Source organism: Vipera ursinii (assembly GCF_947247035.1).
Source record: "Vipera ursinii genome assembly, chromosome: 2".
NCBI classification, from domain to species: Eukaryota; Metazoa; Chordata; class Lepidosauria; order Squamata; family Viperidae; genus Vipera; species Vipera ursinii.
This window is the reverse complement of record NC_139513.1, coordinates 147,793,116-147,936,999: the sequence shown is the minus strand read 5'-3', so window position 1 is coordinate 147,936,999 and position 143,884 is coordinate 147,793,116. Positions and strand designations below refer to the sequence as shown.

Below are 143,884 nucleotides of genomic sequence, written 5' to 3'. Positions count from 1 at the left end.
TGGAGCCGCCTTGATGGCCTGAATCTTGGAATCTGTGGGATGGATTCCTTGGGCATCGATTCTGTAGCCCAGAAATTTGGTGGCTGGAACCCCTATGGAACATTTTTCCTTTTTTAATTTAAGGCCAGTGGTGTGGAATCTGTGCAGCACCTCCTGCAGCTTTTCTGCCAGAATTCCCTCGGTCTCCCCTGTTCTGTTTTGCCAATGGCCCAACTGCCCACTTCAGTGCCTTCCCTCCCTGAGCATCTGGTGATCCACCTGCTGCTTTGGTCATCCTGCCAGCCCCCACCTCAACGCCCTGACCACCACTGCCTAGCACGGCCTCCCCAGGGCTACAGGGCCTGGCCTGGCCTGGGAAGGACATGTGCCCCACCCTCCCACCACGATGCAGGGTAAGGTTGAAAATCAGGCTTGTCAGATGTGATATTTTTTCTATCCTGCTCTATTGAGTAGAGAGTTGGTCTCTGACAGAAGGCCAGCTAAAGAGACTAGAAGCATTTGAAATGTGGATTTACAGGTGGCTGTTACATATAAGCTGGGTGTCGGGCCCGGCACGCCCGACATTCAGGGAGGCCGCGGAGCGACCCACCGGCCCCCGAGACCAGCCGCTGGTGCCCGCCGCCTCCCAGGGAGCCGGGAAAACGTGCAGCCGCCGTAGCAACCCAGCAGCCGCCCGCCCGATGCCTGGGGAAGCCGCGGAATCCCTTACCGGCCCCCGGGACTAGCCGCCGATGCCCGTCGCCTCCTGGAGAGCCGGGAAAGCGCACAGCCGCCGTAGCAACCCAGCAGCCGCCCGTCCGACGCCTGGGGAAGCCGCGGAAGAGCGCAACCGCCGACGAGCTCTGCAACCACCCGCCCATCAGCTGGAGGGGCCGTGGAGTGACTCGCCGGCTCTCAGGAACAGCCACCGGCGCCCACAGCAGGCCGGGGAAGAGAGCGGCCGCCGACGCGGCCAAGCAGCCTCCGGGGCCGTCCGGAAGGCCGGGGTGCGGCCGTACGGTGGTGCAGCCGGCGGATGCCCAGCACCCGAGCAGCAGCCTGAGAAGGTGTGCCAGGGTGGACCTGGGGGCAGCAGGACCTACCGGCGGAACGGGAAGGGACTCAGAACAAGCACTGGCACTGCAGTCCCCTGGGAACCCGGTCTCCTCGCCTGCCAGGGGACTGCATGACAGGCACCAGCGGCGGATGGTCCGAGCGGCACAACTCACGGCGGTCTGGGGACCTGAGGGGGGAGGCGAGGGTGTATCGGGCTCTGGGGAAAGGGAGGGCGGCTTGAGCTGGGGGGTGGCTTGCTGGCTGCAATGGTGGTGGGATGGGGACAGGGAGGATACGTACCTGGGACCGGGTGCCAAAGGGCGGGAGTCACGGGGGGCGGTAGCTAAGTAGGGTGAGGGCGTAGTTAGGCAATTAAGGGTGTGGTGGTGGGTGTCGGCTTTGCCGGCTATTTAGCAGCATTGATTGTGCTGGGGAATCAACGCTGACTTCGTCTGTCTTTGAGTGACTGTTTGTGAGGATAATAAACGTGACTCAGGAGAACCAGCTCTCGTACCGGACTCATTCTTTTTGGTGATTCGTCGGACGGGGCTGAAACTGGGTTGACAAGATTAGAAATGAGGAGGTGATAAGCCTCCTGGGAAAGCCAAGGGAAATTATCAAAACAATTAAAAAATGAAAGTTAGAATATTTCGGACATGTGATGCGACACCCAGAAAAATACAGCTTACTCCATTTAATCCTCCAGGGAAAGATTGAAGGCAAATGAGGTCCAGGCAGAAGAAGAACATCATGCCTTCAAAATCTAAGGGACTGGTTTGGACAAAACTCAGCAGCACTTTTTCGTGTGGCTGCTGATAAAAACAGGATCACCAACATGATCGCCAACGTCCAATAATGCACAAGAAGAAGAAGAAGAACAATAGCACTTAAACTTATATACTGCTTCATAGTGCTTTACAGCCCTCTCTAAATGGTTTACAGAGTCAGCATATAACCCTCAGCAATCCAGGTCCTCACTTTACCATCCCCGGAAGGATAGAAGGCTGAGTCAACCATGAGCCGGTGAGAATCGAACTACTGCAGGACTGTCTGGGCTTGGCAGAAGCCCCGGGAGCTGGCAGGGCTCCAGCTGATTGGCTCCAGCTGATTGGTGCTTCCTGAAGCAGCACGGAGCTGGAGGTGAATTGAAGAAAAGGGGGAGAGCAGAGGAGAGGCTATAAAAGGGGGTGGCTTGGGCAGGAAAGGGAAAGAGAAGGATGTCAGCTGGCAGGGAGGAAACAGGGACAGAGAAGAAGCAGCTGTTGCTTGAAGAAAAGGTCCCCTGATGAAATGAAAAGTCGGCATGTTGGAAAGGAGGTGAGTTTATTTAGTTCTGGATCATCTGGTAGCTTGATTGGGTTACCATAAGGATTTTTGTACAGTTTTTACAGTGTTTTGTAATTCAGATGCTTCTTTGTGTGCTTTGGTTATTGGAATATTTTAGTCTGTAGTTTAGGCTAGGAATGAGTCCAAAATGTTGACTTCTGTAGGTTTAATTCCTTTAAACAAATGTTTTACCCCCTTGAGTCTGTCTATGGCTTTTAGAAAGTTTTCTTTGAAGGTAAACAGGTTTAATTTTAAAGCTAAAGCTTTTTGCAATTGCCAGAGCCTTTCAGTCTGGGTTGCAACATTGTGACACATGACACCCCTGAGGCAGCTTAAAAAAACAAAACAAAACGAAGGACTGACCAGCTAGCTCAGGGGTTTATAAACTTAGCAACTTTAAGACCTGTGGACTTCAACTCCCAGAATTCCTCATCCAGCCATCATGGTTGGGGCATAGACTTGGACTACTGTGATATTGAATGGTTTGCCTTGGATTTGAACTGAGATCATTCTGTCATTTTGAGGATTGTATCCCAGTATTGCTTTTCCTACTCTTTTATTGACTATGAAGGCTAGTCCATTTCTTCTGAGGGATTCTTGCCCGGAGTAGTATACCTGATGGTCATCTGAATTAAATTCACCCATTCCTGTCCATTTTAGTTCGCTGATACCTAAGATGTCGATGTTCAGTCTTGTCATCTCTTGTTTGACCACGTCCAGCTTTCCTCGATTCATGGATCTTACATTCCAGGTTCCTATGGAGAAAAAATCTTTACAGCATCGGACTTTCCTTTCACCACCAGACACATCCACAGCTGAGCGTCCTTTTGGCTTTGGCCCAGTCGCTTCATTCTTTCTGGCGCTACTAGTACTAGCCCTCTGCTCTTCCCCAGTAGCATATTGGACGCCTTCCGACCTGAGGGGCTCATCTTCCAGCGTCATATCATTTTGCCTTTTGGTACTGTCCATAGGGTTTTCATGGCAAAGATACTGGAGTGGGTTGCCATTTCCTTCTCCAGTGGATCACGTTTTGTCAGAACTCTCTGCTATGACCTTTCTGTCTTGGGTGGCCCTGCACGGCATAGCTCATAGCTTCATTGAATTACGCAAGCCCCTTTGCCACAACAAGGCAGTAATCCATGAAGGGGGCAGTTATAATACGTAAAACCAAATATAAGTTTTGCTTATTAATCTTTTCTGGTACTATACCTAATAAAAAATTTTCAGGATTAAATACTACATGTTCACCTAATATTTTTTCTAGCCAAGCATGTATTTTTTTCCAATAGGCCTTTACTTTGTCACATGTCCACCAGATATGATAATACATACCTAAATTATGTTTACATTTCCAACATTTACCTGATACATTTTTAAACATTTTTGCTAATCTTGCTGGAGGCAAGTGCCATCTATAAAACATTTTACACAGATTTTCTTTATACGCAGTTGACATTGTCAATTTATAATTTCTCTCCCATAATTTTTGCTATTTTTCTAATTCTATATTATAACCAAAGTTTTTCGCCCACCTTATCATTGTCTCTTTAGTTTGTTCACTTTCCATCTCTACAATTAACAAAAATTATACATTTTCTTAATTAATTTCTCATCAGAAGTTAATAATATCTTATCAGTTTGTTCTTTATAGAATCCATACAGTTTCATATCTTTTTCATATCTATTTTGTATTTGTAAGCGTATCCACCATGACATGTTGATACCCTGATTTTCCAGCTCTTGTTTCGATTTTAATGTCCCATCAATATTTAAAATATCTCTATATGTCCAAGTTTTTTTCAAAATCTAACAAATTTGTGTGTGAAAAAGCTTCAATTGTTGATAACCACCCTGGAATTTTTACATATATTTTCGTTTTAATTTTTCCCCATACTGTTATCAAAGCATTTCTAATACAGTGATTTTGAAAATACTTATGGATTTTGTTTTTCCCATACCACAAAAAAATGTGCCAACCCAATTATAAGTCATGTCCCTCCAAGTATAACAACCTTTTGTTCCTAAGCATTATCCGTTCTTTCACCCATGTTAATACAGATGCTTGATAATACAAAGCCCACTCAGGTAGGCCAAAGCCTCCATTTTCCTTAGTATCTTGCAAGGTTTTTCTTATGTACTGGCTTTTTGGTACCTCACCACGTGCATTGCTGGAGAACAAATGGTTCTCCAGCAACCCAGACAGGACATCTTAAATAATGTTCCACTTTTTCCATCTCTAAAATCTTAATGGCATTCTCTAATTTTTCATTTTCCTGTAGTAACATTTCTATCATTTTATCATTCTCATCTGTTTTTTCTTCAATTTTGTGTATCTTCTGTTGATTTTTTATTATCATTTGATTCTGTTTCAAATTTTCCCTTTATATCCAAAATTTCTTCATTTAATTTCTCCAGTTTACTTTGTGTAGTTCTGTGATTTTCTTGCATTTCTAAATGATTCCTCTCCAAAGTCTCTTGATTTTTTAACATAAGATCTTGAAGAAATTTTAATGAAATCTTTTTTTATTGAAAAGTTTTACAATACATTTTATCTTTAACAAAAAAAGAAAAACCCCTTCCAATCCCTTCCCCTCACACCCTCTTCCCCCTCCCCAACCCTCCCCAACCCCTCCCTCCCTTTCCCCTCCCCCCCCCACTTCCCAGAGCTGAATACAGGGTATAAAAATACAAACAATCATAATCTAACTTACGCAAACAATCCTAAACTATTTATACTATCGCACTTTAACTCATATAGATAAACTCCAAACATATATATATATCATATCAATAATTATTCAAATACAAAATAATACTTTTTAATCTAATACCCAACAAAAACAATCACAGATAAAACAATTTATATCAATTTTCTAAAACTATTCTCCTTTCCAACTGGGCTTTAAATTCATACTAAAACCAAGTTTATACAACCTTTCCTTCTCCTAATCTATTATACAACTTAAAATACCATACATTACTTTCCAAACTTAATTTTTTTTAATATAATCACATCATTCTTATATTTTCTATTACCTGTTTCATTATTACCCATAAAAATATTATAAGTTAACTTCAATCACAAATAAAACAATTTATATCAATTTTTTAAAACTATTCTTCTTTCAAACTAGGCTTTAAATTCATACTAAAACCAAATTTATACAGCCTTTCCTTCTCCTAATATATTATACAACTTAAAATACCATACAGTACTTTCCAAACTTAAAATTTTTTTATATAATCACATTATTCTTATATTTTCTATTACCTGTTTCATTATTACCCATAAAAATATTACAAGTTAACTTTCATCTATAATTTTTCCCAAAGTTACACCAAGCATATCACAAAGTATATACCTAACACACAATATCCACTTCCATAATCATCTTAAAGCTAAAACAACATAAATATACATACATACATATATCCCCAAATATTTAGTCCTTCTAACAATTTCAATTCCCATAATCCTTATTACATTATTATCTCCTGCAATTATGCAGCTAAGTCTTCAAGCTTGATTCATTCGTCCAGAAGCAGCATGCCTCTTCCAATTTCTGGCCTTCTCCAGTGGTAATGAAATTTGATCCATTCCTGTAGCTTTCACATCTATCTGTGTTAGCCCTTCAGCATTTGTAGATTCTCTCTGTAGCGTTGAGACTCTCTCTCACCTTTTTTCTTTGTAGATTCCAAAGATGGTATGGGGGCTGCTTTTAAAACATTACTGTAGAAATCACGTGCCTGGATCACCGTAGTAAAACAATGCCTCATACCTTCATAGGTCACCACCATACCCACTGGTATCTGCCATCTAAACTTGATATCACGTCGTCTCAATTCTTGTGTCAAAAGGAAATTCCTTCCTTTTTCTTAAAATTCTTGAAGGGATCTCTTTTAAAATCAGAACTTTTTGCTCAGCAATTACAAAATCAATATTGTAGGAGGCCTGAATAACTTCATTTCTAATCATTCTCTTTGTAAAATAAACCACCACATCTCTGGGTAATTTCCTTTCTCTTGCAATCCAAGAATTAACACGAAAAATTTTATCTATATCTTCCATTATTTCATCTGCTGGTCGTCTCAGCACCCCCTCCAAAGCCTCAGAAACCATTCTCTTCAAATTTTCCTTAGGATTTTCTTTTAAGCCTCTAATTCTTAAAGCAAACTCCATCTGATAATACTGTGTCGAAATCAAATCATAATCAATTTTCTCTACCACATTTTCAGTTTCTGTCATTTTTGCTTCCAGTCTAATATCATTTTGAGTAAGATCTTCCACTCTTTCGTCCAAATTCTCAATGCATTTAACCATGCCTTGCATTGCAGATATAATGTCTGCTCTCAGTTCTGTAATCTTTCCATCCATAACCTTAGCTAATTTTTCTGTTAACTTCTCCTCCAACTTTTTATCCATTATCTCAGCAAATTGTTGCATTTGCTTTTCCATAGCTTCTTGCAACAAATTCTGCAGATCTTTTACTGTAAAAGCTGATGCAGATACGGGTGCAGAGGACAATAAAGTTTTCAACGAAGACTGCTGCACCAGAGCAGGAACTTTAGAAGATATAGCCGCCATTTTCACCCACTATTGTTAGCTACGCACTTCCACTTACGAGCTCAGCAAAATCCATTGAGTTAAAGATCAAAACACCATCTTCACCAAAATCTCCTGCATCGCTCTACCTGCGTCCTCGTTCTCAGAAGTTCTTCCTTGCTAGCAGGGATGGTTGCGAATGCCCTGTTCTGCTCCAAAAAACCAGGAGCAGAGGCACCTCGCAGTCCGGAGCATGCCCAGGCTTCGGGGGGGCTCAATCCTTCAGCTGCCAAAACTTTAAGTTCTGGCGGCCCCGGAGAGCTCTACCCCTACCTGGGCGCTCACCCCCTCCTCTTTTCCCGAGGAGGGGGCTTCTGAGCTGCCGAAACAGCTGATCAGCGCTGTTTTCGGCAGCTCTACGGAGCCGCGAGGCTGACAGCCGAAGAATGGCTGCCTCCGGCGACGCCTTGCCATCCGGAAGTCATGAAATCTGTGTTTCACTTTGAGCAGTACTTATTTTTTCACGATGCAACATTGCTTCAATAGATCCCTGTGTTGTAGGACTGGATTGTCCTACTGAGGGTGCAGAAGACGTTTTCTTCATGAATATAGTAATTTTTGATGACGTCATTTTACAGCTTACAATCTAAAGCCAAAACATCGTCTGTTTAAATTTAGCCAAAGTCAATAAAAGTAGCTTTGAATCTCAATCTCACAACAAGGCAGTCTTATCATTGCAGGTGTCTTTTGTCAAGGTTAACTTCAGTCAACAACAGTATATCAGAAATTTCATTCTTCTTTCACCACTAGATGTCCTCCTTGGCTTATTTATCAATATCCTATTGTCGGGCCCCGTGGGGCCAACATTCAACGGGGGCCCTCTCCTCCCCTATGGCCCTTCCTGACCTGGTTGCCGGGTGCCCTGACGGCTTGACAGACTCCCCTGGACCGCCCCGCTCCTCGCTGGCCCAGGAGAGTCGCCGGACGGCCATTTCATGGCAGCCGGCTGTGCTGCTGCCGGCGGGACTCCCGTTTGTCGCCACGCAGGCGCAGGACACACTGGTTGACGGTGGAGCCGGCAAGGATGCTGCGACGGTTGGCGCGGCTGCGTGCAGCCGCCGGGTGGCGGCTGCTGCCCCGGGTGCCTCTATTCCACTACCGGACCACGGACCCAACAGACAGCTGTGCAGCGCGCACAGGCGCAGGACAGCCCTGCCCAGGTGCCGGCAGGCCCCGCAGCCTTTTCGTCAGGGGACGGGCTCGTTCTTGCTGCAGTGCCTGCGTCGGAGCTGGCACCCGGGCGGCTAAAGGGGCTGGACGCTGGTGGCCATGTAGGGGCCCGGGGCCGGGTGGGGTCCGTTTTGGGATGGGGCGTGGGGGTGGGGCACGGTGGTGAAGGGCTTTGGGTGCGGTAAAAAGCGAAAGGCTCTGCTGGGGAGGGGTGGGGTGTATATAGGGGTTGGGAGTATGTGGACGTGTTTGGGTGGGGTTTGGGTGTGTGCCATAGGCATGTATTTAGCAGCGTTGGTTGTGGGTAGCGGCCAACACTGACTTTGTTTTCCTGCTTCGGGTTGCTGTGAAGAAGACTAAAGCACAAACAATCCTTTGCATGGGTCTCTCGTTCCTGTCCGGCCGTTGTTCTGCACGCTGCAGGATGAGCATTGACAAAGAGTCTTTCCCCCCCTATATAATTACTTGCCGCTCTTAAATCTTCTGGGGGTCTTTACTTTCCATCCTTTCCAATCAGGGGCTCAACATTTATAAATGTTGAGAATTATTAACCGGCACTCAGTCTGGGCCTGTTAGAGGTCCTGATGAGACGGGGTTGGGGGTGGAGGCTGCTGGTTCTGTGAATGTCGGGGTGGGGCTTCAAATCCCCACGACGATAGGGATTTGCAGCAGGTGGTTGCACGGAGGGCCACATCAACATCTGGGATCGCGTCCCCGCTGTCTTCGAGCGGTGGCGCACTCCGACCCTCCGGTTAGCACCCTTTTGCCCGTGGATGAGGGTGATCAGGCCCCTGAGCTTAGGGTGGTTTATTTTAACGCCAGATCCATCGTTAACAAGACTCCCCTCATCCAGGACTTGATCAAGGAGGAATGTGCGGATCTGGTGTGCATCACGGAGACTTGGTTGGGCTCGGAGGGAGGGGTTTCTCTGACCGAGTTATGCCCTCCAGGTTTCGCTACACCAGCCACGGGCTCAGGGCAGAGGTGGTGGGGTGGCGGTGGTTGTTCGGGAGACTTTACGCCTGCAGGAGACCACCATTGTCCAGATGGCCAGGAGTGAGTCCCTCCTCCTGAGATGTGGCCCTCAGGCTCAGTTGGGTTTGTTGCTCACATACCTGGCGCCCAGCTGTGTGGCAACAGCCCTGCCCGAGCTGCTCGACACCCTCTCAGGGTTGGCGGTGGAGTTCTCCAGGCTTATAGTTCTGGGTGACTTCAACCTGCCCTCACTGGGAGGGCCGTCTGAGTTAGCTCGGGAGTTCATGGCTTCTATGACGGCCATGGGCCTGACCCAAGTAATTCAGGGCCTGACTCATGTGGGGGGTCACACTCTTGACCTGGTGTTCCTGTCTGGACAGTGGTTGGATGATCTGGGAGGGGGTTCACCAACCATTGTCCCCCTGTCATGGTCAGATCATCATCTCCTGCGGCTGGTCTTCCGTTACACCCCCCCCCCACCGCTGGGCTGTGGAACCGACCAGGTGGTTCTGCCCCAGGTGCCTAATGGACCCGGAACAGTCCATTCTATACCCATCGCCCTCACCCACAGCCCAGTCGATGCCTTGGTGGATGCCTGGGAAAGGGCGGCCGCCAGGGCACTTGACTGTGTTGAACCCTTGCGACCTCTGACCCAGCGCAGATCCTGCTGGGCTCCATGGTTTTCTGCGGAGCTCCGGGAGATGAAGCATTGGAGACGGGGTCTAGAGAGCGGTTGGAGACCCAGCCGATCCGAATCTGACCGATTGCAGTTAAGAACCTTTATAAGGTTTTATCTTGCGGCGATAAGGACGGCGAAGTCTAATTACTTCGCTGCCCTCATCACATCTGCAGATAATCGCCCGGCCGCCCTGTTTAGGGTGACTCACTCCCTCCTTAACCAGGAGGTGAGGGAGGATCCTTTACAGGGACGGGCCGAGGAGTTTAGTCATTATCTGAAGGACAAAATCGCTCAGATCCGGGCCCGTCTGGACTCTGACTGGGCGGAGTCTGATGTGGAGGAATCGGATGGTCTTGAGCATGTTATCTGGATTGAGTTTGATCCTGTTTCCCCTGATGATGTGGACAGGATCATGGGGAGGCTGAGCTCCACCACCTGTTTGTTGGATCCGTGCCCCTCCTGGCTGGTTTACGCGGCCCGGGAGGAGACACGAGGCTGGTTCCAGGCAGTAATAACTGTTTCTTTGAAGGAGGGTGTCTTCCCCGCCACCTTGAAGGAGGCGGTGGTGAGACCCCTCCTCAAAAAGCCTGTCCTGGACCCGGCTGTTTTAAATAATTATCGTCCAGTCTCCAACCTTCGCTTTTTGGTGAAGGTTGTTGAGAGTGTGGTGGTGCATCAGCTTCCTCTGTTCCTGGAGGAAACTGATTATCTGAAACCATACCAATCGGGTTTCAGGCCCGGGCACAGCACAGAGATGGCATTGGTCACGCTAGTGAATGATCTCTGGCGGGCTTGGGACAGGGGTTGTTCCTCTGTCCTAGTCCTATTAGATCTCTCAGCGGCTTCTGATATCATCGACCATGGTATCCTACTGCGGCGTCTCAGGGGGTTGGGAGTGGGAGGCACCGTTTTATGGTGGTTCTCCTCCTATCTCCTGGGCCGCTCGCAGTCGGTGTTGATGGGAGGGCAGAGGTCCACCCCGAGGCCTCTCGTTTGTGGAGTTCCTCAGGGGTCGGTTCTCTCGCCCCTCCTGTTCAACATCTACATGAAGCCGCTGGGTGAGATCATTCGTGGTTTCGGGGTGGGGTATCATCAGTACGCTGATGATACCCAACTTTTTCTTTCCACCCCGAACCAACCCAGCGATGCCCTCGCCGTGATGTCCCGTTGCCTGGAGGCGGTCCAGGTCTGGATGGGGAGAAACAGGCTTCGTCTCAATCCTGCCAAGACTGAGTGGCTGTACATATTGGCATCTCGGGTTAACCAGACCATTCCACCTTTAACGATGGGGGGGTGAGGTGTTACCCCCCATTGATAGGGCTCACAACTTGGGCATCCTCCTTGACTCCCGGCTCAATTTTGAAGACCATATAGGAGCTGTGACCAGGGGGGCTTTTGCCCAGGTTCGCCTGGTGCGCCAGTTGCGACCCTACCTGGACCAAGATGCCCTACGCACAGTCACTCATGTGCTCGTGACCTCCCATTTAGACTACTGCAACGCTCTCTACATGGGGCTGCCCTTGAGGTCCATTTGGAGGTTTCAGCTGGTGCAGAATGCGGCCGCGTGAGTTGTGATGGGGGTTTCCCGATACTCCCATGTAACACCTCTACACCGCGAGCTGCATAGGCTCCCGGTTGCCCTCCGGGTGAGATTCAAAGTGCTGCTGATGACCTATAAAGCCCTAAATGGCTTGGGTCCGGGATATCTGAGGGAACACCTGCTGCCAGCATCAAGTTCCCTTCATCCAGTGCGCTCCCACAGGGAGGGTCTGCTCAGGGTGCTGCCGGTAAAAGATTGCCGGCGGATAATTCTGTCCTGTTCATTCTGCCAGGACCTGAAGACCTGGCTCTTCGAGCTCTCTGGCCCAGGCTGAGAATTTTAATTTTAATTTTAATTTTAATTGGGGTTTTTACTTTTTTTTTCAGGGATTGAAGTAATTTTTTAAATTGTTTTTAACTTTTGTATTTCTTGTTCAAATACCCTGTAAACCGCCCTGAGTCCTTCGGGAAAGGGCGGTATATAAATAAATAAATAAATAAATAAATAAATAAATAAATAAATAAATAAATAAATAATCCTCAAGAAGAAAGAAAGAGAAAATTTTGCTCACCCAGCTTCAGCATGCAGTTGAAATTCTGCTGATTTATAGTCCTTTTTCTTCCTGTTGGAGACAGCTATGGCTGATAGATTTAACAGCCTTTTCCTTCATTTTTCCAGAGGGTCCTACAGTTCACTCTGATCGGGTGCCCCCTGATCTGAGCTCCTGAAGTATCCCATCTCCTTCATTGCCCCTCCAGGGCAACTTTACGACCATTTAAGTGTCGCTAGACAAAGAAAAACCAAGCTGGAAAGCCAAGCACCAGCTTTTCCAAGTTGTCCCGATGGCTGCCAAACAGGAAGTCTCTGCAATACTGCATTCTAACCACTGTGCCACCATAGCTCTAATAAGGAATCAAAATGCCCTATGGAAATTCCATGAAGAGCATGGATGAAGATCACTACAAATATGTGGGCATCTTTCAAGCTGAAAACATCAAGCACAAAGAAGTCAGGAAGAATGTTAGAACTGAATGCCTCATGAGAGTAAAAAAGATTTTAAAGTCCAAATTCAGGAGAAGAAATACAACCAAGCCAATTAATATCTGGACAAATAGATAGATAGATAGATAGATAGATAGATAGATAGATAGATAGATAGATAGATAGATAGTTAGACAGACAGACAGACAGACAGACAGACTGAGTGAGTTCTGGTTTGCCGCTGCAGCTGCTGGAAGGTCAGCTCCATCTTCCATGCCCAATTTCACACCACTGAGGGACCCTGGAAAGGGTCGAAAGACACCCTGTAGGGGTGACAAGAAAGGAGTGGACCCCTGCTTGATCATGGAAGGGCAGTAGCCCTTCCACTCGATTTGGGGCAGCACTCCAAACCAGCAGATGAAAGACTGGCCATAGAAATATGGCCCGTCAGTAGGCTGCAGACAGCCAAAGTCAAACTTACCACCAGGCAACTATAAAGCAGCGTGGATGAGACTGGGTGAGATCTGAACCTCTCTTCAATCCTAACTATTTTTCTATCTGTATAAGCTGCCCAAAGTATTCCCCCCTCCCCGTGGAGAGAGGGAAGGGAAATTCTATCCCACCCTCTAAAAACAGCGGCGACTGACTATCCAGGGGAGTTTAAAATGCTGAAAGAATAACCTGATTCTAACTGGATTTTTATCTTTCTAAAATTTGAGGACTAAAAGATTTATTTTTATTGAAGATTTGGGATACTTACAAAAAAGAAGTAAAATTGGAAAAAGGATTATAAAAATTTTGGACTTAAAAAACCCCGTCTTAAACGGTATGGGCAATATCTTGTGGCTAAACCTGATATTACAACTTGTTATTGTCTAAAAGAGACTTGGCTTGAAGCCCAGACTATAGATAAGATTTTTGCAACCTTGGCAGATATCAGCTGTGAGAAGCCTAGCTGTGTTCTATACTCAGCGACAAAACTATTTTCATTCTCTGACTGTAATTAAAGATCTAGATAAGCTGTTTTCTCCAGGAACTTTTGAAGCTATAGGCCTACATCCAAGTCAACATTCTCCCCTCAGAACTAAAGGTTTGAGATCAGAGAGGAATTGTCCAGCTCTATGGAATCAAGCCATGGTTCCTTAAGGACAGCGGATCACTTCTTCTTTCCCTGGATGTCTTTAACATATGGTACTAACCTGGTCTGGTTCAGCTTAGCTTCCCAATTCTGACAAGGCTGTCCAGGACAATCACCATCACCTCTCTCTTACTCCAAATCAAGAATGAGAGGAACTTTGCTCAGTGTTTTTTTTTAAATAGAGGCTTGTGTTCATTATGTTAAAAATTAACTTAGTTTTGTTTGTGTTGGTGTTCGTGCTACAGACATAGGAACTCTCAATAACTTGGACTTCATCCCTGGCCACCACTTACAGGAAAGGAGGAATCTCAAGCTATAGGCATTTTATTCGGGTAATTCGTGATTGGAAGCTACCATGTTTCCTCTTTAGGTTTTTCAATTTTGGCATTTCAGTCTGTGTTAGTTGAAGGGAGATTTCCTTTAGTGGAATTGTTTAGCAATATAGCTAATCCAGGTAATGCACATTTAGCAGCCACAATTGGGACTAACTACTGGACTATTAAATGAAGCGGATACTAAACGAAACTGCAACTGTGCCTATTATCTTGCTTCTGATTTTATTGTATCAGATTTTATTACCCTTTTTTGCTGTGGTCATTAAATGAATCACATGGTACTTAAGCAAATCCAGCTTCTCCCATTAACTTTACTTGTGTGGAGCCCTCTAGGAATGTCATAAATGGCAATCATGTAACTCCTGGATGCTGCAAAACTAGCAAATAAATGCTACTTGTCAAGAACCCTTCTTTTTTTTATTAAAGAGTTTTACAAAAAAAAATTTTACAATACATATCCCCAAAACCCACCCACCCCAAACCACCCCCCCCCCACTTCCCAGAGCTGAATACAGGGTTATAGATATAATAATCATATTCTAACTAAAATTATCCATTATAAAATTAACCAAATTGATAATGTGCTTTAACTCCCCTTTAACATAGATACATTCAAATTATTAAAAACATAATAATAATAACAAACAAAAATAATCAATGCTAACAACAATATCCCTCTAAAATCTACTCATAAGCTAAGTGGAACTTTTTAGTCCCATATTTATTCTGAATATAATCTATCCATCTTCTCCAAACTGAAATATATCTTTCTTGTGAATGATCCTTCAAATAAGCAGAAATCTTAGACATTTCTGCAAGATTCGATACTTTAAGTACCCATTCTTCTATAGTAGGCAAACTATCCTTCTTCCAATATTGTCCCACCAGTAACTGTGCTGCTGTTATCAAATTCAACATCAAATTGGTTTCTTTAGTATCACAATCTACAACAATACCCAATAAAAACAATTGTGGAGAAAACTTTATCTTTCTCTTACAAATCTTTTGAATGTTCCACCAAATTTTAATCCAAAAAGCTTTTATATTTCTACAAGTCCACCACATATGAAAATAAGTGGCATCTAAACTACCACATCTCCAGCATTTAGACTGTAAGTTAGGATACATGTTAGACAACTTTTTAGGATCCAAATGCCATCTATAAAACATTTTATAAAAATTTTCTCTTAAATTTTGAGCCTGAGTAAATTTGACATTTCTAACCCAGATTACCTCCCAAATATCCAACGGAATTGGTTCCTGGATATTTTGTGCCCACTTTATCATACAATCTTTAACTAATTCCGTTTCTGAATCCAATTCAATTAAAACATTATATATCCTCTTTATATGTGCACGATTTAAATATCTAATTTGTTTTACTAAGTTTTCATCTGTAGTTGTGATGCCAACCTTCTGATCCAGCTTCCACCTGGCTTTCAATTGGGTAAATTGAAACCAAGAGTAACTTTTGTTTTCTTATTTTAACTCATCTAATGATTTAAGTTGCCAATTATTCCCTTCCAATCTAAGTAATTCCTTATAGGAAAACATATCCAAACTCACTCCCATAGATACGCCTTCTATCGCGTGTCCGGGAATTCCCCAAATCGGTATTTTATCATTTAACTTATAATAATACTTTTTCCAGACACGCAGCAAGGCACTTCTAAGAATGTGAGATTTAAAAGCCCTATCCACCTTTTTATCATAAAGCAAATATGCATGCCATCCATATACCAAGTCCCAACCCTCAAGGTGAAGTATTCTTTTATTAGTTAAATTAAGCCAATCGCTAACCCATGTTAAGACCATGGCATCATAATAGTGAGATAATAAAGGCCCAGTCTAGTACAATACCAACAAAGAAGAAAAATAACAGCTCTCAAAAGAAACCAGCATGGCTGCATAAAGAACTCTCTGATAAATTGAAAGATAAAAAGGACAAGTATAAGAATTGGAAAGAGGGGCACATAACTAAGTCAGAATATCAGCAAATAGCCCGTGCCTGCAAAGATGAAGTGAGGAAAGCTAAGGCTCAAAATGAACTAAGGCTTGCAACCAAAGTCAAAAATAACAAAAAATGCTTCTTTCAACATATAAAAAACAAGAAAAAAAGTAAGGAAATGATTGGTCCATTAGTGGGGGAAAGTGGCAAGAAGGTGACAAGCAATAGGGAGAAAGCAGAACTATTTAACTCATTTTTTGCATCTGTCTTTGCACAAAGGGAAAAAACAGTCCAACCTACCCAAACCAGTGCCATAAAAAACAGAATAGAAATGCAAGTTAAGATAGGCAAGAAAATGGTAAGTGAGCACCTGTCCAGCCTAGACGAGTTCAAATCACCAGGACCAGACGAATTACACCCCAAAGTTCTCAAGGAACTGGCAGACGTGATCTCAGAACCACTGAGCTATATTTTTCATAGATCCTGGAGCACTGGGGAACTACCAGAGGACTGGAAGAGAGCTGATGTAGTTCCCATCTTCAAAAAAGGGAAAAAATAGATCCCGGAAACTACAGACCTATCAGCCTGACCTCAATACCTGGGAAGATTCTGGAAAAGATAATCAAACAACAAATCAGCGAACACCTTGATGCAAACAAAGTCATCACTAAAAGTCAACATGGGTTTGTCAAAAACAGATCATGCCAGACAAATCTTATTACATTCTTTGACCAAGTGACAAAATTAGTGGACCAGAGGAACGCTGTAGATATAATTTACTTGGACTTCAGTAAGGCATTTGATAAAGTAGATCACAATCTACTACTTGATAAGATAGAAAAATGTGGGTTAGATAGCATTATCACCAGATGGATTCGTAGCTGGCTGACAGGCCGTACTCAGCTTGTGGTCCTCAATGGAACCGCATCTACATGGAAGGAAGTGTGTGGTGGGGTGCCCCAGGGCTCTGTTCTGGGCCCAGTGCTGTTCAATATCTTCATTAATGATTTGGATGAGGGGATAGATGGGGAACTCATCAAATTTGCAGACGACACCAAGCTGGCAGGAATAGCCAATACTCCAGACGATAGGCTTAAGATACAGAAGGATCTGGACAGACTCGAACACTGGGCACTATCTAACAAAATGAAATTCAATGGTGAAAAAAGTAAGGTTCTACATTTAGGCAGGAAAAATCAAATGCATAGGTATAGTACAGGTGGTACCTTGCTCAATAGTAGTAACTGTGAGAGGGATCTCAGAGTCTTAGTAGACAATCACTTCAATATGAGCCAGCAGTGTGCTGCAGCTGCCAAAAAAGCCAACACAGTGCTAGGCTGCATTAACAGAGGAATAGAATCAAGATCAAGTGAAGTACTAATACCACTTTACAATGCTTTGGTAAGGCCACACCTGGAATACTGCATCCAGTTTTGGTCACCACGATGTAAAAAAATGTCGAGACTCTAGAAAGGGTACAGAGAAGAGCAACAAAGATGAGGCTAAAACATATAGGGAACGGTTGCTGGAATTGGGTATGTGTAGTTTAATGAAGAGAAGGGTGAGGGGTGACATGATAGCAGTGTTCCAATATCTCAGGGGCTAACACAAAGAAGAGGGAGTCAAGCTATTCTCCAAAGCACCTGAAAGCAGGACAAGAAGCAATGGATGGAAACTAGTCAAGGAGAGAAGCAACCTAGAACTAAGGAGAAACTTCCTGACAGTTAGAACAATTAACCAGTGGAACAACCTGCCTCCAGAGGTGGTGAATGCTCCAACACTGGAGGTTTTTAAAAAGAGACTGGACAGCCATTTGCCTGAAATGGTATAAGGTTTCCTGCCTGAGCAGGGGGTTGGACTAGATGACCTCCAAGGTATCATTTGAAACAAAAAGAGAAACTTCGGCAGAACATTCATTTTAACAGCTGCGATTCTTCCCAATAGAGATAATTGTAATTTTTTCCAATTATTTAAATCCTTTTGTATCTTCAACCATAATGTTTCATAGTGATTCTTATATAATTTTGCATTTGAAGCTGCAATATACACTCCCAAATACTTAACCTTTTTTACTATTTCAAAACCTGTTAGTTTAATTAACATTTCCCTTTCACTCATAGACATATTCTTAGACAATATCTTAGTCTTATTACTATTTACCTTAAACCCAGAAACCGTACCATAATGAATTATAAATTCCATCAAATCTATAACCGATTGTATTGGTTGAGATAATGTCACAATCAAGTCATCAGCAAAAGCTCTCAATCTATAATCATTCTGTTTTATTTTAATTCCGTTTATCATAGAGGACTCTCGAATTTTAATTAACAAAATCTCTAACGTTAAAACAAACAACAATGGTGATAGGGGGCATCCCTGTCTTGTACCTTTTTCAATTTTAAATGTCTCTGTTAACCCCCCATTAATTATAATTTGTGCAGTTTGTTGTTGATATATAGCTTTAACAGAATGTAAGAATCCTTCTCCAAAATTCATTTCCTCAACAACTCTCAATAAGAATTGTCAATTCAATTGATCAAAAGCTTTTTCTGCATCTAAAAATATCAATGCTGCAGGGACTTGGTTGTTCTTATCCAAATATTCAAGCAAATTTACAATTTGTCGTACATTATATTTCATATACCTTCCAGATATAAATCCCAATTGATCACTATGAATCATTTGTTTTAAAACTTGCATTAATCTATTAGCCAATACTTTAGCAAAGATCTTATAATCTGTATTCAAAAGCGATATAGGTCTATAATTTTTAGGTTAAGTAAGGTCTTGATCCTCCTTTGGAATCAATGATACAAAGGCTGTCCTCCAAGATGGAGGAACTGCTCCTCCAGTCTGAATTTCATTAAACAACATCTTTAAAGGTTCAATCATTTCAACCAACAACATTTTATAATAAATTGCTGTTAATCTATCTGTTCCTGGGGCCTTGCCCACTTTCAACTGTTTAAGAGCTAACGAGATTTCCTCTGATGTTATTAAGCAATTCATCTCAAGTTGTTGTTCTTTTGAAAGTCTCGGAAAATGTGCTTCCTGTAAAATTTATCTATATCTAAAGCTTGTATGTTTTCTCTAGAATATAATTTTGAATAAAAATCTAAAAAACTCCTCTTAATCAACTTTTGTTGATAGACTTCTTTTCCTTTATATTCTATTTTATCTATAGTACGTAATTTCTGTTTCTTCCTTAATTGGTAAGCCAACCACCTACCAGGCTTATTAGCATTACAAAAAGTATTATGCCTAGCATAACGCAAATTAGTTGCTACTTGGTCAGCCATTAGCATACTAAATTGTTCTTTTAATAGATGTATCGAGGATTACTTGGATGCAGGCAGAGCAGTGCAGGAGAATGCTGTCAGAGCAAGTATTTGAACTTTAACTCAATAAACTTTCTGGAGACTTTTAAAAGTGAAAGTGCGCAATAGAATTAAGTGGGTGAAAATGGCTGCCAGGTCAACTAAAGTTCCTAGAAGCGCGGGGGCTTCGCCAGTTCAGCAATCTTCATTACAGGCTTTAATGCCCCCCCTCCGGCACCCGCACCCACACCAGCCTTGACAATAAAAGATCTGCAGGAAGTTTTGCAAGAGGCTTTGAAAAAGCAATCTCAGCAATTAGCTGAGCTTATTGAGGAGAAGAATACAGAAATAAGGGCAGACATCTTACTTGCATTTCAAGGCATGGCTGTTTGTATTGAACGTCTGGATGAGAAAGTGGAAGAACTTAGCCAAAATAATATGAGATTAGATGCCAAAATGACGGATGTTGAAACAGTGATGAAAAAGATTGATGACAATTTATTATTGGTCCAGCATAGAGAGATGGAGTTTGCTATGAGAATTAGAGGGTTGAAGGAAGACCCTAAGGAAAATTTGAAAAAAGTAGTTTCAGAAACTCTTGAACAGGTTCTGGGGAGCTCAGCAGAAGATATTATGGTGGATATAGATAAAATATTTCGTGTTAATTCCTGGATTGCAAGACAAAGGAAGCTACCTAGAGATGTGGTGGTTTATTTTACAAAGAGAGCGATTATAAATGAGGTTATTCAAGCCTTTTATAATAAGAAATTTACAGTTGCAGAGCAAGAAGTTTTAATTTTAAAAGAGATCCCCCCCAAGAATTTTAAGGAGAAGGAAAGAATTTGCTTTTCTGGCAGAAGAATTAAGAAGACGGGATATCCAGTTCAGATGGGAGATCCCAGTAGGTATGGTGGTGATGCACACAGGCACGAGATACCGTCTTCTCACAGTTTTACAGGCATGTGATTTTTATGCCAATATTTTGAAGGCAGGCCCCATACCACTTCTGGAATCTAAAAGGAAGAATGGCGAAGGAGAGCGTCAACCACAAAGTGAGAGTATACAAGACGCTGAAGGAGTTACGCAGTTGAAAGATGGAGAATTCCAGAAAGCTACAGGAGTGGATCAGATTTCAGTACCAATGGAGGAGGTCAGAGACCAAAGAATGACACGCGCTGCAGCTAGACAAATGAGACAAGAGCAAGAACAGCAGAGAGCTATGATTGCATCTCAAAAACTTACTTACAGTGAAGCAGTGGGAGGAGCGAAGCCAAAGAGAGTGCAGGTGATGTTGGAAGAGGCGCTCCAAAAGCTTCAGGTCACAAAAGATGGCAACAAAGCTTCTAACCTGGAATGTTAATGGTCTAAATTCACCACATAAGAGAAAGAAAGTATTTCAATATCTAAAGCAATTTAAAAATGATGTTATTTGCTTACAGGAAACACATATTCGAGCGGTTGATCAAAAGAATTTGGCAAACTTTAGGTTGGGCACACAGTTTATCGCTTCTGCGCCTGATAAGAAAAATGGAGTTGTTATTTATGTCAAGAATACTTTAACAGCGAGTTTAATTGAAGCAGACAAACAAGGAAGATATGTTATAATTGAATTATTAATAGAAGGCAAGAAAATGCTTTTGGTTGGATTATATGCTCCTAATCAACAGCAAGGAGATTTTTACAATTTATTACACAGCAAGATTATTCAGTGGGATTATAAATCTTGTATTTTTATGGGAGATTGGAATGGCGTCTTGGATGTACAAATGGACAAGGGAGGTCTTTTTAAAAGCATGTCAAGTCATGCTAAACTGCCTAAATCTTTTTTCGAGATGAAGGATGACTTGGAATTGAAAGATGTTTGGAGAGAAAGGAACTTGCTAGAAAAAGACTTTACTTTTTTCTCTGACAGGGATCAATCTTTCTCCAGGATCGACTTTGTATTAATTACTAATGATTTTTTTTCTAGTATTAAGAAGATCAAGATTTGTCCAAGAACTATATCTGATCATAGTCCAGTATGGTTGGAGATAGAAAAAGATAATGGAGACAGACGGTCTTGGCATTTAAATGAAAATTTGTTTAGATATCAGGAAAATGTGGAAGAGTGTAAAAAACAGATGAAAGAATTTTTTAAAATTAATATGCATAAAGGTACTTCTATTGAGATGGTCTGGGATGCAAGTAAAGCCTATATGAGAGGTGTATTAATATATTTGAACAATAAACATAGACGTAAATTGGAATTTAAGAGGAAAGAATTAGAGGATGAAATTAAGGAAAAAGAAAAGGCTTTAATTCTGAATCCATCTGATGGGAAGATCAAAGAGGTAATTACTTTACTAAGGGGTCAGTTTGATATGTTAATGGCAGATCAAGTGGCAACTAACCTACAGTATGCTAGACATAACACTTTTTGTAATGCTAATAAACCGGGTAGATGGTTAGCTTACTTGTTAAGGAAGAAGCAAAGAGCTTGCAATATAGATAGAATAGAACATAAGGGTAAACTAGTGTATCAGCAGAATCTTATTAAAAAGACTTTTGTCGATTTTTATTCTAAGTTGTATGCTAGAGATAAGATTAGAGATGCAGATATAGATGGATACTTGATGAATGCTAATATTCCTGTTCTTACGCAAGAACAAAAGGAAGGGATGAACCAGTTGATAACTGATGAAGAAATTTTTCTGGCAATTAAACAATTAAAAGTGGGTAAAGTACCGGGAACTGACGGTTTGACTGCCATTTATTATAAAAATTTACAGTTAGAAATGGTGGAACCCTTAAGAGAATTGTTTAAGACAATTCAATTGGGAGGAGGAGTGCCACCATCGTGGAAAACTGCCTTTATTTTGTTGATCCCGAAGGAAGATCAGGATGCTACCCAAGCCAAAAACTACAGACCAATATCGCTTTTAAATACTGACTATAAGTTATTTGCAAAAATTTTAGCCAATAGATTAATGAAGGTAATGCAACAAGTGATTCATAGTGATCAAACTGGATTTATAAGAGGTAGACAAATGAAGAATAATGTGAGACATATTGTAGATCTATTGGAATTCTTGGAAAGAAATAATCAGATCCCCGCAGCGCTGATCTTTTTGGATGCGGAAAAAGCTTTTGATCAATTGGACTGGCAATTTTTGATGAAAGTATTAGAGAAAATGGAATTTGGGGAAAAATTTTTACAACCTATTAGGGCAATATATCAGAAGCAAACAGCTCGTATAATAGTAAATAACAGTTTGACAGATTCATGCAATATTGAAAAGGGTACAAGACAGGGGTGTCCACTGTCACCTTTATTGTTTGTTTTAACATTGGAAATATTACTGATTAAAATATGAGATTCAAATAAAATTAGGGGAATTCAAATAAGAGATCAGGATTACAGATTGAGGGCATTTGCGGACGACCTGGTTATTACAGTAACTCAGCCGGATTACTCAGTTGTAGAATTGATGGAGATAATAATGTTATATGGGAAAGTTTCTGGATTTAAGATAAACACACAAAAAACTAAAATATTGTCTAAGAATATGACTGTACCACAAAAGGCTGCTTTAGAAGAGCTAACGGGATTTGAAATAGTTAAAAAGATTAAATATTTGGAGATATATCTGTCAGCCTCAAATGTGAAGTTATATAAAAATAATTATGAAATGTTATGGGGAAAAATACAAAAAGAATTAGATAGTTGGAAAAAATTACAATTGTCTTTAATGGGAAGAATTGCAGCAGTGAAGATGAATGTTTTGCCAAAATTTTTGTTTTTGTTTCAAATGATACCTATACTTAAAAAGGATTTAAATCTGGAGGAATGGCAAAAAGGAATTAATAAATTTGTTTGGACAGGGAAAAAGCCACGAGTTAAATTTAAGATAATGCAAGATACGCGTGAAAGAGGTGGTCTTAAAATGCCTAATTTTAAATTATATTATGAGGCTGCTGCTTTGTCATTGATAAGTGACTGGTTTAATTTAACACAAGGGAGATTATTAAATCTTGAAGGTCATGATTTGTTATTTAGTTGGCATGCATATTTATTGCATGATAAGAAGGTGGATAATGTGTTTAAGATACATATTTTAAGGTATGCTCTCTTGCGAGTTTGGAAAAAGTATAGACATAAGTTAAATTATAAGATACCAATTTGGGCAATACCTAAACATGCAATAGAACACAGGTCGGCAACCCGCAGCTCTGGAGCCGCATGCGGCTCTTTCAGCCGTCTCCTGAGGCTCCCAGTCTTCCGGCATGTGCAGTCCCCCCCAAAAAAAGTGGGACTAAAAAAGTTCAAACAATGAATTCAAACTTCTCATGGAAAAAAAAATTCGCGGAGTTTGAATTGATTGGTTGAACTTCTTTGGTTTGTGGGGCTGCCCACAAACCTCCTTCCTTCTTCAGACTCCACATGGCAGCAGTGGAGGAAGACACTGGAGGACTGCTGGAAAGGTGAGTGGGACAATTTTCCATCTGCTGCACTTTCCTCGGGCTCCCCTCTTCCAAACACACCGCTGCAATCTATTCTCTTTCCACCCCACTCTTTCGCGGCAGGGCCGTTCGGGCATTTTTCCAGCTGCTGTGCCTTCCTCAGGCTCCCCTCTTCCAAACACACCGCTGCCGTCTCGCCTGCCTCTCTTTCCACCCCACTCTTTCGCGGCAGGGCCGTTCGGACATTTTTCCACCTGCTGTGCCTTTGTTGGGCTCCCCTCCTCCAAACAAACCGCTGCCCTCTCGCCTGACTCTCTTTCCACCCCACTCTTTCGTGGCAGGGCCATTCGGGTGTTTTTCCACCTGCTGCAACTTCGTTGTGCTCCCCTCCTCCAAACACACCACTGCCGTCTCGCCTGCCTCTCTTTCCACCCCACTCTTTTGCAGCAGGGCTGTTCGGGCATTTTTCCACCTGCTGCAACTTCGTTGGGCTCCCCTCCTCCAAACACACCACTGCCATCTTGCCCGACTCTTTCCACCCCACTCTTTCGCAGCAGGGCCGTTCGGGCGTTTTTCCACCTGCTGCAACTTCGTTGGGCTCCCCTACTCCAAACACACCACTGCCATCTCGCCCGACTCTCTTTCCACCCCATTCTTTCGTGGCAGGGCCTTTCGGGCGTTTTTCCGGCTGCTGTGCCTTCCTCAGGCTCCCCTCTTCCAAACACACCACTGCAATCTATTTTCTTTCCATCCCATTCTTTTGTGGCAGGGAAGTTCGGCCGTTTTTTCAGCAGCTGCAACTTCGTTGGGCTCCCCTCCTCCAAACACACCACTGCCGTCTCGCCCCACTCTCTTTCCACCCCACTCTTTCGCAGCAAGGCTGTTTGCCCGTTTTTCCACCTGCTGCGCCTTCCTCAGGCTCCCCTCCTCCAAACACCACTGCCATCTCACCCGACTCTCTCCTGACCTCACTGGGCAAAACAGTGGAGCCCAGCAAAGTTGCAGCAGGTGGAAAAATGCCCGAACGGCCCTGCCACGAAAGAGTGGGGTGGAAAGAGAGTCTGGGGTGGAAAGAGAGTCAGGTGAGACGGCAGCGGTGTGTTTGGAAGAGGGGAGCCTGAGGAAGGCACAGCAGCTGGAAAAACACCCGAACGGCCCTGCCGCGAAAGAGTGGGGTGGAAAGAGAGTCGGGCGAGACTGCAGTGGTGTGTTTGGAAGAGGGGAGCCCAAAGAAGTTGCAGCTGGTGGAAAAATGGCTGAACGGCCCTGCCGCGAAAGAGTGGGGTGGAAAGAGAGACAGGCGAGATGGCAGCGGTGTATTTGGAGGAGGGGAGCCCAACGAAGTTGCAGCTGGTGGAAAAACGCCCGAACGGCCCTGCCGCAAAAGAGTGGGGTGGAGAGTCTGGGGTGGAAAGAGAGGCAGGCGAGATGGCAGCAGTGCGTTTGGAAGAGGGGAGCCCAAAGAAGTTGCAGCTGGTGGAAAAACGGCTGAACGGCCCTGCCGCGAAAGAGTGGGGTGGAAAGAGACGCAGGTGAGATGGCAGCGGTGTATTTGGAGGAGGGGAGTCCAACGAAGTTGCAGCTGGTGGAAAAACGCCCAAATGGCCCTGCTGCGAAAGAGTGGGGTGGAAAGAGAGTCAGGAGAGACGGCAGCGGTGTGTTTGGAAGAGGGGAGCCCAACGAAGTTGCAGCAGGTGGAAAAATGGCTGAACGGCCCTGCCGCGAAAGAGTGGGGTGGAAAGAGAGGCAGGCGAGATGGCAGCGGTGTGTTTGGAAGAGGGGAGCCTGAGGAAGGCACAGCAGCTGGAAAAACGCCCGAACGGCCCTGCCGCGAAAGAGTGGGGTGGAAAGAGAGTCTGGGGTGGAAAGAGAGGCAGGCGAGATGGCAGCGGTGTGTTTGGAAGAGGGGAGCCCAAAGAAGTTGCAGCTGGTGGAAAAACGCCCAAACGGCCCTGCTGCGAATGATTGGGGTAGGGAGGGAGTTGGGCGAGTTGGCAGCAGCCCTTTTTCCACCTGCTGCGCCTTCCTCGGGCTCCCCTCCTGTGGAAATGCTGCTGCCATCTCTCATGCCTTTCATTATTTTTTATGACGATGAGGGAATTGCAGGAAAAAGAGAGGGCCGGCAAGCTCAAGGCTTGCAGGAGGGAGGAGCCGTGCGAATGGATGGCTGGAGAGAAGCCGAGCAGGCAAACTTAAACAATGAAAGCAGAAGAGAGGAAGAGAAACAGTGGGGGAGGGGGGAAGCGCCCCGTTTCATCTGGCACAAACTCTGTGCTCAAGCCGGAATGGGGAAGGGGAGGAGGAGGAGGAAGTGCCAGCCAAACTCTTTGGGAGAGGGGGCGCAGGATGGAGAGGAAGGCAGCTTGCCTTGGAGAGGGAGGGAGGAGCCCTCCTCGTCTGCCTTTTGTTCACTCTTTCTCTGCCCTATTCCCCTCGCTGCTGCTCCTCCCTTCCTCCTCCTCCCCCCCAAGTAAACTGCATGCAAAAATCCCACAAAAACCCCCAACTCGTGCAGCAAGCTGAGATAGGCAAGTCCGAGCAGCAGCCTCGGAAGATTTGTTGCAGCAGCTCCTTCTCCCCGTCGGCCTCTTCCTCCGCTCCCTCGGAGCAGTCTTTTCCAAGGGGAGGAGAAGCCAGGACGGCAGAGCCGTCCATACCAGAGCTGGATGGGGGCAGGGCCGGTGCATGTCTCGCCTTAGGGCGGCTCTACTCTTCAATGAAGCCCCCTGTTGTGCGTATGTGTGTGCACGCGCACATGCGCGCGCACATTTTGCGGCTCCCTGGGGATTTTTTTCTGAGGGAACCGGTTCCAAGTGGCTCTTTCAGTGTTTCAGGTTGCCGACCCCTGCAATAGAAAATATAAATGTGGGATTCAAACAGGATGAGACTACATATAAGGAAATTTTAATTCTAGAAAGGAATGTATGGCAATTAAAGCCATATAATATTTTAAAAGAAGAAAAGATTGTACAAACTTGGTTTCAGTATGGGCAATTACAGGCAAGATGGAAAGAGGACCAGAAAGCTGGCTTTTCGATGACTGATGAAAATTTGGTAAAACAAATTAGAGATCAAGGTCAAGCACATATTAAAAGGATATATAATGCATTGATAGAAATTGACTCAGAAACGGAACTTGTTAAAGATTGTATGATAAAGTGGGCCCAGAATTTTCAAGAAGTTATAACAATGGACACTTGGGAAAAGATCTGGGTTAGAAATGTAAAATTTACACAGGCCCAAAATTTAAGAGAGAATTTTTATAAAATGTTTTATAGGTGGCACTTAGACCCTAAAAAATTAGCAAGTATGTATCCGAACTGCCAGCCCAAATGTTGGAGGTGTGGTTGTGAGGATGCAACATATTTTCATATATGGTGGACTTGTAAAAAGCCTTTTGGATTAAAATTTGGTGGAATATGCAAAAGATATTTAAGAAAAGGATAAAATTTTCTCCGCAATTGTTTTTATTGGGTATTATTACAGATACTACTGTTATAGACACTAAGTTGATGTTGCATCTAATTACGGCGGCAAGACTTTTAGTTGCGCAATACTGGAAGAAGGAGGAATTGCCGACTATAGAAGAGTGGACTTTGAAAGTTTCCAACTTGGCGGAAATGGCAAAGATTTCGGCATATTTGAAAGATCAATCGCAACAGAGATATATTGTGGAATGGAGAAGATGGATTGAATATATTCAGAATAAATATGGGACTAAAAAGTATCATTTAGCATTTGAATAAGTAGTGGATTTTTATGATGTATGATTAGTTATTTGTTACTTTATTAATATTATGACTATGGAGAGTTAAAGTCCGATAGAACTTAATGTTTTATTTTTGTTGTTACTATATTTTAGTTTATGTTTGTATTATTATACCCTGTATTCAGCTCTGGGAAGTCGGGGAGGGGGGAGGGGAGGGGAGGGTTGGGGAGAGGGGAGGGGGAGGAGGGAGTTCATTGTATTTAAAAATTGTAAAACTTTTCAATAAAAAAAATAGATGTATCGAGGTCCTTAAATTATTATCCAATGGATTCAAAATAAAATCTTTCTCCTTAGATTTAATCTCTTCCTCAAGATCTTTACGTTTTTGCATTTGCTTGTGCCTATAAGCATTATTCATATAAATCAAGACCCCTCTCATGTAAGCTTTACTAGTATCCCAAACCATTCCCATCGATGTACCTTTATGCATATTTATAACAAAAAATTCTTTCACATGTTCTCTACATTTCTGCAAGAACACCTCATTTGTAAATAAGTTTTTATTCAATCTCCAGAATCTTCTATTACCATCTTCAGCAAAAAAAAACTCCAACCAAACAGGACTATGATCCGACAATGTCCTAGGAAAAATCTTAACGTTCTTAACCCTAGAGAAAAGATCAGTAGTAATCAAAATAAAATCAATCCTAGAAAAAGATTTGTGTCTATCTGAAAAAAAAGTAAAATCTCTGTCCTTCATATTCCTTTCCCACCATACATCTCTTAGCTCCAGATCCTCCTTCAAATCAAAAAAGGCTTTGGGCAGTTTCGAATAATTAGAAGGACTTTTAAAAGATCCCTTCTTTTCTTCAGATGAGTCCAAAACTCCATTCCAGTCCCCAGTGCTTTTTTTGTAAAAGAAAAAGGTACCGGAACTTACACATGTCATACAACCCACCTTGCCTATGCTACAAGGTTCCATCCAAAAAAAGGTGCCAGAACTCTGTTCTGAGCATTCTATGAGAAAAAAAGCCCTGCCAGTCCCCCATCATAATTTTTTTTAATTTTAATTCCATTTATATCCCGCCCTTCTCCGAAGACTCAGGGCGGCTTACAAGCTTAGCAGTAGCCTTCATTCTATGTATATGCCTGCTTATTAGGGCTTTCGCCCCCCCCCAAGCGGCATTATTACAAAGTCAGCTTAATTGCCCCCAACAATCTGGGTCCTCATTTTATTTATTTATTTATTTATTTAATACTATTTTTATACCGCCCTTCTCCCGAAGGACTCAGGGCGGTGAACAGGGCAAGAATAAAAATACAGATTACAAAAGTTAAAACAAGATTAAATAAATGCCCACATACTAAAATACATCTTTAAAACTCAATAAAATAACCATAACAACCCCCCCCCCCAATCCCTTCATCAGGCCAGGCCAGCTTGTTCAAAAAAGTATGTTTTTAGCTCGCGGCGAAAGGAGCGAAGGTCGGGCGCTGTCCAGAGCTCAACCGGTAGCTGATTCCATAGCTCCGGGGCGCCCACAGAGAAGGCTCTCCCCCTGGGGGCCACCAGTCGACATTCTCTGACCGGTGGCACCCTGAGGAGGCCCTCTCTGTGGGAACGCACAGGGCGGAGGGAAGTCGATGCCGGCAGCAGGTGTTCCCTCAGGTACTCCGGACCCCTGCCATGTAGGGCTTTGAATACCATTACTAGTACCTTGAATCTCACCCGGAAGGCAACCGGTAACCAATGCAGCTCGCGGAGCAGAGGTGTAACGTGGGAGTATCGGGAGACTCCCAACACAACTCTCGCGGCTGCATTCTGTACCAGTTGGAGCTTCCGGGTGGTCCTCAAGGGCAGCCCCATGTAGAGAGCGTTGCAGTAGTCTAGTCAAGAGGTCACAAGTGCATCAGTGACCGTGCATAGATCATCCCGGCTTAGATAGGGCCGCAACTGGCGCACCAGGCGAACCTGGGCGAAAGCCCCCCTAGTCACAGCTCCTATGTGGTCTTCCAGGGTGAGCCGTGAATCTAGGAGGACTCCCAAGTTGCGAGCCCTATCTACGGGGGGTAATAATTCACCCCCCATAGCGAGAGGTGGAATAAACCCGGGATGAAGGTATGCAAAGCCACTCGGTCTTGTCGGGGTTGAGTTGAAGTCTGTTCCTCCCCATCCAGACCCGAACCGCCTCCAGGCAACAGGACATCACGGTGAGGGCATCACTGGGGTGGTTTGGGGTCGAAAGGAAAAGCTGGGTATCATCAGCATACTGATGATACCCAACTCCAAAACCACGAATGATCTCACCCAGCGGTTTCATATAGATGTTGAACAGGAGAGGCGAGAGGACCGACCCCTGAGGAACTCCACAAATGAGAGACCTCGTGGTCGACCTATGCCCTCCTGCCAACACCGACTGCGAGCGTCCCTGGAGATAGGAGGAGAACCACTGTAAAACCGTGCCTCCCACTCCCAATCCCCTGAGACGCCGCAGCAAGATACCATGGTCGATGGAATCGAAAGCTGCTGAGAGGTCTAATAGGACCAGAACAGAGGAATGCCCCCTGTCCCAAGCCCTCCAGAGATCATTCACCAGCGCGACCAATGCCGTCTCCGTGCTGTACCCGGGCCTGAAACCCGATTGGTACGGGTCTAGATAATCCGCTTCATCCAGAACCAGAGGGAGCTGATGTGCCACCACACTCTCAACAACCTTCGCAAGAAAGCGAAGGTTGGAGACAGGACGAAAGTTGTTCAGTACAGCTGGGTCCAAGGCAGGCTTCTTGAGGAGAGGCTCACCACCGCCTCTTTCAAGATGGCGGGGAAGCTGCCCTCGCTCAAAGAAGCCGATATAACTGCCTGGAACCAGCTGCGTGTCCTCTCCCAGGCTGCATAGACCAGCCAGGAAGGGCACGGGTCCAATAAACATGTGGTGGTGCTCAGCCTCCCCATGATCCTGTCCACTTCCTCCGGAGTCACAGAATCAAACTCCTCCCAGGTGATATCGACAAGACCTCCTGTGTCCTGCTCGACAGACTCTGCCCAGTCAGAGTCCAGACCGGTCCGAATCCGAGCGATTTTGTCCGACAGATGCTGGTTAAACTCCTCGGCACTACCCTGCAAGGGATCCTCCCTCACCTCCTGATTCAGGAGGGAGTGAGTCACCCTAAACAGGGCGGCCGGGCGATTATCTGCGGACGCGATAAGGGTGGCGAAGTGGTTAGACCTCGCCTCCCTTATCGCAGCGAGATAAGACCTAGTATAGGTTCTTAGTCGCAATCGGTCGGTTTCGGATCGGCTGGATCTCCAACCGCTCTCTAGGCCCCGTCTCCGATGCTTCATCTCCCGGAGCTCCGCGGAGAACCATGGAGCTCGACGGGATCTGCACCGGGTCAGGGGCCGCAGGGGTACAACTCGGTCAAGAGCCTCAGTGGCTGCCCTTTCCCAGGCTTCCACTAAGGTGTCTGCCAAGCTGTGAGCAAGGGAGGCAGGTGGGGACCCCTACCTCAGAAGGATGGAAGGCTTTTACCTACCTCAGAAGGATGGAAGGCTGAGTCAACCTTGAGCCTGGTGGGATGCGAACCTGCACTAATTGCAGGCAGCTGGTGTTACTTAAGGAGGCATTAGCCCACTGCACCACCAAGGCTCAGTGACAGATTTGTAATCCAATTCGATTAGTCTTTGATGTAAAAATTTAAAAACCTTTTGCTGTTGTTGATTTGGAGCATATAATCCAATAAGAAGAACTTTCTTTCCTTGTAACATCAATTCAATACTAACATATCTCCCTTGTTTATCCGATTCATTTAATCTAGCCAAAAAATCTTTTCTTAAATAGATGACCACTCCAGCCTTCTTGTCCGGAGCAAAAGCTGCAAAATGTGTTCCCAACTGGGAATTAGCCAAATACTTTTGGTCCTTTAATGCAATATGAGTCTCTTGTAAGCAAACAATGTCATTTTTATGTTGTTTCAAATAGTAAAATACTTTCTTTCTTTTCTGTGGTGAGTTTAAGCCATTAACATTCCATGTCAGGAACTTCACCATTTCTGGTGACCAGGAGCCTTTGGAACATGGCCTGAAGATCACCTGTTGCTCTCTTCGGGTGTGCTCCTCCCACAGGCTCTGAAACAGCCGCATCTTGCATAGTTAGACCAGATACAAGTTTCTGTTTTTGCTCTTTTTCCTTACGCTTGTATGCAGCCCTAGTCATCCTCTGATCTTTCGGGTCCTCCTTTAACGCCAAACTCTGCTCCATAATCTCAGCCTGCCACATCTCCTCAAGAGGCAATATTGCCCCTTCACTCAGTTGTTTATCTTCTTGTCTTACTTCTGTTCTTTTAACTTGAGGAAACGGTGGTGAGCCTGCTTTAAGGACCTTAGTATAAAAATCTTTTGCTTTTAAAACTGTATTCAACCTATACCTCGTCCCTGCATAATTCACCACAATTCCAATGGGTATTTCCCATCTAAACTGAATTTGTCGCTTCTTAAGCTCGTCAGACAGAAAGGTGAAGTCTTTCCTTTTTCTAAGAATTTTTGGGGGTATCTCCTTTAAAATTATAATATCTTGGCCTGCAATTTGGAATCTTTCCCAGTAAAAAGCCTGGATGATTGCGTTTCTAGTTGATCTCCTGGAGAAGTAAATCACTACATCTCTAGGTAAAATTTTCTGTCTGGCAATCCAGGAATTAACCCTAAATGTCTTATCCATATCTTTAACTAATTCTTCAGGTTCATATTTCAAGACAGGAGCCACTGCTTGCGCCACTTCCCATTCCAAATCTTCTTTAGGGTTCTCTTTCAAACCTCTTATATGCAATGCAAACTCCATGTCTCTATATTGTGAAATGGTGACTTCATCTTCTGTTCTGTCAATTTTAACCTCTACTCTGTCTGCTTTCTGTTCAGCACTGATAATTTTATTTTCCAAATTCTCAACATACTCCATAACTGAATCCACACGAACACCCAGACGTTCAATGTGTGCAGCCAAGCCCTGAAATGCAAGCACTATATCCTCCCTCATCTGCTTGTTTTGATTAACAAATTCTTCCTTTGTTTCCTTTATTTCTTGCTGTAATACTTGCGTTGATTGCATCACAACTTGCTGAATGTCTGCCAGTGTAAATGCAGGTGGTGGTGGGGAAGGTGGTTGTGCTGTAGGTTTCATTGTAGTTTGCCCTGCAGCTTGTGGTACAGGTGAAGAAATTGCACTTTTAGAAATTGTAGGGCCTCCCCCACGCCTTGCAGCCATCTCTTAGGTTTCGATTTCCTCTTTCTTCTAGCAGAATCAAAGTTCCAAAAAAAAAAAGAAAAAGAAAAAAAAGGGGGAAGGGAGAAAAAAATAAAAGTTTTCCTCCCAAAGTTCCTTATCCTTTAGTAAAAAAAAAAAAGGCAAACTCTCAAATACACAAAATCCGGTACTGGTTAGAATCAATTGCAAATTGTATCTCATGCTATGTTGCAAAATATAGCAACTTTCCAAGGCTGTCATTCATACAAGAAAGCAACATTCCAGCACCATTTTTACTCCGTTTCCATCAGCTTAAAACTTGAAGAAGATAATGAATCTGAGTTAAAGTTAAAATCCAACTTGAAAATTCAAATCCTCCTGTTTCGCTTTGCCTGCTTCTCAAAGAAAAAATACTCACAGTCCCGTCTAAGCAGCAGATGTAGTTGTCGCATCTAGTTCCGCTCCTTTAAGGAACGAAAGCGTCCTGGGAGTGGAGAAAGCCTGGGCTCCAAGGGAGCTCACCCCATTAACCCCCAAAGTAGTTGAGGAATTCACAGGGAGCTCTACCTCTACCCAGACAGGCTCGTCTCTCCCTCTTCTCCTGAGGGGGAGACTTCGGCACCACGGGACAGCTGATTTTCGCTGTCTCCAAGCGCTCTAATGCTTCCCAAGGTCGGGCGGCTTCTGAAACGCCGCCATTCAGCGTGGCAGCACTACCGGAAGTCCAAGAACCCAAATTTTGATCATGTCATTGTAGGGATGCTTGCAGTCGTCACAAGTGTAACGACTAGTCATAAGTCAGGTTTTCAGTGCAGTTGTAAGTGAATGGTTGTTAAATGGTTGTAAGTGAAGGGCTAGCTGTACTCATTGCAGCGCATGTTAACTCTGGACAAAAGTAAACTAGTTCTTTCAGTTTAAGGCTTAAACTTTTAATTTAGATTGTAGTTTAAATAAATGTCCATGCCTTGTTGATCATGATTTTAAAATTCACTTTAATGATTCATTGCATACATTATATTGGCTGTAGGGTTTCTGTCCTGTTTATTGTCTTTGCTTCTGTAAATTCTAGATCCGTGTTTATCCTATGTTTGTTTTTACAATTTTTAAGAATAAAAGGGATCATTTAATATCTCAAGCAAAACAACATTTTAAAAAACAGAAATGATTTAATGCTGTTTGGAGGCAGAGACTCTACTGTTTCTAACGCTGCCATGTATAAAATGGTGACATTTTATAAAAGCAGTACATTTAAATACATAGGAAGGTAAGTAAAATGCACATATATTCTTGCTCTGCTAACCCTTTACAACAGCATCAATCATTTTTCTTTCTTTCTGCTCCTCTTCAGGATGAGAACGGCTACTGAAACATATACCAGATACCCGTGAGAAAGCACTGAGATGAAGCCAGAATTAATAATCACTAGGAAGTTACAATTTCCTGAATGCTACCAATTGTGAATTGCAAAATTTTAAGCTACTAGCTGGCAGCAAAGAGATTGAGTAGTCTGTAGCTATTTGCTGCTACTTAGTAATGTTGGATTTTGGAGTCCACATCTGATAGTCTTAGGCTTTCCTTGTTTTTTTGCAGAAGGCAGTGAAGAAATTAAAGCATTACATTTGATTTAATTTTAGAATACACCCACAATTACAGAAATAGATAACAATGGGGGAGGGGGGAAAGTACTGTTACATCTTCACAACGTGTTTGTAAAATGGTTTAATAGCATCAAACACACCATGCTAGTGGCAGCTACTCATGAGTCCCTGTGCATGCTTGGAGAAGTCTAGCTTCCAAGCCATTTCAACAGTAGTGTATGATGATTGGAAGTAAGGTGGTGTCTGCTTCTGAATCACATACGTAACTCTTCCAATCTGTATTGTACAGCTAAGCACAACTTTGACACATGATCTAAAGATCTCTGCCAAGCCTCTCAATTTCATCAAGGAAGAAATCCAGGTCATCTCTGGTGACTGCTGGATTGGTGACCACCTGGCGGAAAAAGTTCACCTTTTTACCAAGTGGCTGATAGCCCACCATCATGGAACCTTTCTTCATCATCCGCTCTTTAATAAGTGGAGCTACCTATTCAAGGAAAAACAAATAAAACCTCTCAGAAACTGGTTGTATGTACAGTATACGGTATAAAATATTCCCCACCACACCTTTTATTTTCTTTTATTGACCTTGTAATACCTTGCATTGGGGTGAAGTTGGGGCAACTGAATGAAGCTGAGCATTTACTGGCCGGGTGCCCTTCCTGATGCCTAGGCGGAGTTCACAGCAGATATTTTCTCTTTGTACCCAGAGAGAGAAATATCTGTCACCAGCTATGATCGAACTCACAGCCTCCTGATTGTGGGGTGAGAGCTCCACCTCTAGGCCACCATGTTGCTCATATTCCCCCCTCCTACCCTTAATGAAATTTTGTTCACAGACAAGTTCTAAAAATGGCTTTCAAATGTGGAATCAAACCAGGTACTTGTGTGCAATTTTTTACCAATGATGGCTACTTAGGCTTCCCTCTTGATGTACATGGTAAATGTTTATATGAAAATCTGTCAAAACCATATCTCAAAGATTCATTTATTCTTCACGACCTTTCCCCATATTACCCTTGAGCCAATAAACTCCTAACCCAAGTCAAAACTTCTTAATTGTGGCTCGGGCAACACGCATTCACATTAGCCTGATAAAAAAAATCATCTTTGGAATTAATGGTAAATGATATCTCATGAACCACCATAAATAAAAACAGCAGGTAGTCCTTGACTTAATGACCACAACTGACCCCAAAATGTATGTTGCTAAGTGAGACCTTGGTTAAGTGAGTTTTGCCCCATTTTATGACTTCTCTTGCCACTGTTAAGTGAATCACTGCAGTTGATAAGTTAGTAACCTGGTTGTTAAGTGAATCCGGCTTCCCTGTTGACTTTGCTTGTCAGAAGGATCGCAAAAGAGGATCACATTGACCCCAGGACACTGCAATGGTCATAATATGACTCCATTGCCAAGCATCCAAATTCTGATCACCTGATCTTGCGGATGCTGCAAGGGTTGTAAGTGTGAAATAGGGTCCTAAGTCACTTTTTCCCCAGTGCCCTTGTAACTTTGAATGGCCACTAAGCGAATGGCTATAAGTCAAGGATTAAGGATTACCTATATCCTCAACTGACTGGAGCCAAATTGGATTTGGAATGCTAACCCCTCCTTCACGTTCCACGCTCCTCTCATCCACTCCTCTTACCCCTGATTGAGCATGCTGTGGAAACAAGGCCAGTGACCAATGGGTGCTGCTGATCCCTCCAGATTTCCTTAGTCTGCGTCCTCTTCTGACACTGGGAAACTGAGCATTACAGAAGCAGTTCCTAACCTTGGATTGCATGTGGGTTTAAGCTATAAACCCACCATAACAAGCCAGAATAGCCAAACAGCCAGCTGTTAGAGATAATTGGACTTCTAGCCCCATAACACTGATGGACATAAGGCATCATAACACAAATGGGCCACGTTTTGCCTTGTCTTTCTTTTCCGTGGGGCCCAAAGGCAGGAATTAGCCATTCCTATATCGACTGCCGCTTTATGATTAGGCAAGCAACAAATGTGCTCATGTCCATTCATCCTGAACGAGCTTTCCTCATTTCTAATGAATGCTGGATCCAGAAATGTGTGAACTCTGCTTTGCACTTATTTTACAACCCAGGAGCCTCCAGAGGGATTTTCCTGCTCTCATTTCCTATTCCAAAGAGGCCAAAACTTACCTTCTCCAGTTTCACCCAGTAATCAGTGCGGCCTTCCTGCCCTTGCAGACTGGGAGGTACATACCAAAAACAGAGATTGATGAATTCTGGCTGAAAAAGAAAAAAAGAAAAGAAAAGAAATAAGAAACCCTAAAAGGGAAGCATGTGAAATGATGTTTCTTCTCTGTAACCTTTGTGCAGTAGGAAGCAACTTTCTTTTTTTTTAAAATAAATCTTTATTTACATTTCGTGTTAAAAACACACCATACACCGACAAAGACCAAAAAAAAACATTTACAATATACCAAAAAAAAAGAAATTGAAAAATTGAAAACCATTTCAAAAATTTCACATTATATCTACTTCTAAACTAACAATTATATTCCACTCATTAAGTCTCTTATAACCATCCAACTCCAAAGCTTATTCATTAACAAAGACTATATCACTTCATTTTTGACCAACCTCCAAGCCACCCTCATTTCTTTAATCTTTTATCCATCCAAATATACCATTTATTCCATGATAGAAATGCTGGTGTCTCTTCTTTACCCTTCAACTTCTTGGTCAATGTGTCTGCTTCTGCACAATCAAGTATTCTCCTAATTATAACTTCATCTGGCGGGGTATGATTTGAAGTCCAAAATTGAGCATACCCCATCCTTGCCGCCGTTAAGATATGTAAAACCAAATACCATATATCCTTCTTAATATTTCCAGGCCTGGAGCCAAGCAGATACGTCTCTGGTTTAAGATCAACTAAACACCCTGTGATTTCCTCTATCCATTTTTGGATCCTCATCCAATATCTAACCACTTCCGGACATGTCCACCATAAGTGATAGTATGTGCCAATCCCTTTACCATACTTCCAACAATCGGCCGACAATCCGGGGAACATTTTGGAAAGTCTAGCCGGAGGGAGATGCCATCTATAAAGCATTTTGTATATGTTCTCCTTATATGACGTGGAAACCACCAGCCTCATATTAGTCCACCAAATCTCTTCCCATTTCTCAAGTGGAAGTGCATAACCAAAATTCTTCCCCCAGGCAATCATCGCATCTTTTACCACCTCCTCCCCTACTACCCTAGTTAGCAGCAATTTATAACACTTTTAGATATCATCCCTTTCTCCAGACCCAGCAGAATCTTATCTAATTCCTGCAGATTCAGATAAATACCCCTTCCTTCCTTATCCTTCTTATACCTTGACTGGATCTGCAGGTAGGCCCACCACTCCAATTGAAACCCTTGTTGAGCCAGATCTTGTCGTGTTTTGGGTTCTCCCCTGCTATCTAAAAGTTCTTTGTAAGTTGGTCTTCTTCCCTTCTTGAGTAGGGTCGGATGGGTCAAGGCTTTCAAAGTTGATAACCAACACGAAATTTGCGCATAGTACTTAGCCCTTGTCTTTGTTCTGAACCAGCCCTCTTCCGGCCTTGTAGTAAGGCAAACCCCTATTCAAACAGAAGAGACTGGAGAGCGTCCAAGGCTGAAAAGCGTTTGCCAAGATTTAATAGTCAATTAACAGAACAAGAAACAAAAACACAGGAACTTGACTCCTCAAGCGGAAGGGTTGCTTTCAGCAACCAGCCCCTCCCCAAACACTCCTTTTATCTAGAGTTCAGGGCGTGGTCTCCCTGTGCCTCCTCCCGAGGAGTCCCACAGCCTTTCTTTGTTTGTTCCTGCTCGACTGCCTCCTGCGTCGGGCGTCCTTGAACAGGGCCAGCTGTGGGTCATCATCCTCCGCACTATCGGGCTCACGCAGCTGAGAAGAGGTCCCCGGCTGAGGGCTCTGCAAAGCCTCCAAGCCATCATCAGCCGGTTCGTCTTCCACACCCTCTTCCTCCCCCTCATCTGAGTCATCCGATACATCTGAACCGGCTGCCGGACCCACCGGCTGGCCCTGAGTCATAACACTATCCCGCACCGCAGGGCCCTTCCCCCGGGGCTGCCGATCCGGATGCGGTCGGGATGGGAATTGATCGTGAAACGCTGTCACCAACGCAGGGGCATGAACGGCGGTCGCGTCTTCCCATGTGAAGTCCTCCGGCCCATACCCTTTCCACTCGATCAGGTACTGGAAGCGACCTTTCAGCCAGCGGGAATCCCGGATGCTGGCGACCTCATACTCGGGGGTGCTGCCTCCATCACGAGGTCCTGATGGGGGAGGTTCCGCTTGGCGAAGTGGACAAGCCGGTTGTTCGGGGACCAACAAGGACCGATGGAAGACGGGATGCACGCGCAGGGAACGTGGCAGAGTTAAACGATAGGCGACCGGATTGATGACGGCCTCGACTGGGAACGGTCCAAGGTAACGGTGGTCCAGCTTCCTCACCGGCCGAGTGGATGGTAGGTTCCTGGTGGACAGCCAGACCCGATCCCCCACCGATAGTGGAGGCGTATCCCTTCTCGACCGATCGGCGAACCTCTTGTAGTCGGCCTTGGCCTTCTCCAGCTGCCGTCGCACCAGCCGATGGATCGCCTGTAACTCCGCCATGAATTCGTTCGCTGCCGGCTCCGGTGAGTCCACAGGAGAAAGGGGGAAAAACCGGGGGTGATAACCCACGTTGGCCAAGAATGGTGTCATCTGCGTGGAGGTGTGCTGCGAGTTGTTAAAGGCAAACTCGGCTATGGCCAAATAGTCCACCCAATTGTCCTGCTGCAGGTTAACGTAGCAGCGCAGATACTGCTCTAAGATGCCGATGACCTTCTCGGTACCCCCGTCGGTCTGAGGATGATGCGCGGACGAGAGGCAAAACTTAATGTCCAACGCCCGCATCAACTCCTGCCAGAAACGGGCTGTAAACTGAGCCCCCCTATCAGAGACGACTCTATCAGGAAGGCCGTGCAGCCGGAACACCTGTTGGATGAACATGCGACTAGTGGCGCGAGCTGACGGTAAGCCGCGACAGGGGATGAAGTGCGCCATCTTGGTCAACATGTCCACCACCACAAACACTGTCGTGAAGCCGGAGGATGGAGGTAGATCCGTCAGAAAGTCCATGGACACAGCCCCCCAGGGTCTCTTGGGTGTTGGCAAAGGCTGCAGTAAACCAGGCGGGGCCCCTGTCGCTGACTTGGCCTGCCTGCATGGAACGCAGGAGGTGACATAAGACTGGACATCGTGTCGGACTCGGGGCCACCAGAAGGTACGGGTGACCAGGTTCAGAGTCTTGAACAGACCAAAATGCCCCGCAGCCGGGTTATCATGACACTGGCTGAGGACGAGTCCCCTGAGTGGCCCTCCTGGAACATAGAGCCGGTCACGATAATACAGGAGTCCATCCGTGACCGACCAAGGCGAATCTGGCCCCACCTCTTCCTTCCGCTGAGCCACCCACGCCTCCTGCTGCTGCGCCTCCCGGATCCGAGCCCGTATATCCTCCGGCTCCCGCACCGCAGCAAAAAACTCGACGGGGATCACTGTCCTGGGCGGAAGCTTGTCTTCCACTCTGGTGTACTCGGGCTTCCTGGACAGAGCATCCGCTCTCTGGTTGTGCCCGCTTGGTATGTACCGCACCCGGAAGTCAAACCTCGCAAAGAAGAGGGACCACCAGATCTGGCGTTGGTTCAAATTCCGAGCGGTCTGCAGGCTTTCCAGATTCTTGTGGTCCGTCCGGACCTCGATTTGATGCCGCGCCCCCTCCAGATGATGCCTCCAAGCCTCGAACGCCGCTTTGATGGCCAGCAGCTCCTTCTCCCAGATGGTATAGTTGCGCTCCGAGGGATTCAATTTCCGAGAGTGATACGCGCAAGGGAAAAGGGTACCGCTGGGCGTCGCTGCCTGGAGTAACACGGCCCCAATGGCAATGTCGGAGGCGTCCGCCTCCACGACAAACGGCCGTTGCGGGTCAGGATGCTTCAAGATGGGCTCCTTCATGAAGGCGTCCTTCAAAGCTTGGAACGCCTGTTGTTCGGGGGCGTTCCACTGGAACCGAGTCTTCTTCTGCAGGAGCCGGGTAAGGGGGGCTGTCAAGGCAGCAAAGCCAGGGATGAATGTTCGATAGTAGTTGGCAAATCCAAGAAGTCGCTGAACATCCTTCACGCGACGCGGGGGTTGCCAACTCTGCAACGACTCAACTTTACTCGGTTCCATGGCGATGCCCTCAGGAGAAATGCGGTGACCCAAGAAATCGATGGTCACCTGGTAGAACTGGCACTTCTCCAACTTGGCAAACAGCCGATGTTTCCGGAGGCACTGCAGGACCTGACGGAGATGCTGATGATGCGCTTCACGCGACGGGGAGTAAATCAGGATGTCGTCCAGGTAAATCACGACAAACTGGTCCAACAGATCTCGAAAGATGTCGTTCATAAAATGCTGAAACACAGCGGGGGCGTTGGTCAGGCCAAACGGCATCACCGTGTACTCGAAATGTCCATAGCGAGTACCAAACGCCGTCTTCCACTCATCACCCGGCCGAACCCTGACGAGGTTGTAAGCTCCACGCAGGTCCAGTTTCGTGAAGATCTTAGCCTCCCGGAGTCGGTCCAAGAGCTCGGGGATGAGGGGCAGCGGGTAGCGGTTACGCACCGTGATGGCGTTGAGTTTCCGGTAGTCACAGCAAAGCCGTAACTCGCCCGACTTCTTTTTGACGAAAAGCACAGGCGCAGACACTGGCGAGGACGAGGGCCGGATGAAACCACGAGCCAAATTCTTTGTCAGGAAGTCCCGCAATGCAGCCAACTCGGGCTCCGACATGGAGTACAATCGCCCTACTGGGAGAGGCGCATCAGGGACTAGATCAATGGAGCAGTCGTAGGGCCTGTGCGGGGGTAATTGGTCCGCCTCTGACTCACTGAACACGTCAGCAAAGTCGGACAGTTCGGGAGGCAAGGAAACCCCTGGGGAACCCTCCACCTGGCCGGCACAGATATGGCGGGTGTGGTCCACGCACTGCAAGCTTGGGAAGGTAACCAAGTTCTGAGACCAATAGATCTGTGGATCATGCGCCCGGAGCCACGCCAGTCCCAAGACCACGGGGAAGTGCAGATCCGAAGTGATGTAGAACTGGATGGCCTCCACATGGGAACTGATGGCCATACAGACTGGTTGCGTGGCGGCCGTAATAGGCCCGGACAGGAGCACTCGACCATCGATGGTCTCCACTAGCATGGGCGGATCCACCGGACACTGGGGAACAGCCCATTTGGCCATGAAGGCCGAGTCCATAAAGTTAGTGGTAGCCCCAGAGTCAATTAAGGCATGGACCGGAATCCCCTCTGGCTTGCCAGGAAGGATCAGTCGTGCCTCCAAAATCAAATGCCGTGGAGGTTCACAGGCACCGTCGGAACGGCGTCGCTCGGCGTGGTCGTTGTGGGTCGCCCGATCTATCACACCGTCTAGATCGGGCTCGGGCCGTTTCCCGACAGCAAAGCAGGGGACTTTCTCGGGGCCGGCTTGGTCACTGATGCCCGCTGACGCTTCTTCGGGCAAGAAGCAGCCAAATGTCCAGGGTCCCCACAGTAAAAACACAACCCCCCCGATCGTCGTCTGTCCATTTCCGTCACCGATAGACGGGACCTGGCGGCACCCAGCTCCATTGGCTCCTCCCTCTGGACTGGGGGCTCATGCTCAACAGGAGCGGCAGGGGTCTGTGGGGTGGCACGGCGACTCTTTCGCTGCTGCAGCCGGGCATCGATCCGCAGACAAAGATGGATCAGCCCATTCAGGTCTGAGGGAATGTCCACGCGGGCCAGCTCATCCAACATCTCCTCCGACAAGCCATCCTGGAAGGCATCCACGAGCGCAGCCTCATTCCAGGCGGAATCCTGGCTAAGCAGCCGGAAATCGCTGATATAGGCCTGTAGGGGGCGCTGACCCTGCCTCAAAGCTTTCAGGCGTCGGGTGGCGGTCTGCGCCTTAATTGGGTCCTCGTACATGAGGCGCATATGGTCACAAAACCCCCCAAAGTTATCCAACAAAGGGCTAGGTTGTGCCAGCAAAGGCGTGCCCCAACGAGCTGCATCTCCCGACAGACGGCTTAACACGAATCCCACCTTATCCCGGTCAGTGGGGAAATCAGCTGCTCTCACGCTGATAAAAAGCTGGCATTGTCCCAGGAAGGCAGGAAACAGTTCTGGATTGCCAGCAAATTTATCCGGCATAGCTATCTGACATTTCCTCCTGGGTGGGGGTGCAGCATGTACCTGAGCTTGCAGTTGAGCCACCTGAGCTGCCAGCAAAGTGAGTTGCTGGGTGAGCTGGGCATTCTCGGCAAGAAGCTGCTCCATCGTAGTAGTAAGGGGTGGGAGGCTGAAAGCAAACTGTTCTGAACCAGCCCTCTTCCGGCCTTGTAGTAAGGCAAACCCCTATTCAAACAGAAGAGACTGGAGAGCGTCCAAGGCTGAAAAGCGTTTGCCAAGATTTAATAGTCAATTAACAGAACAAGAAACAAAAACACAGGAACTTGACTCCTCAAGCGGAAGGGTTGCTTTCAGCAACCAGCCCCTCCCCAAACACTCCTTTTATCTAGAGTTCAGGGCGTGGTCTCCCTGTGCCTCCTCCCGAGGAGTCCCACAGCCTTTCTTTGTTTGTTCCTGCTCGACTGCCTCCTGCGTCGGGCGTCCTTGAACAGGGCCAGCTGTGGGTCATCATCCTCCGCACTATCGGGCTCACGCAGCTGAGAAGAGGTCCCCGGCTGAGGGCTCTGCAAAGCCTCCAAGCCATCATCAGCCGGTTCGTCTTCCACACCCTCCTCCTCCCCCTCATCTGAGTCATCCGATACATCTGAACCGGCTGCCGGACCCACCGGCTGGCCCTGAGTCATAACAGTCTTATCCCAATTTCAAATCAGTATATCCCTTATGTAGTGGCGAGTAAACTGTTTGCTTGGAGGAGTACCTTCCCGCCAAAGAACTGCATGCCATCCCTGCAGCAAATCAAATCCTTCCAAACTCAACAATCGATTATTCCTTAAACTTATCCATTCCTTGCCCCAAACTAAGAGGGCAGCCTGATAGTAAAGTTCCCAGTTCGGTAGGCCAAGGCCCCCTCTTTCCTTAATTTCTTGCATCATTTTTTTCCCAATCCTGGGCCGTTTCCCCTGCCATACGAATCTAGAAACTACCCCCTCTAACTCTTTTAAAAATTTCAGTGAAAGTTTAACTGGTGCTGTCTGAAAAAGAAAATTCCATTGGTAAGGGGGAGTAGAGTGAGGAGTAGATGGATGATGAAGGATACGGTTTTTGTACAAAAAATTAAACAAGAGATGAGTCTGTTTTTTTTAGAAAATAGGACGGAAGGGATGCCCCTACGAATAGTTTTGGATACAGCTAAAGCTTATTTGAGAGGCTTGATAATAAAACAGATGGCAGTTAAACGTAGAAAGTAGGAGGAAAGTAGGAGGGAAATTGTTGAGCAACTTACTAAGGCAGAGAAGGCTCTCCAGGTAAACCCACAAAAAGTGTACGGGAAGGAGCAGGTGGATTTTTGGAGGCATAAACTCAGCCTTGTGGACCAAGAGAAAATAGCACGTCAAATTAGGGTGGCGAGGCAGAACTATTTTGAATATGCCAATAAACCAGGGAGATGGCTTAGCTATAGAATAAGGAAAGAGAAGGAAAGTAGAAGAATTGAGCAGTTAGAGGATAAGAGGGGGACACTGATAGGGGATAAAGAAGGGATAGAAAAGATAGCGATTGAGTTTTTTACAGAATTATATCAGGAAGAAAAGGTTCCTGAGGAGAGGATTAAACAATACCTGACAGAGTCAGACCTTCCCAAGTTATTTCCTAATGAGAAAGAGGCCTTAGATCAGGAGATAACAATAGCAGAAATTGAAAAAGCGGTCAGACAAACAGAAATGTCAAAAAACTCCAGGCACTGACGGAATTCCTGCAGAATTGTATAAGGTATTAGTGGAAGCGTTGGGAAAACATATGAAAGATTTATTTAATGAAATTTTGGATGAGGCTATAGTCCCGCAAACTTGGTTGGAGGCAAATATTAGTTTGATTCCTAAGGATGATTTCCCTTCGAAGCATATTAAAAATTATAGGCCAATATCCCTTCTTAATTCAGACTATAAAATATTTGCAACAATAATTGCAGATAGATTAAAAATTTACTTAAACCAATTCATACATACAGACCAGAATGGGTTCCTTCCCACTAGACAAATAAAAGATAATCACAGAATTATATTAAATGTTCTGGAGTATTATGAAAGCCGACCAGATAAACAATTAGCTTTAATATTTATCGATGCTCTAAAAGCATTTGATAGGGTTAATTGGGATTTCCTGATGTGTCAGTTGGAACATATGGAGTTTGGGGCTAAATTCTGTAATATGATTAAAGCAATCTATTTTAGCAGGAAGCGAGATTGTTGATAAATAGGAATTTAATTGACAAATTTGATATCTGTAAGGGCACTAGGCAGGGTTGTCCACTCTCCCCACTCTTATTTATCCTAACCTTAGAACCTCTATTGAGAATAATAAGGAAAGATGAGGAGATTACTGGGCTTCAGATAAGAGACCAAATTTATAAACTGCAGGCGTTTGCAGATGATATGGTCTTCGTTTTGGAAAACCCTCTGGAATCCAGCACGGAATTACTAAAAAGGATTGAGGAATTTGGAAACGTGGCTGGTCTACAAGTAAATAAAGATAAGACAAATATATTGACAAAAAATCTTTCAAATAGAAGTAAACAGATGTTAGAGGACACTACAGGGTTTAAAATCATGAAGAAGGTGAAATATTTAGGAATCTGGTTGACGGGAAGATGTTCAAGTATTAGGGAGGATAATTATTCTAAATTACTGATACAAACAAAAATGGACCTGGGAAAATGGGGTAGGATACAGTTGTCATTATTAGGAAGGGTAGCCACGGTGAAATCTTATGTTTTGCCGAAATGGAATTTTCTTTTTCAGAAGCAACTTTCTTATGGCAGTGATACACTGTCAGTAAAGAAACTGGAATGAAGGTAAAGGTAAATGTTCCCCCGCACATGTGTGCTAGTCGTTTCCAACTCTAGGGGCCGGTGCTCATCTCCGTTTCAAAGCCGAAGAGCCAGCGTTTGTCTGAGGATGTCTTCCGTGGTCATGTGGCCGGCATGACTAGATGCCAAAGGTGCACGGAACACTGTTACCTTCCCACCGTAGTGGTCCCTATTTTTCTACTTGCATTTTTACGTGCTTTCGAACTGCTAGGTTGGCAGAAGCTGGGAAGAGTAACAGGCGCTCACTCTGTTACGCAGCACTCAGGATTCGACCCACCAAACTGCCGACCTTCTGATCGACAAGCTCAGTGTCCTAACCCACTGAGCCACCGCGTCCCTTAGTGATACACTGTCAGTAAAGAAACTGGAATACAGAACCATAAAATGGTTTATTTGGTTTTAATCTAGCCTGATGTATGAACCCAACCATTGTTTGTAATTCATAGTTGATGTCACCTATGTCAACTTACGATCTCCATGCAAATATCCTAGCTCTCTCCCCTCCCCCCACCACTTTGAAGGGACCCAAAGCTCCTCAAGATTGCATTACTGGGAGGCAGAGCCAGCTGTCAAATGGAATGGCTGTGTTGAGACGCCGCTCCGAATGAGCGTGCCGATCTCACAGCTGTTTCTCTGTTCCTGGTGGGTTTTTTAAAAGCCCCAGATCTCTCGGAGGGAGATTAGAAGCAGAGGCGACCAGCTGAGCAGCTCAGGACGGCGGTTCGAGCTGCAGAAAGCAGGAAAGCCTAGGAGAGAGCCGGGTGAAGGAGACAGCCCATTATGGCGGCCGTGAAGAAATGACAGCTGTCAAAAATAGCGGTGAGCTAGCGGGACAGCAATTCATCTAACTTGGCAGAAGATACACTCAGCGAACTCTTGTAAGTGTTCCGGATGGTAAAATCTTTCCGAAGAATTTCACAGCAGAGAAGATAAGAGGAGAGGCCCCAGAGCGAAAGGGGAATTCATCTCCCCTGTCAGATAACGGTGAGAAGGAGACGGGGGAAAAAGAGATCTGACCTTAAAGCAACAGGCTGTAAGGACTGGAGATCATGTGTGGTTTCTCTTTCTGGCTCTTGCAGTAAAGCCAAGAAAGAGTTTAACAAAAAACAAAATAAACTTGAAGAGTGACAATGCGGACTGAGCTGAGAGAGCGGACATCTTGAAGAAAAACTAACGACCAATTAGCATCAAAGGAGGGAAGAGTGATACTCATAACTTAAGAAGTGAACTATTTGTTTCAAAAAGTTTCTAAAACAAAAGGGATAAATGGTAATTGTTTTGAGAATTTAGACCAATAAGAATTAATTGAATATAATCTATGGTATGATTGATTTGGAGGAGACTAATTAGGAACAAAAAGCTGAATGTTTAAGGAGGGAGAGAAAATCTATTTCTCCCCTTGTTGTATATAATAATATTCATAACTGAACTGACTGTGAAATCTGGTTTTTATTGTTAAAGAATTGAATAATATTGGTTATATTATTGTTACATGTTTCTATATAGAAAAGTTAGGACTGTTTGGAATATAGATATTTGAAATTGATTAATAATGATTATTATGTTTTAGTGTAATAGGTGTAATAGGTTGGATATTGTGTTAGCAACAAAATCTAGCATTGTTAAGATAGTGATTATAACCTTGGAAGAACGATAAACTTTCCAGGTGTGGTGGAGGGAAAGACAAAGATTGTTTATAAGTGGGAGGGTTGGCTGACGTCATTTAGAAAGATGACAAGCATTCCAAATCTCATGAGAGTTGGGACTGGAAGAAGGCAGATGACCCAAGCCTCATCAGCAGAATTAAGCCCAGCAGGGCAAAGATCTATAGAGGAGATGATGCCGCGGAAGAGAGCAAGCTCACTTAAAGACATACAAGCAATATTACAAGAGATTATGTTGAGAAATCATGAGGATTTAAAAAGAGAAATAGGTGAAATAAGGAATGATACTGGAGAACTCAAAGAGAGGATGGGAGCAATGGATGAAAAATTTGAATGTTTTCACAACAGCAAATATTGAAAAATGAACAGAAATTATTAGAAATGGAGGATAGAATGAATAAGGAGGAAAGAAGAGTAGATGAAATGAATGAAAAACTTTTGCAAGCAAATAAAGTTAGAAAAAAACCATTATACTGCTTGAAACTGAGAAAGCAGACCACTATTTACGTTTCCAAAACATGAAGGAAGAGAAGGGGGAGGACCTCCCAGAAATGATGATGGACTTGCTAGCAAGGGCCCTAGGGACAGGGAAAGATGAGATGGCAAATGAGATTGATGAAATATATAGATTCACACAAATTATGCGAGAAGAAATTACTTACCCAAGAAGGTACATATCAGATTTGTGAAGAAATCAGTTAGGGATGAGATTTTGCACAGAACAAGGGACGATCCAATAGAATATAGAGGTAAACAACTAATTGTCCTCAAAAAGTCCCTAGGAGGGTAAGAGATCTGAGAAGGCCCTACCAACATATTACATCAAAATTAATAAGACAAAACATTAATTTTAGGTGGCTGATACTGGAAGGGATTGTGGTGACCTGGCAAGAAAAGAGATATAGGTTAGATTCGATTGATAAAGCAGAAGAGTTTTTCCAGCAGCATCTAGGCAATGAAGATGAACTAGAAGAAAGAGAGTTAAGAGAAGGGAACAATGCAGAGAGATATAATAGAAAGATACAGGAATCACAAGACAAAGAACAGGAAACAGAGAGAAGAGAAAAAATGAGAATGCACCATGACAACAATGATGAGTGTAGACACAAAGAAGTTAACGAAGATAGACCGACAAGGGCAACAAGATCAAAACAGAGGCAGTAATATAGAAATATTAACAGTATTATCATTAAATGTGAATGTATTTTAACTTTTAATTTTCCCTGTAAACCGCCCTGAGTCCTACGGGAATAGGGCGGTATATAAATTTAAATAAATAAATAAAAATAAATAAATAAATAAACTCCCCAGCTAAGAGAAATATAATTTTGAATAAGCTCAGTAAGAAAAATTCAGATATAACAATTCTACAAGAAACACATATAAAGACTCAAGATCAGGATTTATTAAACTACCCTAAGTTAGGAATTAAATTTGTATCGCTTTCACAGCAGAAGAAAGGAGGAATTGTGATATACGCTAAAGAAAGAATCCCAGCAAGACAAATTTATCGAGATGAGGAAGGTAGAATATTGATTATTGAAATTTCCTTGAACAAAAAAAAGGTCGCCCTGGTAGGAATTTATGCCCCCAATGAAAAACGAAGACAATTTTATAAGAAATTGCACAAGGTTATTGCTGATATGGATTATGAGAATATTTGTATAATTGGTGATTTTAATGCAATTACAGACAGAGAATTAGATTATAAAAGTGAGGAAGTTAGGAAACGAACCAGGAGAATATTATCCGGTACTTTTTTTAAAATGGTGGAGGAATTAAAGATTCAAGATAGTTGGAGGGAGAGAAATTTGAATGAAAAGCAATTTACATACTATTCAGGCGGCATCAATCGTGGTCTAGAATTGATATGGTCTGGACAACGAAAGAATTAAATTCAGATATTGATGATATAATAATAGATATTAATACTTGGGCAATCATAATCCCATTGTAATTAAATGGAAAGAACAGAAGACAACAACAAGGAGGTGGACTCTTAAAAAGGCAATCCTAATCCAAACAGAATTTAAACATAAGATGGAGGAACAAATGCAGACATTCTTCCAGATAAACAAGAAAGAGGAGACTAGCACTCAAAATTTATGGGATACGGCCAAAGCAGTTATGAGAGGAACTGCAATTGTGTATATGGCCAATGAATATAAAAAGAAAAGGCAATATCGAAAAAGTTTAGAGGATGAACATAAAAAATTAGAGTTAGAACTACAAAAAAACCCATAATGTAATTTAAAACAACAGTTGGATTTAAATAAGCATAAATTGAATATTATAGAAAAGGGAGAATTGGTACAAAAAATAAAAAGCATTAGACAAAAAAATTTTGAGCAGGCAAATAAACCTGGGAGATGGCTGGCCTATAGGTTGAAAAAACAAAAAGATAATAGATGGATTAGTAAATTACATAGTCAAGCAGGGGAGATAGTACATCAAAATGATGGGAAAAAATGGGTGACATATGAATTCTATAAAAATCTTTATAAAGAGGAGGAAATGATCACTGAGGAAAGAATATCACAATATCTTATGAAAGCAGACCTACCGAAGGTTTCAGAAGAATTTCAAAATATATTAAATAAAGATATAACAGTTCAGGAAATTATGGAAGCAAAAAAGTAATAAAACACCTGGCCCTGATGGACTACCATCCAAAATATATAAAAACTTCCAAGAACTTTTGGTCCCAACACTATTGTATTTATTTAATGAGGTACTAAACACAGCAAAAATTCCAAACTCATGGAAAGAAGCAATCATCTCACTAATCCCTAAAGAAAACTCTGGTTTGACCTGTATTAAAAATTATAGACCCATTTCTTTACTGAACACGGATTATAAGATTTCACGACTATAATGGCAGAAAGATTAAAAAAAATATTTAGCGGAATTTATTCATACTGACCAAAACGGCTTCTTGCCTAAAAGACAAATAAGATATAACGTCAGGATCATACTAGACATCTTAGAATACTATGAATTTCATAGCGAAAAACAAGTGGCATTAATTTTTTTCGATGCTCAGAAAGCCTTTGATAATGTCAAATGGAATTTTATGTTGACTCAACTCAAACAGATGGAATTCGGAGAAAAATTTATAAATATGTTTAAAGCAATCTATTCCAAGCAAGAGGCAAAAGTAATCATAAACGGAGAATTAACAAATAGCACTCAAATACAAAAAGGTACGAGACAAGGCTGTCCACTATCTCCTTTATTATTCATTCTTTATTTATTTATTTTATTTATTAATTTAATTTATATACCGCCCTTCTCCCGAAGGACTCAGGGCGGTGAACAGGGCAATACATAAAAACTAGATACAAAAATTAAAAATTATTAAAACGTGATTAAACAATGCCCATAATAAATTAATACAGATTAAAATTGAAGTTCATTTATAAAAATCCCACCCCGTCCCATCAGGCCAGGCCAGCTTGTTTAAAGAGATGGGTTTTAAGATCGCGCCGGAAGGAGCGGAGATCGGGCGCCATCCGGAGCTCGACCGGAAGATGGTTCCATAAATCCGGTGCACCAACAGAGAACGCCCTCCCCCTGGGGGCCACCAGTCAGCATTCTTTGACCGGTGGCACCCTGAGGAGGCCCTCTCTGTGGGAGCGTACTGGGCAGAGGGAAGTTGACGCCGGCTGCAGGTGCTCCCCAAGGTATTCTGGACCCATGCCATGAAGGGCTTTGTAGGTCATTACCAACACCTTGAACCTCACCCGGAAGACAACTGGTAACCAATGCAGCTCGCGGAGCAAAGGTGTGACATGGGAGTATCGGGAAACTCCCAATACAACTCTCGCGGCTGCATTCTGTACCAGTTGGAGCCTCTGAGTGGTCTTCAAGGGTAGCCCCATGTAGAGAGCGTTGCAGTAGTCAAGACGAGAGGTCACAAGCGCATGAGTGACCGTACGTAAGGCATCCCGGTCTAGATAGAAGTACTCACAAGTACTCACAAGAATAATCCAAAAAGATAAAAGGATTAAAGGATTAGAAATCAGAAAAGAGACATTTAAATTACAGGCTTATGCGGATGATTTAGTTTTCATCCTGGAAGACCCTTTAGAATCTGGAAAAAGATTATTACAGGTGCTGGAAAATTATGGAGATGTTGCGGGATTAAAAATTAACAAAGAAAAAACTAAAATGCTTGTTAAAAATATGTCCAACTTACAAGGACTGAGTTATTAGAAAAAATTGACATCCAGACATCTAAAAGAGTAAAGTATTTGGGGATCCAACTATCAGCAAGATGTACTATACTTAAAAGAGAAAATTATGATAAGTTAATGGACCAAATTATAGTAGACCTAGATAGATGGAAAAACTTGCAGCTCTCTTTTATGGGAAGAATAGTGACGATCAAGATGAATATACTGCCCAAATTACTCTTTTTATTCCAATGTGTACCAATTAAATTAGGTAAGGATTTTTTTGAAAATTTAAATAGAGTTGCATCTAAATTTATCTGGCAAGGTAAAAAACCGAGAATCAAGTTAAAATTATTACAGGATGCAAAGGAAAGAGGAGGGCTCGGCCTCCCAGATTGGGAAAAATATTATCAAGCAGCAATAGCGGTATGGATAAAGGATTGGATACATTTAAGGAATAGAAGACTACTCGCCTTAGAAGGTCATGACATGCAAATTGGGTGGCATGCTATAATGTGGGATGGAAAATACAGGGCTCATCAGTATTTTCAGAATCATCATATTAGACGGGCACTATTAGATGTGTGGATAAAAATTAAAAAAAATTAACTATATAGAAATTCCCAATTGGCTATCTATATTAGAGATTTTTATGCACCCCAAATTTATAAATCTAGGAAGTGTAATTACATATAAAGATCTCTTAGATGAAAATGGAGACCTGAAAACAAGAAAAAGATTATCAGAAGATGGTGTAGAGTTGGAATGGTGGGCATACTTATAAATACAGTCACAATACAGAAAATAATAATAATAATAATAATAATAATAATAATAATAATAATAATAATAATAATAATAAGAAGAAGAAGAAGAAGAAGAAGAAGAAGAAGAAGAAGAAGAAGAAGAAGAAGAAGAAGAAGAAGAAGAAGAAGAAGTAGTTGTTGGAAGGGACCTTGGAGGTCATCTAGTCCAACCCCCTGCTCAGGCAGGAAACCCTATACCATTTCAGACAAATGGCTGTCCAGTCTCTTCTTAAAAACTTCCAGTGTTGGAGCATTCACAGCTTCTGGAGGCAGGTTGTTCCACTGGTTAATTGTTCTAACTGTCAGGAAGTTTCTCCTTAGTTCTAGGTTGCTTCTCTCCTTGACTAGTTTCCATCCATTGCTTCTTGTCCTGCTTTCAGGTGCTCTGGAGAACAGCCTGGCTCCCTCTTCTTTGTGGCAGCCCCTGAGATAGTGGAACACTATCATGTCACCCCTCACCCTTCTCTTCGTTAAACTACACATACCCAATTCCAGCAACCATTCCCTATATGTTTTAGCCTCCAGTCCCCCAATCATTTTTGTCTTCTCTGTACCCTTTCTAGAGTCTCGACATCTTTTTTACATTGTGGTGACCAAAACTGGATGCAGTATTCCAGGTGTGGCCTTACCAAAGCATTGTAAAGTGGTATTAGTACTTCACTTGATATTGATTCTATCCCTCTGTTAATGCAGCCTTATCAAGTAGTAGGTTTTTGTCACTTGCTCAAAGAATGTAATAAGATTTGTCTGGCATGATCTGTTTTTGACAAACCCATGTTGACTTTTAGTGATGACTTTGTTCGCATCAAGGTGTTCGCTGATTTGTTGTTTGATTATCTTTTCCAGAATCTTCCCAGGTATTGAGGTCAGGCTGATAGGTCTGTAGTTTCCTGGATCTATTTTTTTCCCTTTTTTGAAGATGGGAACTACATCAGCTCTCTTCCAGTCCTCTGGTAGTTCCCCAGTGCTCCAGGATTTTTGAAAATATAGTTCAGTGGTTCTGAGATCACACCTGCCAGTTCCTTGGGAACTTCAGGGTGTAATCCATCTGGTCCTGGTGATTTGAACTTGTCTAGGCTGGACAGGTGCTCACTTACCATTTTCTTGCCTATCTTAACTTGCGTTTCTATTCTATGGCACTGGTTTTGGTAAGTTGGACTGTTTTTTCCCTTTGTGTAACTGTGTATTGCTTGTCATAAAGAACCAAGGATAAAATTAGAGCATACACAATTAGATAAAATTCTTCTAGGAACAGAAGATCGATTGATAAAAAAAATATACCAATATTTATTAGAACAGGATTTATTAGAAGAACAGGTAACTACTATGGGATAGAAATAGGAGGTTAACGCTAGCCACCTCCTATAAAGAGAATTTGTACAAGATGTTTTATAGATGGCATCTTCCCCCTACAAGGTTAGCAAAAATAGATAAAAAAATCTCACCAATGTGCTAGAAATGCAGAAGGCTTCCAGGGACTTATTATCATATGTGGTGGGAATGTTCAGAAGTGAAAAATTTTTGGCAGCGGATTAAAAATTGGTTGGAAGAAATATTACGACAAAAAATTGATTTAAAACTAGAATTTTTTTTATTAGGGATTATTAACGATAATCTCAGTAAAGCATCTCTCTACTTATTAGTACATATGTTAACTGCAGCAAGACTGGTATATGCCCAAAAATGGAAAAGAAAGGAAACCCCCCTGAAGAAGAAATAATAGACAGGTTAACTCTCTAGAGATCAAAAATAAGAACGAAACGGAGTATTATGAAATTTGGCAAAATTTGTACAATTGGTTAGAGTTAAGGAGGATCGCTGAGATGAACATTGTTTGATTGGTTGATAATGTAAGGATTTTTTATTAGCATCTATATAATGGACATAACTAAAAGATACATAAATATAACGCTGAGGACTGAATGACAGTTTACTAAAAAAACCCGACAGATCTTACATGTACATTTTTTTAATACTCTGTCCTGTTATAGATTGTATTTTAGGTTTTTGTTATTTCTTTCGGTAACATTAGATAATACTAATAGTAGTGTTGTAGCTAGGGAAGTTGAATCATGTCCACTTTTGTTTTTAAATGTATATTTAATAAAAAAAAATTTAAAAAAAAGATTGCATTACTGCAATTCTGTGGCACAATGTCAAAATTACTACTTTGGTCGTGACAAAGCACCCCCTTTTCCTAGCTAGTGGGAGATTGTGAGTTCCAGTTCCGCCAGAGCCAATTGGGTGACCTTGGGCCAGTCACTTACTCGCTCTCAGTCCAACCAACCTCAGAGGATCGTCGCTAGGGGAAGAATAGGAGGAGGAAGGTGTGCTGGATACGATCACAGCCTTGAGTTATTTGTCAAAATAATAAAGACTGGGTACAAGTAAGTAAATAGCGTCGTATAATATACATGTCAGCAGGCCAGGTAGCTCATACCTCTATCACTAGCTGAAAGTCTTCTCTCTTCTTAATTTCATCAGCTAGATACCTAGGATAAAAAAAGAGAAGAAAATGTCAGGGAAGACGCTTGAGCCGCACCACCAGTCACCAGGAGTGGCAGAAGATCTGATCCCAGACTGGAGTCTCTTCATATACCTAGTGTAAGCAAAGGCCCTGTCCACTCTCTGCTCCAAGCCTTTGCTGCCATTGGCCTTCCACATCAGCCAGAACTTGAAGCAATCTACTTTGCGTCCACACTGGATGGTTTGGTCTCCCCTGTCATAGGCTATGTTGTAGAACTTGTCCGTCTGGAAGAGGTAGGTGGCTTGGGCACAGTGGCATCTCTGCAGTAGTCCCTGGGAAGAAAAAGGTATCAAAATAAAGGTAAAGGTAAAGGTTCCCCCGCATATGCGTGCTAGTCGTTTCCAACTCCAGGGGCCGGTGCTCATCTCTTGTTTCAAAGCCGAAGAGCCAGTGCTTGTCCAAGGACGTCTCCGTGGTCATGTGGCCGGCATGACCAGATGCCAAAGGCGCACGGAACGCTGTTACCTTCCCACCGTAGTGGTCCCTATTTTTCTACTTGCATTTTTATGTGCTTTCGAACTGCTAGGTTGGCAGAAGCTGGGACGAGTAACAGGCGCTCACTCTGTTATGTGGCACTCAGGATTCGACCCGCCAAACTGCCGACCTTCTGATTGACAAGCTCAGCGTCCTAACCCACTGAGCCACCACGTCCCTTTATATCAAAATATTTATCTTTATATTTTTTTTAAAAAAAAACCTTGTTTTTCCACATATAATGATTTATTCTATTTGACAGTGCCAAATGCTCAAAGTGGGTAACCCCAACATTTCAAAGAACTTCAGAAATGAACTGGGAAACATGATAAGAACAGGGTGACCACAGACTCAAAGTTTGACTTTTAGTGATGACTTTGTTTGAATCAAGGTGTTCGCTGATTTGTTGTTTGATTATCTTTTCCAGAATTTTCCCAGGTATTGCAGTCAGGCTGATAGGTCTGTAGTTTCCTGGATCTATTTTTTCCCCTTTTTTGAAGATGGGAACTACATCAGCTCTCTTCCAGTCCTCTGGTAGTTTCCCAGTGCTCCAGGATCTTAGAAAAATATAGTTCAGTGGTTCTGAGATCACGTCTGCCAGTTCCTTGAGAACTTTGGGGTGCAATCCATCTGGTCCTGGTGATTTGAACTCATCTAGGCTGGACAGATGCTCACTTGCCATTTTCTTGCCTATCTTAACTTGTGTTTCTTGTTTTTTCCCTTTGTGTAAAGACAGATGCAAAAAACAAGTTAAATAGTTCTGCTTTCTCCCTGTTGCTTGTCACCTTCTTGCCACTTTGCCCCACTAATGGACCAATAATTTCCTTAACTTTTTTCTTGTTTTTTATATGTTGAAAGAAGCTTTTTTTGTTATTTTTGTCTTTGGTCGCAAGCCTTAGTTCATTTTGAGCCTTAGCTTTCCTCACTTCATCTTTGCAGGCATGGGCTATTTGCTGATATTCTGCCTTAGTTATGTGCCCCTCTTTCCACTTCTTATACTTGTCCTTTTTATCTTTCAATTTATCAGAGAGTTCTTTATGCAGCCATGCTGGTTTCTTTTTAGAGCTGTTATTTTTCTTCTTTGTTGGTATTGTGCTAGATTGGGCCTTTATTATCTCACTTTTCAAAATTTCCCAAGCTTCTTGAGTTGTTTTCCCCTTTAGGATTCTCATCCATGGAATTCTTCCCAAGGTCTCTCTAAGTTTATTGAAATTTGCTCTTTTAAAGTCCAAGACTCTAGTTTGGCTGTGTTCTATTGCTTGTGCTTCCAGAATGTTGAATTCCAATATTGCATGATCACTTCCCCCGCAAGGCTCCTGTACCTTCGACACTTTCTATCATTTCATCTCTGTTAGTGAGAATTAAATCCAATATGGCTAATCCCCTAGTTCCCTTCTCTATTTTTTGGGAGAGAAAGTTGTCTGCTAGGTTTGTCAGGTATCTGTTTGATCTTCCACTTGGTGCAGAGTTTGTCTCCCAGTTGATATCAGGGTAATTAAAGTCCCCCATTACTATGGTGATGTGCTTCCTACATACCTTAGTTAGCTGACTAGCAAAAAGTTCATCTATTTCCTCTGCTTGGTTGGGCGGCCTATAGTATACACCTATGGCAATGTCATTTTTCCCTCTTTTATATTGACCCAAATGCATTCAAGTTTACAGTTTTCATCATTGTTGTGCTCTATTTCTGTAGAGATAAAGTTATTTCTTATATAGAGAGCAACTCCACCTCCTCTTTTGTTTAGTCTGTTTCTTTTAAATAGTTTAAATCCCTCTAGCTGTGTGTTCCATTTATGGGTTTCGTCCCACCATGTTTCCGTAATGGCAACAATATCATATCCGCCCTCATTTACCTGAAGGTAGCTTTGGGTTTCCTCTAACCATATTATCTGGAAGGAGAGATAATTTATACAGTATCATGCTTCGTGTCCAGGAAGAGAGAGAGAGAGAGAGAGAGAGACACTGAATACCTACAGAGCTATCCTGGACCAAGAAGGCAGAACACTGAAGTCCAGCCATAAGCATTTTGTGGGGATTCCAAGCCACTGAATCAGCCCTGGATGGAAAATAGAAACGAGCATTTCATAATTGCATAAGCCTTGTATGCAAATAAATGCTAATAACCATATTTAGAAGACTGCTAAAAATTCAGTGGTACACCTTTATATTTTGGATCTTTTGTATATGTGGATTGTCAGAGAAACATGTTAGTGTACGGTATCCAAAAATCAGAAGAAATCCAGTAACAGCTTTTCAACAAATAAAATGTATATTAAAAGACATAAGTTTTTTGAGCTGCAGCTCAGGAGATCGGATGCAAAAGAGTAGTTAAGTTGATCAGCTTTTGATACAATTTGTTAATTTGCTAAGGTGCTACCAGACTCCTTGCATTTAAATGGGATTCTTAACATGCACCATAGGGGTCAGACTCAAAAAAGGGCCTTGAAACAGAATCTCCTATGGCATCACTGCCATTTTGCTCCCACAGACAAGTCTCAGCTGCTCAAGGAACACATATAATCATTGTATTGTTCAGCTAGAAACAATAATTCCCCTGGTCTTAAGGACAAAGAAAGAAGGGCGGAGTGTTTCTTAACTGTGTTTCCTTTTTTCCCCCTGAACAATTGCAAAAACCTTAGAGTCTGAAGTACCAATCTTTTAATGTTTTAACTTTCAACATCCAATGTTTTAATGTTTTTAACCTATTATACTGTTTTATACTGTTATTTATGACATTGTAAACCACCCAGTCACTTGACTGAGAGATGGGCAGCATGTACATTTAATAAGCAGCTAATTAGACAAAATTTACATCTAAGTTGATTTTTTTTGGGGGGGGGGACTGGAAGAAGCCAACTGGCCCATGGAGATGCAGAAGATTTTTCTTTCAACCCAATCCCTCAGAATGAAAAACCTACCAACCTTTACATCACCAGCTATCTGGCCTCATTCACCAGCCAACCAACACTACATCTAACCAGCAGCCCACCTTTGTCTTTCAATATGCATTTGCCTGATCCAGTGCTTCATTCCAGCACATCTCTATGGCTGTCTTGTTTGCCTGCCTTCCACTGACTTTGCCTAGCTAGACTTTGGGCCTGACACTGATCTTCTAAGGAACTGAGTTGGGCCAAATAACAGAGGATTACCAATAATAATAATAAATAATAATAAATAATAATAAATAAATAAATAAATTAATAATAATAATAATAATAATAATAATAATAATAATAATAATAATAAAAAGTTGGAAGGGACCTTGGAGGTCATCTAGTCCAACCCCTGCTCAGGCAGGAAACCTTATACCATTTCAGGCAAATGGCTGTCCAGTCTCTTCTTAAAAACCTCCAGTGTTGGAGCATTCACCACCTCTGGAGGCAGGTTGTTCCACTGGTTAATTGTTCAGTGTAATTTACCAACAGCATGCAGTTAGTAAGACTTGATCTGCACCTGTCCCAAGAGGCAACTGGACTTTCTTCTTTTCAAGAGGCAACTGGACTTTCTTGTCTTCTTTGAAGATGTTTCCCTTCTCATCCAAGAAGCTTCTTCAGCTCAAGAAGTTCTTCTTCAAAGCTGAAGAAGCTTCTTGGATGAGAAGCGAAACGTCTACAAAGAAAAACAAGAAAATCCACTTGCCTCTTGAAAGAGCCCCTTTGGGACAACCATGACCTGGATGCCTGAGAATCTCCATAGACATTGACCTGCACCTGCATTTTCACACTGTCCTAGTAGCAGGACACTAGGCATCGGGCACTGGGTGATTTAAGGCAACAGGGTCATGCAGGGTTATTCCTTCTGCTATTGGGGCAGCTCTGCCAGGAGAGGTAACTGTTGTCTCACTGTTTGTTTTACTGACAGGGCAACTAGCCAATGAATGTGGCCCTGTAGTTCTTGTTCAATGGGGATGGAATGGCCCAAAGGCCAATCAAGATCCCTCTAACTCGACAAAGACACTCACTGTAAACTATTTCTTTGGGTGATGTGGTTATTTTTGGCATGATAAAATCAAGGTCAATGTAGATTTTAAAAATCATTTTATTAGACTTGCCATGCCGAGAATTTGGAACAGGTATAAGGCAAAAAATTGACTTTTTATATCGCTTTATGCTTGTCACCCGAATAAGTCCTTTTCAGAAGGGAAATGATAATTAAACAAAAATGGTCGCTGATTTGTTGAATCATTCTCAAGGAGAAATTTAACTGAAACATGAGAAAATTTGGAGCTGGAAGGTCTTACATGCTATTGGTTTCTCTATGCTAATCTAATAGAAAGATTTAAGGCGGATAAGAGGGCTTGTGAAATATAAAACTGAATCTGACATAGAGTTTTGTACAAATGATGATCAAATTATTTCTAAGATGTATGCACTTTTATTAAAAACGGAGACAGAGGATGAACAAGTCGAAAGTCAAAGTCTTGGTTGTATATCTTTTCACAACTCGTTCCTCTAAGAAATAGTATCTACCTTTCGATTCCATCCAGAAGATGCCGATGTCTTTGGGACAGGAGAGCACTGCCACCCCAGGCTGCCTATAGGAGAATAAAAGAACCGTATGAGTTGCTTAAAAAGGAGTCCAGTCAAAACCATGGAGATGGTGCTGCAATTGGAAATCAAAATTAAAGATACAAGGAAATAATTCAGGTGGTAACAGAGTAGCTAAAGGGCCAGCTTTTAAATGCTAAAAGAATTGCAAGGTAATTTTCAAAGAGAACGTGAAAATTTCGGCTTACGCAGAATGTTCACAAATGTGAAGAAAATCAGTTTTCTACAAATATACCCGAGTAATAAATCACGGTCCACTCAACATGACTGCTGCCTGCTACACCTCTGTGTGACTGAATCACTCATCAGATATTTTCTCACCAATCTCCATTGGGGGAAAAATATATCTGCTGGGCAAGCTGGTAAGGCAGCACATATTTGCTCAGCATTAAGTCATAAGCAAATTATTTGTCCTCAGGGGACGGCACCTGGTCCACTCCTTCAGGGCGAGAGATTTGAAAGCACAATCCCAAAGGAAGGAAACCATGAGGTCCTTCTAAGACCAAAAATTGTACGGAGGAATAAATATTGACATACAGTAGCTTTCCTTCAGCTTAATTGGCCTGACATCTGAAAGTAATCTCAGACTGAATAGTTGATTTAAAGATACTAACATGCATGCAAAAGCTCTGTTATGTTATATGGACAGTGTAGGAACAACTCCTGAAACCTACCTTAGGAAAGATTGGGAAAGTGGTATTGGAGACTAAGTAGATCTAAAAAAAAAACCTTAATGCAAATGTGTATCATCCTTTGGCTCCCAACCAAGACATCACAAGGGATCCCTTTGGCCCTAGGTCTCATGGCATTCAGATTTTAAAGATACACCATTCCTCCTCTGGTGGTTGGCCCGTCTCTCCATTCCAAAACATCTTTAGAAGGTCCTTATCTCCACAGGTTGTACTTACATCCACATGGAACCAGAGTTTGTGTCTTGTGCACACCTCCGCAATCTCAGGCAGGGGGTCAAAAGCTCCCAGGACAGTGGTGCCACAGGTGGCATTGACAAAGAAAGGGAGTGCTTTCTGGAAGAGAAGATCAGAGCTTTGATTGGCATAAGTATGGTCTATACAACAGAACCACACACATGTGGTCACCTCTGCCTGAATTTTCCTTCCTTCGTGTGTAGGTCTCCGGTAGAAGAAGCATAAGATATTGCATTTCTTCATTTGCTGCAACCTCAGACAAAGAGGCAGGGTTTGCAAAGCCCCTACATCCATTTCATGTTTCTTTTAGCTCTGGCTAGGTATGGGGAGGTATGGGGAGAAAAAGCATCCTGTTACATAGAGTTTAGTGGGAGCAAAGGGAGAAGTGCAACGTCCTTCAAAACCCTCCACAAGCAACATACCTCTAATTTGGCCTGGTTGATCTTTTTCTCTAGATCAGCAGGGATCATTTTCCCTCTGAGGAAGAAAAGGTTGAAATGAGTGAGCCATGAAAGTCCTTTCAGCAGGTCCTTCTCGCTTAAACCACTCTGACTTCATGCCGGTATGAAGCTACGTATGTGTTTCACTTTGATAATATACAGGAGGAGCTTTAACTTTGAATCTACCTCTACTGCCAATTAGATCAGAAGAAAGGGTTCCCCATTAGCCTTGTGTGATGCATTAGGATTTTTTTAGCACAGGAAGATTTTTCCTCTTGAGGAAACTGCTTATAATAAGATCCATTTCATGCACACTCAAATGATATGGTCTAGAACAGTGATGGCGAACCTTTTAGAGACCGAGTGCCCAGACTGCAACCAAAACCCACTTATGTATCATCGGGTGCCAGGTGGGCATGGCCCATTGGGTTGGCGTGGCTGCAGTGGTAACGGCAGACTGGGTGCAACTAAAAGTTCAATCAATTCCAACTTTGCGAAATCTTTTTTTTCCCATGAGAAGTTGAAATTGAATGATTGAACCTTTTTTTTTTGCACACGGCAGCGGAGGCCTAAAGTGAAAAGATTTTATAAAAGGCCTAGGACTGGGGTGACGGCAGCCTGCCCATAGAGAGGGCTCTGCGTGTCACCTGTGGCACGCGTGCCATAGGTTTGCCACCACGGGTCTAGAAGAAACTCCTTCATATGATTCTCTATTTATGCAGACCGATAATGATAAAGAATGAGAACTGTTGTCAGATCCAAGACTAGCTACAGATCTGCTTAGGTGCTCTTACTTAGATTCTTTTGTTTTATCGTATGTTAAAAGGTCATATACAAAGTGATGTTTCAATCTTAGTTCTTATTATGGTCCTTACTAATTGTGCCACCAGTTATGAACAACAGCTTACGGAGAAAACAATCTCTACAATCTTACGGGCTAGAAACCCAAACTTACTTAAAATATTCTTAGCAGGTTCAATTCCACAGACATTACCAAGTTCTAAATCTCTACAGTGTGAAGACATGAAACTAATAACCCAGAGTTCAGACTGTAATTTTTTTAGACCATAATCATTGGAGGGCCAGAGGGTTTCTGAAACCTGGGGGGCAGAGACAATTGAACAATGGGATAAGCAATCTGTATAACGATTCAGAAACCTGTTGTTGGAGATGTTTTAATCCAGAAGAAATGGTCCTTTCATGACATCAAGACGGAACCTTTGGTCTTCTCTAACCTTATAAGGATTTCCAGTTATTAACACTCACTTTTCATCCACTGCTACAAGGTAAACATTGTCTGTGCCGATGCCCAAAAAGGCTGCTCCCTTTTGGATGGAGTAATGGCACTAGAAAGCAGAAAAAGAAGATCAGCAGAATCAATTTAAGACTTCCCCTAAGAAAAGCCTCCTCACCTGTTCTGAGTCCTGGGAAGCCATTTAGTAATTAAACCATTTAGAAAACTGCTACCCAAGGAAATATCAAGTTGCATTTTGTACCTAACCAACAAAATCTTGACTGTGGTTCTGGGGAGAAAGCATTCTCTAGATTATCCCCCTTATCTTCTCTAACTTAGAGCAATAGGTTACAGATTCTGAAAAGATACACAGCAATGCCAGGCTTCAAAATAAAGGTCATTTGGTGTTTTCACGGCTGTTATCTGCAAAATGGGAATGATTAATTTACTTTAGGCAGGTAGAGAATACCAGCATGTTCTGGAATTTCCTGCAACACTCCATGCAAGTGAAAATTGGAGTCTGAAGAAGCAAGATAGGAAGAATATTGATACTTCTGAACTTTAGTGTTGGAGAAAGCTCCTGAAAATACCATGGACAGTCAAGAAAACAAACCAAAGATCATTTAAAAAAAATAACCCAGAGTTCTCACTGAAAGCACAAATGACCAGGTTCAAATTATCCTACTTTGGACACGTTAAGCAAAGATCTAGCCCAGGGGCGTCAAACTCAATTTCATTGAGGGCCGCATCAGCATTGCGGTTGCCCTCAGGGGGCCGGGTGGGTATGGCCAGGGTGGGCGTGGCCTACTGGGTGGGCGTGGCTAGAGTGCATATGGCCTACTGGGTGGGCATGGCCAGCTCTACATCGTTCGCATCAAGGGTGCCTATGGGGGCCTGGGCAGGAGTGGGACAGATCTGGGGGTCTCTGGCAGAAGGAAGGTCTCTGGGCCAGGTCCAAGGCAGTTGGGGCCGTTCCCTCACTGTTTCCAGGATGGCTTTGCGGGCCACATGAATCCACTTCGCGGGCCGGATCTGGCCCCCGGGCCTTGTGTTTGACAGGTCTGATCTAGCCTTTCTAGAGTAGGTTATAATGCTGGGAATGAAATAAGGAAACAGAAGAATGGAACAATCAGTAGCAAGACTCAGTTACAGTAATGATGAGGGTAACATCTGGATCTTCCCAAAATGTCTGCTCTTAACAAGCCAGTCTGATCCAACTTCTGGTATACAAGTTCCAGTTTCTGTCTCACTTAGTTGTACCCAACTTGGTGCCCTCCAAATGTGCAGGACTACACATCCCCTAATCTCCAATATCCCCCCTGAGGCATAGAAGCCAGCTAAATCTTATTTTAGCATTGGCTGATAAGACAATGCCCTCTCTCTGAAGGTAGCCCTATTGGGTGGGCATCTGGCCCAGAGACCATTAGTGTCTTGCTGGATTTCCCAAAGCCCCAACACCAACATCTGCTGTCTGAGACACTGCCTGTCCCCCTGCCTTAGGAGTGGGGCTAGGACAGTGATGGCGAACCTTTTAGAGACCGAGTGCCCAAACTGCAACCCAAAACCCACTTATGTATCCTCGGGTGCCTGGTGGGCGTGGCCCATTGGGTGGGTGTGGCCCATTGGGTGGGCGTGGCTGCAGTGGTAACGCCACACTGTGTGGGACCAAAAAGTTCAATCCATCAATTCCAACTTTGCGAGATCTTTTTTTCCCACGTGAAGTTGAAATTGATTGATCGATTGAACTTTTTTTTTTTTGCACACGGTGGCAAAGGCCTAAAGAGAAGAGGTTTTATAAAACCCAGCTGAAGGCCTAGGACTGGGGCCACGGCGCACGTGCCCACAGAGAGGGCTCTGCGTCCCACCTGTGGCACGCATGCCATAGGTTCACCACCACGGGGCTAGGATAAGGGGGCAACAGGTCCTGTTTTCATTATTGATCTTCAAAAGTCACAAAGGCATGGGCAACACTGTGGCATAATTATTCAAAATAAACACATTAAGTGTATGAAAGTGGAGGCGGGTGTGTTTTAATCCTACCCCAAAAGAAAACATTTTGCCACCCAATTTCAACAGCATAATCTCAGCAAGCAACCCCTACCACCACCACCACCAAAACTAAAAGCAAATTAGGCTGGGTTGACCAAAAGCAAGTAGGTTGGTTCTCTAGAGCAGACATGTCAAACACAAGGCCCGGGGGCCGGATCCGGCCCGCGAAGTGGTTTCATGCGGCCCGCGAAGCCATCCTGGAAACAGTGAGGGAACGTCCCCCACTGCCTTGGACCTGGCCCAGAGACCCTCCTTCTGCCAGAGACCCTCAGATCTGTCCCACTCCTGCCCAGGCCCCCATAGGCACCCTTGATGCGAACGATGTAGAGCTGTCCACGCCCACCTAGTAGGCCATACGCACTCTAGCCACGCCCACCCAGTAGGCCACGCCCACCCAGGCCATACCCACCCGGCCCCCTGAGGGCAACCGCAATGCTGATGCGGCCCTCAATGAAATTGAGTTTGACACCCCTGCTCTAGAGCGTATACAAGAAAACAGTACCTCTTCTGACGTAAACACTGCTAGCTTTGGTATTGCCCAATGCCCCTTCTGCTTGCAGTCTGGGAAACGGTGATACCGTGCCACATTCATGGCATACATGTTGGAGATGGACCCTCCTGCCAAGGAAAACAACCCAGAGAATTGTTCAATGACCATTTTAAAATCAAATCTTAAGGTTAGCGTGTAATTCCCAGGCATCTCCCGTCCATCCGCTGTAGACATAATGAATGGCAGATACTGGTTTCCCTTGGATCAGGGGTAGGCAACCTTGGCTCTTTTATGACTCGTGGACTTCAACTCCCAGAATTCCTGAGCCAGCCATGCTGAGGGGAAAGGGAGAGGTTTCCAAGCTGAGCCATGCTGGCTCAGGAATTCTGGGAGTTGAAGTCCACGAGTCATAAAAGAGCCAAGGTTGCCTACCCCTGCCTTGGATGATCCTGAATTGATGATCCTCTCCCTCAGAGATTCCTTGCTTTTCCAAAAGGCCTTGATGACATAGTTTTCTCAGTGGGCTTGGGGACCCCATTCAAAGCCAGTCAAGTACAGTAGCTTGTCTGATTCTGTGGTTGCCACAAGAGGGTGGAAGATAGAGTGGAGGTTAAATTATGAATTTTTAACTGTGGATATTTAATGTTGTATGCCACCCAAAGTCACTATGTGCGAGTTGAGTAGCTACATCAGTTTGTTTAATAAATATATACTATTGGCTGCATGTCGGCTCTAAAACATTTAAAAACAAAAACAAGCCCCTGAAAATTTGCAGGTTCTCGGTTTTACACACCAGGGGAGAAGATTCCATCGCCTTTTTCCCAGCCAATCAACTTTTGCAGTTTCTTCAGCATCACTTCCTCCATCAAGACAAATACAGGTGCAATCTCATACGTGTATCTAAAACATAAGTAGTCTTATGAGTCGCATCTGAGAAACAGCCAAAACAGTCAGCAAATTCTCAGAAGGCAACCAAGGTGTTGGTTTAGATTAGGAAATGAAAGTGGCTAGGATACTTCGCCGCTCTGGTCTTTAGCAAAACTGCCAAGACTTATTCTGCTCCATCTAACACAGGAGGAGGAGATACTTAGATTTTTGTAGTTTTTGTTGTTTAATTTTGATTTGTCTTTTTCTTTACTCTTTTTTTTTCTTGTAGAAGTTTTTATCTTAACGATGATATTGCTAATTGCCTATACTGTAGCCTTCAATTGTAGGCAGTTTGCAAATGAATTAAACCTGTAAATCTGTAAATAAATGTAAACCTTTGCAGGGACAAAATCAAGGGAAGCAGACCCCCATTCTTTTCCCCTTGTCACCTATCTCTTGCTCCACACCGTCAACGCATCTGACTGCACGGACCAGGACTAACAATATCTGTGCCTGCAAAAATTTGGAAGATTGCTACAGGGCGGCAAGGAGACTTTTTAGTATCTCGTACCTGCCATGACTTGTAGTCATCCAGGTTTCCTCAGCCTTCAACCTGGTAGCTCAAACATTGAGCAACAACAGAACCCACAGCAGATGAGCAACTTAGGAGGAAGAAAGTTGGCCACCATGGAGCTTATGAGAATTCAACTACTGGGAGTAGAGTGCAGATAAATCAACTGCCCAGAAAGGGAACTAGGTTCCAAACAGAGTCATCCTTCCAATGCATATCTCCCGAGTATCATGATATTTTCATATTAATATTTACTCACTTGCCGAGATAGAATGCAATGATTGCTCAAGATGGAAGAAGTTGCGTTCAGGCTCCAATTCACATTCAGCCACTACATTCACTGGCTGACTTTGGCTGACACTGACAGTGGCCTGATTCACATTAAACCAAGATTGGTTTTAACCATTTTTAAGCAAGCACACCTATATCACCCTAAACTCCAAGAAAAAGAATCACATTTTGATTTAGCTTTATGTATGAAAATATTATTTTATCTGAGCTTAAATTATCCCATAGAGTGATTATGAGGATAAAAGGAATAGGAAGAACTACCTAAAGCAGGGCTTTTCAACCAGTGGTACGGGTACCACCTGTGGTACATTGGCACCTGGCAGGTGGTACGTGACCATCCTAGAAAAGTGGTAGTGAGGGAGGGGAATGAGCTGGACCGGTGGCAGCACCGCACAAGCCTGAGCGAGAGACGGCTGGAGCTGCAGGGCTGTCAGAGCTCAGCAGAAGCCCCAGAATCAGTGCTGTTTTCCAGCTGATCAGTGCTTCTTTGGGACTGTCAGGGTTCAGTGGAAGTGCCAGGATCAGCGCCAGGCTCCAGCTGGAGCTCGGTGCTGATCCTGGTGCTTCCACTGAGCCCTGAAGAAGCACCAATCAGCTGGAAAGCGGCACTGATCCTGGTGCTTCTGCTGAGCCCAGAATTGCCGATCAGCTGGAATGTTGCAGCATCTCCAGGGTTTTGTGATTTACATTCAGATGCTTGGCAACTGATTCATATTTATTATTTATTTATTTATTTATTTTATTTGTTTCGGTTTATATACCACCCTTTTCCCGAAGGACTCAGGGCGGTTTACAGGGCAAATTAAAACAGTGCAATGTACAAATTAAAATAAAATTAAATTAATAGCCCCAAAACAGTTTAAAATTTAAAATTTAAAATCTTAAAACCCCTCAGTCCAGGCTGGCTAAGTCAAATAGCCAAGTTTTTAGGTCCCGGTGAAACGAGCGAAGGTCGGGGGCGATCCAGAGCTCCACAGGCAGCTGATTCCATAGGGCAGGCACACCCACCAAGAACGCTCTCCCCCTGGGAATCGCCCACCAGCACTCCCTGACCGGCAAGACCCTGAGGAGGCCCTCCCTGTGGGAGCACACAGGACGATGGGAAGTGGATGCTGACAGCAGGTGCTCCCTAAGATAATCTGGACCCATGCCATTTATGACAGTCACAGTGTCCCAGGGTCATGTGAAGTGACCAAAACCTGCTGCAACCACCCAGCAGGTGGGGGAATAAAAACCAAACACCCCCCACCCCACCCCCATTGCCAATTCTCAACAGAAATGCTCACAACAATGAAAACCTCAGACAGGAGGAAGAGTGCTGCCAGGTGGGCAGGTGGGTGTCTTGCTCGGCTGTGGCTTGGGGGGCCCTTTTTTCAGTGCCATTGTAACTTTGAACAGTCACTAAGTGAACTGTTGTAAGTCAAGGACTACCTGTACTTTATCACTTTTTTTTCCTTGGGGGGGGTGTCATAAAGTTTTTGACACCTTGCTAGGCGAGTGGTGCTACTCGGATATTGCCATATCCTAAAAGTGGTACAATGGGTGAAAAGGTTGAAAAGCCCTGATTTAAAGCACTTAATTTTGCTGCTTGCCACAAGGGGAGATATAGTGATATCAAATTACTTCCCCCCTCCCGCCTCACTATCCATTTACTAGGGCAATGCTAGCCAGTTGCCACAGAGCAAATGTTTCACAATCAGCGGAATCTATTCTGTTTGTCCCCCTGAATCAGAGACAAAGAAGATTATTTGTATTGTATTATTCTTATATCACAATATATTACAGTGTTGCTCATAGGATGATCCTCTGCATATTTTTGCCTCTGCAAGTTTGGATTGTTTCAAAACCTTGACAAACTTATCTGATACTGCAACAGTGGAGGACATTAATAGAATTTGTGGATAGAGTACATCATAAAAAGCAAAGACTTGTCTTCAGACTGCTTTCTAGTTACGGTCTCTGGTCCCAAAAAGCAGCAGTGAAATGCATCTGACTCTTAAATTTTTCTTTCTTCTTTCTTTCTTTCTTTCTTTCTTTCTTTCTTTCTTTCTTTCTTTCTTTCTTTCTTCCTTCCTTCCTTCCTTCCTCTTTCTTTCTTTCTTTCTTTCTTTCTTTCTTTCTTTCTTTCTTTCTTTCTTTCTTTCTTTCTTTCTCTTTCTTAAAAGTGCATATGTGTGTGTATGTGTTTGTATGTGTATGTGTATATATGTATATGTATATATGTGTGAGTGAGTGTGTGTGTGTGTGTGAGAGTGTGTATTAGAAAGTGGACACATACTGGCTAGTATTGAGCATCTCTGTAATCATCCGTCCAGCCAGAGCATGGGGATCAAGTCCGGAAAATAGCTGATTGCAGAAGCGTGGATGACCTGGAAGTAAAAGAAAGAGATGCCTGCTGAGTTCCTTTGGATCTCGGATCAGTCATACAACTCCCATCACTTTTACTGAAAAGAATCTTCTTTCATAGGAAAAGACTGCATATCAAGAGGAAAGAAAATTGTGCAAAAGGAAATAGTCTCTATGGAAGTACTTCATATTTTCTTCACCACTACAGGTATTAATGTGATTATTGTTGCAACATGAACTAAAGGCTCATTTGTATTACCGGAACTATCCATAATATTCCTTACTGTTTTCCTGAATCCCAGCTTTTTGTTTACATTTCAGTCACCTTCCAATAATTGTACAAGATCTATTTTAAATTCATTTGCCCTTACCCTTAAGAAAATAATTATAGTTCGAAAAGAAACAGAATCATGTCAAATCCTATGTATTTAGGCATTTTCCCCTCAACTGGAAAACTTAGTCTCTTGGTACACATTACATTTCAACCCAGAATTTTCACTCAAGGCACAAATTATCAGGTTCAAACTATCCTACTTGGGTACATTGTGTGAATACTGTACCTAGCTCCCTAGAGAAGTCTATAAGGGCAGGAAAGAGAAGAAAACAACCAGAAGCAAGGTGGATGGACTCAATTATAGTAATTGGAAGATCTGAAGGACTAGATTAGAGACAGATCATCATGGAGAAAATCTATTTATGTTGCTAAGAGTTAGCACTAATTTTATGGCACATAATCAATCACACACTCATTTAAAAAAAAAGAGGCCATCCAAAAGTACTGTGAACTGGGGAATCAACTAACTCAGGATGCCAGGATAGGCAAATCAATCTCAATAACTGGACTGGAACAGTCCTATCTCCTAAGAGGTTCTAAAGAAGGAACCACCCTCTCTTAAATCTTGACGTGCAGAACACTCACATGTTTTCACACTGTATCTGATAACATCCCGACAGCGTTCCAGCAACCTTTCACGTGGCTCCCCACTGTCTCTTAGATCGAGGTCCAGAATTTGCTGCAGTTCCTCAGGTTCCTTCCAAATGCACACCTACCAGCAAGATAGTCAGCTCATGTCTGAAAAGCCATATTGTATACAAGCTGAAAAATCCAACAATGCAATCCTATATCCAGGTTATGCCTCCAGGATGACAAGGGGTTGGTATAAAATTCTATATATCAGCATAAGTCCAAATTCTGCTGCCTGAGGATGCTGTTATGTTGTCAGAAATTGAAGTTAAATTTCCCTAGCCGGAGCCCTCCCAATGTCTTATGGCCATTAATCCCTGACATTTTTAGCCAGTGTTCCTGACTGGCCAGGAGTCTGGAACTTAGTTTCAATGATTCTTGGAGAGATTGGGTGGGGAAATGTTGCCCTACTATATATTAAATACAGTAGTAAAGTGGGTGTTTGGAGGAAGACTAGAAAAATTGAGAAAAGAATAGATTATACCCAATTTACTCAATGCAAACCATCCGGGATTAGGAAATTGTGATTTTTCTGCTGAGGGACTATTTCGTTAGCTTGCAAGTAAAATTCAGTTTGGGTACCTGGCCCAAGCCATTGCTTAAGGTATACACAGTGGACATCCAAGCTCAAGAAAACGTAGAATGAAAAACAGTATACCTTACCTTTTCAGAGGCATCCATCCCTTTTTGAATTCCTTCTTCAAGCATGATCTGGAAGGCTTCCTGCAGGAACTCCTCACCAGCTACCCGATCCAAGCCAGGAGACGACAAAGAATCTTTTGCTGCCATTGTCAAGCAGACCTCCTCCTATAACAGACCAGGAATCAGGAACATGAATTCAAATAAGACCCTGAAGGCAAATCCACTAAAATGTTCCCATACTGGCATGGTATATATCTCCAGAAAAAGAATGTTACAAAATGCGAAACCGTCATGGTAACCAGGATCATACCAATTTCCAACTAGTGTCACTCAGTTCTTTGAGTTTGACACTGAGTCAACAGAGGTACTTGTTTTTGTTTTCCAGCACCCTTTATACTAGTAGCCATCCCTGTTGCGTTCATACATTTAATAGAATGTAGGCTCCAACTGTAGTTCATGAGCAGCTAACCTTCAATGTAGTTCATGAGCAGCTAACCTTCAATGTAGTTCATGAGCAGCTAACCTTCAATGGACAATGGCAAAGACACCAATTCATACTGTATAGGACAGGGGTAGGCAACCTCGGCTCTTTTATGACTCATGGACTTCAACTCCCAGAATTAGATGAACTTTTTGCTAGTCAGCTAACTAAGGTATGTAGGAAGCACATCACCATAGTAATGGGGGACTTTAATTACCCTGATATCAACTGGGAGACAAACTCTGCACCAAGTGGAAGATCAAACAGATACTTGACAAATCTAGCAGACAACTTTCTCTCCCCAAAAATAGAGAAGGGAACTAGGGGATTAGCCATATTGGATTTAATTCTCACAAACAGAGATGAAATGATAGAAGGTGTCGAAGCCACAGGAACCTTGGGGGGAAGTGATCATGCAATATTGGAATTCAACATTCTGGAGGCACAAGCAATAGAACACAGCCAAACTAGAGTCTTGGATTTTAAAAGAGCTAATTTCAATAAACTTAGAGAAACCATGGGAAGAATTCCATGGATGAGAATCCTAAAGGGGAAAACAACTCAAGAAGCTTGGGAAATTTTGAAAAGTGAGATAATAAAGGCCCAGTCTAGTACAATACCAACAAATAAGAAAAATAACAGCTCTCAAAAGAAACCAGCATGGCTGCATAAAGAACTATCTGATAAATTGAAAGATAAAAAGGACAAGTATAAGAATTGGAAAGAGGGACACATAACTAAGTCAGAATATCAGCAAATAGCCCGTGCCTGCAAAGATGAAGTGAGGAAAGCTAAGGCTCAAAATGAACTAAGGCTTGCGACCAAAGTCAAAAATAACAAAAAATGCTTCTTTCAAGATATAAAAAACAAGAAAAAAGTTAAGGAAATGATTGGTCCATTAGTGGGGAAAGTGGCAAGAAGGTGACAAGCAATAGGGAGAAAGCAGAACTATTTAATTCGTTTTTTGCATCTGTCTTTACACAAAGGGAAAAAACAGTCCAACCTACCCAAACCAGTGCCATAAAAAACAGAATAGAAACGCAAGTTAAGATAGGCAAGAAAATGGTAAGTGAGCACCTGTCCAGCCTAGACGAGTTCAAATCACCAGGACCAGATGGATTACACCCCAAGGTTCTCAAGGAACTGGCAGATGTGATCTCAGAACCACTGAACTATATTTTTCAAAGATCCTGGAGCACTGGGGAACTACCAGAGGACTGGAAGAGAGCTGATGTAGTTCCCATCTTCAAAAAAGGGGAAAAAATAGATCCAGGAAACTACACACCTATCAGCCTGACCTCAATACCTGGGAAGATTCTGGAAAAGATAATCAAACAACAAATCAGTGAACACCTTGATGCAAACAAAGTCATCACTAAAAGTCAACATGGGTTTGTCAAAAACAGATCATGCCAGACAAATCTTATTACATTCTTTGACCAAGTGACAAAACTAGTGGACCAGAGGAACGCTGTAGATATAATTTACTTGGACTTCATTAAGGCATTCGATAAAGTAGATCACAACCTACTACTTGATAAGCTAGAAAAATGTGGGTTAGATAGCAGTACCACCAGATGGATTCGTAGCTGGCTGACAGGCCGTACTCAGCGTGTGGTCCTCAATGGAACCGCATCTACATGGAAGGAAGTGTGTAGTGGGGTGCCCCAGGGCTCTGTTCTGGGCCCAGTGCTCTTCAATATTTTATTTATTTATTTATTTTATTTATTTATTTAATTTATATACCGCCCTTCTCTCAAGAGACTCAGGGCGGTTAACAGGGCAATACGTAAAAGACAGATACAAAAGTTAAAATTATTAAAACATGATTAAACAATGCCCATAGTACAAATTTAAAATTAAAGTCATAATAACAAGCCCACCCCATCCCATCAGGCCAGGCCCGCTTCCTTAAAGAGATGGGTTTTAAGGTCGCGCCGGAAGGAGCGGAGGTCGGGCGCCATCCGGAGCTCTACCGGAAGATGGTTCCATAAGTCCGGTGCACCCACAGAGAACGCTCTCCCCCTGGGGGCCACCAGTCGGCATTCTTTGACCGGCGGCACCCTGAGGAGGCCCTCTCTGTGGGAGCGTACTGGGCGGAGGGAAGTTGACGCCGGCTGCAGGTGCTCCCCAAGGTATTCTGGACCCATGCCATGGAGGGCTTTGTAGGTCATTACCAACACCTTGAACCTCACCCGGAAGACAACTGGCAACCAATGCAGCTCGCGGAGCAAAGGTGTAACACGGGAGTATCGGGAGACCCCCGACACAACTCTCGCGGCTGCATTCTGTGCCAGCTGGAGCCTCCGAGTGGTCTTCAAGGGTAGCCCCATGTAGAGAGCGTTGCAGTAATCAAGACGAGAGGTCACGAGCGCATGAGTGACCGTGCGCAAGGCATCCCGGTCTAGATAGGGCCGCAACTGGCGCACCAGGCGAACCTGGGCGAACGCCCCCCTAGTTACAGCTACAATATGGTCTTCTAAAGAGAGCTGTGAATCTAGGAGGACTCCCAAGTTGCGAACCCTATCTACAGGAGGTAATGACTCACCCCCCATAATGAGGGGTGGGATATCCTGAATATCCCGGGATGCCGGTACGCACAGCCACTCCGTCTTGTCGGGGTTGAGACGAAGCCTGTTCCTCCCCATCCAGACCCGGACCGCCTCCAGGCACCGGGACATCACGTCGAGGGCATCACTGGGGTGGTTTGGGGTCGAAATGAAAAGTTGGGTATCATCAGCATACTGATGATACCCAACTCCAAAACCACGAATGATCTCACCCAGCGGTTTCATGTAGATGTTGAACAGAAGGGGCGAGAGGACCGACCCCTTAGGGACTCCACAAGCGAGAGGCCTCGCGGTCGACCTCTGCCCCCCCGTCAACACCGACTGCGAACGTCCCAGGAGATAGGAGAACCACTGAAGAACCGTGCCTCCCACTCCCAGTCCCCTGAGACGCCGCAGCAAGATACCATGGTCGATGGTATCGAAAGCCGCTGAGAGGTCTAATAGGACTAGAACAGAGGAGTATCCTCTGTCCCGAGCCCTCCAGAGATCATTCACCAGCGCGACCAATGCCGTCTCCGTGCTGTACCCAGGCCTGAAGCCCGATTGGTACGGGTCTAGATAATCCGCTTCATCCAGGACCAGAGGGAGCTGATGCGCCACCACACTCTCAACAACCTTCGCAAGGAAGCGAAGGTTGGAGACCGGACGAAAGTTATTCAAAACAGCCGGATCCAAGGTAGGCTTCTTGAGGAGAGGTCTCACCACCGCCTCCTTCAAGGCGGCGGGAAAACTGCCCTCACTCAAAGAAGCAGCTATAACCGCCTGGAACCAGCTTCGTGTCCCCTCCCAGGCTGCATAAACCAGCCAGGAAGGGCACGGGTCCAATAAACATGTGGTGGAGCTCAGCCTCCCCATGATCCTGTCCACTTCCTCCGGAGTCACAGGATCGAACTCCTCCCAGATGACATCGACAAGATCACTCGTGTCCTGATCGTCCGATACTGCCCAGTCGGAGTCCAAACCGGTCCGAATCCGAGCGATTTTGTCCGACAGATGTTGACTAAATTCCTCGGCACAACCCTGCAAGGGATCCTCACTGACCTCCTGGTTGAGGAGGGAGCGGGTCACCCTAAACAGGGCGGCCGGGCGATTATCTGCGGACGCGATGAGGGCAGCGAAATAGTTAGATCTCGCTACCCTCATCGCAGCGAGATAAGACCTAATATGGGTTCTTAGTCGCAATCGGTCGGATTCAGATCGGGTGGACCTCCAGACGCTCTCTAGGCCCTGTCTCCGACACTTCATCTCCCGGAGCTCCGCGGAAAACCATGGAGCCCATTGGGATCTGCGCCGGGTCAGGGGCCGCAAGGGTACAACTCGGTCAAGTGCCTCCGTGGCCGTCCTTTCCCAGGCCTCCACTAAGGCATCCGCCGAGCTGTGAGCTGGGGAGGCAATATCTTCATTAATGATTTGGATGAGGGGAAGGATGGGGAACTCATCAAATTTGCAGACGACACCAAGCTGGCAGGAATAGCCAATACTCCAAAAGATAGGCTTAAGATACAGAAGGATCTGGACAGACTCGAACACTGGGCACTATCTAACAAAATGAAATTCAATGGTGAAAAAAGTAAGGTTCTACACTTAGGCAGGAAAAATCAAATGCATAGGTATAGTATAGGTGGTACCTTGCTCAATAGTAGTAACTGTGAGAGGGATCTCGGAGTCTTAGTAGACAATCACTTAAATATGAGCCAGCAGTGTGCTGCAGCTGCCAAAAAATCCAACACAGTGCTAGGCTGCATTAACAGAGGGATAGAATCAAGATCAAGTGAAGTACTAATACCACTTTACGATGCCTTGGTAAGGCCACACCTGGAATACTGCATCCAGTTTTGGTCACCACGATGTAAAAAAGATGTCGAGACTCTAGAAAGGGTATAGAGAAGAGCAACAAAGATGATTAGGGGGCTGGAGGCTAAAACATATAGGGAACGGTTGCTGGAATTGGGTATGTGTAGTTTAATGAAGAGAAGGGTGAGGGGTGACATGATAGCAGTGTTCCAATATCTCAGGGGCTGCCACAAAGAAGAGGGAGTCAAGCTATTCTCCAAAGCACCTGAAAGCAGGACAAGAAGCAACGGATGGAAACTAGTCAAGGAGAGAAGCAACCTAGAACTAAGGAGAAACTTCCTGACAGTTAGAACAATTAACCAGTGGAACAACCTGCCTCCAGAGGTGGTGAATGCTCCAACACTGGAGGCTTTTAAGAAGAGACTGGACAGCCATTTGCCTGAAATGGTATAAGGTTTCCTGCCTGAGCAGGGGGTTGGACTAGATGACCTCCAAGGTCCCTTCCAACTTTATTATGATGATGATGATGATGATGATGATGATGATGATGATGATGATGATGTTTATAAAATGTTGTTATATGTCACCAGAGAAATTGTCTAGATTAATATAGAAAGGCAATTCAAATTTGTGGTGGAAATGAGAATAAGGGATATTTTATCATGCTTGCTGGATGTATAAAAAAGCAAAAAAGGGGACGTTATATACTGATTCAGAGGATTTTAAAGATTAATATATAATTATAATTATAATTGTAATACTTATAATTTAGACCAAGAATTTGCCTCCTGAGACTGGTGGATAAAGACTTGGGGGAGGGAAATCATGGTATTTTGATTCTGTGTATGATAACTGCATATTGCATCTTACAATCAATGAAACATTCATTCCAAATCACTTAGATTCTCAGTCTGTAAAACAATGTAAAAATAAAACAAAATAAAAAATAAAACCTACACTTGCTTTCAACCAACAGATATCACCACAAGCATTCATTAAACATTAAGACCCCATAGTTCTGGGGCGAAAATAACATTCTTGTAATCAGTAGACACCGGTGAAATCTTCAACGATGTCTTAAACAAGCCTAACAATTCTTCCATCAGCAAACCACATCCATATTTTAACATTTTTGTAATTCAGTAACTACTTCTGCAGATTTCTAATTTTTCAACTTTGAAAGCCTATCTTTCCAGCCCTGAAAATTTAAAAATTGCAAGACTGAAAAATGTTAGACTGAAGAAGTTCAAAGAAATTTCAGAATTGCTAGTGTGATTAACTATATAACACAACTGCGAACACGCAGCCCATACCACTTCACCTTCTCTTGTTGAATGGGAGTGAGGTGCGCTGCCTCTCTTCTTTCTCTGTCCCGGGAAGTTTCCACTGTGAACTACAGATGAATTATTTCAAAAGGCAGAGGGATGAACTCCCACGTCTTCAGATGGCCACAACTTCTGCTAACTCTGTTTTTAGCAAAGAAAACTCTGCTAAGCCTGTAGGAGTTTTACTCTCCAAATTAGAGGAAGGAAAGAACACAACGTCCAATTGCTATGGTTACCTGCCCAATCCTGTACAGATTTCCACTGCTTTCAGGGACAAAGTACAAAGGGAGTAACCATATAACCAGCAAGTATCATTATATATTGTGGGAGTAGAAATATTTGCATTCAAAGTCTGCCCTCTGGATCGCATGCTACAAGTTTTTCCCCCCACATAGTTGTTTTAAAAAGGGGTGGGGTAAGGAAACCTTGGGATGCCAAAAGGTGCCTTTATATTTATTTCTGCTAAAAAGTGATATCAATTACATTCCAGTGATTCTACATTTCTACTCCTGCTAAATATATGGATTTTATGTGTGCATGCACGCAGAAACCTGAAAAATGATTTGGAGACCTAAATTTGCATAGAGGAACTACCATAACTGCAGATATACGTCTGTGTGCAGGTAACTGTCCAAAGAACTCTTTTCTCACCTCCCAGCAATAAAACATTTTCCAGATCTAAATTCCTCTACTGGTTCTGGAAAATATTTGTGCTATTTTGTGATAGTAAACAAAGAGAACTGCAGACCTAGGGATTCTGCTCATCTGGTTTGATATATTTGCGATGTGAAATCTGCATCGCCTGGCCACCAGCTTATTTGTTGGTTTGTTTGCATTAATTTGATTATTTAAGGTTATTCATCGCTCATAGAGGCAGTCCTCAATGCACCCCTGTAATTGGCTGTAATTATGGTCATCTTGTGATATTTGGTAAGCAGGTCATCATACCTGAATCCACAACCTTTTTTCTGCAGCAGTTGTGAAGCTAACACGGCAGGTGTTAGCAAACACCATGTTGGTTTAAGAGTGAATGCAGTGATCATTAAGTAATCCCATTATTCACTATGGGCCATTTTTCATCAGAAACCTGAGGTAAATGCCGGTTTCCAGCAAAAACAACATAAATTGCGGGCATAAGACTATGGATGCTATAAATGGTTGTAAATGTTCGATGGCTGCCAAGGGCCCAAATTGTGGTCATGTGACCACAGTGGGGGGGCATCAAAATTTTGAGTCGAGGTCCATTGTAACTGTTGCTAAATGATCAGTCCTAATGATAAAGGAGAATATTTATAACTCAGGGATGAATTCCAGCCTTGCTGAATGGAATTTTCAGGCTATCTGAAAAGTTGCAATTCTCCCCCCCCCCATTTTTAACCTTAAGACAAAGGAAGGGTGCTCAGTAGCAAATCTTCACACGAGAGGTCCAACAATTCTTGGTCATGAAATGGTGTAATTCCTACAGTAGCCGAACTGATCATGATCCCAATCCACACAAGCATTGCTTCTTTGTGAGCAAAAGAAACATTTCAGTTTGAGTAGTCAGATAGGGACACGGTGGCTCAGTGGGTTAGGACGCTGAGCTTGTCGATCAGAAGGTCGGCAGTTTGGCGGGTCGAATCCCGAGTGCCGCGTAGCAGAGTGAGCGCCTGTTACTTGTCCCAGCTTCTGCCAACCTAGCAGTTCAAAAGCACGTAAAAATGCAAGTAGAAAAATAGGGACTACTATGGTGGGAAGGTAACAGCGTTCCGTGCACCTTTGGCGTCTGGTCATGCCGGCCACATGACCAAAGAGACATCCTCGGACAAGCGCTGGCTCTTCGGCTTTGAAACAGAGATGAGCACCGGCCCCTAGAGTTGGAAATGACTAGCATGCATGTGCGGGGGAACCTTTACCTTTACCTTTACCTTTACCTTTAGTCAGATAGACATAATGCAGGATGAGTGAGGATAGGAGGAAAGGATGGAAGAAGTAAGTCGGATGCTTTCCTTTACTAGAGGTTTGTCAAACTTTGTTTTCCAAGGAAGAAAGCCCCAAATGGATGCTTTCTTTTTAAATATTTAGCAACAAGCCAAGTCATGCTGTCTATTTCCGCATGCACTTGGTCCATGCAGTTCAGGCCTTATTTCCAGTAACTGCACTCTGCAGTACTGTAGATCCTTGTTTTGCCTTGTTTGACCTGTTTGAATGGTTTGATTTGGACAAACCACTGTTAAACATTAGTATGCATGTTGTTTTGTCATCTTAACATGTTTTCAACACTGTTGGGTAAAAAAAGATAAGTGCACACGGAGATAAGAGTGTCCTCAAATGCATTTTCTTGCACTGCAGAGGGGAAGATAAGTAGGAATGGAAACTGTCCTTCAGGTGTGTCATCTGACAGTCAGCCTCCCGACTTCTTAGAAAGCCTTCCAACAACTGTTCTTCTGTGAAATAGTGAAATAAACGGTTCTTTTTCCAAAACCCTTCTATGCAATCAGTTTTGTGAGTCAAGGCACAGCCTGTCCTCAGCTTTATTGACTTCAAAGCTATAAAAGGACTTATTTTTCATGGTTACCATTACCATCCAACTGGTCAAACCTGATAGCAAATATCAAACTTGATAGCAAATCTTTTCTCTCAGAAGACTTTCTGCATGTCTGACTCAAAATGCTATCTACCAGCCCTTGAATACTAGTGTCTCTGCGAAAAAATAATGTTACATTGCTGATCTCCATCCCTATCCACAGGGGCAGTATGGCCAACTGGTGATGCCCTTATCTGTAGTTTGGTCTAGTGCAGAGGTAGGCAACCTTGGCTCTTTTATGACTCGTGGACTTCAACTCCCAGAATTCCTGAGCCAGCCAAGCTGAGGGGAAAGGGAGAGGTTTCCAAGCCAAGCCATGCTGGCTCAGGAATTCTGGGAACTGAAGTCCATGAGTCATAAAAAAGCCAAGGTTGCCTACCCCTGGTCTAGTGGTTAAGGCACCAGCGGGAGCAGAAAGCAGATCATGAGTTCAGATCTCACCTTAGTCATGAAAACCAGCTGGGTGATTTTGAACCAGTCATTCCCTCTCAGCCCAACCCAGGGGAGAGGGTTGCTGTTGTGGGGAAAATAGGAGTATGAGGGAATATTAGGTATATTTGCCAGCTTGAGTTATTTGTAAAAATAATAAAGGCCAGACACAAACAAACAAAATGGAGAGCATTCTGAGGAAAGAAATTGGTGGAGTCTCTTGGCTTTGTTTCTCTCCCCTTCCTCCAAATATCACCAAGTGGCAAGAAAACTTCAAAAAGGAGATAATTCCCCATTCACTGACAATTACTAAATGGAGGGCCGGCACTATGAAGAAGAGTCTCACCTGCTCCCCTCCCACTAGTTCTTAGCTAATAACATGCCAGGTGCTGGTTAGGCTGATGCTGATCCCTCTTTCTAAGGCAGGCTTCTTATCTGGAGTCTGGCTCAGCCACTGGGCAAGAGTCACCCACGTGAGATGGGCAGCTATACAAACTGAGTAAATAAATATCAATAAATGAATAGTTTGAAGGATCCCAGCTGTGTCAAAGTAGGTCTGATCCAATGACTGGTGAAGCACATCAGCTGATACCCACAGTAAAACTGCTGCCACTTTTTGCCCATTGAGAAGAAAAATACCACTTGAACCCAGAAAGAGTTGAAGAGAGAAGGTTAAGCTGATTTAACAGCAGTTTAATCCATGTTTATTTTGTTAACTTCCTCTTGCACATCAAAATAAAGAAAGTTGTGTCAGGTTCTTCCCCACCACTGAGGCTTTTAGCAGTTTTGAACAAAAAAGCAAAATTATGGAAAAATACTGATGTCTCAGGAAAACATCTAGTATTAAATGCTGCTCATTTAATATAATCAAATATTTGGCCAGGGAACATTATAAGCAATGAATAAATGGTGATAAAAGAAAAGAGACTATCAAGCTGGTGCATTTGCCCTGTTTTCCAGGCCAAGGGTTCCCATATTGGGAGGCATGTGCTGCAGGAGGTCATAAAGAAATTTAGGAGATCATGATGAAATCTGAAGAGGCAGATTAGAACAATAGCTTTTTGATGGGAAGGTGTGCAAAATCAGACAGTGGAGAAACCATGGTATTGTATAAACATCTAGCTTCTAAAATGGGAAGCCTTTGATAAAATTGATCATGGTATATACATAAATGTACATACATACATAAAATGTTATAATGGTCTTTGGCCAGCATTCAAAGAAAAAGGAAGCAAATTGTTAGAAGAAATTCATTAAGAGAATTATCGCAGTACAATAAAACAATAAACAATATCTAAATCAGAGCTTTGTGGCATGACAAAGATATTTTGCTATCTGAAATGTGAGAGATTAACATCCCTTAGAAGATAAGGTATTTGGGAATAATTGGAGATAAAAAAAATTTCTTGGAATGTTGTAATTATAATAGTGTAAAAAGACATGTACTTCTTTCTCTATCTCCCTAAAGCCACAAAGGCTCTAAGGTCTCTGCAGATTTTAAAAAAATAATAAAATATATTTCACTATGAGTGCAGATGGATAAAGCAGTAAAACAGGGTGCAGGCCCATCTATATTTACTCAGAGTTCAATTGTGCAAATATTTTGCAATAGATGGTTTATGATAGTCTACTTACTATTTGGCAATAAACTTCATTAGCGATGGTATTCTGATGTTTGATATTGCCAATTTGTTCCTTAACTGTTCATTTGATTTGCACAAATATATGTGACTGAATGTTATCTATTCAGGAGAAAGGCCAACGCTACAGAACGTAAGTTTGATATCAGTGAGACTGGTAGCTGTCCATCAACAGCAATGGTAATAAGTCTGTCTGTAAAATTCATCATAATTCTGAGCCATAAGATTGGAATCCTAATCCAGGCGCTGACTTTAACACTTGGAACATCAGCTTCAAGCCTCAGGATACATTAAGGACCCATCAGGTTGCTTTATACCTATAGTATATAAAACAAAGGGAGGAGAATGGCATCATCTGCCTAAAATAAGATTGGAAGATGTCCATCAGCTAATTTGAGCCTATTAACACCAACTCTTTGAAGACTTTTAATTAGGAAGTTAATTAGATAGCTAAAAAAACAGTAAGAGTATAATAAATTCTTGCTTTACCCTCTCAGATGCCTGAACACAATCAGAAAGATCCTTTGCCAAGTCACATCTTACCCCAAGGCCAATTTTTTCCTGTAGGTGATAAATTAATAATAAGATTAATTTATCTATAGATAACCTAGACCAGTCCAGATGTCATTATTAACTGGACATTATCAACTGTACTTTGAAATCAATAAAAGCTGCAAATAATATCACGGTGATCTGGATATTTTCCCACCAAATGTAACTCTAGGCAGTGGTCTCTGGAGGGCTGTCCTGTTGGAACTTCATTTGCTCAATATCAGTTACTCCCCCATTTACCATCCTGGTATGAAATTTAATCCAATAGACAAAACCTGGTGTAATGTTTGCTAATGATGTTCAAAAGGCTGATTGACCCATAGTTGGCTGGGTTATCCCTGCCACTCTTTTAAAATAGGAGAGCACTCATTGCTACTCCCCACCCCTCAGTTATTTGAAACCTTAGCTATAGGATTAATATATGAGAAGATTGAGGCCAGCACTGGACCTCACCAGTTAAGAGTTTTGGACTTGATTAACTTGGGTGGAATGTACTCACTGGGGGGGAGGGGAGGGGAGGGGGCTTTATTTCACTTAAGTTGGTTAATAATCCTTTTTAGCCCATGGCATGTGACTGGAGCCACTGAGGCAATGAGGATAAAGACACGTGCATCACATATTCCTCCTTACAAAAGTCTGGCACCTACCTATAAGAGCACAATGTACAGTACATCAAATATTTTATTATCTTGATATTGATCTAAATAGCACCCAAACAAATAAAGAATCATAGTACATGTAGTCCTTGACTTACACCCTTTCATTTGGTAACCATTCAAATTTACAACAGCACTGGAAAAACTGACTTCTGACCTTTTTTTCACACTTACGACTGTTGCAGCAGCCCCATGGTCACATGATCAAAATTTAAACTGGCATGTATTGATGATGGTTGCAGTGTCTCAGGCTCATGTGATCCCCTTTTACGACCTTCCAATAAGCAAAGTCAATGGGAAAGCCAGATTCACTTAACAACTGTGTTACTAACTTAATAACTGCAATATTCACTTAACAGTTGTAGCAAGAAAGGTCATAAAATGGAGCAAAACTCACTTAACTCTTGCTTGGTTATGGAAACTTTGGGCTCAGTTGTGGCTGTAAATGGAGGACTACTTGTATCCCTTTTCTTCTTCCGAAATTATTGGGATATCCTACCTTCAAGAACCAAGAGAGTCATTCCATCTGACTGTGTAGAAACCTATCCACCACTTGGCAGTTTAAACAAGCTTTAATTTGATTCCTGATTGGGCCCTGAATAAATTTATAAGTGAAAGTTAAAAGGAGGTGATTACCTTCAGATCTGGGAACTATGCCAAGTACTTAAGGCACGGAGCCAATCTCTAGAAATTATTAAATGCTCACAATATATTATCTATGATCTGACCAAAATGTGCACCGCCCAGGAAAATCACTTGTAAATGGAATCATTTTGCATTTGTAAGTTAAGCCTATTTAAAATATGTGCCAGCTTTAACCCAGCTAAATTCCATTTTGTACCCTTGAAGGATACGGATATAAATTGTGGTTCGATAATTTATTCAGCAGGACAAGCATTAAAGTGCATTACACTGATTTTCAACATTGCAACCAATTTTTGCATTAAAATCCCCATTAATTAAGATATGTTCACAAGGGAATTTATTCAGGCAAAGAGCAAGAAAAGACTGAGGCAGTTTTCAAGTTTGGTTGATTTGGGAGGGAAGAGGATTAAAAACTGGTGCACAGTCAGCAGAATTGGTCAAAAATTAACAAGGCAGATATGGTATTCTCGAACTGGTCATTTCACAATTTCAACCACAATTTGGAAGCTATAAATAGACCAAGTCTTCCTTTTGACCTGACACCTCTGAGGATAGCCTTACAGAGAAAAAAATATTTGGGGATTGAAAGCCTTAAAGAGAAAAATATTTGGGGATTGAAAATTCCCTTAGGATCCATGTCCAGAAAATTATATCAAATTGGAACAAAAATCCCAGGAAATCTGAACCTGCTTGCTTTGAAGCTCAACCAGCAATGTTTCATGACAGCGTGGTAAGATTATTGGTAAAGAGTAATTGTCAATTTACTAAATCCCTCTGGGTACTATTTTCCACTGACTGCCCAGGAGAAACAGCACATGGGTTGGAAAAAAGAACAGTCAAAGAAGAATGCCATGTCCCATGTTGTTGAAAAGAGACAATAGCATCTTGTACTTAAGATTATTCAAAATCAAGGTATATTTTGAGGAAGGAGCAAAGAAGATCAAACTGAGGATCAGGATCGGAGAGTTATCTATGCTAGGAACTTCTTTGGGGAAAAATAGGTTGCAAAGAAGAGTGGCAAGGAAAAGATGGAACAACCATTGAGTGAACAGAGTCAGGTCCATTCAAGCAGGAGCTAGTGAGGACAGACCACATCCAGTAAGTGTTGGATGGGTTGGGGTCCAGTCCTTTACTTTGAGGAGTGCCACAAGTCTCAACTCTCTTTCTGCTACATAATATCCACATCAAACCACTGGGTGAAGTCATTAGTAGCTGAGGATATTGAGTTACACATCCCTGCCCCATGCTGTCTGAGTGATGTCACAGAGATTCCTCCACAGTACCTGGAGGTATGAAGGTCTAGAAAGGGAAGAACAGGCTTTAATTTGCAAAATGCCTGCACATTTTAGGGCTTCTCACATCTAGACATTTTCTGTTGTTAACTCTAGATGGGATAACACTCCCAACCACAGAGTTAGTACACAAGCAGGAGATCCTCTTGGAGTCACAGCTCCTCCTTGAGGAGCAGATGCGAGCTGTGACCAGGACAGCCTTTGACCAAAACTATCTCCATACCAACTGCATCCATTCCTAGATTAGGAATCACTTGCTCAAGGTCATTCACACCCTACTGATTTCCCACCTGCACAATTACAATGTACTCCATTTGAGACTACCCTTGAAGAACATTCAGAAGCTGATCCAAAATGCAGCAGCAGCGTGTATAATTCTAAGTGCACCACATCATGCCCATATAACTATGTTAACTGCACTGAATCCCAGTTGGTTTTCAGGTGCAATTCAAGATGCTGATGGTCACCCATCAAGTGGGAGCCCGATTACTTATGGGACTATTTTCCCTCAGTGGTGTATTCCCATCCCTACCAGATCCAGAAGAGTGAAATGCTCTGTGCCTTCTTGGTTAAGGGTATCACTTGATAAAATCTAGGAAGTGTGCCTTCTCCGTCATGGTGCCTACCTTATGAAAAGCTACCCTCTGGGACTTGGATAACTCTGTTGACCTTCTGGAAGACTTTGAAAACCGGGCTTTTTCTCCAGGTACTGGAGCTGGCATGTTAGTAGAGCCTGGAATATGCACGTTTATTTAAGGGTCCTTGACTAGAGGCTTATTTAAAAAACTGGCTCTCTTAATAAGGATAATGCAAACCCTGTTCTTGTTTAAAAATGGCAACATTTAAAAAACTTTTCACCAATGAAAACCACTATGCTTCTTTTGTTCAGATATTTGAAGATGTGCACTGTTTATAAAGTTCTAAAATTGGTTAGCTAGTGATCTGTATTAGACAAATTTTATAAGATCTTGAAATTGATTCAGCTATATTACGTGGATACTGTGAAATAACTTCCACATTATTTTTATATACTTAATAAAAAATTAAAAGGACTACAGGAAATGGCATACGTGCTTTTGTGTCTTTTAATTTGAGCATTTTGTTAAAAGGAAGAATTGATTTGAATGAGAATTAGGAGGAAGAATGTATTTTTTCTTTTTCCAAAAATAATGAACTTTTTTAAAAAAAAAACACGATTAAAGACAATACAAATTAAACCCAGAAAGGAAAAGGAAAACACACACAGAGAGAATAGAAGAGTATTCAAGGAAGAGTATTTTTAAAAAGCAAGGAATACTAAAAAGTCTGGAAATCCTTGATCTAGGTCAGGGGTAGGCAACCTCGGCTCTTTCATGACTCATGGACTTCAACTCCCAGAATTCCTGAGCCAGCCAAGCTGGCTCAGGAATTCTGGGAGTTGAAGTCCATGAGTCATGAAAGAGCCGAGGTTGCCTACCCCTGATCTAGGTTGTACCGTAATAGTACTGTATCCCAAAAGAAAAGAAGGAGTTTCCTAGTCAAAAACTCTTTTTTTTTTGGCGGCAGCTGTCCCTGATTGGGTGGGACTACAACTCCCATCATCCAAGCTACACGAAGGCCACCACCCCCCCACCCCCAACCTCCTTTCTCTTTCTCCGGCGACGGCGGCGGCGGGAGGGGGGGAAACCCCGCGCAGACCTACCAGGAAGTCGTCAGGCAGGCGCGCGCGCGCGCGCGCGCGCGCGCGCAAAGCCACCGGAAACCCCGCAAGAGCGTGTACCTGGTTCCGACACTTCCGCTTCCAGGGCGGCGGTGACGACGGTAGCGGTGGGAATAAGCAGCAGCCGCGGTAGCGGAGGCGTTTTGCTTTAGTCTTCCCCGGGAGAAGGGGAGCCGGCACGCCGGGAGTTTGAACTCAGGTGCGGGGCTGGCCTGCGCGCGCTCGCGCCCGTCCGTCCCCTAGGAGAGGAGCGCGCGCGCACGCCTTAGTACTGGCGGGGCTCGGCCGCCGCGCGCTGATTGTCCAGCCCGGGCGGGGGAGACCGGGAAGGAAGGGAGGGAGGGGGAAGGAGGCATTTGTTCTGGCTCGGGCGCGCATCGCGAGGCGGTGCATGCTCGTCCACGCGCTCTTCGGGCTCATTCTTCGCTCGCTCTCCCGGGCTTTCCGCCGTGCAAAATCGTCCGCGTCACCTGTTTGCAAGGACCGGGAGGGCTTGTCTCTTGCAAGACAGGTGTACGATCGGAGATGGAGCAACGGGTCGGGTCTCTTGATTCTTCCCACGGATTCCCTCTAACCCTCTTCTGGCTGGGCTGAATTAAGGAGCATCGGTTTAAATCAGAGGTCTTCACACTGGGCCCTTTGATGGCTTGTGGACTACAACTCCCAGAATTCCTCAGCCAGTGTGCCTGGCTGAGGAATTCTGGGAGTTGAAGTCCACGAGTCATCAAAAGGGCCAAGTTTGAAGACCCCCGGTTTAAATTCTGCTGCCAAGCACCGGTCTTCTTTGCAGTGCCAATTGCAACTTTCTGCAGGGTTTCACGTTGATCTTTCTGGAGCAAAAGCAGCTGTTCTACATCATGTTACTTCAAGTTGACCGTGCCCTTAAAAGAGATTCTGAACCGTGAAATTGTCCATGGACATGACAGTAAAGAATTGGTTAGGATAAATAAACATTAGCCACTTTCACAGTTCTGTAGGATCCTCTCTGAGGAGATAACTTCGTATTAAAATATTCTTGGTGCGGGGAAAATGTTGACATGGATCCTTTTGTTCCTAAATACCAAACCTCAGGTTTGTGCGAATACTTGTGTCCATGCTGTGCAGTATATATTTAAAGGGTCAAGGATTCTTAATATTCCGACCAATTGAAAAATGAAGGAAAGGTTTTAAATAGGAAATAAGAATTTGTTTTGTGTCGTATGCTTAATGTAGTTAAGCCAGAGGTCCTTGCAGTTCTATTTTTGAGCAATATGCTTTATTGCAATTATCGATATGGAAAGTCATATGGGCTTTTTCATACCCAACCCCCAACTTTTATTACAGGTAGTCCTCAGCTTATGACCACAACTGAGCCCAAAATTTATGTTGTTAAGTGAGACATTTGTTAAGCAAGTTTGCCCCATTTAATGACCTTTCTTGCTACAGTTGTTAAGTGAACCATTGCAGTTAAGTTAGTAACACAGTTGTGCTTCCCTATTGACTTTGCTTGTCAGAAGGTCGCAAAAGCTGTTCACACGACTGCGACTGTCAGAAATATGAACGAGTTGCCGAGCATCAGAATTTTGATCACATGAGCATGGGAATGTTGGCAATGATCATAAGTGTGAAAAACAGTCATGCCACTTTTTTCAGTGCTGTTGTAACTTTGAATAGTTACTAAATAAACTGTTGTAAGTCGAGGACTACCTGTACTAATTTTCTTCATTTCTCTGCATTTTTTGTTTTCTTCTCAGCGCCAGTTTACTCTTTTGTTCATTGTAACATACTTGGTTTCTTCGATGCAGCGCTATAGATTAATTAGTATTTCCTTTGACGTGAATAAACTTCAGCTCCCAGAATTCCCAACTCAAAGTGGGGGTTTTTTCTGAAAATTTGAGGAAATTTTCATAATTGGTGAAGACGATGTTATTGGTGCGTGGGTATTGTAACGCTTACACAATCATGTTGGTTTTTGCTAAGAGGCATTATGTATTTCATTCTGTCAGTAACGTTAGATTTAAGGCTGGGTTGTGTAGAGTTAAAAACATTGGTTTTGCATTTTAAACATTTTATTTTACTGAACTATGGTAATGAAGAGACTAGGATGTTCATATTAAGTATCACAAATATTACATCAATAATTAAACCGAATGCTTATGTTTGGAGACTAGGTTAACTTTGTAAAGTTTTGTTCTCTATTTGAGCTGCTTTGAGTGTGTTAATGTCAGAATCTGATTCAGATATACACGAGTATGACCAGTTGTTTAACTGCAGTACAGTATATCTATTGTCTTGCTTAGATGGACTTTACAAAACATTGTGACTTTCTACATAATCCTTATATTTCCTACTGAGGGATTTTTTTTAAAGAAAACAAGCAGGTAGAAAAATTTCATGTTAATGTTGCACTATGATATTTTAGTACAGAAGGATACAGATTGCCTGGGTGATGTATTGAAACAGCAGTTCAGAAGTTAGTGCAAGAGCTTGCAGAAATGATGTATTTTACAGTTGCTGTAGAGAACTTAGTAATAAGCGGAATACTTTAGTAGACTAGTGATATCAATACCTTTTGCCATTTGAAGTAAAACTATCCGGTGTGTAATTATAATTTTGAAAAATACTGATCTCACTTTTTCTTTTTTAAAGATATATATTTTTCCCTTAACCCACAGGTGGAAACTGGAGGTGGACGTACAGCAATATTGTGCTTCTTTGCAAAGAAGACCTCAGCGTCCTTTCCCCAGCAAGGGCCATCCTGAAGGGGGATTTAGACTTGGGGTGACTCACCTACAAGAGCAGCCCAGTCTGTAATTTTTCTCAGCTTTTAACAAGGCTGGGAAAACTTGCTGCACGCCATTCTGGAATCTCCGACTCCAGAAAGATGTCAACAAAGTGGAAGGTATTGGACGGGACCGGCGCAGAAACGATTTACTGAAAAATCTTTGTAGTCGTAAAATTCTTTCCTGAGCAAGAGGGAGAAAGCGTAAGGACTTGGCGTAATCTCCGTATTGAGGACTGTCAGACTAACGCGATGGCTCAGGTAACAGGCCTCGGTTCTCCCATCCTGTCCCACAGGAATCCATCACTGAGGAAGTGGCTGCAAAGAGCCATCTGTGATAATCCATTCTGTGTAACATAAACTGTTCAGCTCTTGATGGTCTGCTGCAGGAGTCAGCACCGTAAAGCTTGGCATGCTTGGAGCCTCCTGGTCAAAGTTCTGGTGGTTACCAAGCGGTTCTGGCCCTCTTCTCACAGCCATGTTTGGATCATGTGTTTGCCAGTTGCCAGCCAGTTCCAGTTCAAGCTGGAAATGTCGTATTTTTCTTGTCTTTCACTTAAAGCCCAGGGGCTTACATGTGTGTTGGAGTAGGGGCTGATGGGAGAGGGAAGAAGAATGTCAAGGCACCTCTACTGCCCCAACCTCATTTTCCAGCTTCATGTTTCATCAGCAATATTTGACTGTAGTGTCAAAGTTTCTAGGTAGCACTATTTTTCACAGTGGGGTTTGCAAAAAAAAAAACAATACGGGACAAAGTAAATGTGTAAAACCTACATACGACTTTATACATATTTTTGTCTCTGTCATCTTCAGACTATCCCAAACAAGCCATCCCAGAAATTCAGCTTTCCTACCCAAATTGTGTCATTTGCTATATCCTTTGCAACCCACTGGGGGGGAGGGGGGGGAGAAAAAGTACTCCCCAGCTATAGGAAATTTGACTCTTTGTTTCATCCAATACATCAAACTGCATCTTTGTTTGACCTTAAAGCATTGAGTCTAATCCAGCGTTTACTGCTATATTTCTTTTTTTACGTATATTTTATTTCCTGTTCTCTTTACTTCCTCAGTCCAACTTATCAATATGTCTTGGGATCTTACAGTCTTGGGAAAATGTTCTTCTGCCCTAGTTTTCCATTAGCAGCTATTGCTGTTCCTGCATTATTAGCCTTTCAAGCTACTTTTCAAAAACCACAGTGTCATTGCAGAGCTCATTGCCCCATCAGGATGCCGGATACACTGTGGGGAAATAATTAAAATGGCAGCTCCAGTAATAGCTACTTATAAGCTCTACCTGATGGGCTTCTTTCCCAAAACCTGGCCGAGTTTTGTCACTGTTAGCAATGCTTCTTTTTCTTCAGCAAGAAAAGATGCAAACAGAATCCCCACTGGCTGCAGAGTCTGAGTCTAGTGGCAATTAGGGCTTTACTAATCCCACTTCTATTTGTTTCATTGGTCATGGAGTGGGGGTGGGGTGGGGTTGTCCATTTCGCTACCACTGAGGCTGATGAGGCCCCAGCCAAACCCAACTCCCAATTCTTTTTTTTTTCCCTTCTTGGCTGACTTAGCTCTTCTCTGAGGTATTGTAATTCTCTTTCAAGAGTTGTGATCAGCTGTTACTGGATGCCTTTATTACCTCCTTTATGAATGCCAGAATCTGGCACAAATGTTTACATTGCTGCCATGCTGTACATCTATGCCTGTGCAGCCCCTGGGTTGCAGATCCAGCTACCATAGTTGATGTCGGAAGTTGTCACTCGGACCTATGCCTCATTTGAGATGTTGGGGAACAATGGGACATGCCTTTTGAGTTTTGCATTCTCCCTCTCCCATCTCCCCTCTTATTTCACTTAATGAACATCTTCCACTTTCTTGCCAATCAACATGACTAACTTTGTGTTAATGGCCTCAGAGTGAGCCCCTGAAAGATTATTAAGCTAGGCCTCCAGATGTTACAAAACCACAGAGTTTCTGCTGTTTTATGGCTGTTTCTCAACATCTATCTTTATGTGAGCGAAACATCAGAAGCAGTAACCAAGGCTACTTGTGTAGTCTCTTAATTCTTTGGAGAAGAATTGGTGGAAATGCTTTGCCTCAGGGAAACTGACCAGTAGCTGTGGATTTAAGAAATATACACACATACATACATACATACTTATTTATTTATTTATTTATTTATTTATTTATTCATGGCCCTCCTAGCACAGATAATAAACAGTAACTTGTTGTGCGCAGGCGATAAGAATTGCGCCAGATAACAAAGGAGCGATGTTCAGAAAAGCCAGTCCTTGTTTTAACAGATGTACAAAGAAAGCTGAATTACTTAGATTCTGGTAGATGTGAAATGATTTCCAAGATACAGAAAGAAGAAGTAGAGTTATTCAGATGTTCAGACCCACAGCCGAAACGTGCTTCAGAAGTGGCATTGGCATGATACTGGTTGTTGTGTGTTGGCACTTTCTTAAAGAAGCCGTGCCTGTTTCTCAATGTGCACAATAGCCATGCTTTCCCAGGGAAATACACATTTAAGCTAAGGATGGGGGTATCAGGGAACAGGATAGGATAAACTTGTGACACTCTGTCAGGGCTTCCTTAACTCACAAACATATATACCAGAAATCACATGGCTTTTGTGGATACGTAGATTTTTAAGAAGGTGCCAGCAGGTGCACTAAGCCTGCCCCCATCTCTTACGCACCTTTTGGGGTTTGGATCCAAAGTTGGTTCAGGTTGTTCTTTCAAGGAAACTGTTGAATTAACCTTTCTGAACTGACCTAATGAGAGTCTTCTCTTTCATCAGACCTGAATGACATTCACCAATCTTCAGTGGTAAACTTCCACAACCTGCAGCATTATAACCGTATTGTCAGATTGTAGCCCATCTCTTAAAACAGGGCTTTTCAACCTTTTCACCCATTGTACCACTTTTAGGATATGGCAACATCCGAGTACCATCAGTCGCCTAGCAAGGTGTCAAAAACTTGATGACCAAAAAAAAAGAGAAAAAAGTGATGAAGTACAGGTAGTCCTCGACTTACAACAGTTCGCTTAGTGACTGTTCGAAGTTACAATGGCACTGAAAAAAGTGCCCCCCAAGCCACAGCCGAGCAGGACACCTGCCTGCCCGCCCGCCGGCACTCTTCCTCCTGTCCGAGGTTTTCATTGTGAGCATTTCTGTTCAGGATTGGCAGCAGGGGTGGGTGGGTTGGTTTTTATTTCCCCCCCCCTCTGCTGGGTGATTGCAGCAGGTTTGGTCACTTCACATGACCCCGGGACACTGTGACCATCATAAATATGAATCCATTGCCAAGCATCTGAATGTAAATCACAAGACCCTGGAGATGCTGCAACATTCCAGCTGATCGGCACTTCTTCTGGGCTCAGAAGTGCCAGGATTAGCGCAGAGCTCCAGCTGGAGCCTGGTGCTAATCCTGGCACTTCTGCAGAGCGCTGACAGCCCTGCAGCTCCAGCCGTCTCTCGCTCAGGCTTGTGCAGTGCTACCACCCGTTCAGCTCATTCCCCTCCCCCACTACCACTTTTCTAGGATGTTCGTGTACCACCTGCCAGGTGCCAACGTACCACAGGTGGTACCCGTACCACTGGTTAAAAAGCCCTGTCTTAAAAGACACAGCTGCAATCTTATAGGGATGACTACTTGGTTTGGAATCAGCTTGGTTGCATCGGTTGATGTTATTGTGCTTTTTTTTCCCCCTCTCTGCAGGCGAGCCTCTTGGCCTGTGAGGGACTCTCTGGTGTTTGCCTGGTGCCAACAGTTGCCAGCAAGAAGATGATGCCGAAACAAAGCTCTAAGCAGGTGGAGAACGGGGAGAGAGGGGGTGCGCCGGACATGCTGGTAAGGGCCAGCCCATTTTCAGCTGTCTGATGCTGCCCGTGCGCTTCGTTGTTCTCTGTTCCAGACATGTGGGATGACAGAGCAGAGAAAACAGGACTGGGGCAAGGGAGGCTTGGCTTTCAAATTGCCAGATTTAAATGTTGAGCCATTGTAGCCAGTATCCTCCTTTCTGTCTGCCAGGGCCATCGCAAGGAGAGCGAGAAATCACGCAGTCGGAAGGAAGAAGAAACAGCAGAAGGGTCTCCTCCTAAAAAATCCCTTAAAAAGGCAGGTAATTTTTCATTATATGGCCTAGTAAAGATCAAGCCCTCCAAAGAATGCCTCAGAAGCCGTCAGATGGTGGAACTAAAAAAAAACAACACAGAGGCTATCATCTGTGGAAGTCTGTTCTCCTCCCACCCACCCACCCATATTGTTGAGTAGGGTTGTGACTTTATTTTCAGGGTATTTCTACCTAGTTTCTAAACCTGAAGTAGCTTACGGTTGAAATATGTGAAACAACAATGATGAGAGTGTAGACTGTACAGTTCAGTTTCAGAAAGAGTTACAAGAGACAGCTTAAAAGCAAGAGCCTCAGTTTAAAAATCAGGAGCAAAGCAGCTAAATGAAAACTCTTAAAAAGCGTGATGAAAGAAAAAGCATGTACCAGCCTTCCAATATTCAACAGAATGGGTAAGTGGGGTTGTTATTGTAAGGTATTCCCAGGCAGGGGTGTCACCGCTAACAAGGCCTGTCCTCGTGTTCACAACAAGGAAGCCTTTGTGGCTAGGCTGGCAAAACGGGGAAGGGCTTCAAGGGCTGACGGCAGTGTTTGAGCGGCTTCATGCAGGTGGGCAGATGAGAAGTCAGTAACAAGTACTTTGCCTTGTGCTTTGGAAACCAATGAAAACCAGTGCAGATTTTTTGGGGTGGGGGTGGGGGGGACTTTGTATAATACGTTCTGAGAAGACGACCATTTAAAGCAGACATGTCAAACACAAGGCCCGGGGGCCGGATCCGGCCCGCAAAGTGGTTTCATGTGGCCCGCGAAGCCATCCTGGAAACAGTGAGGGAACGGCCCCCACTGCCTTGGCCCTGGCCCAGAGACCCTCCTTCTGCCAGAGACCCTCAGATCTGTCCCACTCCTGCCCAGGCCCCCATAGGCACCCTTGATGCGAACGATGTAGAGCTGGCCACGCCCACCCAGTAGGCCACACCCACCCTGGCCACACCCACCCAGCCCCCTGAGGGCAACCACAATGCTGATGCGGCCCTCAATGAAATTGAGTTTGACACCCCTGATTTAAAGCCACTTTGGCCACTACCCTTTAATAAACTGCTGGGGTTTCTGCACACTTTTCAGGACAACCTTAGATAGACTCTTGGCCAAATGCTGGCTGAGAGTAATTTAGACTCACCAGATCAGCAGGAACTGAACAATGTAACTGTTTGCACAAACTGAAGATAAGCAAAGCTACAACCATTGCTCCCAACGTGTATGACAGCCCATGAAACTTCCATGGGAATGCATCCCTGTCGAGCACAAGCTTTTATCTTTGTACAGTTGTTTTTTTTATGATTGTAAGCCATCCAGAGTTACCCTGAGGTAAGATGGGTGGCCAATAAATTTGTTTGTTTGTTTATAAATATATAAATTTAATAGTTAACTTCTCCACCTGCTTGATTATTTTAAATAGTTCTTCATGTCTTTCTGAAGAATAAGAAATAGAACTTTATTGTTAGGCTTGTGCAACATCTGTGTCAAATTTCATTCTACTCTTTTCCAAACAGGTCAGCCTGTTAATGATCATTATCCCTAGCCATGGTAGCCAATAAGATTTGTCATCTAATACATCTGGAAGGCAGAAAGTTAGGATTAGTCAGACAAGCTGTCAGATGCTTGACCATGTGGCTTTCCCACCCTCACTTAGTGTCTGCTGCATATTATAAGACAGGGGTCTTCAAACCTGGCCCTTTTATGACTTGTGGACTTCAACTCTCAGAATTCCTCAGCCAGCGTGGCTGGATGAGGAATTCTGGGAGTTGAAGTCTGCAAGTCATAAAAGGGCCAAGTTTGAAGACCCTTGTTATAAGACATCATCCTGTGGCTTGTGGTTCTAGCAATATGGTTAGTTAGTGTCCTTGAATCTACTTTAATTCTTAGGGCCGAATTACAAGGCACATACATATTGTTGCTGCATCCAGCATCTATTGCACTGGGATAATTCAGATGGAGAATAGGAGCTTAGCAATCATTATGTGACCTTTTAAAATAAATATTGTTTTTCTATGAAATACAAAAAACCCTCTCTCAGTGTCTTGTGGAACTGTACTCTGAGTTCAGTGGATTAATCTCTGGTGGCAAGCCATAAGAATTGAAGAAAATACTATTCAGCTGTAGTAAATGAGATTAACAGAATTGGGCCAAAGTGCATTCTACATATTTAAGAGTTAATGCTGTCAGATTACTTATCTTCCCAAGATTTCTGTTCTTTAAAACTGCCCATCTGCTGTTAGCAGACTAAGCTCAATACTATGCTCAATACTTTCAGACACCCTGACAAACCCTCAAGGGAAGGCTGGGTTTCTTTCTGTGGAATTGCCCCATAACACCCCAAGACAGTGAAATAAATTGTTGGAGGCAGAGCAGATATTTGCTGGAAACTCCATGTTAATTACAGCAGTTCCTCTCCAGAATGTTGCAATCTTATCCAAAACAGGCCAGAGGAGTTTGTGCATTTCTGGAAGTGGGTTTCCCGAACAGGAAGTGGATTGTAATGCTTTTTTGTAAAGGTGAAGGGGCAACCTGTATCAAGTGTAAAAATTTTAAGTAGTGTACGTACGTAAGAGGTGCTTTGTTTTCTTCCACTGTGTTGTGCAATTCATTCTGCTGTGGCTTGAAACAGGGAGAGTGGACAGTCTGTAAGTGTTGTGATTCAGGGTCAGCCTGTGGGTTCGGCGGTTGGGTCGGACGACTCAGAGGAGGAGGAGGGGGGTGTTGAAGACCTTGCTGAGGGGGTTGAAGATCTTGCTGATGAGAGCCCTCAGCCAGGCCCCTCCCACTTGCTCACCACGGAGACCCAGCTGTGTGAGCCTGACAGCGTGGATGAAGATGACCCACAGCTGGCCCTGTTCAAAGACACCCGATGCAGGAGGCAGTCAATTAGGAGTAAACAGAGGAAGGCAATGGGGCTTCTCGGCAGAGAGAAACCACGCCCTGAACTCTATATAAGGGGAATGTGTGGGGAGGGCTGGTTTGCTGAAGGCAACTGCTTGGATAGTTCGTGTTTCTTAAAGCTCCTGTTTCTTGGTTCGTGTCTTGTTTGTTTTTGTAGCTATAAATTTGGCAGGCATAATTCCAGCCTCTTGCTGTTTGTAAAGGGGTTGTCCCTGCCTTTTCTGCAGGGCCGGTAGCAGGCTGGTACAGAACAGTAGCAGCGTCCCTGCAACCTTTTGGGCACCGGGGACCGGTTCCGTGGAGAGAGGTTTTTCCGTGGACCGGAGGGAGCATGGTTTTGTGTGCTGCCTGCATCCCACAGATGAGGCTTCGCTTGTTTGCACGACCCAGTTTCTGGCATGCCACAGATTGGCAGAAGTACTGTATAAGCACTGACAAATGTCTTAGCTAAACCTCCTGAGAGATGTGCAAATGCTCAGTTGGAAGATACGCCTGGATAGGCATGTTGCCTGTTTGCTGAGAAGTTGTTTTATGCTTGCTTGCAGGTAATGGTGATTGAGCAGAATGGATCCTTCCAGGTCCGGATTCCCAAGAATTTTATTTGCGAGCACTGTTTTGGAGCATTCCGGAGCAGTTATCACCTAAAGAGACATATCCTTATTCATACTGGTAAGCCTATGGTCATTTGCCAGTTGGTAAGCTTAACTATTGAAACTTAACATTAAGAAAACCAAGATCATGGCATCCGGCCCTCTCAATTCCTGGCAAATAGATGGGGAAGAAATGGAGGTAGTGACAGATTTTATTTTCCTGGGCTCCAAGATCACCGCAGATGGGGACTGCAGCCAAGAAATTAAAAGATGCTTGCTTCTGGGGAGGAAAGCCATGGCAAATCTAGACAGCACACTAAAAAGCAGAGACATCACCCTGCCAACAAAAGTGCGTATAGTCAAGGCTATGGTCTTCCCAGTTGCAATGTATGGCTGTGAAAGTTGGACCATAAGAAAGGCTGAGAGCCAAAGAATTGAGGCCTTTGAACTATGGTGCTGGAGAAGACTCCTGCGAGTCCCTTGGACTGCAAGGCGATCAAACCAGTCAGTCCTAGAGGAGATCAACCCTGACTGCTCTTTAGAAGGCCAGATCCTGAAGTTGAAACTCAAATACTTTGGCCACCTAATGAGAAGGAAGGACTCACTGGAGAAGAGCCTAATGTTGGGAAAGGTTGAGGGCAAGAGAAGAAGGGGACGACAGAGAATGAGGTGGCTGGATGGAGTCACTGAAGCAGGAGGCGTAAGCCTAAATGGACTCCAGAAGATGGTAGAGGACAGGAAGGCCTGGAGGAACGTTGTCCATGGGGTCGCGATGGGTCGGGCACAACTTCACAGCTAACAACAACAAGCTTAACTAAGGCATCTTGCTTTTGAAAATAGGCTGTGTGTGTTTGTGTGTGTGTGTGTGTGTGTCAGTGTCAGTCCTTGATCTAGATGCGGGTGCAGATGCTTGACATACCAAGAATGCAGCTCCTATCTTCACCCTGGAAGTAGTTTAGGTGATCTAAGTCTTGTAGCTGGAAAGTGTAGTAAAGGAAGTTTAGTAGCACTACCTCGACTTATGACCAATTGCTTAGTGACTGGTAATAATGGTGACAGATCTCCCCAGTGGTACTTAGGACCTGCTTATGAAATTCTAATACACACACGTGCACACACATTGCGGCTGCATTTTAGGTGCTTGGCAAGTGGCCTGCATTTATGACCATTTGCAGTGTCCCATGGTCACATTTTATGACAGTTTCACCGAAAAAACACCAGCATTTACCTCTAGTTTCCAGCAAAACCAGCCCGTAGCGAACAGTGGGTTCACTTAACAACCATCGCAGAAAAGATTGCAAAATTAGTCCCAGAGGCGACTTGCTTTACGATTGTCATGACCTATAACTGTAACGGGCCGGCTTTATTATGGTTGTAAGTCAAGGACTACTTGTACTGATTGTGATGTAGAGACCTACTTCCCCACAACCTGCAAAAGGGCTATCAGATGTTGTTTTCCATTCACTGAAACAATTTCTATCCAGGTTATAACAGAATCCTTACATATCAACGCCTCTCAAATTCAGGCTTGCTTAATCTTCTGCAGGGAACAAAATCCTTAACTTTAAAAAGCATCGTTCTGGCCAGTTGCCCTGTCCTTGGGCTACCAGTAGATGGCGGTCTTCTCTTTGAAATGCATCAGTCAAAGGCCCAGGCTGGATGCCGGCTTAAAAGTCATGTGGACCTTGTGAGATTGATGAATTATAGCAAGGAGAGAGAAATGCTCACAAGTCTTCCTGTAGATTAGCCACGGAGCTTTACTGTAAATATTCCACACTTCATTCTTCCAAGCATTCTGAAATCTGTAGTATAACCAGTGGAGTGGCAAAGTAGTTCTGGTTACTGTAGAAGAGATACTCTTGGTTTCTTCCATCTCTCATATGGCAGAAAGGGGGAGGGCTGCGTAATCTGAACTGAACAAAATATTAACCAGTATTTTAATTGCCTAGTAAACTTCAGTAAGATGCCCATTTTTTAAAAAAGATGCAGAAGAAATACTTTGGATTTTAGATGAGCACAGCTCTTCTCTGTTATCCATGAAAGTCACTGGACTTTTTCCAGGCTGCCCAATGGGCCTGAAAAACTATTGCAGCAGTAGCTGATGCTTTAAGTAGTTAATCCATTAAAGTTAATGTGATTCTTAAAGTAGCCAGTTTTTTCCCCCCAAAAAAATCATTTTCACATGCAAGCCTGAAGAAAGTCAGGCTTTTTAAATAAACAGCAAAGACATACTGTTTTTGCATAAGGCAGGGGTCTTCAAACTTGGCCCTTTTATGACTTGTGGACTTCAACTCCCAAAGCTGGCTGAGGAATTCTGGGAGTTGAAGTCCACAAGTCATAAAAGGGCCAAGTTTGAAGACCCCTGGCATAAGGCCTGAAACACTTCTTCCAAATCCTGGATCATTTTTGAAATACGCATCGCTCTAATAAGTACTAAAGCTTCCTGCCTATTTATGCACCAAATCTCTAGAGCAGGGGTGTCAAATTCGATTGTGTCATGTGACATATTGCGACATTTTTGGCCTTTGCAGAGCTAGGGTGGGTGTGGCCTAGGTGTAAGGAAAAGGTTCCTCTCTTTCTTTTCTAAAACACTGGATGCATGAAGAACAGCTTCCTCCATGTAGAAATAGACTTGCAGAAATAATGTTCAGCTCTTGATGAACTAGAAGACCGGGGCTTCCAAATTCGCCATTGGGGCCTGCGTTGCCAAGAGAAAAATAAGGTTAGGAGAGGGAAGAGTGAGCAATGACATCGCATTTTTGTTTGGGTCTGGAGTGTCCTGTAGCATACAGACCACCAAGAACGTGTCTTGCTTCAATGTCTTACATGCCTTCCCTAGGAACCTCTGCTTTGTATGGCTAGATCTTCGCTTAGAAGTATTCTTGCCACCTTGTTTCCTCTAAAAGTATAGGGGTTGCAACTCTGGAAATAATTAGCTCCTCCCTAACCCTCTGTTAAAGGAGAGAAGCCTTTTGAATGTGACGTGTGTGACATGCGCTTCATCCAGAAGTACCATCTGGAGCGCCACAAGCGTGTCCACAGTGGAGAGAAGCCATATCAGTGTGAACGCTGCCTGCAGGTAAGAACTCTTTCCACTTGTCTTCCACATTTACAGTTGCAAGAAAAAGTATGTGAACCCTTTGGGATTACGTGGAGTTTTGCATGAATTGGCCATAAAATGCGCTCTAAACGTCATGTAAGTCACAACAATAGAAAAACACAGTCTGCTTAAAATAATACTATACAAACATTAGCTATTGTCATGTTTTAATTGAACATAAGATGGAAACATTCACAGTGCAGGGTGGAAAAAGTATGTGAACCCCTAGCCTAATGACTTCTCCAAGAGCTAATAGGAGCCAGGAGTGAGCCAACCTTGACTCCAACCAGTGTGATGATATTGGATTTGTTGCTGACAGCCGTCCTGCCCTTTAAAAACACACACCTGTTTTGGGTTTACTGGTCCCAAGAAGCACTGTCTGATGTGAACCATGCCTCGCAGAAAAGAGCTCTCAGAAGACCTACAATCAAGATTTGTTGACTTGCATGAAGCTGGAAAGGGTTACAAAAGTATCTCCAAAAGTCTTGATGTTCATGTGTCCACGGTAAGACAGACTGTGTACAAATGGAGAAAGTTTAGCACTGTTGCTACTCTCCCTAGGCATGGTCGTCCTGTAAAAATGACTGCAAGAGCACAGCCCATAATGCTTAATGAGGTAAAGAAGAATCCTAGAGTGTCAGCTAAAGACCTACAGAAATCTCTGGCACATGCTAACATTTTTGTTGACACATCTGCAATAAGGAAAACATTAATCAAGAATGGAGTACATGGGAGGACACCACGGAGGAAGCCATTGCTGTCCAAAAAAAATATTGCAGCATGTTTGAAGTTTGCAAAAGAGCACCTGGATGTTCCTCAGCACTACTGGCAAAATATACTGTGGACAGATGAAACCAAAATTGAGTTGTTTGGGAAAAACATACAACACTATGTGTGGAGAAAAAAAGGCACAGCACACCAACATCAAAACTTCATCCCCACTGTAAAACATGGCGGAGGGAGCATCATGGTTTGGGGCTGCTTTGCTGCCTCAGGGCCTGGATGGATTGTTGTCATTGATGGGAAAATGAATTCCAGAGTTTATCAGGACATTTTGCAGGAAAAGGTACAACCATCTGTCCGCCAACTGAAGCTCTGCAGAGGATGGGTGATGCAACAGGACAATGACCCAAAGCATGTAAGTAATTCAACAAAACAATGGCTTCAACAGAACAGAATACGCCTTCTGGAGTAGCCCAGTCAGAGTCCTGACCTCAACCCGATTGAAATGCTGTGGCAGGACCTTAAGAGAGCGATTCACACCAGACATCCCAAGAATATTGCTACACTGAAACAGTTTTGTGAAGAGGAGTGGTCCAAAATTACTCCAGATCGTTGTGCAGGTCTGATCTGCAACTACAGGAAACGTTTGGTTGAGGTTATTGCTGCCAAAGGAGGGTCAACCAGTTATTAAGTCCAAAGGTTCACATACTTTTTCCACCCTGCACTGTGAATGTTTATTAAAACATGACAACAGCTAATGTTTGTGTAGTATTATTTTAAGCAGACTGTGTTTTTCTATTGTTGTGACTTACATGACGTTTAGAGCGCATTTTATGGCCAATTCATGCAAAACTCCACGTAATCCCAAAGGATTCACATACTTTTTCTTGCAACTCTAGATTAGAAATCTTGGCAGGTGTGTGTTAAGGCTTCGCGTTAGCATAGAGAAGAGCAGTACAACCTGCCTCCAGAATGGGACCATCTGTGGTCTGCTTCTTGGATGCATTTGCCAGATTCCTTTCAGCGTTTGCCTAAATAAAATAAATAAAAAATAAACCACCTCCTCTTGAGTGGCTTGTGCAACTGTAAGCTGTGTCCCTCTAGAACTAGATTACTCCTGCTGCATCCCCTTGGCATGGCTGCCAAGCCCATCTCCTCCTCTTCCATCACCTTGCATGGCCAGCCTCATTCACTGTCCTGGTGGAGTCACACCAGTCGTATCCCTGGTCCTCTCATTGGCCTTGTTTCTTTCAGTCATCTCAGATCATCTCTTCATCTTTGCCCCAATGCTCACCACGATTTTTCATCCCCGCCAAAATCTCCCTGACTCCCCCATTCCCTTGGGCTCCTTTTTGTTTCTTCTGGGAAGCCTTCTCACAGGTCGATAAAATGAGGACCCAGATTGTTGGGGGGGCAATATGCTGATTCTGTAAACCGCTTAGAGAGGGCTGCAAAGCACTGTGAAGTGGTATATAAGTCTATGTGCTATTGCTATACTTATTTTAAAACTTTCCCCTTTCTCTTCCTGACCACTAAGTGGCTGTAGCATCCATCAGTAGACATTCCAGTCTTCACCATCTAGGCCAGGGGTAGGCAACCTTGGCTCTTTTATGACTCATGGACTTCAACTCCCAGAATTCCTGAGCCAGCATGGCTCAGCTTGGAAACCTCTCCCTTTCCCCTCAGCATGGCTGGCTCAGGAATTCTGGGAGTTGAAGTCCACGAGTCATAAAAAAGAGCCAAAGTTGCCTACCCCTGTTCTAGGCAATCATGCAGGGTTCATTTTTCTTTTCTCAGTAGTGTGTCTGTTCTTTTAAGGTGGGACTGAAAAACATGGTGTGAATGTCATTCAGTTTAATTAATTTCACAATTAAAGTTTTCAGCAGCTCAGTTGAGAGGCTTGGATGTCAGATGAAATAACTGCACATAAGTAATGTCATTTTTAAAGCTGGAAAATTGACCTTATTTTAAAGGTGGGAATTAAGTCAGTTGTGAGGAATTAAACAACTGATGGCGAAATCAGTTACAGTGGGACAAAAAAGTATTTAGTCAGCCACCAATTGTGCAAGTTCTCCCACTTAAAAAGATGAGAGAGGCCTGTAATTTTCATCATAGGTATACCTCAACTATGAGAGACAAAATGGGGGGAAAGAATCCAGGAAATCACATTGTAGGATTTCTAATGAATTTATTTGCAAATTATGGTGGAAAATAAATATTTGGTCAATAACAAAAGTTCATCTCAATACTTTGTTATATACCCTTTGTTGGCAATGACAGAGGTCAAACGTTTTCTGTAAGTCTTCACAAGGTTTGCACATCCTGTTGCTGGTATTTTGGCCCATTCCTCCATGCAGATCTCCTCTAGAGCAGTGATGTTTTGGGGCTGTCGCTGGGCAACACAGACTTTCAACTCCCTCCAAAGGTTTTCTATGGGGTTGAGATCTGGAGACTGGCTAGGCCACTCCAGGACCTTGAAATGCTTCTTACAAAGCCACTCCTTCGTTGCCCGTTGTGTTTGGGATCATTGTCATGCTGAAAGACCCAGCCATGTTTCATCTTCAATGCCCTTGCTGATGGAAGGAGGTTTTCACTCAAAATCTCACGATACATGGTCCCATTCATTCTTTCCTTTACACGGATCAGTCGTCTTGGTCCCTTTGCAGAAAAACAGCCCCAAAGCATGATGTTTCCACCCCCATGCTTCACAGTAGGTATGGTATTCTTTGGATGCAACTCAGCATTCTTTCTCCTCCAAACACGACAAGTTGAGTTTTTACCAAAAAGTTCTACTTTGGTTTCATCTGACCATATGACATTCTCCCAATCCTGTTCTGGATCATCCAAATGCTCTCTAGCAAACTTCAGATGGGCCCAGACATGTACTGGCTTAAGCAGGGGGACACGTCTGTCACTGCAGGATTTGAGTCCCTGGCGGCGTAGTGTGTTACTGATGGTAGCCTTTGTTACTTTGGTCCCAGCTCTCTGCAGGTCATTCACTAGGTCCCCCCGTGTGGTTCTGGGATTTTTGCTCACCGTTCTTGTGATCATTTTGACCCCACGGGGTGAGATCTTGCGTGGAGCCCCAGAACGAGGGAGATTATCAGTGGTTTTGTATGTCTTCCATTTTCTAATAATTGCTCCCACAGTTGATTTCTTCACACCAAGCTGCTTGCCTATTGCAAATTCAGTCTTCCCAGCATGGTGCAGGTCTACAATTTTGTTTCTGGTGTCCTTCGACAGCTCTTTGGTCTTGGCCATAGTGGAGTTTGGAGTGTGACTGTTTGAGGTTGTGGACTGGTGTCTTTTATACTGATAACAAGTTCAACCAGGTGCCATTCATACAGGTAACGAGTGGAGGACAGAGGAGCCTCTTAAAGAAGAAGTTACAGGTCTGTGAGAGCCAGAAATCTTGCTTGTTTGTAGGTGACCAAATACTTATTTTACCGAGGAATGTACGAATTAATTCATTAGAAATCCTACAATGTGATTTCCTGGATTCTTTCCCCCCATTTTGTGTCTCATAGTTGAGGTATACCTATGATGAAAATTACAGGCCTCTCTCATCTTTTTAAGTGGGAGAACTTGCACAATTGGTGACTGACTAAATACTTTTTGTCCCACTGTAACTAACCAGTAATTGTTAATATAGTTAAAGTTTTATTTAAATAGTGGTCCATCTTTGTTGTTCAGTCCATGTTCCTCTCCTAAAGCATAGCCCTCGATAGTCCACTCAGAGGCCTCATTAGTCCATCTGAAATTGCACACTTTTTTCCCCATGTGTTAAGAAAATTCTGTTAGCTGTGGGTTTTGTTGTCATTCCAGAATTGTGACCTGGCATTCCTAAGGAAGGGTCCAGAATTTCCTGAATGAGTTTGAACTGGCCAGCCTGTATTTTAAGTTCTGGGTCTCTGCAAAAGTAAAATCAGTCCTACAAATCCTGCATTCTAGTCTAGGTTCAGCTTCTTCTTCTTTTTTCTTTTTTTTAAATCCTCTGAAAGGTCACTGTGGAGCACAGAGTATTCCACCTTCCTACTCCCTTTTTGTTGAAGGGCAACTCTAGGATAGATTGGTGGAGAAAGTGTAATTCCTTCGAAGTGAGCTTCCCTGACAGAAAGAGGGTTTGCCCCAGTCACAAAGGCCCACTGCCCACGTTCGGTTTTTCAGTTGCACTGACCTAGAATATAGGGTTTATGGCTTTGGTTTTGGTTTTGCATAGAGCAGGGGTGGGAACGATGGCCCTTTTATGACTTGTGGGCTTCCTGCTGGCTCAGGAATTGGGGGGGGGGGCGTTGAAGTCCACAAGTCAGAAAGGAACCATCGTTCCTCACCTCTGGCATAGAGTCTTGTCTCTTCCGTCATCTCTCCGGATTTTTTTTTCTTCTTCTCCAGAGCTTCTCCAGGACAGACCGGTTGCTGAGACACAAACGAATGTGCCAGGGCTGCCCCGGCAAAGCATCTGACTCCCAGCTACTGCTTTAGAGTTGGGCCAGAGAAGAGGTCTTTTAAGAAGGAGCTGGGACGTCCACCAGATGCTCTGGGAGTGGGCTTGTTCACCTGCTTGTGTTTTGCGCCTGGGTTTGCCTGCTGAGCCTACTCCTGTGGAAGGAGCAGAGCTGAAAGTGGGCACAGACTTCAACTGTGGTCTTGACACTGTAAATAAATGGAGGACAAAGCAGGGCTGGCTCCCAGCCATTTTGGGAAGCTCGCTGCAGTTGTGGATAAACATTGCCAAGGGTGCGCTTTCTGTTTCTGTTTAGTTTCTTTTGAAATTATCACCATTTGCCTCAGGAAAGGCTTTGAAAGCATTGCGGGGGGCCTTCTGCGAGCCATTCCGACCAGATCCGGTGCTCTCAATTACAACAGACGATCTGCCAGATGGCTTGATATTTGGGCTTGCAAAAGTGGGAGAACAACAGGCAAATATTTTATTGGGCGGGGGGTGGGGGCGGGACAGCGATCACCACCAGTCGAGCAGCGAACTATTTTGCGGAGCTGATCCACTACCTGGAACGGATTAGCAGCAACAGGATACTGCGCTCTGGCATCACAGGAGACTGGCTCATTTACGCTTGGGCATAAGGTCTACGGGACTTTTTTTTCTTTCCGTGCTATTCTCTTAACCGTGCTGAGTGGTCTCAACTTTCAGGTTTCCAGAAACAAGGGCTGCAGAAGGTGACAAATGCTGTTGGGTCAACATAGAGATCTACCTTAGATGTGTTCCATTTATCAAGATCCAGTTGATGTTCAGCTGACTGGAAGGCTCTGTTTTCCTCCCAGGAGAAGAGGATAATGGTGTGTGGTCCCTTCGCTTTCCCTTGTAAATAGCCATCCATTCAGGACCTACCTGTTACATATCCCTTCTCGTGGAATTCAGAGCTTTCTTAGGTGGCAATCCTGTTTCCGTATAAATAATATGAAACGCCAGCTCTAGTCCATGGGCACCCATCTCCTAAGCCTAATGCTGAAGAACTGCGGTCTCTGTGGGGGAGAGTAGGGGAGGGCCTCTTGGAATAAAATACTCCTTAGGACTAAGGGTCAGCATTCCCATGCACCATGAATTCTGATTGCTCCTGGGATGCTTCGCTGAAGTTTGAAAATAAGGCTTGTTGCACCCTCCCGAGCCCCTTGTCCCCCACCGTCACATTTACAGTGGTCTTTCTACAGGGCAAGTAATAATTTGTCTCTTGAGTCTGGAATGTACTTGTTTGGAGCAAACACCTCCATCTGAACGATAGATACAAATCTCACTTGGGCTTCAAATATATCCCTCCCCGAATTAACTTCTCTGAGTTATGCCTTGCTTTAAGCACCTTGCTTTAAGATAGGTTTTAACCAAGGGCTATGTTGGTAGAGGAATGGTGATCTTGGTCATGCTGGAGAGCTTCGTTCTTCATGGGCTGCATTTCTGCCTGTGCAACTAGAAAGGTTTTATAAACAGAGATGGGATACTTTAGATGACTGTTTTTCAAACTGGACAACTTTTAAGATGTGCGGTGGCTCAGTGGGTTAGGACGCTGAGCTTGTCGATCAGAAGGTCGGCAGTTTGGCGGGTCGAATCCCGAGTGCCACGTAACAGACTGAGCGCCTGTTACTTGTCCCAGCTTCTGCCAACCTAGCAGTTCGAAAGCACGTAAAAATGCAAGTAGAAAAATAGGGACCACTATGGTGGGAAGGTAACAGCGTTCCGTGCGCCTTTGGCGTCTAGTCATGCTGGCCACATGACCACGGAGACGTCCTCGGACAAGCGCTGGCTCTTCGGCTTTGAAACAGAGATGAGCACCGGCCCCTAGAGTTGGAAACAACTAGCACGCGTGTGCAGGGAAACCTTTACCAGGCTTCTTAACTCCCAGATGTGTGGCTGGGAAATTTTGGGAGCTGATCTTAAAAATTGCCAAATTTGAAAAATCACTGCTGCAGTTCAAGATTGTTGCCCCCCCCCCTTCAACTATTTTAAGAGATTCCAGTGTACTAGCAAGAGGCATTTTTCTTTTGATGGTCTTTCTTCTTGCTGCTAGGGATCATGGGAGTTGTAATCCAATAAATCTGGAGTACATTAGCTTGGGGAATGTTACTGTAGAGGAGGTGTTTTTTTTTAACAAATGCTCTTTGATTCCCCTTCCCTTGTTCATTGGAAGAGCCAATATTATTCACAGCCTTGTTACATCTCTAAAATTAACATCGACTTTTAGTTTGCAGTTTATAGGAATGATTAGGACATCCCAAGCTCTTGGAGGTTTGTGACAATTTTGATGGGGCTGATAAAAAATTAAAACGGCTGCTCTTTCGAAAAAAACATAACCATCATAATAGCTTTCAGTTTCCTGAGGATTGTTTTTCACCAAAAGGAAATAAAATAATTGCTGTAGGAGAAGGTTTGAGGAAATGTAGATATTTAGGGGGGAAAGGGGGGGGAAGGAAATTGGAAATTTCAGGGGAAAATAGCAATGTGCTCAGGTGGGGGAAAAAAAACTTGCTTGAGTAGAAGAAATCGCTTTGTCAAGTACTAGATGTATTTTTCTGTCCTGGTCCTAATCCAATAATTGAGACATGGCATTATAAAGCATATTCATTGTTGCCTGGTGTTTCCCCAAGAGGCAAGGTGAATCTCTTGAATGAACCGCCTCATACTGCCGAATCCTTTATGTGCCAAGCAGAGTAATGACTCTGGGCTCTTTTGGGTCCTCTAAAGCGTGTGCAGCTTTAGGAGCACAGGGATGTGTTTTGCTTAGGCTCTGCGTCTTGCTAGGCCGCTGCCATAGGAACCCGGGAGGCTAGTTAGCACTATGTACTCTGGGAGAGGAATTCTACAAGCTGCTGCACACTCTTGACCAGCGCAGTCATTTATCAAGAATCTAGATAGGCATTAATTGGTATCTGCCAATTTTTTTCTCCGGCTCACTTTCCTTGTTCAGGAGTGAAGGAAGAAGAAATGTTAGCCTCAAAAACAAGTTGCGTGTGACATTCGTTGCTGACTTTTGCTTCAGAGGTGAAGTACGGTATGGTGGTGTTGATGGGGGAGAAGGCAGAAAGAGTAACTATAACAATTCGGTGAATAATTTTAATAATTGGACGGAATAATATGGTTCGAGCATTGTTCTGTTAAATCGCCTGCAGGCAGTAAGTTAGCAAAACGGGAGAAAATAGTTTTCTGTGGAAGGAGGTTGTTTTTAAACAAATAGCTTGACCCTAATGAAATTGATAGCCTCTATTAACTGCTGTTGGTTCATCTCGACTAGAATAGGTTATGCAGTGGGTTATAATTGCACTAAGGTCTTTGCATTTTCTTTTTCTTCACAGAGATGAAATTGAAAGGAAGTGAAACTTGCCTGGAAGTTTCACTGATTGCCACTCTTTAAAGTGCAAGGGACCAAAACCATATCAGAATGATTTGTTTTTTCAAATAAAATTATGCAGAGGCAGTGAGGCGAAAACTAATATGCTGAAGGTTCAGGAAAGTGAAACTTAGCTTTAGGTAAAAACAATGTACTGTTCTAAAATATTCAGTACCAGCACAATGGATGGAATTGCTTTGATGTGTTTGTATCAAAGAGATGGATGAATTGGATGGCTTGGCAATTCCAGGTCACAGCACACTGGAAAATGGGGTTCTGTGGAATGGAAATGGAAAAATGTGAAAATGTGCTTCCTTTGTGGGAACATAAGAGACACACAATTTTACCAACACAGTCTTACGGTAATGTCTCTCCTGGAGATGGAGAAGCCAGTCTTTAGAGTCCATGTGTGATGATTTCCCCCTGTATCATTGCCCAACCTGAATATGTTGCTTATAGACACAGCCCCCACCCCAGGAGATATACAAGTCCAGACCTCTGTAATTCTGACAGATAATGTCTTGTGTGTACGCAAAACGACAGTGTATGCAAGCCAACCTGTGTGAAAGTCAGGTGGATTGGAACCTTTGTGTATCCTGAGGAGTGCCTGTATTTGTGTTGCACTAAAGTGTAGCCAAGGGCACATTTTTTGAAGGAGCTTTATTTGCCCATGTCCTCCATCATACTTACTTCCCTCCATGGAAGTGAGAAATCCCATTTTGACAGTGGATGCCATTGGGAACTGTTGCTATTCCCATTCCTTTTCTTGGGTGCCGGTAGCAGAAGGACAAATTGTGCTTGTCACATGGATTGGGTGCCTTAAGGTGCTTTCCGATGTGCTGCTGGTGGTCGTAATTTAGGAGTTTGTTCAGATAGGAAGAAAATGTGACGGATCTTTTCTTGCAGTTCGTATTTGGCTTTTACACAGACCTCCTGAAAGGAAGAAAACAATCTAGCACTTCAGCCTGACCAGATAACCTGTGGACTAAATGTGAAGGTCCAATAGCTTTTTCTAAGATAATTTATTTTCCTTCCCTTTAACTCAACTGATTTCGCAGAGAAGGGAATTGGGGCAGGGTTGTGTTACCCTAGGACAGGATCACTTTTAAACTGTAGTTTTTATAAGATGCTATAAACTTGTATCTTTTTACCATTACAGTGTGGTGTCTTTTTCCTTTTTGTGTGAGCGTTCTATTTCAGTCATTGGAATAAACTCGGCTTGCTTTCCTTCCCAAACCTCAGCTTCACTGCTTCTCCGTGCCATTAGCTTGGGTGCTACATATTCTTTGATCATTTTGTTTTATTCTGCCACATACTTGGATGAAGGACCTGCAGTGGAACACAGGAGCAGAGAAGATGGCACGCCACTGTCTGCACCGGATTTGAATGATCTTTTAGTTTTCTGAAGTTGCATTCCAGTGGTGGACAAGGTCATAGCCAGAGTGGTAGGGCTGACTTTAAAAGATAATTGAAGCGGCTGGCAGTGGCGTAGCATGGGTAGTCAGCACCCGGGGCAAGGCAAGTAATTTGTGCCCCCTAACCGCACCGCATGCCTGGCACCCCCCCTCCACAGTGGGCGGCGACCCGGCGGCTCTGATCGGATTCACACAGCCAGCACTGCAGTGAGAGAGAGTGAGTGAGCCAGGCAGGGGCAGAGAGCTGCGAGTGCGAGCGCGCATCCCCCCAGATGTTGCGGCCGGTGCGGCCGGCCCCCCCTGCACCCCCCACGCTACACCACTGGTGGCTGGTCCACACTGATCATAGCTCTGTCAACAGCTCTCTGGGCGTTCAGGCAGAAAGTTCTAGATCTAGGACAGGGGTGTCAAACTCAATTTTACTGAGGGCCGCATCAGCATTGCGGTTGCCCTCAGGGGGCCGGGTGAGTATGGCCAGGGTGGGCGTGGCCTACTGGGTGGGTGTGGCTAGACTGTATGGCCTACTGGGTGGGCGTGGCCAGCTCTACATCATTGGCATCAAGGGTGCCTATGGGGGCCTGGGCAGGAGTGGGACAGATCTGAGGGTCTGGCAGAAGGAGGGTCTCTGGGCCAGGGCCAAGGCAGAGTTGGCCGTTCCCTCACTGTTTCCAGGATGGCTTCGCGGGCCACATGAAACCACTTTGTGGGCCGCATCCAGCCCCCGGGCCTTGTGTTTGACATGTCTGATCTAGGAGAATATGCATTCCTAATAGAAAAGGAAAAAAACCCTCATCAGGTTCATGTTACAATATGTTGCCAGGATAGCTGCTCAGAATATTACTGTAGGTGTGCTGTGGGGAAGAGGTAGGTCTTAGGTTGTGCTGGTAGTTAAATATCCTGTTCCTAAACTTCCAGGTTTATGGTTCCAAAAATACCCGACTTCCAACCTTGGGAATATTGGTGGACTACAGAAACTTTAAACCACCTAACTTTATTGGAAGGAAGGGGTGTCTGCTCCTGTTAGACCATTTCACTTTTGCTGAATTAGTGCTGTCTATCCATTAAGTCATCACTAAATTAGCCCAGTGTGAAATTGGATTGCCAGAAGAAGACAAGGAGAAACTCAATGCTAAAAGATGCAGCTTTGCCACGGTTGTGTGAATCTGAAGACCCATCGGCTACTGTGACCATCCTTTAGGGATACAATAGCAGAATGGGTGGGAAAGTTGATTGTGGGCCTAAAGCTTGAAATGATCCCTATTTTATTTACTTTTTTATTAGATGTTGTTTATCCTGCCTTTTATTTATAAGTAACTGAAGATGGCGAACCTGCTAATGCTCCCTCCTATTTTCCTCATAACAGCACCTCTGAGGTTAGTCGGGGTGAGAGAGAGTGACTGGCCCAAAGTCATCCAGCTGTTTTTCATGCCTAAGGCAGAACTAGAATTCACAGTCTCCTGGTTTCTAGGCCAACACGTTCACCACTACACTAAACAAACTGTCTATGACTATCCCTATCCCTATGACTCCCCATCTCAGTAAGTGGGAGTGTTTTAATAAACATTTTGTGGCTTTTGTTGCCACCACCAATAGAGCCAAGGATAATGTAAGGTTATTTTACCTATGGGCTGGAGGTGAAATGAAAGCTGCACCCCTGGGACCCATCAGGAAGAAAGTTTATGCCATGGGTAGGTACAAGTGAGGAATGACCCTTATTAAGAGGGCTGGGGGTAGGGGCAGCCTATCTGCAGATCAGTGTGGGTGAAGTGTTTCGAGGAGATTCACCAGAAAGTGAGGCATATACGAGAGATGTTAGGTTTTGCTCAAGGTGAATATTAAGTTGATGCATAATGCTGAAAAATAGCTGAAGCATTTCAGGGCCCTGATCAATGTGCTATGTGTTTCCAAGCACAAAACACACAGTGCATAAAAGCACAGTACAATAAGGTACAATAAAGATTTTATTGATTGACCACTCAGATTTTGCCACACATGTTGATTCATTATTTCAATCCCATTTGAGATTAGTTTGTGATGTAGGTCGAACTACATCTAGAACTTGCTCAGGGGAAAATTTACATGCAGGTGTCTCCTCCAAAGTCAAAGTATCTTGGCACAGGGTTGTCAAGTTTTGTTTGCAATGTTTTCATAACCATTGTCCTGGGGGGGATTGATGACTGTTGTGGCACTCTTGAACCTGAAGTTGTTCACCTGAAGAAAAAAAAATCAGAAGATCAGGGCAAAATGCAAATGCTGAATTTGTAGCTTGTTTCAGCAGGACTCCTTCATCTGCAAATGGGCTCAGCTTTGAAAAGGCCCATTCTCTCCTTCCCCAGAACTCAGAGGTTATCTCAGGATGGCTTTTAGGCTTTGTTGGTGTGACACACTGAACCACATGCTAGCTAATCTACACCTAAAAATTAAGAGTTAATCAAGTGAACTGCATTACGATGCACTGCCTCCAAGTAAGCGAGATTGCTGCAAGTGACACCACCAGCTAGAAAGTGTCGATTCCTAGAGAAGCAAGAGTAGTCTGCATGCTTTTGTGCAAAAGATCTTTATAGTTTGTGCTAGACTTAACTGAATTGCATCAAAAGGCCTTAAGGCACCCAAGCTAAATTTATCTCAGATGGTTGCTTTGTTAAAGCTACTTTCATCCAGGTAAAGCTGAGTGGAGCTTGGGGCCCTATAAGTCCTTATTATACAAACTGGAGCAGAGGATAACTATAGTCCAACCCTCAGGAGGGTCCCAAGCAGCTCATGTCCTCAGTGGTAGGTAGAAGAACAGCACTGCTCAGCATGTATGGTTAAGATCAAGCCACAAAATGTCCCTCCTCATAGCCTGGAGACTAAAACATACAAAGTATGGCTATGGGACTTGGTTTTGGGTAGTCTAAGAAAAAGAGGAAATAGGGGAGACACGATAGCAGTATTCCAGTATTTGAGGGGCTGCCAGAAAGAGGAGGGGGTCATGTTATTCACCAAAGCACCAGAGGGCAGGACAAGAAACAATGGTTGGAAATTGATCAAAGAGAGAAGCAACCTGGAATTAAGGAGAAACTGCCTGACATTGAGGACAATCAACCAGTGGAACAGCTTAGCCCCAGAAATCGTGGGCGCTCCATCACGGGAGATTTTTAAGAAGAAATTAGATATTCACCTGTCTGAGACAGTATACGTTCCCCTGCTTGAGCAGGGGGCTGGACTAGAAGACCTCCAAGGTCCCTTCCAGATTCTATTCTATTCTATTCTATTCTATTCTATTCTATTCTATTCTATTCTATTCTATTCTATTCTATTCTATTCTATTCTGAAAAGAGCTGGAAGGGACCTCAGAGGTCTTCTAAGTCCAACCCCCTGCTCAAGCAGGAGGCCCTCAACCATTTCAGACAAGTGGCTGTTCAATCTCCTCTTCAAAGCCTTCAGTGATGGAGCAGCCACAACTTCTGAAGGCAAAAGCTGTTCCGCTGGTTATGTGCTATTTGAAAATAACTCACGTGTTTTACATTTTCCAGGTGGAAGAGCTCTGTCATTTGCAGGTGTTTTTCCAAAGTGCAAAGCCTCCCCATGGGTCAGGTTGGTAAAGATGCTTTGAAGGGCACTGACCTGAGACCCCTTGGCACCCCTTTTTCACGGCGTCTGAACTCTCTCCGGTCACAGATCTCCACAATGCCACGGGGCAGGGCAACGAGAAGCACCCCTATGCTCACGACAGTCAGCGCACTCAGTAACGCTGGCATCAGGTTTGGCTGCCTGGTAGAATCTGGCACTGGCAGGATAAAAAGAAAGGAAGCATGGGAGTTACCTAAGTTACCAACACTCCCGCCAGGAATTGGAGAAGCTTCTTTCCCTTCCTTTGTTACTTCCTCCCTTTCCTCTCTTCTGTGGTAGCCATGTACCCTGTGCCTTACTATGTAGCATCCACGCTCACCACAGTGGGGCTTCCAAATCGCTTCTTCCTTGTACCAAGATTAAACGTTATTTCTTTTTGCAGTCTGTTTGGAGGATATCGATTTGGGAAGCCTATTTTATAACCTACCTACAGAGCTAGAGCTGTCAAGTCAGGTGATGTGGGGATTTGATGGAGACTCTGTTTTTCAAGTTCTGCTTATATTCGCTCTGTTATAGTGCTCCGGCCCCCAGAGAGCGACATCGGCCAAAGAGCCACACTGCGAAGCTCATGACATTTCTCTAGTATTATCATTAAATGTCATTCTTTACAGATTACATTCTGCAATGGGAAAATCCAGTGAGTTGTGGTTTATTCAACAAAGCCTGGTTAGCATGCAGTTGATTTAGAAATGTGATTCTGCCAGAGCTCCTTACAGAGAGGCATCCAAACCTCCCTTGCCTGCTATATTATCACAAGCTGCCTAGCATATAAGAAGATACTGGGTCTGGATCCTACCAGAAACCCAATACTACTTCATTCATTCATTCATTCATTCATTCATTCATTCATTCATTCATTCATTCATGTGTGTGTGTGTGTTTGTGTGTGTGTAAATTTTTTTGGTTTTTGCTAACAAAGAATTAAAGGGAGACTGATATGCATTTCAAACTTATTTGTTCTCATCAGTCAGCCATACCCTTCTGAGATTCGAACTTGGGCCGATTGCACCTTAGGCAATTGTATGGCTGACTGATGAGAACAAATAAGTTTGAAATGGTTTCTTTGTTAGCAAAAACCAAAACAATTTACACAAATATGAGCTGTCACTGCTGTGACTACTGCCTGTTGATGGCCTTGGGTTAGGCTGAAACAGGAAATAAGATTTGTCCCATGTTTGGGGCCTAGCAAGGTAATCTAAATACTTAACAAACATATAACATATATAACATTTAACACACACACACACACACACACACAGAGAGAGAGAGAGAGAGAGAGAGAGAGATGTATATCCATCTAACCAACTGTCTCTGAGAAACCCCAACAGGAAAGAAGAGTGACAGCACACGCTCACACTTTGTCCCTTGGCAACTCACCCTTTTGGTCATTCACTGTGAGGAGGATGCTGCCTGTCTTGTCCTTCTCAATGAGGTAGATGAGGAGGCGTCCATCTCCTCCCTTCGTCTGGCACCATCTCTTATCCACAGGGGCCACCAACACTCTCACTGTTTGGCTGCAGGAATTGCTGCAGTTCTGACTCAGTGGTCCAGTCCCAAAAGCCTTGCACTCGGCACAATCCCTGCCAACAGATGTACAGCTTTTTAAACTGGGGGCTTTTCATTTACTCTTGCTTAGCACAAAGGATGCCCCCACCCCCCACAGAGAAACCTGAAAACTGCTAGTACCAATGGAGAACTCTTTGATCACCTGGGCAGTGACTGCAGTGGTTCAACCAATTGGTGATGGGGGGCGGCTTTTCTCGTTGGTTCATGACACATGGACTGGTTTTGTTTATGAAATGCACAAGCACCAAAGTTGCTTGCTTTGTCCACCCAGATTCCTTTTCTATCTAGTGAATCCTTACTAACATTCAGTGGCAAAGATGGTAACAACCATTTTGTTTAGCAATGGAAATTCTGGCTGTAAGTCAAGGACTGCCAGTAGTAGCACAGGGAAGCCCAATGAAATCTTCCTGAAGCTGGCATCTTCTGAAAAATGCTAAGATTGCAGTTCTAAATGTTGTCAGTGTGCTGACTAGGAATATAAAAACTTGTGTAGCCCTCTATGTACTTGCTAACGTCCCTTTCTGCCACTTAAAATTTGATGCCAGCCTGGGATGAGATCTACAGACCGGGCAATCCTTTAGATTCAGACAATCCCAGCACCTCAGCTTTTGCAACCCCGCTTTCAACTGATCTGTCTGTTTCACCAATGCCCACCGGTATTCCAGTCTAAATGGAGGGATTTAGGGTGACAGCTTGTTCAAGGAAACTTGCATTGCGAGTATCCAGTGCTCCTGTGCAGTATTGGTGAACAACTGAGAAGCGCAGGGTCATTGGCCTGAAACCCAACCAAAGGACGTGGTAACAGTTCTCTCTTTGACATCATCAGGGGGATGACTGACAATGTACTTTGCTGAATGAAGCCCTCCTGCCATGAACAAGCACCCAGTCTCTCTCCTCCAGCCATTGGCTCCTTCCCCTTATCCTCACCTGTGTGCTTCACAGATCATCTGGTGATCGGCACAGTGGATGCCCAACCACCCAGTGTCACATTGGCATCGGTTGCAGACGCAGTGGCCATGCCCACTGCAGATCTGGCCCTCCTGAGTGCACCCACTGGTATCCAGGCTGCACTCACACGCGCTGCCAGTGTAGTTGGCCTGGCATTGGCAATAGCCACACTGGCACTGCCCGTTACCTGTTGGCAGAAAGAGACAAGCACCATAGCAGAGTTCTTCTATTGTGGGGAAAATGCCCGCTTCAATTTGGAGAAAGAGGCAGCAAATATCTTTTATTGGCATTCAGAACTACAGGTAAGTCCTGGTTAGTGTGAATTCAAATAGTGCAGCAGCTGATTTAGTGCAAATTATATATTGATACCAGGTCATATTTAATGCAAGCCAAAGTCAACTTAATATAAAGCAAATATATGCACAGTTGAGGCTAGCAGATGCACCCTTGCTGTTTGGGTTTTAGATGCTAACACATATATCATGTGTGCAAAATGGAGAAAAGGGAGGTTTTGTTCAAGGAAAGTACAAAAAAAGAAGAAGAAGAAGAAGAAGAAGAAGAAGGCCCATTCTGAAGAGTTACAGCAAAATACAATAGATAGCAGGTATGCTTCGAATATGAATTTATCCTCTAGTTTGTCTTTGTTCACTTGATTTATTTATTTTATTAACAAATAAATATTCTTATCGATAGGAATATTTAGAATTTTTTCTTTTTACTATGCTTTCTACTGTATACAGTATCTACTGTGTGACTTTGTTAAAAATAAATTTGCAAATATATTGTTTTAATCTCTTATATTTCATTAATAAAGATATGCAAATTTATGTTTAAAAATGTTCACTGCTTGTTTCCATCAAGCTGGAACCAATTACCTTATTTGCTGCAGAAATATCACTTTAAATAATGCAAATCTGAATAATGTGGCCATTTTATGGAATTCCTTATCAGCACTAATCAAGACCTACCTGTACTGTGATTACAAGAGAAGCCTCAAAGCCCAGAAGGTTACAGATTATACTATCCTATCTGTCAATTTTTCTACCTGCCTGTCCTTATATTTTTCTGTCTGTTCATCCATCTTTTTGTGTGTCTGTCGGTCTACCTGTTTCTTTGTCTATCTATTCAATAACCTGTCCTTCTGTTCATCTGTCTCTGAACTGTATATCCATGTGCCTTCTGTTCATCCTTCTGTCTCCCTGTTTATCATCTATCTGTCCATTCATCCTTCTGTTTGTGACTCTGTCCATCTGTGCACTGTCTGTCCATCCATCTGACTGGTCTGGCCAGCTGACTGTCCATTTTGTCCATCTGTCATTCTGTCCATTTTTCTATTTGTTTTTCCCTTTGTCCATCACTGATGTTGCCTACCTGGGAAATTAAATGCCTGCAAGCAATCAATAAAGTTCAGACAAAACCAAGTCCTCTATGGTTCAACCCTGAGCTACATACAAAAAAGCCAACACAGTTCTAGGCTGCATTAACAGAGGGATAGAATCAAAATCATGTGAAGTGTTAATACCACTTTATAATGTGGTATTGGTAAGGCCACACTTGGAATACGGCATCCAGTTTTGGTCATCACAATGTAAAAAAGATGCTGAGACTCTAGAAAGAGTGCAGAGAAGAGCAACAAAGATGATCAAGGGCCTGGAAACTAAGACATATAGGAACGGCTGCTGGAATTGGGTATGTCTAATTTAATGAAAAGAAGGCCTAGGCATGATATGATAGCAGTGTTCCAATATCTTAGGGCTTGCCACAAGAAGAGGGAGTCAGGCTATTCTCCAAAACACCCGAAGACAGAACAAGAAAAAATTGATGGAAACTAATCAAGGAGAAGGTCGGCAGTTTGGTGGGTCAAATCCCGAGTGCCGCGTAACAGAGTGAGCTCCTGTTACTTGTCCCGGCTTCTGCCAACCTAGCAGTTCGAAAGCACGTAAAAATGCAAATAGAAAAATAGGGACCACTATGGTGGGAAGGTAACAGCATTCCGTGCACCTTTGGTGTCTAGTCATGCCGGCCACATGACCACGGAGATGTCCTCGGACAAGCGCTGGCTCTTCGGCTTTGAAACGGAGATGAGCACCGGCCCCTGAGTCGGAAACGACTAGCACGCATGTGCGGGGGAACCTTTACCGTTACCTTTAATCAAGGAGAAAAGCAACCTAGAACTAAGACGTTTCCTGACAGTTGGAACAATTAATCACCAGAACAACTTGCTTCCAGAAGAAGTGAATGCTCAAACACTGGAAGTTTTTAAGAAGAGACTGGACAGCCATTTGTCTGAAATGGTATAGGGTTTCCTGTCTGAGCAGGGGGTTGGACTAGAAGACCGCCAAGGTCTATTCTATTCTATTCTATTCTATTCTATTCTATTCTATTCTATTCTATTCTATTCTATTCTATTCTATTCTATTCCATTCCATTCCATTCCATTCCATTCCATTCCATTCCATTCCATTCCATTCTATTCTATTCTATTCTATTCTATTCTAGAGTAATAGTGCCTTTGATCTTTAAAAAAAATTCATGTTTTTACCTGCACAGAGTTGCCCATTATGTCGTTCGCAAGCAACGTTGTCACAACTGCAGAAGGACCCACTTGCTAAGCTCACAGTTTCTGAACTTAATAGTTCCTCTTTCCTGCAATCACAGCGCCGGCCAACGTAGCCTTCATGACATCTACAGTAGAACAAAAATGAGAAATGGGCTGTGGAGGGGAGCCAAAGAGCATTTCTAAGTCAACTGTTGGCTTGTGTGGTTTCATCCTGACCAGCTTCCTACCTCTCCATGCTGGCCTAGCTACAATCCTTCAATTATGATAGAGCTGGGGTTAAACCCTAGTCTAGGTATGGATAGAAGAGGGGTGAAAAGGAAAGGGGAACTCTGCTGATGCTGTGCTATTATAGTTATTATAAATAAATTGTTGTCTTTCAACCCTTCTTCAAGACTTTCACCTGAAACGATCTCTGCAAGTTCCAAACCGATGCTGAACTAAATAAAACTCAAGAGTTTTATTTTAAATTCAGAGAGATTTCTGAACGCAGCTGCTTGTTACAAAGGAATGCCCTTGCTTTCTCTGTTTTCCATTCTATTGTCTTCACTCCAAACTCTTCTTCAGGTGGCACAATCAGGCATCTATCCACCTTCAAGGACAATCCAAACAGCAGAGAATTTAACATGGGCATCTTCTGAGGACATACTTTTGACCCTTTTTATATCATTTTAGGGGGGAAGGGGAAAGATACCTTGTTAGGGCATGGAATAACATTCCAGAGGTAATGGGGTTGAAGCCCCCTCCAGAATTTCCCAGGAGAAACTATCCTTTTTAAAGAACATTTCAAACTAAATGTTTAAATATATAGGTGCTTCATTCTTACATTTACTACAAAAAAAAAACAAACAGGGAATCTGGCAAGATTTATGAGCGAAATCAGGATTATACACATCACATTGCCATATCATGTCTTTTTTAGATGTGATCCAGATACTTTTTTCTTCACTGAATTTTACAGTGAGAAGATAAATGTGAGATTTGGGGGTTAGTCCGAACGACCACTTTGAAACTTTCTGCAGTTTTTAAATTTGGATTGCACTGATTGCGTTTGGTCAAAAAGAAGGTTTAAACAACCTCCCCACACACACACCAAAACTATCAGAAATCACCATGAGTAATTATTGCTTGTCCGATACTTTTAAGTGCTTCTTCTGAATAGGAGCTGCCACTTGGACATGAAGGTTTCAACTTTTTACTCTTCTCAGAGAAGTTCTCTAATCAGATCTTCCAGGAACACACTACAGGTAGTCCTTGATGTACGACCACAATGGAGCCCAACATCTCTGTTGCTAAGTGAGACAGTTGTTAAGTGAGTTTTGCCCCATTTCAGGACCTTTCTTGCCACAGTTGTTAAGTGAATCACTGCAGTTGTTAATTTAATAACGCAACTGTTAAGTGAATCTGGCTTCCCCCATTGAATTTGTTCGTCAGAAGGTCGCAAAAAGGGCATCAGGCCACACCACCACCACCCCCGTCATAAATATGAGTCAGTTGCCAAGCCTCCCAATTTTCATCATGTGCCCATGGGGATGCTGAAGTGATCATAAGTGTGAAAAATGGTCGTAAGTCACTTTTTCCAGTGCTGTTTTAACTTCGAATGATCGCTTAAACAAACTGTTGTAAGTCAAGGACTACCTGTACAAGTCTGGTCTGAGCTGTTGGATTTAGTTGATTCTGAAGAAACTGGCAAATTCTCTTGGAAAAATCCAGATAAGTAGCCAGAGAATAGCAGGAACGTGTTTTTCTATCTGATCAAACCCTCGGATTTACAACAGCAATTGAACCCAAAATTATGGTTGTCATAAGTCATGCTGGTTGTTAAATGGGTTGTCACATGGGCGATTTCATGACATTTTTTACAGCAGCAATTTGCTTAACAACTGTGACAAGAAAGGTCATGAAATGGGGCAATATTCACTTAACTGTCTCATTTAGTAACAGAAATTCTGGGCTCCATAGTTAAGCGAATCCATTGTCTGCAAGGGACTTTTTTTTGTTTTGCCAGAAACCAGAAGCAAACACTGATTTCTGACCAAAAAAAGTCATAAATCGTGGTAATGCAACTCTGAGATGCTGCAAGTGGCTGTAAATCCAGGCTGGTTGGTAAGCACCCAAAATTCAATCACATGATCCTGGCGGGGGGGGAGTTCATTGAATCTGGGTTGTAAGCAGTGGTGGGATTCAGCCGGTTCGTACCAGTTCGGCAGAGAACCGGTTGTTCACATATTTGAATCCCACCACTGGTTGTATGTATTTTTAGCTGGTCTGTCATAACTTCAAACAGTCACCAAGAGTCCAGTCATAAGTTGAGACCTACCTGTAGATCATAAGACTACATTTCATGAAGGCAAAAGAAGAAGAAGAAATCAATATTACACTACTATTGCAATATTTCTGACCTGGATCTTATTCCAGGCAAAGGAAGAAAAAATTGTTTTTTGAGCATTTATTGATCTGCAACAATAAGTGAAATTTTCACTATTTTCTGTGGTCAATAACCAATTTGGCGGTAGTTATGGTGTGTAGAGAGATGCAGTGGCTCAGTGGGTTAGGATGCTGAGCTTGTCGATCAGAAGGTCGGCAGTTTGGCGGGTTGAATCCTGAGTGCCGCATAGCAGAGTGAGAGCCTGTTACTCGTCCCAGCTTCTGCCAACCTAGCAGTTCGAAAGCACGTAAAAATGCAAGTAGAAAAATAGGGACCACTACGGTGGGAAGGTAACAGCGTTCCGTGCGCCTTTGGCGTCTAGTCATGCCGACCACATGACCACGGAGATCAAATGTATATCAAATGTTATTAATTTTTATCAAAATATAAGATACAAAGGAAAATAAAAAGTAATGGAAAACTAGGGGAAGGGAAAAGGGAAAAAGAGAAAATGTGGGATAGAAAGGGGAAAAAGAAAAAAAGCCATTGACTTCCAACTCTCTTTGGCACAATAGAAGATAATAACATTACAACCTCAACTTTTTACTTTTGTACAATAATATATACTAGCCATTTCTATAACAGCAAACCTGTCTAATCAACAAAAATAAAATAAAAATTTCATTTTTTCCCATTATAACACACAGTCCAGAAGCAATGTCCAAATAGAAACAAAATTAAATATATTATCTTCTTTGGATAAAAGAATTGATTTAACAATCTCTGCTTTTCCTTGCTGTGGGAAATATATATTTCTGTTTGCTCATTAATTTTTACTGTCATAATTTATATTAATAAAATTCAATATATTCTTCCAATTTTTTTAACCACAAAGGGAAAAAAATACTTCTTTTAAATTTTAAAACATTAAACTTTTCTTTAAAAACATTTCTAAAAGCAATGTTCTAACACATCTGTTTTTAAACTTTGCTCTTTTTAAACTTCCTGTTAACCTACATTAAAATTCAATTTCAGTAATAGTTTACAAACTTTAAGGATTACTCAAGCTATAAAGAAGAAGAAAAAACCCTCATTTTCAAACCCAGAACCCAAAAACATAAAACTACATTAAAACTTTCATGTGTGTGTGTATATATACACATACTGCTTACTGCTAAGCTTGTAAGCCGCCCTGAGTCTTTGGAGAAGGGCGGGATATAAATGGAATTAAAATAAATAAATAAAAATACACACACACACACACATCACACCACTAAAAATCCAACTAACTACAATTAACTCATTAAATTCAACTCTTTCCCTCCAATTTATACTAATCCAATAAGATACCTTTCTTCTCTTTAAAAGTATTAGCCATCCATATTTTGAATTTAATTTCAATAATATCTTACAAACTTTGAGAGTTATTCAAACAGGGAGTGACTTAAATTCAATGATTAATCAGTTAGGATGGATCTTTACAAGCCTGACATATGTATTGAAAGAAAGTTTTAATCTAGTATTGTGTTTATTAAAATGGCTTTAAAAATGTTTGTTTTCTGTGTTTTCTATATAATGTTTGAATAACTCCCAAAGTCATTAGTTACCTTTTGTGGTGCTGGGGAGACTATCACAATTAAGGGATAACTTTCTTGCTAAAGAAGGAGTGACATCTTGTCCTGCATTCTTCATTACTATCTGTCACCTTTTGTCTGATTTTTGTTTTTCTCTTATTTTCCCTGCCATTCTCCCTATGGTTTACTCCTTCCACTGTTCATTTGTACATTTTTCTTCTTCTCACATCATCTTACAAGAACATTGTAGGATGATGCAGAGGGACTGCTGACACAGGAGTTTAAACAAGAACAACTTACAATTAAAAATGGAAGGAGACCCCAGTAGTATGGTGGATGTGAGAGAGAAATGAACGCGGCCTGATCTGAGCCCTAGCTATGGGCCTCTTGAGGGGAGCCCAGCTCCCACTTAGGGATGGGGAAACTAAGAATTCTAGATCCCGGAAAGAATTTCAGGCGAGAATTCTCTGGAGAGAATTTTAGATCCAGGGTGATGGTGTGGCCCTTACGTCAGTCTTGTCTCCTGCCTGGACGAGGCCATGCAATTTTCTTGGCAGCATTTTTGGACGTACTACTAACTCTACCATTGAAATAATAATAATAATAATAATAATAAATAATAATAATAATAATAATAATAATAATAATAATAATAATAATGATGATGATGATGATAATGATGGAAGAGACCTTGAAGGTCATCTAGCCCAACCCCCTGCTCAGGCAGGAAACCCTATATCATTTCGGACAAATGGCTGTCCAGTCTCTTCTCAAAAACTTCCAGTGTTGGAGCATTCACAGCTTCTAACTGTTCTAACTGTCAGGAAGTTTCTCCTTAGTTCTAGGTTGCTTCTCTCCTTGATTAGTTTCCATCCGTTGCTTCTTGTCCTCCCTTCAGGTGCTTTGTAGAATAGCGTGACTCCCTCTTCTTTGTGGCAACCCCTGAGATACTGGAACACTGCTATCATGTCCCCCCTTGCCCTTCTCTTCATTAAACTAGACATACCCAATTCCAGCAACCGTTTTAGCCTCCAGTTCCCTAATCATCTTTGTTGCTCTTCTCTGTACTCTTTCTAGAGTCTCGACATCCTATTATACTTTTAATTTTACTATCAGCCCATTACTGGAGTGAAGTAAAACTTCCTTCAAGTCAGGCTCGACTCCCAGGGCCTTTGGGACACATCATTGGTAACCAGAAGGATTTTGCTATTGAGTGTGTTCTGTTTTGTTGCCTTCCTGGGCTAAATCTATAGCCTCCCCTCCTAGTACTTATCAGGTCTGTTTCTGCCTACCCTGTCAAGATCTTGGACTATTATGACGCAGCAAGGCAGCTTTTAGAAAAACAAAGTGAAATATGTCAGATAAATACCTGCACATGCCACAGGTGAGGTTGCCATGTCCACCAGAGCAGTGGTGTGCATCAGGCTGGGCGTCTCCACATTGGCATTCACAGGCTGTCGACAGCTCTACTTCGACCTCCTCTCCCACTCCCAGAACTCGCAACATCAGTTTCTGGGACTCAGGGAGGCAGGTGGTTGCCGTGATCTTCACTGTGAATTGCACCTTGGGAAGACAGGTGAATGAGAGGGGCTTCATCGGCTTCCCTAAGTGATAAACCCGCAACAATCCAGATGTTGCCAAATTCCAATTCCCAGTATCCCTCTATCCGTTCTTAGGCTGCTGGCGCTGTAACGCAGCAATCTCTTTGAGAGCCTCTCCTGAGACATGCTTGGAGGCATCAGAAGCTCTTGACCTAAATACTCACCAACTGGTGGACAGACACGTCACTGCATTCTCCACCCTCTGTCTCCCCATAGGTTTCTGTGTCCCCGCAATGGGAGTCATAAGCAATGGAGATCCCAGGCGGAAGGTCAGAGAAATGTCCCAGTTTCACTGTGGAGGTGAGACTCTGTGGAGAGACAAGTAGAATCTGTTGTGAGTAGGCTTGTGGCTGGGATGATACAATGCTGCAAAGCAAGGCTGAAAAGAGGAGTGCTGACACATGCTCTTACTAGCAGACACAGTGATTAGGGAGGGCCTGTGCTTCAAAACCCAGCTCAATTATTCGCTTTAAGAAAGCCACAATTTTAAGGGAGCATCAAATTGAACTACTAGACAGTAAAGATGATTGGGATGATGTATATACTATCAGAACAAAATGTGATAAAATTGTTCAAAGTCATTCAGCCACCAAATTAAAAAAATGCCAAATATTAGTCCTTCTGTTCTGCAGGAGCTCAATATAGCATATCCAGTAGTAAAAATGGCTACATATGGCATCCTGTCAGGCACGAAAGATCAGGTTCACATGTGAAGGTTCAATGAAACTGATTTATTGCTAATTATGTCTATGGAAAGGAATCTTCTCAGCTGACAGCACCTGCTTGGAATTAGATAAGGGTCAGCGGAATCTGGTCTTAGTTCATTTGTGGCTACACAGGGATTCTAGGCTGATCCCTCTTTTAACTTCACCCCTAGGTTCTGCCACGCCCTCTTCTACACATCCATATATAGCAAATATAGATGCAATATGGCAACCTAGTATTCTTCATCCCATTTCCCCCCACAGAAATCACCCTCTGCAGTAGGTGTGGCTGGGAGAGGACATCTAGCACAAAACTAAGTTTCCATGGCTGAGGGTGAAGTAAAACCTGGATCTCCCCAGTCCCAATCTAACATCTTAACCTCTACACCAGGGGTGTCAAACTCGCAATGTATTGCAACCTTTTCTCCATTGCCAGCAATGGGGTGGGCACGGTTTTGGCATGATGCATCCGGCCCACGGGCCAGCAGTTTGACACCCCTGCTCTACACCATCTGAGATCTTATGGCTGAGAAAAAAGAGAGAATTCCGTCCTGGCCACATTCCTGTTCTATGCATGATGGTTGGAACATTTTTCTTCCAGTGGCTGACTTGGTTTGCATCAACCCAGAGGTGAAGCAAAGCATGGCATCCAGTTTCTGCCTATTCATTCACTTGCCTGGACATATGGTTGTTTAATTTCTCTTGCGCCTGGGAGTGTTTGAATACAAGCCAGGGTAACTAAGCAGGATCCTTCTCAATTTCACTCATTACTGGGTCTGAGAATATCCAAAACAAACTGAAAAGCTGCCCTAGGCTAGAAGAGCTGTATGAGGAAGCCTCCTCTGATGTAAGGGGCTTCAAGGGGCTCAGAGTGCTTCTAGGTTATCTCCCAACTATGATAACTTATGTAGTCTACTTATTTCTTATTACAGCATGAGTATTGGGTCCCTCCAGGCCATTTTCTGAGTAATGCTCGGGTAGATGGTGGCACTGGAAAAGTGGTATTTCCCCTAGTAAGTGATCAGGGTTAATTTCAGATGAGCCAGACTACTCAATGTCCTCACTTTATAGGCATCTTCTATGAGTTGCACCACATTTCTGGAGTCCGACTTCAGTTCCCCCACCACTGACTTTGGAATAACCTTGCTCAGCCCCTAGAGAGGAGAGGAAAATGTGAGTGGGAGATTGTACCCCCTCCCCAACAGTTCAAGTAAATCTCCCTTCCCCACTCTTCAATTTAGCATTCACCTTATATAAGGAGAGCCTTGACCTAGTCACTGCAAATATGAGTTGGATGTTAGATTTGGACAACACTTCAGCCAAGTGCCCAAGAGAAGGATAGTCCTGCAAAAAAAAAAAAAACAGAGGCTGAAGTTACAGGGGCAAATGATTTCCTTCATTCCCTTCCTCCTTGTTTTTTCCCCCCTAGGGACCTACCCTTCCCTCTCATCAGGACTTCAGATCGAATCCAGCAGCTTTGTGCCCTCCCTTCCAAACCAAATGCTGTGAATTTACTTTCACCCTCCAAAAAAGCAGAAGCATGTGAAGCAACTGATTGAATTTGCATTATTTACATCAGACTTCTTCAGGGCATCTCTTCAAAGACTATGGCTAGAACTAAGGCACTAATACAGAGTGCATGTTTTTTTGCTGCAGCAGATTCAGTTCAGTCCCTGTTATCTCTAATAAGTATGTGTTTGGACAGAAAGACAAAAAAAGGCCATCCTTCAAAGCTTTAGAAAGCCTCTCTCATACAGGCCAGGTATTAGGTCAGACGGACCAACAGTTTGTTTAGGGCTTTACTGCTAAATTGGAGAGAACATATTTATGGCAGTTAGAAATGAGTACATATCCACTGTCAAACTACCAGCTTATTTCCACTGTGCTGTTACACTTCCCCAAGCTACCATGGAGAAATAGGGACTAGCATGGTATTGTAGTAATCTAGAGATCAGTAGAATATACAATGTTGGAGTGGGGAGGCAGATATACAGCTACCACTGTTGGTGACAATGATCCCATTACCTAATGAAGGGCTAAATAGATGCTCAAAGAGTACGCCAGGGTTACCCATTACCTAATGAAGGGCTAAATAGATGCTCAAAGAGTAAGCCAGGGTTAGGCAACCTGACATGCTCCAGATTTGGGTAAATTCTCATTGTCTTTTATTTTTTTATTGTGTTGGTTAAAGCTAATGGGAGTTGTTAGCGGACTCTTGGTTACTTACTATTTCAACAAATAATCTTACATCCAATGCTATTGCTCATAACATTGTAAAGTACAACTAATATTCGCTCTCTTTTCCTTAGCTAATAACTAGACATTGCTATGAGGAAAACATGTTTGATGGTTGTGTGATGGATTCAGGAACCCCAGAGATAGGCATGGTAGACCATCCAAATCACCCATTGGTCCACACGTGCACCTTTCTCCCTGTTCTTCCTTCCCCCATTGATTTCACAGCCCCAAGCATTCCCACACTTCCTCATCATTTCCCTCCCACAGAGTTTCAGCCAATAGGGACTGGGAGATTTTGCAATCCCTTTGTTCTCTCCATATTCCAGCTGGGTCAGTACAGAGGATTTGGGTTCTGCTTCAGTACAGAACATCTGCAATTGATGTTCTTCAGATGCTTGAGACTGACTGCCAGAATTCCTCTTTCAACTAGAGTTAAAATCCAAAATATCCAGAAGATACCAGGTTCTGAGAAGATTCTGCCACTGAACTGTTCAGCACCCGCCAAGAGTCCCAGGTTTTGATGTTGTAGACACTGCACTTTGACTTATTTTCTAAGCAATCTCAGTAGCTTTTCAAGAAGCTAAGAAGGGAACCTACATAGAGGTGACTTTTGCTGTATACACCATTGGCATCCAGGTGGCAGCGGCCATCATTGGGCATGTAGATCCCTCCCAATTTTCCATCCCCTGCAGTGTGGTATGTGCCATCTGAAGTGAAAACCAGCAGACTTGTCACGTTACGCCAGCCAATCTGCTCCTGCAAAAGAGAGAGCAAGGGTCAGATGGGTTCTCCCACTTTCAAAACAGCAACTCCAATTTCATCAATATTTTCATTCTGAATACTCCCTGGCCATGTCTCAGGAGTGTTGCATAGTCAGAAGAGGTCAAGACAGCATTTGAATAAAGCTCGGATCAAAGTTCAAGATCTGTTGGACCTACCAATAGCAAACCTCAGATTTTGTCACTTAGTATAATTTTTAGAAAACAGGATTTCCAAGTGAAAATGTTGAAAGCAGCAAACAAATCTAATATAGCAGTTACCAAAGTCTAAACTATCAGACTGTGGGCTCCCAATGAACTTTTGTGAAATTTTGCTCTGGATTGAGAAAAAGTAGGAGTGGCTTCTGGTTGAGGATCTATGGTGGACTTGACATCCCTGATGCCAGGATGCCATTGCTGCAGATGTGGATAGCCAGTGCAGTCTTTCCGGGTAAAGGAGAGATAGTGAGATCACCTACTTGCACTCTGTACAACTGCTCCTCATGAAGAGATGGCAGAAACTGAGGGTTTCTGGTTGATTCATGAGTAGAGCAGTGGGGGGGTCAAGGGCTATTAATCAAGCTCACAGTCGTAATGCAGCTCATAGGGATACAAGGTTCGTGCATGCCTGAGTTTCTTAAACACTTTCGGTTGTAATTAATTTACAGCTGAAGAGAGGTCATCTGAGCAGTAGGATATGATAATTCCACTAGGTGAGTCAACATTTTTTTCTGGATTGTAATATGATATCCAGGGAAGCTGACTAAAGAAAGAATCAATCTTGCTTAATTCATAGTTTAGTCTGCTCTAGCAGGAGTGTTCTGCTGGTTATGAAAACTTAGAAAAGTCAGTGGTATTAATCAGTTGAGGTTTAGTATTCCTACCTTGAAAGTTGAAATCCTGGATAAATTGGGAAAATGGAGAGGGAAAAAGCCTTATTAGGATGGGACCTTTCTTACCATTCTCCCTAGCACAGAGTACAATTCATACGAGCATCTCAAAGGACAGATGGTTGCAAACATCTGGGTTGGAGGTACCTTGCCAGCAGGCGCCTCATTGTTATTAATGACGGTGTGCTCAGGGCTTCTGCTACACTCACCTTGCAAATGGCTGCCTGCATAATAGCATCAAAGCCTCCTTCTGCATAATCCAGGTTGGCTGAGATGCCCTGCTGACTGACCCTGCTCTCAAACTCACTGGCGTTCTCAGTGAGAGGGAGCACGTGCCGAAAGCCGAACGCTGACTGGCAATTCTCCTTTGGGTTTTGGCAGGGATGTTTCCGTTTGGAAGGAACCATATTTACATAAGGCAGCACGGTCTTGTCCACAAAGGCACCAAACCCTGCAATGAAAAGATCCTCTGTCTTCCTCAGTCTGTGTACACATTGAAACACTGCTCATGAATTCCCACTGTTTTCTCTTCTGCACATAGTCCTAAAGTCGGGGTGGGGGGCAACTTTAGTCACCAGGCCCACACATTGCCCTTAAAGCCCAGTCTGAGGGCTTTTCAACCTTCTACAAGTACATGGATAAGACTTTGGGAAACGGGGTGAACAGAGGCCACCTAGGGAACAGTCAGATAAGAGAGAGCATAGCCCACAACTGGATAGTGGGCAGGGCAACAGGCTCAGAAGGGACCCTCCTTAGGTTCTCAGGCTGTAAAAGAGGTGGCAGGAGAATTGTACTTTCACACATGCAAGAGTCTGTTAATATAGCTTTATAGTAAAGTAGTATTAGTTTATCTGGTCGTGTTTCCTGCTCGTCTACTTGAGAAAGCTGACATACAGTTATCAAGGAGTTGATACAAAAGTGGGATGCACATTAAAACTAGGGCAAGACTTAGAATAAGTCTGTTCACGTTTAAAAAAACCCTCAAGGGAATGGGTGAGGGGAGAGAGAGAGAGAGAAAGCACAATAGTAATAGCACTTAGATTTATATGCCGCTTCACAGTGCTTTACAGCCCTCTCTAAGTGGTTTATAGAGTCAGCATATTGCCCCCAAACAATCTGGGTCTTCATTTTACCAACCTCGGAAGGATGGAAGGCTGAGTCAACCTTGAGACCTGTCAGGATCAAACCGGCAGTCAGCAGAAGTAGCCTGCAGTACTGCACTCTAACCACTGCGCCACTGCGATGCAACAAGCAACCCTAGCAGTTCAAATGAATTGCAATGTTCAGGTCAGTTTACAAGAGTTACAAAGAAAACATTCTCATCCGAGGGATAAAACAACACAAAAGCCTAACATGTGGCTCTATAAGGAAAACATTGTAGGTAAGTGCAAGTTAGCAAGGATGCAAAGTTCTTTCCTTAGTAAAGATAAAGAATTCAGATGCTAGCCAAGGTGTCCTAATATTTTAAAAAATATTAAAATAAATGTGTCCCAAATCAAAATAATTCCAGTTTACATGTATTGTCGGGAATACGTTTACATCTTTTCTTCTAAGGCTTGCACTAAACTGTGAGGCTTTTCCTATACCTTCTGGTGTTTCCCCATTCAGAGTTTTCATTACATACCAATCTTCACTGAGGTAGAAACTTTGCGCAGGGTCGCCATCAAGTCACTTCCCAGTTGCTTGATCTTCTCCAGGTCATCCTTCATGGAGTAGGACAAGTCCATGAGGTAGTAGAGGTCCACAGGATAACCTTCAGCCCGCTTGAAGCGGACAGTGAAGCTCTGTTCTTTTCCTACAGGGACAGAATCAGAAGGCAGGAAGGAAGGGAAGAAGATGTTATTAACATTATTAACTTCTGATGAGAAATTAATTAAGAAATTGTATAATTTTTTGTTAACTTTAGATATGGAAAGTGAACAAATTAAAGGGACAATGATAAGGTGGGCGGAAAACTTTGGTTATAATATAGAATTACAAAAATGGCAAAAATTGTGGGAGAGAAATCATAAATTGACAATGTCAACTGTGTATCAAGAAAATTTGTATGAAATGTTTTATTGATGGCACTTACCTCCAGCTAGACTAGCAAAAATGTTTAAAAATGTATCAGGTAAATGTTGGAAATGTAAACATAACTTAGGTACGTATTATCATATCTGGTGGACATGTGACAAAGTAAAGGCCTATTGGGAAAAAAATACATGCTTGGCTAGAAAAAATATTAGGAGAACATGTAGTATTTAATTCTGAATTTTTTTTAATGAGGCATAGTACCAGAAAAGATCAATAAGCAAAATTTATACTTGGTTTTACACATTGTAACTGCAGCAAGAATAAGTTATGCACAATGTTGGAAAAATGAACAAATACCTTCAGAAGAAGAGGTAATAAAAAAGATACTGGAATGCACAGAGATGGACAGATTAACTATGAGATTAAAAGATAAAGAAGAAACAGAATATCACCGAAGCTGGAATTTATTCTACAAATGGTTAGAAGAGAGAACCAAAGAATAGGATTTGATTATGTATTAGCGTTCTATGAATCCAGATCGCGTGCTGTTTGAAAAACTAACATATGTATGTAGAGGTTAATAAAAAAAATAATAAAAAACTTTATAACGAGAAGATGTATCTGGCCTAGGAAGGGATGGGGAGAACTTAAGTTAAGTTTAAGTTTATTATATGTGTATACCGCCCTTCTCCCGAAGGACTCAGGGCGGTGAGTGCTGATGATGTTACCTAGTTTGGGTAATGAAATGTCTGCAAGAAAACCACTAAGCTCAGAGAGCACCAAGTAACCCTCATGTCAAACCTGAGCTACAAATATTCTCCTTTATTGGGAGGAACCTTCCCATTGGCAAGCTATTAAGATGAGGCAACCCAGCGCTCTTCAGATTCTTCACAGTCTGGAGAGTCTTCCCAATAAAGGTGCTTACCAGGCCGAAGCTGAAGAACGATTCTTTGAGGTGATAGTTGAATGATGTTTTCATGGTACATGTTATCTTTCGGAGGCCTGTCCTCCAAAATATGCTGCTTGCCTTGAGGATCCATGATCTGACTGGGAAGGCAGCCACGATGCTCCAGCTCTGGCCGAGGGGCACAACGTTCTGCATCAGACTCTCCTGCTTGCACAAAATCCTGGGAAGAATGAAGAGGCGGCTATTTGCAGTGCTGTCTTGTGGTATCCCACCATTCAGAATTCCCATGGCAGAAGAGCAATGGGATGTTGCTCTTCCTACTCCATACCCAATGCTTTCGAACCAGGGGAATAGAAACCTCATGAAATGGTATGCTTGTCTATGACCGCAATAAAAATTTGATTGATTGATGCAATGGTTTTTAGAGACATTCCCAAATAGCAAAAGAGAGAATAGCCATTGATGTTCATTAGAAGGAACTGGAATTTCGTACTAGGACATTCATTATTTATGAACAAAGACAAATATAGTGTCCCAGGACAATGTTGCAGGATTCAATCTGAGTCAGTCACCAGGACCAGAGGCTTGTTCCTCCAAGCATTCAGACTTGTGCTGGGGTCCATCCTCAAGGAATTTCTCTCCAGAATGTATGGAGAGAGAGAGAGAGACGTTCCCTGAGGATGGGCTCCAGCACAAGTCCGAAAGTTTGGAAGAATAAATCTCTGATCCTTATGACCGACTCAGGTTGGATCCTGCATTCATTATTCATTTTATTATGTCCTATTTATAGTCATGATCTTGTATTGCCTCATGTCCAGGACCAGAAGGAGCATGATAGCTAGAAAGAAGGCACCAGTCCAGAAGTCAAAGTTTATAACCTGCCTGCTCAAAAAGCAGGTCAGTGGAGCGGTTAAAATTCAGCATCTTGAGAACAGCAACTTAAAACTGCCTTAAATGGCCTAAACACCCCCACACACACCCTCACACACACTTCCAATTAAAACTATTGCAATGAGAAGGGTTTATAAATGCAGCAGGGTTGTGATCATCTTCTTGGAAGAGGTGTATGTGAAAAAGGATGGCATGTCTTCTTTAAGAACAAATCCTACTGTTAGAAACACAGAGCTAAAACCAAAACAGTCTGCATTTTTACATACAAGGCAAAACCTACATGACTTTCCAAGTAAGAGTGATTTAATAACCTAGCTTTAGACCAGTGTTTCTCAACCTTGGCAACTTTTTTAATAATAATAAACCTTTATTGTCAAAGTACAACATGTGTACATTGAGATTAGCTGAGCCTTCCCCTGTGCTCTCTCCCCCCAACACACAGTGACAACAAACCCTCCATCCCACCACACTATGTGAACCAACTACACGACACACCGGCCTCCCAAGTCAATTCTGCATAAGATTATGTCCCATTTAAAAACCTAACAGCCCACGGATAAAAGCTGTTCTTCAGCCTGTTGGTACGGCTGGCTATATTCCTATATCTCCTACCGGATGGTAGGAGAGTAAAGAGATACCGTCCAGGGTGTGAGTCATCCCTGAGAATCTTCCTCACTCTTCCAAGGCAACGAGCCCTGGCGATGTCATCCAGTGGTGCCAGGGAACAGCCCACAATGTCTTGTGCTGTGCTCACTACCCTCTGTAATACTTTCCTATCCGCGGCTGTCAGACCGGCATACCAAACCACAATGCCATATGAGAGGACGCTCTCTATGGTAGACCGGTAAAAGAGGGTCATTAGCTGTTGTTCTACCCTGTTCTTCCGCAAGATCCGCAAGATCCTAAGAAAGTGAAGCCTCTGTTGGGCCTTTAAGAGGTGTGCACTTCAACTCCCAGAATTCCATAGCCACCGCTGGGGATATCGGGGAGTTTAAGTCTTCCAAGTCATCAAGGTTGAGAAAGACTGTTTTAGAGGTTTTCCAGAGAGGCTTTGGAAAAACAGAGGAAGATGAAAGGAAGGCACTGCTATCAATGGCCACCAAATTGCTCCCTCCCACAAGTCTGGTCATCAGGAAGCAGCTGACGAATGGATGGCATACAAACATGTATCACTCTACTTAATGTGCAGCATTCTGCCTGGTACAGAATTACACATTCCCCAATCAGATTTGATTCTTTTAATGATGCTAACTTTATTGTCACTTTGAATGTACACCAATCGGCATACATCAAAATGAAATTTCGTTGCATACAGCTCTCAAAGGGTCACCACCTCCGATATATACTTCTTGTTCATGGCCCGCTCAAATTTCACATGGTCCATTTTAGTCTCTAGGGAGTGAACGATGGCACACAGGACAGATGGAAATGGGGCTCCATGTGGATTAGCCCTCAAATTCGCTTGTATTCTGACAACCTCGCCTTCTTTCCTTTTTCTGATCCTGACTCTTCCACCTTTTCCTTAAAGAGGCCTTAAATCTTTAAAATACATACGTAAGTAATCCTGGCACAGGCACAGCAGCCATCTCTTAACAGGAAAAGGGGGGGCAATCTGTGCCCCCCACAGCCCTCTGAGGCTTAAAATATGGTACCTGCAGATGGGGAAAATCCTCCCTATCTTCCAGTGCTCTTCTTCCCCCTCTCCCCACTGCCAAACTGATAAGCAAAGGAGGCCACTTGCTATCGGGTTTGTTGCAGTGGTCTCCTGTTTCTCTAAGTGAAAAATACAAAAAACAACAACAAACCAACCCACAGATCCAACCACAGCTCTGCTTGCCTTTTAAACTCTGCAGGAGCCAGATAAGTTAACATTCCCCACCCATCTTTTCAAAGACGGTGACACTAGTTTCTTCCTAAGACAGAAACAACAACACGCTTGCCAGGCCCATGTCCTTGCAGAGGAATGGTACCAGCTCTTAGACCTCCCGGGCATTTCATCTTCCTGTTTCTTGCCCTTCCTTGTACTAAGTCTCTGCAGAATTCAAAATTATGAGAAGAACAATCTTTCTCTCCCCCCCCCCCCCCAGCTTCTATTATCTTTTTCTTTGGTCAGCAGCAGCAGCAGCAATGGCAAAGGATGACGGTTCCATTTTGAAAGGGATTGGGAATTTCTGCCTGCCTCTTCCATCACTCCTAATGAAAGTATTATAGTCATCATTTTCTTGAATGCAAATGAAGGTTGTTAGAAGATATATTGGACATTAGCTTTCTTCAGATCTTGAGAGGACATAAATTTGGGTATAAAGTGCGATACCAAGCAGATTAGAAGGATTTTTTTTTCACCTATATCCTGTCTGTTTGCCCACAGGGCATTCATGATGGCTGAAAAAACATAAAATATAAACCATTAAACAATTGCAGTTTATCCTTATTTGCATTTGGTGTCACTTTTCTCTTGGCCTAAAGTTCTCCACTTAAGCTTTCTTTCTTTCTTTTTCTTTCTTTCTTTCTTTCTTTCTTTCTTTCTTTCTTTCTTTCTTTCTTTCTTTCTTTCTTTCTTTCTTCTCTCTCTCTCTCTCTCTCTCTCTCTCTCTCTCTTTCTTTCTTTCTTTCTTTCTTTCTTTCTTTCTTTGATAGCATAACTCATGAAAGCTACTCAGCACTTTTATCATTTAAAGCAAAGATGTTTACGAAACCAAGTTTCACCACTAGGTAATTTTCTGATTGGCTGTCTAGAATCATGATTTCCAAGATGCTGCATTTTGCTTCATTTTGCAAATTAACATTCACTTCCCCCAAGTGGCTGGCTTTTAACATCCCATGCATTCTGTGAAATTTAGTTTAGTTCAGAGAGAAAGAATAAAAAGCAGAAGAACATGGAAGACCTGCCTAAAAACCTCCAAGCTGCAGGCCAGGAAATCCAATTATGTTCTATTTTCCATAGATCTGGATTGAAGGCAGAATCCTTTCCGGCTTTTTGGAACCTATGGCTTAATTGGTGACAATCTACTGTACTTTTCTTCTGCTGGGAAATCTTTGTAATATATATATAAAGATACGGTGGTCACCGCATTCAGTATTTCCCTGCCTTTTTAAGTGAATGTAAAACGAGACTGTGCACAAAGCTAAAGATATTTACTAAACATATCCAGGAGGATGGAGAAACAGAAGGAAAAAAAAATCAAGGTGAGGATCCATCATAGTTCTTATCTCTTCAGAGTGTTATTAAACTCACCAAAACTTCAGCGAATTCTTTCCCCCCTTTTGAAAACAGTTCCATGCAATGCACCAAAGTTTCAGGACTGAGACTTTAAAAAAAAACCCTCTAAAAGTACAATCATTGCTTTACCACCTGGCTAATGGAGGTGAGTTTTTCCCCCTCCCAATTCAGGTCTGACAAAGCATTGCACGCAGCACAGGAAAACCCTCGTGCTTACAGTATCCGGACATATGGCAGTAAAGAACTAATGTTCAGTAAGATAGGTGTTCATTCAGCTTACAGTTAAAAGTTGCTGCCTCTGACCAGCTTAACCCCCCCTTTTTTTCCCCTTTTAGAAGCCCTTAAGTCCCTCAAGGCAACGGGAAAGGGCCCCACATTTCGGGCCTGCCCTGATGAACACAACACTTCATTACACTGACACCGTTCAAAGTCCTCAGAGGTACCACCAACCACAAAAAGATGTTCCGGTATCCTAAGAGATACCGTCACGAAAGATAGTAGTTAAACACACAATACAGACAAACAGTTGGGCAGGATGTGGTGACTTCTTTCACGGCAACCAGAGTAGCACCTGGGGGGGGTGTTCCGGCCATCGCAGTGACTCTTTTACCCAAGGCGGGTGGGGCTACCTCTGGCGGAACCAGGGCTGTCTTCACTGTGGAAATGGTGGTGGCAATTTTTTAGGAGATTATTTCGCCCAAAGAGAGTCCCCACGCCCCACTCCCCTCTTGCACAGAGAACCTGAACTAAACCAAGATGTCAGCTGTGGCTTCTTCAAGGTTTGTCTTGAAGTTGTATGGCTGAAAAGTTCCCCTATCCTGGTTCTTTTTTTTTTATTGAAAAGTTTTACAATACATTTTTAAATACAAAAAAAACCCCTCCTCCCCCTCCCCTCTCCCCAACCCCCCCTACCCTCCCCTCCCCCTCCCCGACTTCCCAGAGCTGAATACAGGGTATAAAAATACAAACAAGCATAATCTAAAATATGCTAACAACAATAAAACATTAAATTCTATCGCACTTTAACTCTCCATAGTCAAAATATTAATAAAATAACTAGTTATACATCATATGAATCCACTACTTATTCAAATGCTAAATGAAACTTTTTAGTCCCATATTTATTCTGAATATATTCAATCCATCTTCTCCTGGTTCTTCATATAGTGCTCAAGAAAGGGAGCTGGTAGGGAGAACGTAGCAATGGAGGAGCCAAGCACAAGTAATCCTCGATTTACAACCATTCATTGAGTGACCGTTCAAAGCTACATCTTCATGACGATTGCAGTGTCCCAGGATCAGGTGATCTCCTTTTGTGACCTTCTGACAAGCAAAGTCAATGGGGGGGAGGAGGGGAAGCCAGATTCACTTAACAACCGTGTTATTAGCAACGATGAAACACTTAACAACTGTGGCAAGAAAAGTTGTAAAATGGGGGAAACTCACTTAACAAATGTCTCACTTAGCAACATCAGTTTTGAGCTCAGTTGTGGTCATAAGTCAAGGAATACCTGTAATTAACTCCCCCCCCCCTCTTTTTGCTCAATTGTGCCCAATTCTTGAAGACTGCCTGAACAAATCCTTGAAATTTTCTTGGCCAGGTTTCCCTCCTCTCCTCACAAATTTATTTTATTTTATTTTAATCCCATTTATATCCCGCCCTTCTCCGAAGACTCAGGGCGGCTTACAAGCTTAGCAGTAGCCTTCATCTATGTATATGCCTGCTTGTTAGGGCTTTCACACACACACCAAGCGGCATTATTACAAAGTCAGCTTAATTGCCCCCAACAATCTGGGTCCTCATTTTACCTACCTCGGAAGGATGGAAGGCTGAGTCAACCTTGAGCCTGGTGGGACGCGAACCTGCACTAATTGCAGGCAGCAGGTGTTACTTAAGGAGGCATTAGCCCACTGCTCCACCAAGGCTCTGGTTTGCCCTTGCCTGCTTCATAGTGTTGAGGGAGAGTGATTGGCCCACGGTTACCCAGCTGCCCAAGATGGGACTAGAACTCACAGCCTCCCAGTTCCCCAGTGCCTTTAAACATTACATCAAACTGATTGGGGTATTATAAAAAAATATTATCTGAAAATGCTCCTCCGACATGAAGGCCTGGGATTGGGGATGCTCTACTTCTTCAATGCAAATATGAATTTAGCTATTGCTCTACAGCGAGAGTGCTCTGTTTGCATTCAGAAGTATTTCTCTAATATTAATTCAGTATTTTCAAAGATAGGGGAAGAAGAAGTGGTAGACGACAGGAATGAATGAAGAAAAGGCAAAAGATGCCCCAAAGGTGTTTTTCCAAAAGGCAAGTGGACTTCCTTGGTTTTTTTTTTCTTGAAAACGTTTTACTTCTCATCCGTTCTTCAGAACCGAAGAAGCTTCTTGGATGAGGTGAAACGATTTAAAGGGGTGGGGGGAATCAAGAAAGTCCACTTGCCTTTTGAAAAAACACCCTCGAGACAATCATGACTTGGATGATTGAGAATCTCCACAGACAAATGGAAAAAATCCTGCTTTGTAGACAGCCCTGCCTCCATTGTCTTGCCGCTTAGATGCATTATTTTTAGACAGTGGTACTTTGAGTAGGAATGTTGCCTATTTTTCCCCGTTTGTTGATCTCAGACATCTGTAGGCCAAGCACAAGTGCAGCATCTCCAGCTTTCCCCATGCATGGCACTGCATTCATGGAGGAAGCAAATGAAATAAATGGATTTGGGCTTGCCAGGCAGATGCAATCAGGTACACAAGGCCAAAACTAAAGACATCTGCATTACAGCCAGTAAAGTCAGCTCATATAACTTGATTCCCTGATATAGTCTTTTTTTAAAAAAAACCCAATCCATTAGAAAGGATTAAAATAAATTAAAAAATGGCATTTTAAATTATGCCTTGATGGCAAAAACAAGGCCAGCAGCCATCTGGTCTCAGCAGAAAACAAACCACCTGGGCTGGCCAGCCTGTTTTTTGTGCTGGGGAGCAAGGAACAAGATGTGCTTTTTCAGCGTCTGAGCAGGTGATATCACTGAAAAAACTCTCCTTTGCAATAGCACATAATACAGGAACATGCAAGTGTGGGGAGGGGGGCTCACCCTACTTGGTCCTACTTTGTTGCAGACAGTCCTTTGCAAACATGCTCACGACTTGACTGGAAGGTCCTTTTGGTGGTGGTGGGGGGTGTAAATAGATTCTGGGGGAACTGAATACAGGAAATCCTCGACCACAATTGAGGCCAAAATTTCTGTTGTTAAGTGAGACGTTTGTTAAGTGATTTTGCCCCATTTTGCAACCTTTCCTGCCACAGTTGTCAAGTGAATCACTGCGGTTGTTAAGCTAATAATACTGCTGTTAAGTGAATCTGGCTTCTCCATCGACTGTGCTTGTCGGAAGGTCGCAAAAGGGCATCACGTGACCTTGGGACACAGCAACGGTCATACATATGAGCCAGTTGCCAAGCATCTGAATTTTGATCACGTGATCCTGGGGATGCCGCAAAAGTCGTTAATTGTGGGAAAACGGTCATAAGTCACATTTTTTCCAGTGCTGTTGTAACTTTGAACGGTCCCTAAATGAACTGTTGTGAGTCGAGGACTACCTGTACTGATCTGGAGGGGCTAGAGTGGGTTCAGGGAAGAGCAGACAATACAGAAGAATCAGGATGGCTCTCGCTAGGGTGTCAAGGCTGGAGGGGAAAAAATGTCCCTGTCCCATGGCCTCTTACTTTGCTTCATTTGAAGAACATCTCCAAAAGAGATGACGAAAATCCAACTCATAGAAGGAAGACTTAGCCAGCCAAAGAATGACTGCACTTTGGTAGCCTCCAACTTCCCACGGTTGCCTGAAGTGGGCAGCTGCTGTTGAGTCTTGCTGACTCAAGTCTTCACACATCGACTGAGACTGAAAGGGCGAGGGGTGAATCAGAGGACAGCCTTGTCAGTTGCTGTCTGCTGATGTTGCTGCCTTCAAGGAAATCTTGCACCTTGGCAAAAGAATGCAGCTGCCTGGCTTGGCTTCACCGAGAACTCAAAAGCCCAAGGATTCCTCCTCAAGGTTCATCTTCCAACTCAGTGTGGCTACTCAAGGGGCAAATCAGTGAGCCACCGGGAAGGAAGAGATATAAGGCAGAAAGGCAGCAGGTTCAAGGTAACTTAATGTTCCTGCTTCAGGTTGCTAGAAATGTACGCTCTCTTCATCACCTCTTAGCTGGCTAGAGGGCTGCAGGCTACCTCTTAGCCACAAGATACCCACGTCTTTCAGCTCTGGATGCTGGTCTTAAAAGAAATGTCTTCCAAGTGCTTCTAAGGCAGTGTTGGAAACAGGATGGGGGTGGGGGTGGGGAACGAATGGCAAGAGAGGTTCACGAGAGTGAGGACTTACTGGCTGCTTGCACCAGGCACAGCTGGGGTGGGACTGAATGCACTCATGGCAGGAAGGCTGAGGCTGGCAGGATCCTGAAAAGGAAACACAAGCAACCACAATGAGGCCTGTCGCTTTCCCCGCTAAGTCTTTTTTCCTCTCTTTCCTGTTCTCCCTTCCTCATTCTACTTTCCAAAAATCCATGAGGTTTCAGAGACCCCCATCTCCTTCTTTGGATTCAGTTCCTTGGAGAAGGCCTAAAGTGAGGATCTGTCGGGTGGCATTGGGTAAAGCCATTCCCTTGGAATAATGGGTTGGGAGTGGGGGGGGGCTGCCCATAGGATTTTCAATCTGTTACTCAGCTAGTGGCAAGCTGAACTAGCAAAGAATGGCCCTTCTAAAACTGCTGCCCGGCACTGATTTGAATTTCAATGTTTTGTATATATTTATGTTACATATTTATATAATTTATATCATGGGCAGGGCTTTTTTTCTCATAGAACGCTCAGAACGGAGTTCTGGCACCTTTTTTGGATAGAACCTTGTAGGTTAGGCAAGGCAGGTTGTATGACATGTGTGAGTTCTGGCACCTTTTTCTTTTACAAAAAAAGCACTGATCATGGGTATGCGAGTAATTGGCTCATTCTAGGATAAATCCTGTAAGATAGTAAGTATAGGTTTGTCAGACAAAAACTTGATTATTTTTCTCATCCTGGTATCTTAAAAAAGGAGGAGGAGGAGGAGGAGGAGGAGGAGGAGGAGGAGGAGGAGGAGGAGGAGGAGGAGGAGGAGAAGGAGAAGAAGAAGAAGAAGAAGAAGAAGAAGAAGAAGAAGAAGAAGAAGAGGAGGAGGAGGAGGAGGAGGAGGAGGAGGAGGAGGAGGAGGAAGAGAGGAGGAGGAGGAGGAGGAGTTTCTGTCTTTCAGGATATTGAAAATAAAAGCTTAAATGATAACTGGGATGATATGCATGAAAGCTTCCAATCTACCCCAGGTGACATGGTCCAGATTGCCAGTGAGTCTTGCAAACAGAAATCTGCCTTTGAAAGGGTTTAACGACTTAGCATCTAAGCCACTCAACAAATGAACTTATGTTATTTATTTGTCCAATATACACAGCTGCCCATCTCACAAAGCAAGCGACTCTGGGTGGTGCACAACAAAAGTGTGATGTATGTCTTAGTGGCCCATGGACAGCAATTAGTGGGGCCTTCCACTAAAGTCTCCTTAGACTCTTTCCTAGATTCTCTAGACTTTCTCCTTTTCTGATTCTAAATTCCTCTCCCTCCAAATACAATAATAATGCAAAAGTTATCCACAGCCAACAAAACTGGCAATTACTCCAATTTGCCAACATTCTTTCCTGATCATCTCTTTCAGCATGACTTTTCCATCTTGGAAGTCTCAAAGTCACCTGAACAAACAATGAATCAGGCCAGTGTCATTGCATGGCGAGCAGTGAATCCAGAACAAATACATTCAACAAAATCACTATAGAACTGCAACATGGACAAAGTTTGGAACTTTATCTCTCCACTCAGGTCCCCACATTACCGGTCTCTGCTATCTTCTCCCCACACGTCATTCCTTGGAGCGTAAGCAGAATCCCCAGGCCTATCTTCTCCCCACACGTCATTCCTTGGAGCGTAAGCAGAATCCCCAGGCTCACAGTCCATCCATCAGAAATCATGGCCTGGAAAGCAGTGGAAGGAAAGAGAAAAAGAAAGAAAGAAAGAAAAAAGGGAGTGAGGGAAAGAAAGAAAAGATGACAAAGAGAGATTTTTTTAAAATGGCTTTCTTCCTCATCCAAAGAGCAAGATGTTAAGATTGCTGCTACAGTCAAAGCTTGGGGGAGGGTCTAAGATCTAGTGGTTGAACATGGGTTTTGCATATGAAAGTCCCAGGTCCAATCCATGGCACATCTAAAGGGTTGTTTAAAAAAAAGAGTATCAAAGTTGTGAAAGAATAATCTCTGCTTGAAAACCCAGAGGGACTTGCCAATCAAAGTTGACTATGCTGGATTAAGCAGCCAAATTGTCCCATCCAAAGAGACTAAAGATATTCTGACTTACTTGGCTTTATAAATATGATTTATAAATATAAAGGAACCCAATTTCAGGTAGCTTCCTAAGAATTTACCTATCCCATTTTGAGGTCCATGTCCCAATTGTTGCACACATACAATATTCTCTATGCTGTCACCTAGAAGGGCATATTGTGAATAAAAGCATTGAGCTAATGAGGTCAATTGCTATAGAATGGAAGGGATTTTAGCACTGTTGCATCCTTTGTATGAATTCACTCACAATAGTGCCATATTCATGCTTATCATTGCCATATAACTTTAATAGCAATAGCACTTATATACTGCCCCACAGTGCTTTATAGTCCTCTCTGAGCAGTTTACAGAGTCAGCCTTTTGCCCCCAAGAATCTAGGTCCTCATTTTACTGACCTCGGAAGGATGGAAGCTGAGTCAACCTTGAGCCAGTCAGGATTGAACTCCTGGCAGAGGGCAGAGTCAGCCTGAAATACTGTAATCTAGTCACTAAACCACCTGGCTTGACTTTAATACACTGGGAAATTAATGAAATGATGCAAAACTGTATTTTCAACATGTGTTTTTTCTGTACAACATAATGAGTCAGAATATACATTTTAAACAAGCAAATGACTTGCCTGCTTTGAGTCATTTTCTTCATAGATAGAGTTCTGAAATATAATGGAAAGTTATTCTTATGACTTGGGTCAAAGCAAATCAAAGCTAAAAAATACTCCACCCTAACTGTTTCTCCACAAAGTATTTTTGGAAAGAAGTGGGTTTTTTTCCCCACAGATAACAATTAGCTAAATCATTGCTCAACATTCCACAAAGTAGAAACAAAACAAAATTTAAAACCAAGCCAGAAGAATATGCATACTTAAAATGATTCTCACATAACTTAAATAAGTAAAATTAGGGGAAAAATCATATCAAAGCAATTAAAATATTCACCAGATTAATTTTTTTATTATTTTCTCCTCTGCAAAAATGCTGCATTTTCCTCAAAATAACCACAGGGTACTCCTTTAAGACAAACAAACATATTTAAGCACTTAAAAGATACAATTATCATCTGCTAAGTTGGCTTCTCTTCAGAGTTTCCAATACTCAGCCAGAGAAGTATTCCATTTCCCTGTTTTATAAGGAGTGCTGAAAAACACTTGGATATCTTTTGCAGTGCTTGAACTGCATGGATATATGTGCTAAATAAAAGGTCTATTACCGTATATAATTTATAACTTCACCAAACCCTAAATTTATCAGTAAGAGAATTGTATTCTGCATATCAGGGATCATTTAAAGTTCTTGTCCTAAGATTCAAAAATCAGATTAATAGAAACTATTTCTGGAATTGCCTCCACAACTATAAGCTTCTAGCTGGAAGTGAAAACTTCTCTCATGGGCCACACTACCAATTTTTCAAACTTGTTACTTCAACACACCAATTTCTTTCCTTGAAAAAAAATAGTCTAGCTGCATAGATATTAAGAATAAGTTCTTAAAATTATTGTTTCTTTGCCTTGCTAGGGCTGCAAAACAGAAGAGAAACACAGAAATACAAGTTGTGTTTTTTTAAAAAAAAGGAAATTAAAAAATGAAAGAGGTTCAAGTCAAATAATAAGTATTACAATTCTGTGAACATTGCTACAATTCTATTTTTAAACAAAGAATTGAACCTCAGGTTTATATTGTCAAGTCTGTCAAAAAAGATACAAAGGTACAAAATCAAAGGGTGCCACATTGATCAGCCACTTTTGACTACACAAATGTTTCTCTAGCAATAGTTGATGATTTGTTAAGCAACAGTCCAGGTATAGCATACGTAAAATTCTATACTGAGGAATTTTAAAATTTGGAGTATTAGCATCCTTAACCTTTTATTTCTTTCTAAATATCTGATTCATGATAAGAATATATTCAACCACTGCAAGGCAAGCAAGCCATGCCTATTAATGTATCTTCAAATTTATTTTATCTCCAAGTTAAAAGTAACTAATCTTTTAAAAAATACCCCGAGGGGTCCAAAAAATCTGGAAAAAATATTTTGATAAATAGATTTCATTTTAAAATCATAGGAAATATATTTCACATTGATAAAAATCTGAAACCTCAGATTGTTTAAAATAGGAAGTTCCAAGTCTATATCCCAGATTTTACATGAATTACCTACAGTATGTTTAACTGCATTAAGTTTTAAATTGTCAGTGAAACTGAATTGTTGATTTAATCTTTTAAAAAAATTGTCTAGTATATTCAGAACTATTGGTTTCTGAAGTAATGCATCTAGTCCAGAGAACGTAACTGATATTCTACTGAGTGTATTGTCATTCAGTTGTCCTTGGCAAATTATATAGATTTCATTTGTAACTTTTCAAAAATTCTGAAAGTGCTATTAACAGTTAGCTAATCTG

The 143,884-nt window shown here is 43.2% G+C and overlaps 3 protein-coding genes across 13 annotated transcripts; 1 reads left to right on the top strand and 2 right to left on the bottom strand.

Moving 5' to 3' along the window:
• Positions 1-33,422: 33,422 nt before the first annotated feature.
• Positions 33,423-85,825, bottom strand: CSAD (cysteine sulfinic acid decarboxylase). 3 transcript variants are annotated; one of them, XM_083355010.1, is made up of 15 exons: positions 85,774-85,825; positions 70,164-70,307; positions 69,456-69,582; positions 68,469-68,559; positions 65,255-65,361; positions 64,474-64,589; positions 61,955-62,034; positions 60,671-60,725; positions 60,231-60,347; positions 59,245-59,309; positions 56,750-56,831; positions 54,374-54,573; positions 54,215-54,266; positions 36,198-36,287; positions 33,423-34,521 (listed from the first exon to the last, which is right to left on the bottom strand). In XM_083355010.1, exons 2-15 carry the CDS (start codon positions 70,287-70,289, stop codon positions 34,348-34,350), a joined length of 1,482 nt encoding a protein of 493 aa, XP_083211136.1. In that variant the 5' UTR covers positions 70,290-70,307; positions 85,774-85,825; the 3' UTR covers positions 33,423-34,347. The 3 variants fall into 3 exon arrangements, with proteins under 3 accessions (XP_083211136.1, XP_083211135.1, XP_083211137.1); XM_083355009.1 differs by lacking the exon at positions 85,774-85,825 and adding an exon at positions 81,437-81,501; XM_083355011.1 differs by lacking the exon at positions 85,774-85,825 and adding an exon at positions 76,309-76,349.
• Positions 85,826-85,864: 39 nt separating this feature from the next.
• Positions 85,865-112,853, top strand: ZNF740 (zinc finger protein 740). Of its 8 annotated transcripts, XR_014491518.1 has the most exons (9): positions 85,865-85,990; positions 88,446-88,813; positions 91,484-91,748; positions 92,275-92,406; positions 92,587-92,673; positions 96,109-96,232; positions 99,114-99,232; positions 110,508-110,599; positions 112,742-112,853. XR_014491518.1 is itself a non-coding variant. In XM_083355041.1 (8 exons), the coding sequence occupies exons 3-8, from the start codon at positions 91,623-91,625 to the stop codon at positions 110,538-110,540; spliced, it is 621 nt and encodes a 206-aa protein (XP_083211167.1). In that variant the 5' UTR covers positions 85,865-85,990; positions 88,446-88,813; positions 91,484-91,622; the 3' UTR covers positions 110,541-110,741. The 8 variants fall into 8 exon arrangements, 7 of the variants coding, with proteins under 7 accessions (XP_083211167.1, XP_083211166.1, XP_083211165.1 ...); XM_083355041.1 differs by lacking the exon at positions 112,742-112,853 and having other exon boundaries at positions 110,508-110,741; XM_083355040.1 differs by lacking the exons at positions 110,508-110,599; positions 112,742-112,853 and adding an exon at positions 104,369-104,888 and having other exon boundaries at positions 92,275-92,367.
• Positions 110,929-141,251, bottom strand: ITGB7 (integrin subunit beta 7). 2 transcript variants are annotated; one of them, XM_083355008.1, is made up of 16 exons: positions 141,096-141,251; positions 140,985-141,044; positions 139,455-139,528; positions 130,984-131,185; positions 129,667-129,837; positions 128,252-128,493; positions 126,992-127,150; positions 125,405-125,500; positions 125,221-125,310; positions 123,617-123,760; positions 123,221-123,414; positions 117,895-118,037; positions 115,332-115,539; positions 114,216-114,418; positions 112,833-112,995; positions 110,929-111,437 (listed from the first exon to the last, which is right to left on the bottom strand). In XM_083355008.1, exons 1-16 carry the CDS (start codon positions 141,118-141,120, stop codon positions 111,434-111,436), a joined length of 2,178 nt encoding a protein of 725 aa, XP_083211134.1. In that variant the 5' UTR covers positions 141,121-141,251; the 3' UTR covers positions 110,929-111,433. The 2 variants fall into 2 exon arrangements, with proteins under 2 accessions (XP_083211134.1, XP_083211133.1); XM_083355007.1 differs by lacking the exon at positions 110,929-111,437 and having other exon boundaries at positions 111,465-112,995.
• Positions 141,252-143,884: the final 2,633 nt, after the last annotated feature.

Excerpts from the sequence above, each read along its gene's own strand:
- CSAD (XM_083355010.1), bottom strand. The coding sequence starts at position 70,289 with ATGGCAGCAAAAGATTCTTTGTCGTCTCCTGGCTTGGATCGGGTAGCT. Across the intron at positions 69,583-70,163 it reads GGATGGATGCCTCTGAAAAG|GTGTGCATTTGGAAGGAACC; the intron begins GTAAGGTATACT and ends TCTTGCTGGTAG. Across the intron at positions 36,288-54,214 it reads ACTTTCAGCTAGTGATAGAG|CCAGAATTCATCAATCTCTG; the intron begins GTATGAGCTACC and ends TTTCTTTTTCAG.
- ZNF740 (XM_083355039.1), top strand. The coding sequence starts at position 91,623 with ATGGCACTGAAAAAAGTGCCCCCCAAGCCACAGCCGAGCAGGACACCT. Across the intron at positions 91,749-92,274 it reads GTTCAGGATTGGCAGCAGGG|GCGAGCCTCTTGGCCTGTGA; the intron begins GTGGGTGGGTTG and ends CCCTCTCTGCAG. Across the intron at positions 92,407-92,586 it reads GGGGTGCGCCGGACATGCTG|GGCCATCGCAAGGAGAGCGA; the intron begins GTAAGGGCCAGC and ends TCTGTCTGCCAG.
- ITGB7 (XM_083355007.1), bottom strand. The coding sequence starts at position 141,120 with ATGATTTCTGATGGATGGACTGTGA. Across the intron at positions 123,761-125,220 it reads TCATAGAAGATGCCTATAAA|AGTCTCACCTCCACAGTGAA; the intron begins GTGAGGACATTG and ends GTCTCTCCACAG. Across the intron at positions 114,419-115,331 it reads ATGATCTGTGAAGCACACAG|GGATTGTGCCGAGTGCAAGG; the intron begins GTGAGGATAAGG and ends ATCTGTTGGCAG.